At 43.9% G+C, this 118,851-nt stretch overlaps 1 protein-coding gene across 2 annotated transcripts; it reads left to right on the top strand.

Moving 5' to 3' along the window:
- Positions 1-30,312: 30,312 nt before the first annotated feature.
- On the top strand, positions 30,313-116,541 carry LOC140731845 (serine/threonine-protein phosphatase 2A 65 kDa regulatory subunit A beta isoform-like). 2 transcript variants are annotated; one of them, XM_073053762.1, is made up of 15 exons: positions 30,313-30,418; positions 31,413-31,503; positions 33,049-33,149; positions 34,990-35,222; positions 37,075-37,222; positions 56,820-56,975; positions 64,391-64,505; positions 67,624-67,694; positions 69,092-69,226; positions 73,688-73,861; positions 85,217-85,277; positions 85,953-86,107; positions 102,147-102,289; positions 103,325-103,416; positions 116,081-116,541. In XM_073053762.1, exons 1-15 carry the CDS (start codon positions 30,335-30,337, stop codon positions 116,095-116,097), a joined length of 1,776 nt encoding a protein of 591 aa, XP_072909863.1. In that variant the 5' UTR covers positions 30,313-30,334; the 3' UTR covers positions 116,098-116,541. The 2 variants fall into 2 exon arrangements, with proteins under 2 accessions (XP_072909863.1, XP_072909854.1); XM_073053753.1 differs by lacking the exon at positions 103,325-103,416.
- Positions 116,542-118,851: the final 2,310 nt, after the last annotated feature.

Below are 118,851 nucleotides of genomic sequence, written 5' to 3'. Positions count from 1 at the left end.
AACATGGAAGGTTAACATGGAAACATGGAATGTTAACATGGAAACTTGGAATGTTAACATGGAAACTTGGAGGTTAACATGGAAACATGGAGTGTTAACATGGAAACATGGAATGTTAACATGGAAACTTGGAAGGTTAACATGGAAACATGGAAACATGGAATGTTAACATGGAAGCATGGAAGGTTAACATGGAAACATGGAAGGTTAACATGGAAACATGAAAGGTTAACATGGAAACATGGAAACATGGAAGGTTAACATGCCTTTCTAACCACGGTCTCAACCTGCAAGTTAACCTTCATGGTGTCCTGCACAAGGATTCCCAACTCTCTGCATCTCAGATTCCTGGATTTTCTCCCCGTTTAGAAAATATTCTGCAAATGTGCATGATCATGCATTTTCCAACATTGTATTTCATTTGCCACTTTCTTGCCCATTCTCCTACTCTGTCTAAGTCCTTCTGCATCCTACCTGTTTCCTCGACACTTCCTGCCTCTCCATCAATCTTTGTATCATCTGCAAACTTGGCAACAAAGCCATCTATTCCATCATCTAAATCATTTATATACAGCATAAAAAGAAGAGGTCCCAACTATAGTCACTGGTAGCCAACCAGAAAAGGATCTTTTTATTCCCACTCACTGCCTCCTACCAATCAGCCAATACTCTAAACATGTTCGTAACTTTCCTATAACACCATGGGCTCTTAACCTGGTAAGCAGCCTCATGTGTGGCATCTTGTCAAAGGCCTTCTGAAAGTCCAAATATACAACATCCACCACTGTCACTGGCAGCTCACTACACGCGCTCACCACTCTCTGCATAAAAACTGACATCTCCTCTGTACCTACTTCCACACACCTTAAAACTGTGCCCTCTCGTGTTAGCCATTTCAGCCCTGGGAAAAAGCCTCTGACTATGCACACGATCAATGCCCCTCATCATCTTATACACCTCTATCAGGTCACCTCTCATCCTCCGCTGCTCCAAGGAGAAAAGGCCAAGTTCACTCAACCTGTTCTCATAAGACATGCTCTCGAATCCAGGCAGGATCCTTGTAAATCTCCCCTGCCTTCTGTCAATTAGCCGTTGCTTGATCCATGCTAGAATCTTTCCTGTAATACCATGGGCTTGTAGCTTCTTAAGCAACCTCATGAGTGGCACTTTGTCAAAGGCCTATTGAAAATTGAAGTACACAACATCAACTGATCCTCGTTTGTCTATTCTGCTTGTTATTTTTTCAAATTCCAACAAATTTGTTAGGCAAGATTTTCCCTTAAGGAAACCATGCTAATGTTGGCCTATTTTATCATGTGCCTCCAAGTAACCTGAGACCTCATCCTTAATAATCAACTCCAACATCTTCCCAACCACTAAGATCAGACTAACTGGCCTATAATTTCCTTTCTTCTCACTCCCTCCCTTCTTGAAGAGTGGAGTGACATTTGCAATTTTCCAGTCCTCCAGAACCATGCCGGGCTCTATTGATTCTTGAAAGATCTTTATTAATGCCTCCACAATCTCTCCAGGTACCTCTTTCAGACCCTTGGCTGTAGTCTATCCAGCAGTCCAGAAGACTTATTTACCTTCAGACCTTTCAACTTCCCAAACACCTTCTCTCTGGTAACAGCAACGACACTCACTTCTGCCCCCTGACACTTTCAAACTTCTGGCCTACTGTTAGTGTCTTCCATAGTGAAGGCTAATGCAAAATACTTATTCAGTTCATTCGTCATTTCATTTCCCCCCATTTCTACCTCTACAAACTTATTTTCCAGCAGTTTGATATTTATTCTCACTTACTCTTTGTATATTTGAAAAATCTTTTGGTATCCTCTGTGATATTATTTGCTAGTTTACCTTCATGTTCCGTCTTCTCCCTCCATATGTCTTTTTTTGTTGCCTTCTGTTTGTTTTAAGTTTTCATGCCTCTGTAATTCCCTTTACTCCACTGTAATACTGATACATTATCAAATTGCAGAGTGAATTCTATCATATTATCATCATTACATCCTGAGCCTTCAGCTCACTGATTAAATCCAGTTCATCACTCAGTATGCAATCCAGAATAGCTGATCCCCTAGCGAGCTCAACCACCAGCTGCTCTAAAAAGCCATCTTGTGGGCATTCTAGAAATGTTCTCTCTTGGGATCCAGCATCAACTTAATTTTTCCAACCTGCCTGCATATTGAAATGCCCATGACCATCGTAACCCTCCGAGTTGGACACACCAGGGGTGCATAAAAATGGCTACTTTTTAATCAGGGCGGCGATTGACATTTCAAAGGCAGGATTTCGCAGCAATTTATCTGAGTTGAGGAGTGACCAATCAGCAAGAAGCAGCAAAAGAGCTGCCTTTCAATCAAGTCTGTGTTCAAAACTTTAAAAGCAGAGCTTTGAGACAGTTTTCTCTGAGTTGGACAATCTGCTACTTTTTAAACAGTGTGGCAACTGAGATTTTAAAGGCGAATTTTCATGGCAGTTTCTCTGAGTTAAGGGGCAGCCAATCAGCAAGAGGGATTCACTGCAAAGGACCAATGAGAATAATTCAAGTGCTAGCAGAGCGGCCATTCTTTTGAGCGTGCCGGTCTTTAGCTGATCAGGATTAAGCAAGCTCGGGTTTGGGTGAGGTAGATTGCCTTGTAAGTTACTCACTCTGTGTTTTTATTTGTTCATTCCTCATCTATTAATGCAGAGTATAGTGAGAATGGCTCCAGAGGCAGTGAGCTGCAGCTCCTGAGGGAATGGATTAAGGAACTCGAGCTATGTCCTGGACCAATGACATGGGCAGACAAGGTGAGGGGGTCCTGAAGAGAGATTTTAGAGTACTGGGTAGAAAGCTGAGAAACAGGAAGTAGTCTTTGGATTGCTGGCTGTGCCGCATGCCAGTGAGGGTGAGAATAGGGTAATTTGGCAGGTGAATGCCTGGCTGAGGAACTGGGGCTCAGATTTCTGCATTATTGGGATCTCTCCTGGGGAAGATATGACCTGTACACCTGAACCTGACAGGGTCCAATATCCTTGGGCAGGTTGGCTAGAGTTGTTCAGGTGGGTTTAAAGTAATTTGGCAGGGGGTGGGAACCACAGTGATGGGGCTGAGGATGGAGTACTTGGTTTACCAACAGAGGTATTGTGTAGTGATACCACTGGCAAGGAGAGGCTGATGACAGGACAAAATTGCAGGCAACAGGATGAGTTGCAACATAAAAGGTGGACAAAATCGAAAAGGGTGAACACAGGACTGAAGGTGTTACGTTTGAATGCACACAGTATACAGAATAAGATCGATGAACTTGTAGCACAGTATGATGTACGTTGTGGGCATCACTGAATCATGGTAGAAAGACAAGCTTAATGTCCAAGGTTACACATTGTATTGCAAGGATAAGCAGGAAGACAGAGGGAATGGCATGGATCTGTTGTTTAAAAAATGAAATTAAATCATTAGAGAAAGCTGATATAGGATTGGAAGGTGTTGAAACATTGTGGAAAGAGCTAAGGATCTGCAAAGGTAGAAAGACCCTGATGGGAGTTGTATTCTGACCCCCAAACTGTAGTAAGGATGTGGTCCACAAGTGTCAGGATACTGGAGCAGGGATCCAATCACAGACCCAGTACTCTGCACACACTGATATTAATTGAGTTAGAAATCCCGAGGTACAAACAATGTCAGCAGCAAAGTTCAGGCAGAGATCAAAACATCCAGAGAAATCCAAAAACCAGAATTGTGAAACAGGCAGAGTCAATATTCAGATGGACAGAGTACAGATACGAACGCTGGAAAGGCTCAGGAAAATTCACTGACACAATCCAGCAACAAACAGGTGAAAATGGTAGGGCATTGAGGAATGCAGTGGAACAGAGTGATCCAGGAATAATGGTGCATAGTTCCCTGAAGGTGGAATCTCATGTGGATAGGGTGGTGAAGAAAGCTTTTGGTATGTTGGCCTTTATAAATCAGAGCATTGAGTATAGGAGTTGGGATGTAATGTTAAAATTGTACAAGGCATTGGTAAAGCCGGATTTGGAGTATTGTGTACAGTTCTGGTCACCAAATTATAGGAAAGATATGAACAAAATAGAGAGAGTACAGAGAAGATTTACTAGAATGTTACCTGGGTTTCAGCACCTAAGTTACAGAGAAAGGTTGAACAAGTTAGGTCTTTATTCTTTGGAGCATAGAAGGTTGAGGGGGGACTTGATAGAGGTATTTAAAATTATGAGGGGGATAGATAGAGTTGACGTGGATAGGTTTTTTCCATTGAGAGTAGGGGAGATTCAAACAAGAGGACATGAGTTGAGAGTTGGGGGCAAAAGCTTAAGGGTAACATGAGGGGGAATTTCTTTACTCAGAGAGTGGTGACTGTGTGGAACGAGCTTCCAGTAGAAGTGGTAGAGGCCAGGTTCGATATTGTCATTTAAAGTAAAATTGGATAGGTATATGGACAGGAAAGGAATGGAGGGTTATGGGCTGAGTGCAGGTAGGTGGGACTAGGTGAGAGTAAGCATTCAGCACGGACTAGAAGGGCCGAGATAGCCTGTTTCCATGCTGTAATTGTTATATGGTTAAAACACAGGACTGAAATACACTGAGCAATAAGCAGAGAGGCAGATGATAGGTGGAGCACAATGAGACACAGGTGGCAGCAATACAGGTAATAATGAGAAACAGGTGAGAGGCGGAGTACTCAGTAATACAGGGGACAGAGTAGAGCAGGAGCAGGGACAGGAGCACGTGGCAATACAAAACCACAGACTGACGGCTAGGGGGGAAACACACAAAAACACAGAGTTCAGCTGGAGGTACTGACAACAAGTTACAACCGGAGATGGAAAATGCATGTCAAAAGGGCAACATTGCAATAGTCATGGAGGATTTCAATATGTAGGTAGATTTAGAAAATCAGGTTGGTGCAGGATTCCACTGGGGAATGTCTAGAATGCCTACAAGATGGCTTTTTAGAGGAGCTCATGGCTGAGCCCACTAGGGGATCAGTTATTCTAGACTGGGTGTTGTGTAATGAACCAGAATTGATCACACAGCTTAAGGGAAAAGAACCCTTACGGGAAAGTGATCATAATATGATGGCATTCACCCTGAAGTTTGACAAGGAGAAGCTATAGTCAGGTTATCAGTATTACAGCGGAGGAAAGAGAATTCCAGAGGCAAGAGAGAGGAGCTGGGCAGAATTGATTGGAGAAGAACACAGGCAGGGATGACAGCAGAGCAGCGATGAGTCAAAGAAAGGGCATATAATGGAGCAAAAATTAATGGGAAGTTTGAGGACTAGGGAACTTTTAAATACCAACAGAAGGCAAAACAAAGTAATCAAGAAAGTAAAGATGGATTACGAAAGTAAGGTAGCCAATAATATTAAAGTGGATAGCAAAAATCTCGTCAGATACGTAAAGTGTAAAAGAGAGTGAAGAGTGCATATCTGGCCGCTGGAAAATGATTGGTAGCAATAGGCCTCAAGGAAATAACGGATAAACTGATTAAGTATTTTGCATCTGTCTTCACTGCAGTATGGTGGAAGTTCCACGTGTCGGGGGTAATGAAGTGTGTGAGGTTACCATTACTAGAGAGATGATTCTTGGGAAACTGAAAGATCTGAAGGTAGATAAGTTACCTGAACCAGATGGTGTACACCCAGGGGTATGAAAGAGGTGGCTAAAGACATTGTGGAGGCATTAGTAAAGATCTTCCAAGAATCAGTAGATTCTGGAATGGTTCTGGGAGACTGGAAAATTGCAAATGTCACTCCACTCTTCAAGAAGGGAGAGAAGAAACTACAGGCCAGTTAGTCTGACCTCAGTGTTTGGGAAGATGCTGGAGTTGATTATTAAGGATGAGCTCTCAGGTTACTTGGAGGCACATGATAAAATAGTCCATGGTCCACAAGGTTTCCTCAAGGAAAATCTTGCCGGACAAGTCAGTTAGAATTCCTTGAAGAAATAACAAAGGAAAATCAGGTGATGTTGTGCACTTGGATTTTCCGAAGAACTTTGACAAGCTGCCACACATGAGCCCATGGTGCTATATGAAAGGGTAAGGCAGTGGCTGATTGGCAGGAGGCGAAGAGTGGGAATGAAGGGAGCCTTTTCTGCCTGGCTGCTGGTGACTAGTGGTGTCCCACAGGGTCTGTGTTGAGACCGATCCTTTTTATGTTATATGTCAATTATTTGAATGATGGAATTGATAGCTCTGTTGCAAAGTTTGAAGCCAATACAAAGTTAGCTGGAGGGGTAGGTGGTTTTGAGGAAGTAGAAAGTCAATAGAAGGGCTTGGACAGATTAGGAGAATGAACAATGAAGTGGCAGATGGAATACAGTGTCGGGAAGTGTATGGTCATGCACTTTGGTAGAAAAAATTAAAGGGTCAGCTATTTTCTAAATGGAGAGAAAATACAAAAATCTGAGGCACAAAGGGATTTAAGATTCCTGGCGCAGGATTCCCTAAAGGTTAATTTGTAGGTTGAGTCTGTGGTGAGAAAGGCAAATGCCATGTTAGCATTAATTTCAAGAGGACTAGAATATAAAAGCAATATAATGTAATGTTGCGACTTTATAAACCAGTGGTGAGACCTCACTTGGAGTAATGTGAGCAATTTTGGGTCCCTTATCTTAGAAATGATGTGCTGCTGATCGGCCTAAAGGAGGGTGTGGAAACGGGCGGTCTGATTAAGTGTGTGCAAAGAATCACGTCCAAAGGATTTGGCATCGAACTGAACGCAGAGTTTGAGATTGAGAGGGCACACCGGGCCTGGCACCTAGGCTGAGTGAGGATTGCCCCCCCAGGCTGGTCCTAATATGATTCTTGTGCTCTTAGGCCAGAGAGAAAGTGCTGCAAGCGGCCAAAGCAATGAGAGGAGTTGAGTGGGAGGGATGCAAAGTTTCCTTCTTTCCAGATGTGTCCAGAGAATTGGCTGAAAGACAAAGGGCATTTACTATGGCTCGGAAAATGCTGCAAAGAGTCAATGTGAGATTTACACTCGCTTATCCAGCAGTGTTACGCTTCACGTGGAAAGGAAAATACAAATTCTTTACTACTGCTGCAGAAGCAGAGAAAATCATTCAGGAAATCTGCGGGGCGGGCTCTGACTGAGAAACAGGATATGATCACAGTAATAGGTTGAGGTAACTTTTTAGGTATAATAGGGAGGGTGGGGAGCTGGATAAAGCGGTCTGATCAGGACTAGGCTTACCAACTGGCTCAGCATTTTGCAGACCATATCATGTGTCTTTCTTCTTTTCTGTTTCTTTGTGGAGTTTATCCTGCCTGCTTGTTTTTTCTTTGTTGGTTAATCTGGCAGGAATATATTATCTCTATGTTTGTGGGTTATGTTGTTTGTTTACTTGTTATTTGAGAGCACAGTATTTCCAGTGTTTGTTGGTAATAATTGAGCATGGGGATAGAGTACAGCAGGTTTCTTTTTGGAGTTTTCATTTTATTGCATTACAGACTCAGCCATCCGGAAAAAATGTATATTTTTGCACGTGTGTGCATTAAGTTTAGGACATGAAAATGGTTAATTTCATATCATGGAACATTAATGGGTGTGGAAACCCAATCAAGAGGAAAAAGATTTTATCATACCTTAGTGGTAAACAAATTGATATTGCATTTGTCCAGGAAACGGACTAGAAGGGCTGAGATGGCCTGTTTCCGTGCTGTAATTGTTATATGGAAACACATTTTAAAGATGTTGAGGCACTGAAATTTAGAAGAGATTGGGTGGGCCAGGCATTCAATTCGTCATTTAATAGCAAATAAAATGGGACAATGATTAGTTTTCAGTAAACAAAAAACTTGGTTTTGTATTGCTTGAGGAATTTAAAGACAAGGAAGGCAGGATAATTTGTATAGATGCACTTATTAATGGGGTGAAGGTAGTACTTTGTAACATATATGCCCTTAATAAGGAAGACCCAGACTTTCTTAACAAGGTGAACAAAATTTTAGGTACCAAGGAATGAAAAATAATTTTAGCAGGAGACTTTAACCAAGTAATGGATCCTGTTATTGATAAAAGCAAATTTCAGACATCACCCTTACCTAGGGACAGGGCTGCCTTACATCAACTTACTGAGGATATCGGTCTGGTGGATATGTGGCGATTGGTGAATCCATCCGGAAAGGAATATACGTTTTTCTCTCATCGACATAAATCCTACCCCAGAATAGATTTTTTTTCTAGTATCCAACTCCATTGTTGAACAGGTGATAGACTGTAAAATTGGCCCAATAGCATTATCAGACCATGCACCAGTTGAAATTCAAATTGATTTAAATACTGAAAGGGGAAGGAGGGGTAGGTGGCGAATAAATACTATGCTGTAAGAAGATGAGGATTTCAGTGATAAGTTGGCTGAGGGTCTGACTTCGTTTATTGAATTGAACGTAGGGAGCGCAGTAAAGCTGTCCTGGTGGCATAAGAGGAAAATTAATAGCACCAACACCTAAAAGGAAGAAAGAAACTATGGAGCAAAAAAAAAATCTGGAAGCAGAAATAAACACATTGAAAAAGGTCTTATCAAGACAATATACCGATGACTTATACAAAGATCTGTGCAATTTGAAATTCCACATAAATGACAAAGAAGCAGAATATGCGTTATTTAGATTAAAAACAAGTTTCTACGAAGGTGGTGACAAGGCTAGTAAGCTGCTGGCATGGTATTTAAAGCAGCAGAATACAAATGGTGTTATACCTGTAATTAAGAAAGGGGATACGTTATCTAATTATTATTATCATTATAATGATAATGATAATTAATGATAATGATAATTATCACTATCTCATTACATCATCTAAAGAAATAAACAAAGTCTTCCAACAGTTCTATGAACATCCACATGCATCACCATTTAACTATGACCAGGAGGAGCTGAATCAGTTTTTCGGTAATATATAATTGCCTACATTATCCCCACAACAAGCTGAGTCCTTGGATGCCCCAATTACTGAGAATGAGGTCAGGCGGGCTATTGCGGCTATGAAAGTGGGGAAATCTCCACGTATGGATGGCTTCCCAGTTGAATATTATAAGAGATTTCTGGACATATTGGCTCCTATTCTAACAAAAATCTATTCAGAAGCATTTATTTTGGAATCTTTACCTAATACATTTAATGAAGCACTAATATCGTTGATCCCAAAAAAAGACAGGGATACAATAGACCCTTCCAATTATAGGACTATAAGCTTAATTAATGTGGACTGTAAGATACTGACTAAAATACTGGCTTCGCGATTAGAGCAAGTATTGCCATCTATAATTAACACTGACCGGGTTGGCTTCATTAAAGGCAGATCCCCAACTGACAATTTAAGGAGATTACCGCACTTAATATGGCTGAACTCCCCCAGTTACTGCCATCTCCCTGGACGCTGAAAAGGCCTTTGACAGGGTTGAGAGGAGATTTTTCACCATGGCCTTGTCATTCTTTCAGTTTGGCTCTAACTTTAAATCATGGATTAGAATTTTGTATAAAAACCCTAAGGCTGCAGTTACTACAAATGGTATAATATCCCCATTTTTCAACATTTCACGGGGCACAGGCCAAGGCTGCCCCCTCTCCCCACTGTTATTTACGATTTTTTTGGAACCATTGGCAATCATGATTAGAGTAGATCCAAATATTAGAGGGGTGAAGGGAGGCGGAAAGGAGCATAAGCTGATGTTATATGCTGAAGGTATTTTATTACTGATTAGTGACCCTCCTAATTCCTTACCCCCAACTAATGAAAACAATTCAATTATATTCTGAGGTATCTGGTTATAAAATCAACTGCAATAAATCTGAGGCTATGCCAATGTCAAAATTGAGTTACTCAAATTCAGTATCTCAGTTTAATTTCAGAGGGGTGCCAGTTGGAATGAATATCTAGGGGTCAAACTCAGTCAGAATTTGGATGAAATAATTACTTTAAATTATGATCCTTTATTGAGTAGGATAATAAATAATCTGGATAAGTGGGGGGCACTGAGACTGTCACTCTGGGGTAAAGTCAATGTAGTTAAATTGGTCATAGCACCTCAGTTTAACTATCTTTCTATGATGCTTCCTTTAAATATTTCAGATTTGATCTACAAGCAATACAACAAAATTATCAGTGATTTTCAATGTGATAAGAAGAAACCCAGAATTAAAATGAGTAAGATGTGTATGTCCAGGGACATGGGTGGGCTCAGTCTACCAGACGTCAGGGCATATAAATTATCCTTTGAAATGACCAAGTTAGCTAAACTTGGGCCAGGACTGATGTTGATTTAGATTGGGTAATTACAGAACAGAGCCTGGCTGCACCACATTCTCCCCTTAACACCCTCGTGGAAAACAAGACTAATCTAAATCCTATACTACTTCACTCAAGGAGTGTGTGGAGTACAATTCATAAAGCTTGTAGAATGTCACATTTAAACCAGTTATACTCCTCGCTCTGGAATAACCCTGCGATACGCATTGGGAAAAGAATGGTGTACTGGAAAGAATGGAAGATTAAAGGTGTGAATACACCAGGTGAACTCTATGTGAATGAGATTTTTATGTCAATGTGTATTTGCAGAGGAAATATAACTTTGTAGATAAAGGGGATTTTTGGAAGAATTTACAAATAAGACATTGCTTAAGTAATATATTCAAGAACAGTGACCCACAAAGTAACCCTTTAATTGAATACATTACCACAGAAAGTTTATAAAGCATCAGTGTTTTATAAAACGTTCAAGCACTCTGTGGGTGAATCGTGCAACAATCTCAAAGCAGTATGGTAGAAGGACCTTGGAAGCGATATTGAAGATAATGAGGGGTCAAGTATTTTATCAAATGTGGGTAGACATATTAGGGAAGCGAGAGGGGAATTTATTCAGTATAAGATAGTACACAGATATTATTGGACACCAACTAGACTCTACAAAATGGGGATTGTTGATGATAATTTATGCTGGAAATGTAAAAATGAGGTGGGCACATATTTTCACATGATTTGGATGTGTTCTGTGGTTCATCCATTTTGGTGTAAAGTACATTTTGGTGTAAAGTTCTTGATTTGTTGCGGAATTGGTCGGGTTCCACACTGCCCTTGTGCCCATGGCTTTGTCTCCTGGGTGATAGGACAATGATACCTAATGGAAACAATGACAAATTTACTATTTTAAAGTGGGTCTCATCACAGCTGCAAGAATTATATTGCAAAACTGGAAAAAAGCCAGAAGTCCCACTGGGAAGGAATGGACTGAGGAAATGATTAAGATTTCATCATATGATTACATGTTGGGAAGAATTGGATGGTGGATCAGCAAATTTGCTGATGATACAAAGATTAGAGGTGTAGTGGACAGTCAGGAATGTTTTCAAAGCTTGCAGAGGGATCTGGACTAGCTGGAAAAATGGGCAGAAAAATGGCAGATGGAGTTTAATACAGACAAGTGTGAGGTATTGCACTTTGGAAGGACAAACCAAGGTAGAACATACAAGGTAAATGGTAGGACACTGAGGAGTGCAGTAGAACAGAGGGATCTGGGAATACAGATACAAAATTCCCTAAAAGTGGCATCACAGGTAGATAGGGTAGTAAAGAGAGCTTTTGGTGCATTGGCCTTTATAAATCAAAGTATTGAGTATAAGAGTTGGAATGTTATAGTGAGGTTGATTAAGGCATTGGTGAAGCCAAATTTGGATATTGTGTGCAGTTTTGGTCACTGATTTACAGGAAGGATATTAATAAGATTGAAAGAGTGCATAGAAGGTTTACAAGGATATTGCCAGGACTTGAGAAACTGAGTTTCAGAGAAAGGTTGAATAGATTAGGACTTTATTCCCTGGAGCGTAAAAGAATGAGGGGAGACTTGATAAAGGTATATAAAATTGTGATGGGTATAGATAGAGTGAATCCGAGCAGGCCTTTTCTACTGAGGCTAGGGGAGGAAAAAAACAGAGGACATGGGTTAAGGGTGATGGGGGGAAAAGTTTAAAGAGAACATTAGTGGGGGGCTTCTTCATGCAGAGAGTGGTGGGAGTGTGGATTGAGCTGTCAGATGAAGTTGTAAATGTGGGCTCACTTTTGACATTTAAGAAAAACTTGGACAGGTATATGGATGAGAGGGGTTTGGAGGGATATGGGCCAGGTGCAGGTCAGTGGGACTAGACAGAAAAATGGTTCGGCACAGCCAAGAAGGGCCAAAAGGCCTGTTTCTGTGCTGTAATGTTCTGTGGATCTATGGTAATTAACAGTGAGGGAAAAATGCAAAACGCATGGGATCAATTTTGGTTGTATGTTAATTTAAACTTAAATTAGAACTTTTTTCTGTTTCTAAGTCTTACTTGTTTTCCTGTCATGGGATGGCTGTGTAAATATGCTGTACTGTATCTGCTCTATGATATGCTGTGCTGTTTTGTAAAATAAGAATAAATCAGAATAAAAATCTGAATTAAAAAAAAGAAATGTGCTGAAACGGGAGACTTGGAAGTTGAAGGCAGAGTTAAGTTGGCACTAAACGGCGACTCCTTTGCTTGCATCTTCGGAAACAGCTCTAACTCCATCTTTCTATCTTTACTTTTCCCTTTCAGGGTTCTTTTGAAGACCCTGACCTGGAGTTACACGCTGACCTTGTGAAAATGGGACCCGTTCTCGGGGGTTTCAGGACCAGCCATTGTTGTTCAGCTTGCCGAGGGTTTGGGTTGGGAGTCCGGCTCGGATTTGGAAGCCTAGGATCTCGGGGCTCCGGAGATGGACGATTCGAGTGTCGGTGTCACGGCAGGAGACTCGTGTGTTGTCGGGGAGGCCGGAAAATCTTCCGCTGTGGGCCTGAAGACCCGAGATCTTTGCGATCTTCAGGCACGGAGCTTGTAAAAAGTGAATAAACAGACTTCTTAACATCGTAAACCAGCGGGTTGTTGTTATGTCTCCCGCTCACTGTAAAAATGAAGGACACCTCCCTCTCCCTTAAAAGAGAGAGAGAGAGAACTTATGGTTGCTCATTGCCGAATGAAATACGACAGTCTTTGGAATAACTGCAAGGTCTGTGTCTGTGCTATCGCCTAGCTCACACCTGTGCTTGGTAGTGTGTGGTCTTTTCTTTTGTTTGGGGGGAGGGAGGAGCTGGGGAAGAGGACTTTGGGGTTCTCATGTTTAGAAACATAGAAAACCTACAGCACAATACAGGCCCTTCAGCCCACAAAGTTGTGCCGAACATGTCCCTACCTCAGAAATTACTAGGCTTACCTATAACCCTCTATTTTATTAAGCTCCATGTACCTATCTAAAAGTCTCTTAAAAGACCCTAGCGTATGCACCTCCGCTACTGTTGCCAGCAGCCCATTCCACACACTCACCACCCTCTGAGTAAAAAACTTACCCCTGACATCTCCTCTGTACTGACTCCCCAGCACCTTAAACCCGTGTCCTCTGTCACAGATTCAGCAACAATAAATATATAAGTGAGGCCGGGTTTTTATAACAAATAAAACATTTATTAAACACTGAAAAACAAACCCCCAAAAGTAAACAAACAACTAACCTAACCGGAAATCAGCTGCTGTGCGGCAGCTTAAACAGTTCTTAAAGCGAAGTTGCAAAAACAGTCCTTCAAAGTAGTATTGCAAAAGTTCAAAATGCTTACAGTCCATTAAAGGAGAGACTTTTTAGACGATTTAAATTCTCTTTCACGTCATGTTGTTGCGGTTCCCAGTCGAACTATACTTTTCCCGGAGAATTTACAAAGATGAAAATGAAACGGCTTAAAGGCACTGACTTTTCCTCTACAAAACTGTACCCAAACCTTTCTGCTATATTTCGTAGGGATTAACACGAGCACAGTCAACGAATTCCTTTCGAATGAGGATCAAACAAGGTCAAACCTGTTTCACCGTCGAAATCAACTTTCCTCGATCTTTTAGCTCCCGAACTCCGATCTTCACTCTCCACTGACTTTTAACTGGCAGTATTATAAAGAAACTGCCGGCAATGACCTTTTAAACTTTAGGCATTAAATAAAACTCCACCTTTCAACCAAACTGCATCATAATATTGGACCACACAGTGGCATGGAGTCAAACTGGCAAATCCAGCCACGAACTGCTCCTCCTCACAGGGAGGGGTCCTCCTTTTATACCCTGTTAACAAAACCTGTCACATGACCTCTACTGGCGGGAAAATGATGTCACTCCACCATCACAAGACCACTACCTTAAGTCCAGTATAGCTTCAACACCACTATCACGTGACAAGTACAAGATACCCACGGGTACGTAACACCTCCCTCCAAAAAAAATTTTGATCTGTCAAGAACAAAATTTTAACAATTATTTACAAGAAAAAAACAAATGTATAAAGTTTATAACATACACAGTATACATAGTATCATCATATAACATCTTATGACTTACAATACACTAGGAGTGTTACAATTGTAAAAAACCACTCCATAAAAAAAATTACATTGTACATTCAACATCGAGATAGACAATCAGCAACCACATTATCTTTACCTTTAATATGAGTTATCACAATATTGTACTCTTGTAACATCAAACTCCAATTTAATAACCTTCTGTTTTTGTTTTTCATCTTACTCAGAAACACTAACGGATTATGATCAGTGTAAACAATAAGTGGTTTTTGAGTTGTAACAACATATACGTCAAAATGTTCTAAAGCTAAAACAAGAGATAACAATTCCTTCTCTATTGTCGAATAGTTTCTTTGATGCTTATTAAATTTCTTAGAAAAGTAAGCTACTGGATGATCAACGGGCTTAGGTGGAAGCGGGCGAGGCAAGGTAAGCTTAGGTTTCAGTTTTTCCTATTATTTGAGGAAAGGGGAAGTATGAGTGTGAGGGCAGCTTGTTGTTCTCGGTGTCGGATGTGGGAGGTCCTGGAGTCTCCTAGCCTCCCGGACGTCCACATCTGCACCAGGTGCACCGAGCTACAGCTCCTAAGGAACCGTGTTAGGGAGCTGGAACTGCAGCTCGATGACCTTCGGCTGGTCAGGGAGAGTGAGGAGTTGATAGAGAGGTGTTACAGGCAGGTGGTCACACCGGGACCACAGGAGGCAGACAGGTGGGTCACAGTTAGGAGGGGGAAGGGGAAGAAGTCAGGTACTAGAGAGTACCCCTGTGGCTATACCCCTTGACAATAAGTACTCCTGTTTGAGTACTGTTGGGGGGGACAGCCTACCTGGGGGAAGCAACAGTGGCCGTGCCTCCAGCACAGAGTCCGGTCCTGTTGTTCAGAAGGGTGGGGAAAGGAAGAGGAAGGCAGTAGTAATAGGGAACTCGATAGTTAGGGGGTCAGACAGGCGATTCTGTGGACGGGATCAGGAGACCCGGATGGTAGTTTGCCTCCCTGGTGCCAGGGTTCCGGATGTTTCTGACCGCGTCCAAGATATCCTGAAGTGGGAGGGTGAGGAGCCAGAGGTCGTGGTATATATAGGTACCAATGACATAGGCAGGAAAAGGGAAAAGGTCCTGAAAGGAGAATACAGGGAGTTAGGAAGGCAGTTGAGAAGAAGGACCTTAATCTTGGGATTACTGCCTGTGTCATGTGACACTGAGAATAGGAATAGAATGAGGTGGAGGATAAATGTGTGGCTGAGGGATTGGAGCAGAAGGCAGGGATTCAAGTTCCTGGATCATTGGGACCTCTTTTGGGGCAGGTGTGACCCGTACAAAAAGGATGGGTTACACTTGAATCCTAGGGGGACCAATATCCTGGTGGGGAGATTTGCTAAGGCTACTGGGCAGACTTTAAACTAGAATGGTTGGGTGGGAATCAATTTGAAGAGACTAGGGGAGAGGAGGTTAGTTCACAAATAGAGAAAGCTAGTAGACAGTGTGTGAGGGAGGATAGGCAGGTGATAGAGAAGGGGAGCACTCAGACCGAAGATATAGGAGAGAAGGAAGAAAAAGGATAATAAAGTTGATTGCATCGTTAGGGATAAACAGAGAGGAAGAAGTGGAAAGATTCTTAAATGCATCTATTTTAATGCCAGGAGCATTGTAAGAAAGGTGGATGAGCTTAGAGCATGGATTAATACCTGGAAATATGATGTTGTAGCTATTAGTGAAACATGGTTGCAGGAGGGGTGTGATTGGCAACTAAATATTCCTGGATTTCGTTGCTTCAGGTGTGATAGAATTGGAGGGGCAAGAGGAGGAGGTGTTGCATTGCTTGTCCGAGAAAATATTACAGCGGTGCTCTGGCAGGGTAGATTAGAGGACTCGTCTAGGGAGACTATTTAGGTGGAATTGAGGAATGGGAATGGGAAAGGTGTAGTAACACTTATAGGGGTGTATTATAGACCACCTAATGGGGAGCGAGAATTGGAGGAGCAAATTTGTAAGGAGATAGCAGATATTTGTAATAAGCACAAGGTTGTGATTGTGGGAGATTTTAATTTTCCACACATAGACTGGGAAGCCCATACTGTAAAAGGGATGGATGGTTTGGAATTTGTAAAATGAGTGCAGGATAGTTTATTGCAGCAATACATAGAGGTACCAACTAGAGAAGGGGCAGTGTTGGATCTTCTGTTAGGGAATGAGATAGGTCAGGTGACGGAGGTATGTGTTGGGGAGCACTTTGGGTCCAGTGATCACAATACCATTAGTTTCAATATAATTATGAAGAAGGATAGGACTGGATCCAGGGTTGAGATTTTTGATTGGAGAAAGGCTAACTGAGGAGATGCGAAAGGACTTAGAAGGAGTGGATTGGGACAATTTGTTTTATGGGAAGGATGTAATAGAGAAATGGAGGTCATTTAAAGGTGAAATTTTGAGGGTACAGAATCTTTTTGTTCCTGTTAGGTTGAAAGGAAAGGTTAAAAGTTTGAGAGAGCCATGGTTTTCAAGGGATATTGGAAACTTGTTTAGGAAAAAGAGAGAGATCTATAAGAAATATAGGCAGCATGGAATAAATGAGGTGCTCGAGGAACATAAAGAATGTAAAAAAATCTTAAGAAAGAAATTTGAAAAGCTAAAAGATGATATGAGGTTGCTTCGGCAAGTAAGGTGCAAATAAATCCAAAGGGTTTCTACAGTTATATTAATAGCAAAAGGATAGTGAGAGATAAAATTGGTCCCTTAGAGAATCAGAGTGAACAGCTACGTGTGGAGCCAAAAGAGATGGGGGAGATTTTGAACAATTTCTTTTCTTCGGTATTCACTAAGGAGAAGGATATTGAATTGTGTAAGGTAAGGGAAACAAGTAGGGAAGTTATGGAAACTATGACAATTAAAGAGGAGGAAGTACTGGCACTTTTAAGGAATATAAAAGTGGATAAATCTCCAGATCCTGACAGAATATTCCCTAGGACCTTGAGGGAATTTGGTGTAGAAATAGCAGGGGCTCTGACAGAAATATTTCAAATGTCATTAGAAACGGGGATGGTGCCAGAGGATTGGCGTATTGCTCATGTGGTTCCATTGTTTAATAAGGGTTCTAAGAGTAAACCTAGCAATTATAGGCCTGTCAGTTTGACGTCAGTGGTGGGTAAATTAATGGAAAGTATTCTTAGAGATGGTATATATAATTATCTGGATAGACAGGGTCTGATTAGGAATAGTCAGCATGGATTTGTGCATGGAAGGTCATGTTTGACAAACCTTATTGAATTTTTTGAAGAGGTTACGAGGAAAGTTGACGAGGGTAAAGCAGTGGATGTTGTCTATATGAACTTCAGTAAGGCCTTTGACAAGGTTCCACATGGAAGGTTAGTTAGGAAGGTTCAATCGTTAGGTATTAATATTGAAGTAGTAAAATGGATTCAACAGTGGCTGGATGGGAGATACCAGAGAGTAGTGGTGGATAACTGTTTGTCAGGTTGGAGGCCGGTGACTAGTGGTGTGCCTTAGGGATCTGTACTGGGTCCAATGTTGTTTGTCATATACATTAATGATCTGGATGATTGGATTAGTAAGTATGCAGATGATGCTGAGGTAGGTGGTGTTGTGGATAATGAAGTAGGTTTTCAAAGCTTGCAGAGAGATTTAGGCCAGTTAGAAGAGTGGGCTGAATGATGGCAGATGGAGTTTAATGCTGATAAGTGTGAGGTGCTACATTTTGGTAGGAATAATCCAAATAGGACATACATGGTAAATGGTAGGGCATTGAAGAATACAGTAGAACAGAGTGATCTAGGAATAATGGTGCACAGTTCCCTGAAGGTGGAATCTCATGTGGATAGGGTGGTGAAGAAAGCTTTTGGTATGCTGACCTTTATAAATCAGAGCATTGAGTATAGGAGTTGGGATGTAATGTTAAAATTGTACAAGGCATTGGTAAGGCCGAATTTGGAGTATTGTGTACAGTTCTGGTCACTGAATTATAGGAAAGATGTCAACAAAATAGAGAGAGTACAGAGAAGATTTACTAGAATGTTACCTGGGTTTCAGCACCTAAGTTACAGAGAAAGGCTGAACAAGTTAGGTCTTTATTCTTTGGAGCGTAGAAGGTTGAGGGGGGACTTGATAGAGGTATTTAAAATTATGAGGGGGATAGATAGAGTTGACGTGGATAGGCTTTTTCCATTGAGAGTAGGGGAGATTCAAACAAGAGGACATGATTTGAGAGTTAGGGGGCAAAAGTTTAAGGGTAACACGAGGGGGAATTTCTTTACTCAGAGAGTGGTAGCTGTGTGGAATGAGCTTCCAGTAGAAGTGGTAGAGGCAGGTTCGGTATTGTCATTTAAAGTAAAATTGGATAGGTATATGGACAGAAAAGGAATGGAGGGTTATGGGCTGAGTGCGGGTCAGTGGGACTAGGTGAGAGTAAGCGTTCGGCACGAACTAGAAGGGCCGAGATGGCCTGTTTCTGTGCTGTAATTGTTATATGGTTAATAAATCTTCTATGATTAAATGATGGAGCTGATCAGATAGACCAAATGGCGTAATTGTGCTCCAGTGCCTTGTGGTTTTATGGTAATACTGATTCATCTGATTTTATCTTCTCCCTCTCAAACTGCAGGGTGAATTCTATCATACTACGCTCACTGACACATAAGTGTCACCTCTTTCTAATGATTTGATTTCATTTTTCACCAACTGACCACACCACAGCCTCTGTCTGTCTGCCTGCCCTTTCATACCATACCAGCTGGGTTTCTCTATCACATCTACAGAATCTTGGGCCTACTCTTCTAACTATGGAATTCCCCGTCACTGCTGTAGTCCTCTTCTCCCCCCTTCCCTGCTGACCAATGGCATCAGAGACCTGATTGCTGTGGCTTACCCCTATTGGGTCATCTCCCTCAACAGTATCCAAAATGGTATATTTATTAGTGAGGGGAAAGCCACAAGTGTATTCTGTACTGACTGCCCTTTCCTTTCCCTCTCCTGACAATCATCCAGGTACTTGCCTCCTTCAACTTGGGGGTGACTGCATCGCGGTAGCTCCTGTCTGTCACCTCAGTTTCCAGGATGAGCCAAGAGGAGGTGATGGACCACGTCAAAATGGGAATGAGAATCAGAATTAAAATGTTTGGCCACTGGTAAGTTCCGTTTTTGACAGATATGGCGTAGGTGCTCAGTGAAGTGGTCCCCTAATTTATGACCGGTCTGACTAATGTAGAGAAGGCCACATAGGGCACAGCGGACGCAAAGGTGAAGTGTTGCCTCACCTGGATGACTGTTTGGGGCCCTGAATGGAGGTGAGGGAGGAGGTGAATGGGCAGGTGCAGTACTTGGGCTGTTTGCAGGGATCAGTGCCTGGAGGGGGATTAGTAGGTTGGGATGAATGGACGAGGAAATCTTGGAGGGAGCTGTACCTGTGGAAAGCATGGGGGAGGTGAAGATATGTTTGGTTGTAAGATCATTTGGAGATGACGGAAGCTGCGAAAAATGATGTGATTGATGTGGAGACTCATGGGGAGGTAGATAAGGACAAGAGGAACTCTATCACTGTAAAGATGGCGGGAAGGTGGGGTGAGCATGAATGTTCAGGGAGTGGAGAGATGTGGGTGATGGCAACAGCAGGGGTGGAGAAAGAAGGAACTGACAAAAGGAAATGGCATTGATACAGAAAAAAGGAGACAGGGTGGGAAGAGCTGTAGTCGAGATAACTGTGGGAATCAGTAGGTTTATAGAAGATGTCATTGACAGTTTGTCTCCAGAGATGGAGACAGAGAGATCAAGAAAGGTGAGGGAGGTGTCAGAACAAGACTGTGAATTTAAGGGAAGGGTGGTAGTTGGAGACAAAGTTGGTGAAATTAACAAGCTCAGCATGGGTGCATGAAACAGCACCAATGCAGTCGTTAATGTCATGGATGAAGAGTTGTGGAGCATTATTGTGAAAGTCTTGGTTCATGGACTGTTCTGTGTAGCCAATGATTGCAGGCGTCGCTGGGGCCTATGGCTACCCCTCGAGGCTGGACAAAGTGGGAGGAGTCAAAGGAAAAACTGAGGATGAGGACCAGTCCTGCCAAATGGAGGAGTGTGGTACTACAGCGAAACTGGTTGGTTCTTTTATTGAGAAAGAAGCAATGAGCTTTAAGGGCTTCTTGATGGAGGATAGAAGTGAACATGGACTGGACATCCATGGTGAAAATGAGGCAGTTCGGGCTAGGGAATTGATCTCCTCACTAACTGTGAGGAATGGGAACAGGAAGTATGTCTGTGAGGCCTGTGTTCTGAACTGGGTGTCAGATGTGGGATGTCCGGGAGACTCACAGCCTCCCGGAAGGCCACATCTACACACGATGCGTCGAGCTGCAGCTCCTTAGGGACCGCGTTAGGGAACTGGACAGATAAATGGGTCACAGTCAGGAGAAGGAAGAGCATGAGTCAGATACTAGAGATACCACCCCTGTGGCTGACCTCTTAACAGTAAGTACTGTTTGAGTACTGTTGGGAGCGGACGACCCGGGGGCAGCAACAGTGGCCGTGCCTCTGGCACAGAGTCTGGCCCTGTGGCTCAGAAGGGTAGGGAAGGGAAGAAGGCAACAGTGATAGGGGACTCTGTAGTCAGGGGGTCAGACAGGCGATTCTGTGGACGCAGGAAAGAAACATGGATGGTAGTTTACCTCCCAGGTGCCAGGGTCCAGGATGTTTCTGATTGCATCCATGCTATCCTGAAATGGGAAGGAGAACAGCCAGAGGTCATGGTACATATTGGTACCAACGACATAGGTAGGAAAAGGGAGGAGGTCCTGTAAAGCAGACTACAGGGAGTTAGGAAGGAAATTGAGAAGCAGGACCTCAAAGGTAGTAATCTCGGGATTACTGCCTGTGCCACACGACAGTGAGTATAGGAATAGAATGAGGTGGAGGATAAATGCATGGCTGAGGGATTGGAGCAGGGGGCAGGAATTCAGATTTCTGGATCATTGGGGCAGGAGTGATCTGTAAAAAAGGACGGGTTGCATTTGAATCTGAGGGGGACCAAAATCCTGGCGGGGAGGTTTACTATGGCTATTGGGGAGAGTTTAAACTATAATTGCTTGGGGGGAGGGGGAACTGAACTGAAGAGACAGAGGAAAGGGCGGTTTGCTCACAAATAGAGGAAGCTTGGAGACAGTGTGAGAGGGAGGATAAGCAGGTGACAGAGAAGGGACGCGCTCAGACCGATGGTTTGTGATGCGTCTATTTTAATGCAAGAAACATCATGAACAAAGCGGATGAACTTGGAGCCTGGATCAGTACTTGGAGCTATGATGTGGTGGACATTACAGAGACTTGGATGGCTCAGGGGCAGGAATGGTTACTTCGAGTGCCGGGTTTTAGATGTTTCAGAAAGGACAGGGAGGGAGGCAAAAGAGGTGGGGCGTGGCACTGCTGATCAGAGATAGTGTCACGGCTGCAGAAAAGCAGGAAGACATGAAGGGATTGTCTACTGAGTCTCTGCGGGTGGAGGTTAGAAACAGGAAGGTGTCAATAACTCTACAGGGTGTTTTTTATAGACCACCCATTAGTAACAGAAACATCGAGGAGCAGATAGGGAGACAGATTCTGGAAAGGTTTAACAATAACAGGGTTATCATGGTAAGAGAGTTTAATTTCCCAAATATTGATTGGCATCTCCCAAGAGCAAAGGGTTTAAATGGGGTGGAGTTTGATAGGTGTGTTCAGGAAGGATTTAGGGATGTTGTGGATAGTGTGGAGGGCTGTCAGAGGTTACAGCAGGACATCAATAGAATGCAAAATTGGGCTGAGAATTGGCAGATGGGGTTCAACCCAATAGGTTCATTTGTTTTGGTCGGTCAAAGATGACGGCAGAATATAGTACCTTGGTGGTGGAGGAGGTGGGCCACCAAGCAGAGGCGACCAGATGTGCCAAAGCAATATCCCAAGCCAAGCGAGGCTGCTGGATGAGGTGGGAGGGTGTTGAGAGGAAAATCACACCGAGTGAGCTGTGGAGTCAAACAGATTGAGCTTCATCATCGAGGCAGATACACCTGGTGACACAACCAATTGCTGAGGTGTAGAGATCATTAACAGCACCAAATTTCTTGGTGTTCACCTGGTCCCTCAACACCAGCTCCATAGCAAAGAGAGCCCAGCAGCGTCTCTACTTTCTGCGAAGACTGAGGAGAGTCCATCTCCCACCCCCCATCCTCATCACATTCTACAGGGGTTGTATTAAGAGCATCCTGAGCAGCTGCATCACTGCCTGGTTCGGAAACTGCACCATCTCGCATCACAAGACCCTGCAGCGGATAGTGAGCTCAGCTGAGAAGATCATCGGGGTCTCTCTTCCCGCCATCATGGACATTTACACTACACGCTGCATCCGCAAAGCAAACAGCATTATGAAGGACCCCATGCACCCCTCATACAAACTCTTCTCCCTCCTGCCGTCTGGGAAAAGGCTCCAAAGCATTTGGGTCTCACGACCAGACTATGTAACAGTTTCTTCCCCCAAGCCATCAGACTCCTCAATACTCAGAGCCTGGACTGACACCAACTTACTGCTCTCTACTGTGCCTGTTGTCTTGTTTATTATTTATTGTAATGCCTGCGCTGTTTTGTGCACTTTATGCAGTCCTGGGTAGGTCTGTGGTCTAGTGTACCGGTAGATTTTTTCTGTATTGTTTTCATGTAGTTCAGTGTAGTTTTTGTACTGTTTGATGTAGCACCATGGTCCTGAAAAACATTGTCTCGTTTTTACTGTGTCCTGTACCAGCAGTTATGGTCAAAATGACAATAAAAAGTGACTTGACTTGACTTGACTCGGTTTGGCAGCTGAACTTGAGGGTAAGCAAGTAACCACCAACGCCAGGCCTCTCAATACCCAGACAACAGTCCCACAACTGCCAACCTTCATCCGGGAAGGAGAGAAACTGGGGGCTAACCCCTTGCCTCATGACTCATGCCCACTGAGTGCAGCCAGGATCTGGGAAATTCATGTCGATTTAGGCCAGAAACTTACCTTTCCATCTGAAATCGCAACAACCAACCTGAGGCCTGACCTGGTCCTTTGGTCCAACTCCTGTCTTTATCACTGAGCTGACGGTCTCCTGGGAGGATGCTGTGGATGGGGTTTGCGAACAGAAAAGGCTGCGATATGCCAACCTTGCAGTTGAAGCAGAGGAACAAGGCTGGAAGGTAAAAGTGCGCCCAGTTGAGGTGGGGTGCAGGGGCTTTGTAGCCAGTTCCACCATTAGGCTGCTGAGGGAAGTGGGAGTCAGAGGGCAGGCCCACCGTAAGGCTGCTGAGGGAAGTGGGAGTCAGAGGGCAGGCCCACCATTAGGCTGCTGAGGGAAGTGGGAGTCAGAGGGCAGGCCCACCGTAAGGCTGCTGAGGGAAGTGGGAGTCAGAGGGCAGGCCCACCATTAGGCTGCTGAGGGAAGGAGGAGTCAGAGGGCAGGCCCACCGTAAGGCTGCTGAGGGAAGTGGGAGTCAGAGGGCAGGCCCACCATTAGGCTGCTGAGGGAAGTGGGAGTCAGAGGGCAGGCCCACCGTAAGGCTGCTGAGGGAAGTGGGAGTCAGAGGGCAGGCCCACCGTAAGGCTGCTGAGGGAAGTGGGAGTCAGAGGGCAGGCCCACCGTAAGGCTGCTGAGGGAAGTGGGAGTCAGAGGGCAGGCCCACCATTAGGCTGCTGAGGGAAGTGGGAGTCAGAGGGCAGGCCCACCGTAAGGCTGCTGAGGGAAGTGGGAGTCAGAGGGCAGGCCCACCGTAAGGCTGCTGAGGGAAGTGGGAGTCAGAGGGCAGGCCCACCGTAAGGCTGCTGAGGGAAGTGGGAGTCAGAGGGCAGGCCCACCGTAAGGCTGCTGAGGGAAGTGGGAGTCAGAGGGCAGGCCCACCGTAAGGCTGCTGAGGGAAGTGGGAGTCAGAGGGCAGGCCCACCGTAAGGCTGCTGAGGGAAGTGGGAGTCAGAGGGCAGGCCCACCATTAGGCTGCTGAGGGAAGTGGGAGTCAGAGGGCAGGCCCACCATTAGGCTGCTGAGGGAAGTGGGAGTCAGAGGGCAGGCCCACCGTAAGGCTGCTGAGGGAAGTGGGAGTCAGAGGGCAGGCCCACCGTAAGGCTGCTGAGGGAAGTGGGAGTCAGAGGGCAGGCCCACCATTAGGCTGCTGAGGGAAGTGGGAGTCAGAGGGCAGGCCCACCGTAAGGCTGCTGAGGGAAGTGGGAGTCAGAGGGCAGGCCCACCGTAAGGCTGCTGAGGGAAGTGGGAGTCAGAGGGCAGGCCCACCATAAGGCTGCTGAGGGAAGTGGGAGTCAGAGGGCAGGCCCACCGTAAGGCTGCTGAGGGAAGTGGGAGTCAGAGGGCAGGCCCACCGTAAGGCTGCTGAGGGAAGGAGGAGTCAGAGGACAGGCCCATAGGGTGCAATCAAAGCACTTGCTAATGCCGCCAAAATGAGCTGTGGCTGAAAAGAAGGGATGCTCTCTGGGCATCTAGAGACTAATCATGTGACACACCCCAGGCCTGATCAGCCTGTGGTGGGGCTGCCTTGGCTGAGGGTGTCTTGTGATGAAAGGCCGAAACACCCAGTGATGTCCAGGTTCACGACTGAAGACGTGTCGGAATGGTAGTACCACCATCTTGTGGTCATCTTTAGGAACTACTCCCACTCAAACTGTGACATCCAGTCCTATTAATCAAAAAATTAATGGTAGGACTCTCGGCAGTGTGGAGGAGCAGAAGGATTTGGGGTCCGAGTCCACAGGACACTCAAAGCTGCTGCGCAGGTTGACTCCGTGGTTAAGAAGGCATCGGGTGCATTAGTCTTCATCAACCGTGGGATTGAGTTTAGGAGTTGAGAGGTAATGTTGCAGCTATATAGGACCTGGTCAGACCCCACTTAGAGAACTGTGCTCAGTTCTGGTCACCTTACTACGGGAAGGATGTGGAAACCATAGAAAGGCTGAAGAGGAGATTTACAAGGATGTTGCCCGGATTGGGGAGTATGCTTTATGAGAATAGGTTGAGTGAGCTCTGCTTTTTCTCTTTAGAGCAACGGAGGATGAGAGGTGACCTGATAGAGGTGTATAAGATGATGAGAGGCATTGTTCGTGTGGATAGTCAGAGGCTTTTTCCCAGGGCTGAAATGGCTAGCATGAGAGGCCACAATTTTAAGGTGCTTGGAAGTAGGTACAGAGGAGATGTCGGGGGTAAGTTTTTTTTAATGCAGAGAGTGGTGAGTACGTGGAATGGGCTGCCAGTAACGGTGGTGGAGGTGGATACAATAGGGTCATTTAAGAGACTCCTGGACAGGTACATGGAGCTTAGAAAAATAGAGGGCTATGGGTAACCCTAGGTAACTTCTAAAATAAGTACATGTTCGGCACAGCTTTGTGGGCTGAAGGGCCTGTATTGTGCTGTAGGGTTTCTATGTTTCCATGACTACCACATTTTTGCCTTGGATGTTTAGTGCCTATACATTTCTATTCCCCCGTAAAGAAGGCCTTAAAGCTCTTCACCTCTTTCTAAATAAAGGGACCAACCTGCTTCCCTCCACTGCCAACCTTCTGCATTCGACAGAACAATTTCTCCTTTGGCTTCTCCCATTTTTTCCATAATCAAGGTTCAAAGTAAATTGATTATCAAAGTACATATCTTAGCATATACAACCCTGACATTCAATTTCTTGCAGGCAGACTGAATAAATCCATAATAGAATAATAACCATAATAGAATCAATGAAAGACCGCATTCGTTTGGCCATTGGGCAAGTGTGCAAAGACAACAAACTGTGAAAATACCAGATGACGAGGTCTTGAAAGTGAGTCCGTAGATTATGGGAACAGCTCAGTGATGGGGCAAGTGAAGTTATCCCTTCTGGTTCAAGAAGCTGATGGTTGAGGAGTAATAGCTGCTCCTAAACCTGGTGGTGTGAGTCCTGAGGCCTTCATCCTGATAGTGGCAGCGAGAAGGGATCATGTGCTTGGGGTGTGGGAGGTCTCTGATGTTGGATGCTGCTTTCTTGTGGCAGCTTTTCATGTAGATGTGCTCAGGGGTGGGAAGGGCTAAACCTGGTATGGACTGATTTCACCACTTTTTGTAGGATTTTCTGTTCAAGAGTATTAGTGTTCCCATACCAGGCTGTGATGCTATGCACCACAAATCTATAGAAGATAGTCAAAGCTTTGGACACCATGCCAAATCTTCACAAACTCCTTAGGGTGTAGAGGTACTGCTATGCTTTCTTTGTAACCACACTTACCTGCTGGGCACAGGACAGGTCCTCAGAGATAATGACACCCAGGAATTTGCTGACCATCTCCATCTCTGATCCTACGTTGAGGACTGGCTAATGGACCCCTGGTTTCCTCTTCCTGAAGTCAGTAATCAGCTCCTTGGTCTCGCTGACATTGAGTGAGAGGTTGTTGTCGTGGCACCGCTCAGCCAGATTTCAATCTCCCTCCTATGTGCTGATTCATCACCACCTTTGATTCAGCCCATGACAGTGATATCATCAGCAAACTTGAATATCACATTGAGGTTCTGCTTAGCCACACGGTCATACGTGTAAAGTGAGTAGAGCAGGGAGCTAAGCGCACAGTCTTGTGCTCCACCTGTGCTGATGGAAAAAGTGGAGGAGATGTTGCCAATCTGAACTGACTGTGGTCTGCAAGTGAGGAAATCGAGGATCCAATTGCACAAGGATGTAATGAGGCCAAGGTCCTGAAGCTTATTGATTACTTTTGAGGGGATGATAGCATTGAATGCCGAACGGTAGTCAATAAAGTGCATCTTGATGTATGCATCTCTGGCTGTCCAGATGTCCAGAATCAGGATCAGCTTTATCATCACCGGCATGTGACGTGAAATTTGTTAACTTAGCAGCAGCAGTTCAATGCAATGCGTAATATAGAAGAGAAAAAAAATAAATGAAATAAAAATAATAATAATAAACAAGTAAATCAATTACAGTATACATATATTGAATAAATTAAACAACGTGCAAAAATCAGAAATACTGTATATTCAATGTCCATTTCGGAATCGGATGGCAGAGGGAAAGAAGCTGTTCCTGAATCACTGAGTGTGTGCCTTCAGGCTTCTGTACCTCCTACCTGATGGCCCCCTAGGCCTGAGTCGACGTAGTAGTAGTATTAGTACCTGATGGTAAAAGTGAGAAAAGGACATGCCCTGGGAGCTGGAGGTTCTTAATAATAGACGCTGCCTTTCTGAGACACTGCTCCTTGAAGGTGTCCTGTGTACTCTGTAGGCTAGTACCCAAGATGGAGCTGACTACACTTACAACCCTCTGCAGCTTCTTTTGGTCCTGTGTAGTAACCCCTCCCCCATACCCAATGGTGATGCAGCCTGTCAGAATGCTCTCCATGGTACATCTATAGAAGTTTTTGAATGTATTTGTTGACATGCCAAATCTTATCAAACTCCTAATGAAGTACAGCCGCTGTCTTGCATTCTTTATAACTACATTCATAATGTTGGGACCAGGTTAGATCCTCAGAGATCTTGACACCCAGGATCTGGGTTCCGGGGTTGAATGAAGAGCCAATGAGATGACATCCACTTTGGACCTGTTTCTCCGGTAGGCAAATGGAGCAGATCCAAGTTGCTTCTTGGGAGTTGATATGTCTCATCAGGAACCTCTCAAAACACTTTGTCACGCTAGATATAACTGCTATTGGACGATAATCATTGAGGCAGGTCACCATGGCCTTCTTAGGCTCCAGTATGCTTGAAGCAGCTGGGTATCTCAGGCTTCTGAAGTGCATCTCAGTGAACACCCAGCCAGTTATCAGCACAGGTCTTTAGTACTTGGCCAGGTACCCCATCTGGGCTTTTTGTGGGCTTACCCTCCTGAAGGCTGCTTGCACATTGGCCTCAGAGGCTGAAATCATAGAATCATTGGGGGTATGACTCCTCCATGTTTTAAGAGTCAAACTGAGCATTGGGCTCATTTGGAAGCTAAGCCCCGTTGGCACCAACCTTGCCACAACCGCCAAGCATTCTTCATTGATTCACCTGTGAGATGGCTTTTCAGAGATTGTACCTGGGCCTCTTGTAACTTTCTGATCACTAGACATGAATGCCTCTGATCTGGTCCTCAGCGGATTGTGGATCTCATGGTTCATCCAGGGCTTCTGGTTGGGGAAGACTGAATGATTTTGTGGGGACACACTTGTCTGTAACTGTTTTAATAAAGACCATGATGACATTGGTGCATTCATTCAGATAGAAGGATGAGTCCTTGAACACACACCAGTTCACCAACTCAAAAGCAATCCCATAACCGTACCTCTTTGCTGTCCTAATCCGTGGAGCTTTGCTCTTAGCTTCTGCCTGTATGCAGGTAGGAGGTCAGCCAAGTGATCCAACTTACCATAATACGGAATGGTAGGCATTCCTTATCTTAATATAACAGTGGTCAAGTGTGTTGGGACATCTAGTGATACAGGCTGATAGTATTTGGGCAGGGTTTTCTCCAAACAAACCTGGTTGAAATCCCTGAATATGATTTGAAATGCATCAGGATGGACTGTTTCTTGTTTGGAGACGGCATCATACAGTATCTCAAGCACTTGATTATAATTGGCCGCGGATGATATGTAAAATATGGTCAGGATTATGGAGGAGAACTCACTAGGAAAATAGAACAGACAGCATTTGATCATTCGGTGTTCAAGGTCGGGGGAACATGAATTCAACAAGACTACCACATCGGAGCACCTGCAAGAGTTTATCCTGAAACGCACACCTCTATCTTCTGCCTTTTTTGAAACAGCAGTTCATCCATTCTGTGAATCGAGAAACCTTTGGGTCTGATCACCGTACCTGGCATGCTGGAAATAAGCAAATATCATTTTAAAATCTCTCAACTCCCTCTAATACAGCAATTACATCCTCAGTTTTGTTCTCCAGTGACTGTACATTTGCTAACAAGATGGTGGGTAGAGGTGGCCTCAGCCCTCTGTGTCTCAGCCCGGCTTTGATTCCCCCTCCCCCCGCCTGCCTCTCTCCCAGCGATGGCAACAAACTTTCAGGTACAAACAAGCTGGAGGAACTCAGCAGGTCGGGCAGCATCTGTCGAAATGAACAGTCAACGTTTCGGGCCGAGACCCTTCGCCAGGACCTGCTGAGTTCATCCAGCTTGTTTGTACGTGTTGATCTGACCACAGCATCTGCAGGGTACTTTGTGAATGAACTTTCATCTGCTTAAAGATGCGTACCTTCTTGCTTAAGAGTCCTTCATAAGATCATGAAACCTGTAGACCATTAAGTTGGTTTGGAAGTACAGTACATTACTTAAAAGGAAATTACATGCTGCAGGTTACAGTGCGAGTAATTGAAAGGAGGTATTGTCTGTGCACTGCAGGAAGTCGCCATGGTTCCCCAGCACCATCTCGGATCATACTAAACCGTACACCTTTGGGATCGGGAGAGAACTGGAACACCTGGAGGAAACCACATTTTTACTGGAAGAGCATACAGACCCAATTTCCCTCGGGATCAATAAAGTATGGCTGTCTGTCTGACTTCTTGCAGACAGTGGTGGGAATTATGCGACCTTGCTGCCTCCGATTTTCAATGGTATCTTGTACTATGCCAAGCATTGATTGTAATTCCATAGTTATGACCATTTAGAAAATATTCTGATCTGTCTTTCCTGAAATGCCCAACGTCTCATCGCCACGTACTAAACTGCGTCTGCCCTTTTTCATTTCACTCTTTCTCCCAGAAATAAAGGATGACTTTGCACTCTCCAGTCAATGCTGCAGAAGGCAGGAAGGATATAGACATCTTTAATACCCTGGAGTTAAGGCAGAGTTGTTCACTCATCGACAAGACAACGCGCATGCGGCTCCCGCCGGACCCCGCTGGCCGGCAGTGACGGCTTCCGGCGAGGTGCGCGTGCGCGGGTCCTGCGGGCGGCCGGCCGGTACCCAGCGCGAGGGCGAGGGCGCGTGCGCGGTGGGGAGATGGCGGCGACGTCTGGGGACGGGGACGATTCTCTGTACCCGATCGCGGTGCTGATCGACGAGCTGAGGAATGAGGACGTGCAGGTGGGGGAGGGAGGGAGCGAGGAAAGTCTGAGGGAGGAGAGGGAGAGAGCGAGGAAAGTCTGAGGGGAGGGAGGGAGGAGAGGGAGAGGGAGAGGGAGAGGAGGTCTGAGGGGAGGGAGAGGGAGAGGAGAGTCTGAGGGAAGGTCTGAGGGAGGAGAGGGAGAGGAGGTCTGAGGGAAGGGAGAGGGAGAGGAGGTCTGAGGGAAGGGAGAGGGAGAGGAGGTCTGAGGGGAGGGAGAGGAAATGGAGGGACAGAGGGAAGGGAGGAGAGGGAGAGAAGGTCTGAGGGGAGGGAGAGGCAGAGGAAATGGAGTGACAGAGGGAAGGGAGGAGAGGGAGAGGAAATGGAGGGACAGAGGGAAGGGAGGAGAGGGAGAGGAAATGGAGGGACAGAGGGAAGGGAGGAGAGGGAGAGGGAAAGAAGGTCTGAGGGAAGGGAGAGAAAGTGATGGAAGATCTGAGGGGAGAGAGAAGGTGGAAAGTGAGGTGGAGGGTCTAAGGGTTGAGGGAGGAGGAGTGTCTGATGTGGTGTGGAGACGCCCGAGGTGAGGGTAGGAGGTGTGGAGGGAGAAGGGGGTGGGGAGCCTGGTGTGAGGGTCCAAGGGGGGAGGAGGAAGGAGGTCTAAGAGGGATCCTGAGGTGAGGGTCGAGATTGCCCATCCTGATTGGGTTAGCTGCAGGGACCAACTCACTAGGAACAGTCTGGTCTGACCTGCCGGACATGGACCTGGTGCTGGACTGTGGCATCAGGCTGATTTCCAGCTTGCCCAGACACGGTGAACCAAATAACCCTTAAAACCATGTTCAGTTGAAGTCCTTCATTCTCTAGGACCAGCTGCGTGGGCCAAGAGAAAATTCCTGTTATCTTCACTGTGTCGCCTTCCCTTGATACCAAATCCAGTTTAATGTAACACTGGATTTGTTCACATTTGGAATCAGGCAGATCCATTGCAGCAAACGTTCAGTTCCATCATGCTACTCTCCTCTCTTCCAGCTCCGTCTCAATAGCATCAAAAAGCTGTCCACCATTGCGCTGGCTCTAGGTGTGGAGAGAACGCGAAATGAACTGCTGCCATTTTTAACAGGTGAGAGTGAAGGCAGGCAGGGAGTGTGGCCTGAGGTGTCCTTTCGCCCAGCAGTTTCCCACCATTGGTAACATTTACATTAGGCCACAGGAAAACAGAGGCAGAATATAATGAGCAGCAGCTCATATTCAGGTCAGTTTATAAATCACATGAACATGGAAACATACAGTGAAATGTGTCATTTGCATCAACTGGCAAACTTAAGGATGTTCTGGAGGACAGCCTGCAGGTGTCACCACACATTCTGGCACCAAAATAGCATGCCACAATGTTCAGCAAAACAGCACAAGCAACAATGGGGGGGGGGTAACCAGCCCTCGTCCATGGGGCCCGTTGACCAGGCATTTGTCCACGGGAATTACTGGCAAAACACTTTGACCTAGATTCCAGCTCCAGTCCCTGATTTGGTTCAACTCCACTTATCACTCTTCTTAAACTCTACCCAGTTCTCTAACATCCTTCACTGCTCCCAAAACCATCTCTACAAAACCATAGAACATTACATTACAGCACAGAAACAGGCCTTTTGGCCCTTCTTGGCTGTGCTGAACCATTTTTCTGTCTAGTCCCACTGACCTGCACCTGGGCCATATCCCTCCAAACCCCTCTCATCCATATACCTGTCCAAGTTTTTCTTAAATGTCAAAAGTGAGCCCGCATTCACCACTTCATCTGGCAGCTCATTCCACACTCCCACCACTCTCTGCATGAAGAAGCCCCCCCACCCGTGTTCCCTTTAAACTTTTCCCCTTTACCCTTAACCCATGATCTCTGTTTTTTTTCCTCCCCTAGCCTCAGTGGAAAAAGCCTGCTTGCATTCACTCTATCTATACCCATCATAATTTTATATACCTCAATCAAATCACCCCTCGTTCTCCTGCGCTCCAGGGAATAAAGTCCTAATCTATTCAACCTTTCTCTGTAACTCAGTTTCTCAAGTCCCGGCAACATCCTTGTAAACCTTCTCTGCACTCTTTCAACCTTATTAATATCCTTCCTGTAATTAGGTGACCAAAACTGCGCACAATACTCCAAATTCGGTCTCACCAATGTCTTTTACAACCTCACCATTACATTCCAACTCTTATACTCTATACTTTGATTTATAAAGGCCCAAGACTGGAACTGTGCACGGTGCTCCCGGTGTGGGTCTGACCCAGGGGTAGGGAGACTGGAACTGTGCACGGTGCTCCCGGTGTGGGTCTGACCCAGGGATACGGAGACTGGAACTGTGCATGGTGCTCCCAGTGTGGGTCTGACCCACTGTTATGGACACTGGAACTGTGCATGGTGCTTCCTGTGTGCTTTTTAAACTGTGATTTTGTACATGTTTGCTCTTATTCCCTTGATTTCCTCTGGAAACAAATGCATTCTATTTATTGTTTATTTATTTTATCTTGTTTTATAGCATTGAGAATGAGAGTTGCAAACTCATTTTCGCTGTATTGGTGCATGACAAATTGTACTATGCAATGACAATAAAGATATTTCAAGTTCAATTTCATTACAAATAACATACAAAAACTAACTTCTTTTGTGTTTCAGATACGATTTATGATGAGGATGAAGTACTGCTTGCTTTAGCTGAGCAGCTGGGATCATTCACTGCCCTGGTGGGAGGCCCAGCACATGTCCATTGCCTGCTGGTATGTGCTATTGAGCTGCACTTCCATGGGATACACTCTCATGGGTCTGTACGCACTCAGCCGAGCTTCTGTAACCTCAGGCATCATTATTCAAAGTTCGTATATAACCCTGGGATTCATTTTCTTGTGGACATACTCAATAAATCTACAGAATAATAATCATTTAACTGAATCAGTGAAAGACTGCCCAACTATGGCATTCAGACAGTGCAAAAGACAACAAACTGCAAATAGAAAAAGCAATAATTATTAAATAAGTAATAAATATCAAGAACATGAGATGAGGAGTCCTTCAGAGTGAGTCCGTTGGTTGTGGGAATATTTCAATAATGTGGCGAATGAAGTTATCCCCTTTGATTCAAGAGCCTGATGGTTGAGGGGCAATAGCTATTCCTGAACTTAGTGACGTGAGTTCTGATGCTCCTGTACCTTCTCCCTGATGGCAGCAGTGATGAAAGCATGTCTTGGTTGTGTGTGACCTAGGTGATGGATGCTGCTTTTCTGTGACAGCATTTCATGTAGATATGCTCAATGGTTGGGAGGGTTTTACCCGTGATGGACTGGGTGGATTCCTCTACTTTTTGTAGGATTTTCTGTTTGAGGGCGTTGGTGTTGAGCAGGCTGTGATACAGACAGACAATACACTCAGCACTAGACATCTAAGAACTCTGCCCTCTGCTCCTAATTCTTCCACTATAGGAAACATCCTCTCCATATCCACTCCGGATAGAAGGATGTCTCTTTAGAACAGAGATGAGGAATTTCTTTAGCCAGAGTGTGGAATTCATTGCCATAAATTGCTGTAGAGGCCAAGCTGGTGGATATATTTAAAGCAGAGGTTGATAAGTTCTTGATTAGTCAGGGTGTCAAAAGTTATGGGGAGAAGGAAGTATGGGGTGGGATAATAAATCAGTCATGATGGAATGGAGGAATACATTTGATGCACCAAATGGCCTAAGTCTTGTGGCTTCTGGTCTTACGACAGACGTAATTAAGAGGCTCTTAGATAAACACACAAAAATGGCAGGATATCAATCATGTACAGATTGGATGTTAGATTAGCTATGCTTAGCTCAGTTCAGTACAAACATGAAGGTCTGAAACACCTGTTCTGGTGCTGTGCTGTTTTCAGTTCTGTGACTGACATGAGAGAGTTCCCAGTTCAGACGGGTGTGAATCTTTGGAATGCTTATGCCCTGAACGGCTAAGGTGAGAAACTTGAGACGAGGATCATCAGATTTATAGATCCTGAGGGATCAGAGGAGAAAAGAAGTGGACAAAGATCAGCTTCGTCATAATCACAGAAGATTCTGCAGATGCTGGAAATCTTGAACAGCGCACACAATGCTGGAGAAACTCAAAGTCAGGCAGCATTAATGGAGGGGGATAAACGGTCGATGTTATGTGCCGAGACCCTTCATCAGGACTGCCAACTGTCATCAGAGATGAGGAATTTGTTTAACCAGAGGATGATGAATCTGTGGACAGACATCTCTCTCCCTCTCTTCACCCTCCTCCCCATCAGCCCCTGCTGGAGAGCCTGGCCACAGTGGAGGATATGGTAGTGCGGAAAGAGGCTGTGGAATCACTATGCACCATCTCCAATGAATATCACGTCATTAGGTATATTTAAAACAGAGATTGATAGATTATTGATTAGTCAGGCTTCAAAGCTCCTCTGTTTTATGGGGTGATCATAGCAACAACCTAAGTAATCTCCATACCATATTAGCTCATTAACTAGTGCACCATGTTTTAACATATTTGCAGATGTTACAAAGTTTTAAGAAGCTTCCAATTTATGACATCTTTTTCCCTCTCTCCTTCCCCTCCCTGTCAGCCCCCGCTAGAGAGCCTGGCCACAGTGGAGGAGACGGTGGTGCGGGAAAAGGCCGTGGAATCGCTGCGCACCATCTCCAAGGAGCACTCTCCCTCGGACCTGGAGCGCCACTTTGTACCCCTTGTCAAGCGTCTCTCTGGCGGCGACTGGTTCACGTCCCGCACGTCTGCCTGTGGCCTCTTCAGTGTTTGCTACCCTCGTGTCTCCAGCACTGTCAAGTCGGAACTCCGGCAGTAAGTATCGTCAGAACCCCCGGGGAGCAGAGGGTACGTTGAAGCATATTTGTGACTCTGGAGTCACCAAGGCATGAGGATCCATGAGGTCAGAGTCCCACAGCATGCAGAGCAGTCACATGACTTAATGCAAGCTCTTACCACGCTTCCATTTCCATAGGACATGGGAGCAGAATTACGTCATTTGGCCCATCAACTCGGCCATTATGGCTGATTTATTTTTCCTCTCCAGCCCATTCTGCCTTCTTCATGTAACTTTGACACTCATACTTATTAAGTACCTATCAACCTATGCTTTAAATATGGTAGGTTGTTCATTGTATCCATTAATGACAGGAGACCTGTGCAGGAGAGCTTGTAAACTGGAGAAGCTGTTCACTGGGGCAGTTACACTCTCTGGACCTCGGAGGTCTAGGTCCAGTAGCCTTAGTTGCAGCAGATGACTCTGACTTCTTTAGTGCCTTGTCGTGCCTTCACACTCCGCAAAGTGTTGCAGAGCCACCTTCTTGGCCATTGGATCTCATTGGCCCAGTCTGTCGGAGCTGACTTCACATACTAGGACAGGCAAATCCCTATCTCACCGGGCTATGAGGCCACTGGCTACCGTCACCCGGTTTTGCCCTCCAGTTGAAGTGTTGTATTAGAGTGTGGCAGCTGTCACATGCAAACAGTTCATTGGAGTGACAGGTGAGAGCTGAGTATTCGGTGGGGACCAAAGGTGAGTGAGCTCCCCAGAATGGATGAGACAAGCCCCTTCACAGAGATGCTATTGGAAACCCCATACATCCCGCTTGAAATATACAGTACCCAATGCTTTAAAAGCAATGGACCAAGTGTAAACGATTCACTGGTTACAAGGTGCTGATACTATCAAGGAGTTTAATCAGACTCTCCTCTTTTTCCAGGAACGAAAAGGTTGAGTGAGTGAATAGTTAGAAATCTCTGAGATGAGGAAATAGTTTGATGGAGAAAATAATTCCATTTGTGGGTGGTATAAGAGCTTGGGTCTAATGATAGAAGAGAGTCTTTGGTAAATCCAATCAGGGTTTCATAAGAAACTTTTTTATACCCAGTAAGCAGAAAGACTGTGGAATTAGCTCTCACAGCAAGTAATCAAGGAGGAGAGGTGTTAGGGAACCTGTAGCAGAGAGTGTAATCAGAAGTGTTGTTGGGAGGCTGGTGTGGGGTAGGAACTTTGGCATGGATTGGAGGAACTCAGTGACTTTTCACTTGCAACAAATGACTCTCATTAGGTATATTTGAAGCAGAGGTTGAAAGGTGCTTGATTAGTAGGGTGTCAGTGGTTATGGGGAGAAGGCAGGAGAATGGGGTTGATAGGGATAATAAATCAGCCATGACCTGAAAAGATATGATACATCACATACTGTTCTGTGTTCCCTCTCAATCTTGCAGTAATGTTATTTTTTTAAATTTGGAGATGCATCTTGGTTACAGGCTCTTCCAGCTCAGCGTGCCTGTTCTCCCCGATTACACCCACGTGACCAATTAACCTACTGATCCATACATGTTTGGAATGTGGGTGGACCCACGGCACCCAGAGGAGGGCCATGCAGTCACAAGGAAAATGTACAAACTCTTTACAGACAGCAACAGAATCAGCAGACTTGATGGGCCAAATGGCTTAATTCTGGTCCTAATCCTATGGTCTTACAGCTTGTTACTGTGCTATTAACAATTTAATTCAGGTTAACTGTTTGTTAGTTCTGCATTTACAAAGTTTTATTTCCTCGTTTACCCCCCCTCCCCCGGTTTTACATTTCTGTTCTGAAACATCTGTTGGTGGCCTACCCCTGTCCTGCTTCCCTTCCCCTTCACTTTTCCACCCCCACAGGTACTTCAAGCAGCTCTGCACAGATGATACCCCCATGGTGAGGCGAGCAGCCGCTTCCAAACTGGGTGAGTTTGCAAAAGTTCTTGAGCCGGAGAACATCAAGTCTGAGATCCTGCCCATGTTCACCAACCTGGCCACAGACGAACAGGTACAGTAGCATATCATTGCTTAATCTTCCAGCATGTCTGTGTCCGAGACTTGCAATGTTAGCACTACAGCCACCTGTAGAACCAGGCTAGGTGAAGGACAGCAAGAGGCTACAGGAAATCGTAGGATTCAGTGTAATGCTGAAGCAGTTTCACGGGTTTGGTAAATGAGACAGAAAACACTAACTGTGAATAAGTATATAATCATTTACTTACAAACAGTAAAATTTTGACCAAACATTAAGTTTTCCCAAGTTTCGCAAACTACAACTAAATATTCAGCAATCAGATACTTAGTTAAAAGTGTGTGCAGAACATACCTTCTGAATGGTTTTATGTGGCATGCCTTAGGCAAACGGGAGAGTGAGCTAGCCTCCTGCATGTGCTATTTTATACCCCTCAAGGCACCCAGAAACAGAAATAGGCATTGTGGCGCAAAAACCAACCAATGGGAAAAGAGCATCACAACTTTAAATGAACCAATCACTATCAACACGATGGAAGCAGCTTTTGACCGAAATAAAACACGCCCCCCACAGGACACTCCACCCTTGAAAGTCTTTCTTTTCAAATCTTATTATTATTCAAAAATAGCACAAGTACATCGAGGTAACAACACTTACAATGCCTCAAAAAAGAGAAATTATCTTAAGGATTGAAAATTTTTGTGAATAAAAGAAACCCTACTAAGCAAGAAGACAGACAAACATACTTTATTGATCCCGAGGGAAACTGGGTTTTGTTACAGCTGCACCAACCAAGAATAATGTAGAAGTATAGCAATATAGAACCATAAATAATTAAATAATAATAAGTTCATCATGCCAAGTGAAAATAGGTCCAGGACCAGCCTATTGGCTCAGTGTGTCTGACACTCCGAGGGAGGAGTTGTAAAGTTTGATGGCCACAGGCAGGAATGACTTCCTGTGACGCTCAGTGTTACATCTCGGTGGAATGAGTCTCTGGCTGAACGTACTCCTGTGCCTAACCAGTACATTATGGAGTGGATGGGAGTCATTGTCCAAGATGGCATGCAACTTGGACAGCATCCTCTTTTCAGACACCACCGTCAGAGAGTCCAGCTCCACCCCCACAACATCACTGGTCTTACGAATGAGTTTGTTAATTCTGTTGGTGTCATTTTTCATTTTTCAATTTTTTTAATTGATTTCCAAATAAAGAATATACAAATTGGAAGAGGAGTTTAACAAGTAGATAATATAAAAGACATATAAACAGCAATAGTAAAAACAATAAGTATATAATATCAAAATCAAATAAGTAAAATATTATGCTGTTATTATACAATGGTCAAAAAAAAACTCCTCATAACAGTCATAAAAAAAAGATAGGAAATTTTATTGATAAGGAAAAAAAACCACTAATTAAACTGAAACAAAAAACAAAAAAAAAAGAAAGAGAAAAAAAGGAAAGAAAAAGAAAGTTTGGGCAGTCCAATTGAGGATAAAATTAGAAAAGAAAGAAAGAGAGAGAAAAAACACATCCTTCCAGTCATCTCCGAACCTTCATGGATAAGGATTTTCCCCAAAGAGAATAAATAAAAATAAATTAAATCATATGAAAATACTGAATAAAAGGTCGCCAGACTTGTTCAAAATTAAAGGATGTGTCAAATGTCTCCAAGCTTAGACATGACATGATGGAGGAGAGCCAATAGAAAACAGTAGGTGAGTTAGAGTCTTTACAATGTAGCAAAATAGCTCTCCTAGCCAGTAACGCTGAAAAAGCTATCACGTGTTGGGCGGAAGCAGACACTTTGCTTCCGCTGGAGTAATCCCAAAAATTGCTGTGTGGATTAGGTTTAACATCCATATCTATAACTTTAGATAATATTCCAAACACATCCCTCCAAAAATTATTTAGACTTACACATGAGCAAAACATATGAGTTAGAGTAGCCATTTCGTGTGTTACATCTGTCAAAAATAGGGCTTATATTCGGAAAAATATGCGCCAATTTATCTTTGGACATATGGGCCCTATGTACTATCTTAAACTGAATTAAGATATGGCGTGCGCAGATAGATGAATTATTGACTAAATAATAAATTTTACTCCACTGATTATCTGAAAGTGTATGTTGAAGTTCTACTTCGCAGGTACATTGAACCATATCGTTAGGCGACATGCGAGCATTCATTAACTGTTTATAAATGATAGCTATTAATCGTTTTTGAAGAGCAGGCCAAGGGGTAATTCGGTAAAAAATCACGTAAGAAATTCCTAACCTGTAAATACCTGAAAAAAATGTGTATTAGTGATATCATATTTATCCATTAACTGTGAAAAAGACATTAGTCTTGTAAAAACAAGTCTAAAAAAGTTTTTATTCCCTTAATTTTCCATGTTAAAAAAGCCTTATCCAAAGTTGATGGTTTAAAAAAGAAATTAGAATAAATATTACTAGAAAGTAAAAAATCATTTAATTCAAAACATCTACGAAATTGAAACCAAATTTTTAAAGTGTGTTTAACAATAGGGTTAAGAGCTTGTCTACCTATTCTAGAGAGCGAAAACGGAAGGGGAGCTCCTAATAAAGAAGCTAACGAAAACCCCATTACTGAATTTTCCTCCAGTTGTAACCATGAAGGGCGATCTTGGTCGTCTACATCATAAATCCAAAAAATAATATAACGAATATTAATTGCCCAATAATAAAATCTAAAGTTTGGTAAAGCCAGTCCTCCATCTTTTTTGGATTTTTGCAATAAAAGTTTATTCACTCTAGAACTTTTATTATTCCAAACATAAGATAAAATCAAAGAAGCTATTTTATCAAAAAATGTTTTTGGAACAAAAGAGGGAACTGTTTGACATACATATAAAAATTTCGGTAGAATAACCATTTTTATAGCATTTATTCGACCTATCAATGACATCGACATAGGTGACCATTTAGGAAGCGCCTGTTGAGTATATTCAACTAAAGGGAAGAAATTATACCTATATAGGTCTTTAAAATTTTTTGTAATTTTGATACCAGGGTAAATTAAATGGTTTTGGCAATATTAAAAGGTATTTGATCATAATAATCAGAATAATTATTAATAGGAAATAATTCACTTTTATGTATATTAAGTTTATATCCAGGAAAAAGTACCAAATTCCATAAATATAGATAACATAGAAGGAATAGATTTCCTAGGATTTGAAATGTAAACTAATAAATCATCCGCGTATAACGAAACCTTATGTAATTTATCCCCTCTCCTAATACCCTGCACAGAATTAGAATCCCTAAGAGCAATAGCAAGTGGTTCTAAAGCCAAATTAAATAATAAAGGGCTAAGGGGACAACCCTGACGGGTACCTCTATATAATCTAAAGTAAGGAGACTTTTGATTATTAGTTAAAACTGCAATTAAATCAATTTAATCCAGGAAATAAATCCTGGACCAAAATTGAGCCACTTCAAAACCTGAAATAGATAAGGCCACTCCACCCTATCAAAGGCTTTCTCTGCATCTAAAGATACAATACATTCCGATTCTTTGGCTGAGGGGGAATAAATGATATTTAATAATCTTCAAATATTAAAATGTGAGTACCTATTTTTAATAAATCCTGTTTGATCGTTTGAAATAACATTAGGCAAGATATTCTCAAGCCTATTTGCTAGAATCTTTGAGAGAATTTTAAAATCTACATTCAGTAAGGAAATAGGTCTATAGGATACACATTCCAATGGGTCTTTTCTTTTTTTTGGAATCAATGAAATTAGTGCTTCATAAAAAGTTTTAGCAAGGTTCCCAGAGGATGTAGAATCGGTAAACGTTTGATGAAGATGTGGTATAAACATTTCACGAAAGGTCTTGTAAAATTCTACCGTATAACCATCAGGTCCCGGAGCTTTACCTGATTGCATAGAAGATATAGCCTTGGCTATCTCCTCTTGTTTAATAGGTGCATCTAACATATCGGCATCTTGAATCGAAATTTGGGGTATGTTTAACCTTTGAAAAAATTTATTGATAGTCATAGTACTATCAGAGAATTCAGATTTATAAAGATTAGAATAAAAGTCCATAAATATCTTATTAATTTCATAAGGATCTAAAGTTTCTGTTCTATCTGGTCGGCGAATTTTTAAAATCTGTCTTCTGACCATCCCAGCCTTTAACTGACCCGCTAAAAGTTTGGCAGATTTTTCCCCATGTATATAAAATAAACTTTTAGATTTAAAAATTTGCTGTTCAATGGGAAAGGTCAGAAGTAAATCATACTGTGATTGAAGTTTGACCCTTTCTTTATATAGGTCATAGGTCTTCGGTAAGTTTAACTGAATATGCTTTATCTATCTGTTTAATTTTATTAGTAAGCACTTACAATTTAGTTTTCTTTCTCAAGGTTGCAGAATATGAGATTATCTGTCCCCTAAGAAAAGATTTCAAGGTGTCCCATATAACCAGATTTGACATTCCTTCAGTTGTATTAAATTCAAAAAATATAGAAATTTGCTCCTTAATAAAATTAACAAAAGCTGGATCCTGTAACAATACGGGGTTCAATCTCCACTGTGAGATTTTCAAAACTCTATTCGAAAGCTTAAGGGTTAACTTTAAAGGCACGTGATCTGAAAGCGCAATGATGTCATATGTACATTCAACAACGGAGTTTAACAGACGTGTATCTTTTTAAAAAGTAATCAATTGTAGAATATTTATGATGGACGTGTGAGAAAAAAGAGAAATTTTTATCATTGGGGTGTTTATATCTCCAAATATCGACAAGGCCATATTCTAATAAAAAAGAGTTAATACAAGCTGCCGCTTTATTTGGAAGTGACGGATTGGTTGATGACCTGCTGGATTTAAACAACAATTAAAGTCCCCACCCATGATCAGCTTATATTTATTGAGATTTGGTAACTCTGAAAAAAGTTTCTTAAAAAAATCAGAATTATCTACATTAGGTGCGTATACACACACCAGAGCTACCTTTTGCTCGCATAATAAACCAGTAACAATTAAATATCTTCCGATCAAATCAGTAGAAGTATTAAGGTGTACAAAAGGGATTTTGGGACTAAGAAATATAGAAACGCCTCTAGTTTTACTATCCGACAGCAAGTGAAATAAAGGCCCTTTCCAAAAGCGGAAAAACCTGTCCTCACCCTGTTTTCATATATGATTTTCTTGTGCAAAAATAATATCAGCATTAAGTGTTTTTAATTTCTTAAAAATCTTTTTACGCTTAATGGGATGATTGACACCGTTCCAATTCCAAGATATTATATTGATTTTATTAACATCCATGTTTAAAATTGAGTTTAATATTATATAAAAGCAATGTTACGCAAGTACAGATTAAACCAAAAGGCGCGGGTACAACCAGAAGGAGTGACGCATTTACGAAAGAGAAATCCATCAAAAGAACTGCCCAATCAAGAAAAAAAAACCCTCCCCCCTCCCCCCACCCAATAGATAGAAAGGAAGGAACCGATAGGCTGGTCCCATGCTAATTAATAACCTTTGACCCTGTTCTCCATCTTGCAGCTCCGTATAATAAAAAAAGCAAAAATCCCACGGAAAATAGCCATAATAAAAGGCACAAACAGAATTCAACTACTATAATGTTATGTCTATCATTAATAAAAACATAATCAACAATGGCCATCTTAGAATCAGCTAAAGTAGCTTAAACATATATTCAAAAGAAGGAATAAATCCGGGCAAATAATGTTATAAACAATATTCTTTCTCTCGAAAAAGAAAAGTAAATGATTATATATATATATAAAACAGACCTAAAACTATAAGTATTGAAGCAAATAAAAGAAATAAGAAGATTAATACACAACAGGTCCTACACGGACCACTAAAGTACAAAGTACTAAAGGTTCCCTACAAGACAGTTATATATGTACTAATTATTAATAAGATTAAAAAAATTAAATCGACCACGTCCCATACCAGAGAATGAAAAGGTATAACATGTACTTAACTCAAAAGCTTCATAAACAACTCATACAGCAGATACTTCAAAATTGCCTATTGAGTAATCGGAGTAACTTTAATATTTTATTCAGTAGGTTTAACTTTAAGGTTTTTAATATACTCCCATTCCTCCTGAGGAGAGTAGATTCTCAATGATTGAGATTTTTCAGGAAAAATTATCAGCTTTGCTGGAAAGCAAAGGGAGGGATTTAAATTTAATTTATACATTTCACTCATAACTTCTCGATATTTCTTCCTTTCGGCAAAGATTTCTGGTGGATAATATTCGTCTATACAAATTTGTGTTGAATTGAAGAATAATTTCCGTTTCTTTCTGGCTTCTCGAATAATAGCTTCTTTAGTCGTATAATAATGCAAAGAAAGTACAACTGCTCGAGGACGTAATTCGGCTGAACGCCGAAAAAATGGAATTCTGTGAGCTCTGTCAATTAAGGGGCTAGTTTCGAGGGTCTCATTGAAAAGTGAGTACTGCATATCTGAAAAGAATTTTAACAGATTGCCAGCTTCAGTATTTTCAGGCAGTCCCAGAAAACGCAGATTCCTCCGAAGCCTTCTACTATTTAAATCAACCATTCTTTTCTTCGTTTTAGATAATTCTGAGGTAATTTCACTGATTTTCTTTTCCATTGAAGATATCTTCATTCCTTGATCTTTAATAGTTTGCTTGAATAGATCATGCTCAGTCTTGATTCGGGTTGTTGTCTGCTGAAGCGTTTGAAGTTGAGAGTCCAAGTTTTCCAGAGAGTCTTGAATCGTAGAAATAGCTTTTTCGAGCTTCACGTTTGAACCGGCCAGCTTATCAATTTTAATATTAAGCGATCCGAGTTCCGACTTCATGTCTTGTATTGAAGAAAATATTCCCACTAGTGTAACAGGTTCCTCTGTTTTCTTGGTTTGTTCCGTTTGCTCCATTTCAGGGAGAGTCTTGCCACTATGCAATTCAATACCAGAACGACTTTTTCCGGCCATTGTAATTAAGTCGTAAATCCTTCAGTAAAAATAATAATTCCTTCAGTAGAAGTAGTAAATCATCAAAACTAAAGGGGATCTGTTAGTGGGATATAAAATATATTATAAGAGAGAGAGCCAGTAGGAATGCGACCTATTCCATGTGCTACAAGGTGGAGAATCCCTCTGTTGGAGTTTGCGACCCTCAGCCTGCTGCCCCAGCACACAACAGCAAACATGATAGCACTGGCCACCACAGACTAATACAACATCCTCAGCATCATCCAGCAGATGTTAAAGGACCTCAGTCTCCTCAGGGAATAGAGACGGCTCTGACCCTTCTTGTAGACAGTCTCAGTGTTCTTTGACCAGTCCAGTTTATTGTCAATTTGTATCCCCAGGTATTTGTAATCCTCCGCCATGTCCAAACTGACCCCTTGGATGGAAACAGGGGTCACCGGTGCCTTAGCCCTCCTCAGGTCCACCACCAGCTCCTTAGTCTTTTACACATTAAGCTGCAGATGATTCTGCTCGCATCATGTGACAAAGTTTCCCACCGTTGCCCTGTACTCAGCCTCATCTCCCTTGCTGATGCATCCAACTATGGCAGAATCATCAGAAAACTTCTGAAGATGGCAAGACTCTGTGTTGTAGTTGAAGTCCGAGGTGTAGATGGTAAAGAGAAAGGGAGACAGGACAGTCCCTTGTGGAGCCCCAGTGCTGCTGACCACTCTGTCTGACACACAGTGTTGCAAGCGCACATACTGTGGTCTGCCAGTCAGGTAATCAATAATCCATGACACCAGGGAAGCATCCACCTGCATCACTGCCAGTTTCTCACCCAGCAGAGCAGGGCGGATGGTGTTGAATGCACTGGAGAAGTCAAAAAACATGACCCTCACAGTGCTCACCGGCTTGTCCGGGTGGGCGTGGACACGGTTCAGCAGGTAGACGATGGTATCCTCAACTCCTAGTTGGGGCTGGTAGGTGAACTGGAGGGGGTCTAAGTGTGGCCTAACCATAGGCCGAAGCTGATCTAGAACAAGTCTCTCCAGGGTCTTCATGATGTGGGAGGTCAATGCCACCGGTCTGTAGTCATTAGAGCCACTGGGGCACGGCGTCTTTGGTACAGGGACGAGGCAGGACGTCTTCCACAGCACAGGAACCCTCTGGAGACTTAGGCTCAGGTTGAAGACATGGTGAAGTACTCCACATAGCTGGGGGGCACAGGCTTTGAGCACCCTGGGGCTGACACCATCCAGGCCTGCAGCCTTGCTTGGGTGGAGATGTTTCAGCTTTCTTCTCACCTGTTCAGCTGTGAGAGGTGTGGGAGGAGTGTAGTCACGAGAGCAGGGTGGGGGGCTATGAGGAGGGGAGAGTGGAGTATGTGTTGGTTGGGGGCCGACAACAGATGAATTGTGGGGGATGGGCAGGGGCCACAGTGTCAAATCTGTTGAAGAACAGGTTAAGTTTGTTGGCCCTGTCCACACTGCCTTCAGCTCCTCTGTTGCCAGTTTGCCAGAACCCAGAATCCTCATCCCACTCCAGACCTCTCTCATGTTGTTCTGCTGGAGTTTCCACTCAAACTTCCTCCTAGCCTCCCTGATCTTGGCTTTCAGGTCCCTCTGTATTGTCCTCAGGTCATCCCTATTTCCATCTCTAAACGCCCTCTTTATAGCGTTCAGGATGTCCTTTGTTACCCATGGCTTGTTTTTTGAATAACAAAGGATAGTTCTTGCCGGAACATTGCAGTCCACACTGAAGTTGATGTGACCAGTGATGCACTCTGTGAGCCCATCAATGTCCTCTCCATGTGGCTCACAGAGTCCCTGCCAGTCTGTGGCCTCAAGACAATCCTAGAGTGCCTCATAAGCCTCCCCCGACCATTTCCTCACTGACCTCGAGGTTGCAGGTTTACTCTTCACCAGAGCAGGGTTTGAAATGCACCAGGTTGTGATCTGACCTTCCCAGTGGGGGGAGGGGGGAGGAGCTGTAAGCATCTTTAATGTTAGCATACAGGATCCTCTCCCCTCTCATACTGCGTGAAGTTGGGCAGTGTTCTAGCCATGGTAACATGGTTGAAGTCACCTGAGATGGTAATGAGGGCACTCAGGTGCTGGGTTTGTAGTCTGGCTATGACAGTGTGAATGAAGTTACACGCCGATGTCGGGTTGACAGAGGGAGGGATGTACACAGCAACCACAATTGCATGTGAGATTTCCCTTGGCAAATAATATGGCAATTTTTTTCAGCTATCACAGGGGACAAGACAAGGTTGTCCATTAAGTCCTTTGTTATTTAACTTAATATTAGAACCCCTTGCTATTGCTCTTCGTGAAGCCAAAAATATTCATGGGATTTTTGTGAATGAGACCATGCACAAGATCTCTCTTTACACTGATGATTTATTGGTTTATATATCTAAACCTGAAGAATCTATTCCTGCTTTGCTAAAATTATTTGACAAATTTGGAGACTTTTCAGGATACAAAATAAATTTTAGTAAAAGTGAATTACTTCCTTTAAATGAATCTTTCTCTATATATGATAATATTCCTTTTAAAGTTAGATTCTTTTAGATATTTAGGTGTTATAATTACTAAAAAATATAAAGCCAATTTTCCTCCTTTAGTGGACTCTATGAAGTATTCATTTAGTAGATGGAGCCCACTTACATTTTCACTTGTTGGTCGTATTCATGTAGTTAAAATGATGATTTTACCAAAATTTTTATATTTATTTCAGAATATTCCTGTTTTTTTGACTAAGAAGTTTTTTGATCGGATTGATTCTATTATTCTATCTTTTATTTGGGATAATAAAAGACCAAGAATTGGTAAATGTCATTTGCAAAAGTTGAAAAAGGACTGAGATCTCGCTTTGCCTAATCCACTTACAGTTATTAGTGACAACAGTAGCAATAGGAGCTTTATATATCATTGTAATCCAATTATTAAAATTAATACCAAAACCAAATTTTTCTAAAACATTAAATATAATATTTCCTTTCGACTCGATCAAATGCTTTTTCAGCATCCAAAGATATAACGTATTGTGGAGTTTAAGAAGGTGAATATATAATGTTAAATAATCTCCGAACATTTGAAAAAGAATAACGACCCTTTATAAAGCCTGTTTGATCTTTAAAAATGATTTCACCCAAAATACTCTCCAACCAATTGGCCATTATCTTTGAGAGAATCTTAGCATCAACATTCAATAATGAAATAGGTCTGTATGAGGCACAACCAGTAGGATCTTTATCCTTTTTAAGAATTAAAGAAATAGAAGCTTCATAAAAAGTAGAGGGTAAATCACTTTTCACAAAAGAATCTTTAAACATCTCCAACATATATGGAGAAAGCAATTTTCCAAATTTTTTATAAAATTCTACAGGATAACCATCAAGTCCCGGGGCCTTACCAGACCGCATTGAAAAAATAACTTTATGAATTTCGTTTCTTTCTTTTTCAATCTTTTTATTAATATCAACATGGTAAGATTGATACATAGTTATTGGGATTTCAAAATTGCAAAATTAAAATGAGCATAAAAGGGTACATAAGCAAATAAGAACAATATAGTTAAGTCTTCCCAAATCATACTTGATACAAATATAATATAGACAAGACAAAAAAAACTAGGTGTATCCATATGAAAAAAGAACAAAAAAAGAAGAAAAAGAGAAAAAGAAACCCCAAAAAACAAGAACTAATCTAACAATCAGCTTTATGAACTTTGGATTCAGTAATTTGGGCATCAAGAGTTTTTTGATCCTCAGCAGAAATTATAGGAAAAGCAATCTTTCATAAAAAAGCATTCATTTCAGAAGAGTCTACTGGACATTGAGATTTATAATATTCAGTATAAAAATCTTGAAAAATCTTATTAATTTCTTCATATTCCCGAGCCAGGGTACCATCTTTTCTACAAAGTTTCAAAATTTGCCTCTTGGCTCTGGCCGATTTTAATTGAGATGCAAGTAGTTTATTATTTTTATCTCCAAACATATAAAATTGTCTCTTTAACTTAAGTAGATAACCTTCAATTTGATGAGTTAATAATAGGTTATATTGTGATTGAAGTTCCACCCTTTTTTAAAATAAGTCAATATTAGGGAAAGTCGCATAGATATTATCTAAATCTTTAATTTGTTTTGAAATTTTATCTAATTCTGTTTTAGTCTGTTTTTTAAGTTTAGCTGAATAAGAAATAATCTGACCACGTAAAAATGCTTTGAATGTATCCCATATAATTAATTTAGACATACCTTCTATATCATTAAAAAGAAAAGAATTCGATAAAAATGAAGTCTGAGACATGCGCCATGGTGGACGGCCAAAAACGACATCATCAAATTCAAAGGACAAACTCAAAGGCGCACGATCAGATATAGCAATAGCGTCATATTCACCTTGATAATGTCAAAAAACATTAGGCAAAAGGCAGGGATCAACTATAATATAATCAATCCTTGAATATTTTTTATAAACATGTGAAAAAAAAGGAATATTCTCTATTATTAAGGTGTAAATTCCTCCATAATTCGATCAGCCCAAAATCAGTCAAAAAGGAGTTAATAACAGACGCAGAACGATTTGGAAGTCGCTGATTAGTTGAGCTCTTGTCATTCATAGGATTTAAACAACAGTTAAAATCCCCACCCATTATCAACATATACTCATTTAAATCTGGCAGTAAAGCAAATTTTTTTTTAAAAAAGGATCGTCTAAATTAGGACCATACAAATTAACCAAAACAACCTTTCTATTACAAATCACTGCTTTAACAATTAAAAATCTACCATTAGAATCTGATTCAATATCCTCTTGAGTTAATATATTAGATTTAATAAAGATAGACACGCCTTTAGTTTTGCTCTGAGAAGTAGCATGGAACCCATTCCCATTCCACCAGCGAAAAAATCTATTTTGATCTCCCGCCCTGATATGCATCTCCTGAGCAAAAATTATATCAGGTTGGAATCGATTAATAATTTTAAAAGTCTTTTTTCGTTTAATAGGATGATTCCAACCATGTACATTCCAACTTATTACATTAATCCGTTTAGCTGCCAATTTTATTCCAATTTACTTTATACATGCGCAGAAGACATACCAATACGGGATTATCAAAGATGGTGGTGATGAAGAATACAGCCATATAGAAAACACGCATGCTCTGGAACCACCCAATGGGAAAAAAATCCTAACTCTAAACCCACCCACCCTCCCAAAAGCCTAAAAAAATGGCAAGCAAACTAAGGCAGATGCGAAGCTATGGGCCACTCTGTCGGTCTTGTCTCTCCCTCCCCCCCAGCCAGTACACAAAAAAATAAAATGACCTTGCAAGAAAGACAGTAGCGTCTCAACAAAGGAGAGTGTTTACATTCCATCATGTATTAAGCAGAAAAAGAACCAAAATAATGTAATCTCTTAGAGAGAAAAACCAGCGCCATCTTGTTTAGCTTTATATCCCGAAGAAAACTTTAAATTCTGTTATAGGGCGCCATGATAAAACAAATAAAAAATGTTAATCGTATATTTAACCAAAGTAAATTTACAAAAATATTAATTAGTAATCTCATAGTAACTAAACCTCCCATATATATAAAAAGAAACCCTATTGGTAGGAAAAAAGCTACCAGTTAGTAAGTTAAGAAACAACAACAAAAAAAGTCAAACCAAATATTAGATAAAAGGAACAAATCCTTTTATCCTCTTTTCTCAGTCAAATATGTAATTAACCATTTAAACAGTCAAACTTGAACCGTAAATCTTCTTTCCAAAAAAAATCCAACAGGATGTAATGATGAGCAGGTTTTCTTATCTTCTTTTATTAATTTGTCAATGAAATATCCAAATAGCCTTCATATATCTTCTTTTCATAGTGTGAGTAATATAGAGATAATCAAACAGCTTTTCAGATAGTTCATTTGGTAGTAATGTCAGTGGCGGTGACAGGTATAGCCTGAACAAAATCCAGTGTGACTTTTGGGTCAAAGAAAGTATGTGGGGAAGAATTAGGAGGAAAACCACCCTTGAAAGTCATGACACCTTGACAATATGACCTTTGTGAATTTCCTGAGCTACATATAGAACAGAAATACAATGCGCTGTACTGTAAACCCAAAAGTCACCCCCACCAATTGTACTACAGTACCCTGACTCATAGGAATGTAGATGCAGCATTCTTGACCAACAACAGTACAAATGACACCTTTCTTAGTTTAAGCCATTGATATCAATTGCCCGGATAGTCTAGCTGTACTGTGCTGGGAAAGGTTATCATTCCAAGTATTAGCCCTTCCACTACACTGACCAGCACGGGCCAGCACTGGGGTGGAATATGTATGGCACCATATATCAGCAGCATCACCCTGTGGGGAGCTACAGGAAGGCATAAGAATCGCATATCCACTAAGTACCATTCAGTGTCCAGTGAGTGCCCACCTTCACAACACCATTTGGCATAGACACAGCCATCCCAGGATTGTGTTCCTGCTCAAACTTGCCATATCTACCTTATACCTGTGCTTATCATACTGCCTTTACCAACATTCCCTGTCAGGTGTGGAAATCACTTTTAGAGTTGGGACCTTCCAGTTGAACAAAGGATACATAGGGAAACATCAGCCCTTAAAGCACTCACTTCACCAGGAGCTATAAGACTGTAAACAACCAGAAAGCATCAAAATGGCTATCCTTTCTCCTGAGAAAACCCAATAATTTAAGTACGGACATAATGTGGTGTCCAATTTCAACCCCAGCAAAATCCAACTTATCTGACCAATCTACCAGTATTCCGTAACTGATTAATAAGTTAGCAAGACTCCCAGTGCCTTCACTGTTATCGTTCTACTTTGGGACTCAGTAGTTCTCTTTTAAATAACCTTTTAAAAATTGAATTTTCTGCCCCAAAACAGCCAAACCCTGCTCACAGCACCAAAATGTAACATTAAAGCAGTTTCACAGATTTGGTGAGTGAGACACAAAAAAACCTGACTACGAATAAGTATATTAATCATTTATTTACAAGCAGTAAAAATTCCTCTTTCAATATTTTTTATTAGTTTCTGCATAGAAGAGTACAGAGTACAAGAAGATATATATAAGTCAAAAGAAAAAAAATAGTAGTACCAAATACATTGTATTAAAAATACAGTTACAATCACAAAACCCTGTATTCATAAAAATTAAATTAAATCATAATATTGAAATATAATAATTTTGTTATACAGAAAAAAAATCTAAACCCACTACCAAAGTCAGAGCTGTTAGGAAAAGCAAGAAAAAAGGTGGGGGGAACCCTTATCATATAATAAAATATATTACTAGGCACCATCTGTACTTTTACAAACAAATTAAAGGTTTTGAAAATAACTCAAAAATGGTCCCCACAATGTATAAAAGTGTTGGCTAGATTCAGAAACAGAACAATGGCTCTTCTCTAAATTTAAGCATGACATAACTTGCCGTAACCATTGAGTATGAGTAGGCGGAACAGCATCCTTCCATTTAAGCAAGAGTGCCCTCCTAGCTATAAGAGAAATAAAAGCCAAATATATGTAAATCAGGATCAGGTGTCTCCAAAATAAAGACTTTTCCTCCAACAATACCAAATAATGCGGTCAAACGGTTAGGCTTAAAATTTACCTTGAAAAGTACTGAGAAAGTTTGGAATGCTTCCTTCCAGTATCTTTCAAGGCTTGGACATGTCCAAAACACGTGAATTAATGAAGCTTCTCCATTATTACATCTATCACAGAAAGGAGATATATCCAAATAAAAATGAGATAGCTTATCTATAGACATGAGAGCCCTATGAGCCACTTTAAATTGTAGGAGGGAATGACGGGCGCATAACGATGAAGTGTTAACCAATTTAAAAATTTCATTCCAAGTTTCCTCAGAGACTGAAGTCTGTAAATCTTGTTCCCAAAGATTTTTAATTTTGTTTATAGTAGTGCTTATCGTTCCTAGCAACATACCATAAATATTGGATATTGAACCATTATAGAAAGGTTTCAAGTTAAAAATTACATCTAATAAGTCTTATCAGAACTTATAGGAAATGTATATAGTTGAGATCGCAGAAAGTCTCTAATTTGTAAATAACGAAAAAAGTGAGTTTTGGGTAAACTATATTTAGCTGAATTTTGCTCAAACGAAAGAAGACTTCCTCCAACAAACAAATCCTGGAAGCATTTAATACCCAATCTATCCCATTTTTTAAAAACTGAATCGGTCATCGAAGGTTTAAAAAAATAGAACAAAGAAAATCTCAGTAGACCAAAGAATTTCCTAAATTGTACAAGCAGTAAAAATTAGACTAAACATTTAAGTTCCCCCAAGTACACAAACTACAGAACTAAATATTCAGCACGCAGATGCTTAGTTAAAATTGCGCACAGAGCATAGCTTCCTAATGGTTTTGTCCAGCGCGCCCTAGACAAAGGGGGGAGGGAGCAAGAGAGAGAGAGAGAGCAAGCCTCCTGCACGTGCTATTCTATACCCTCAAGGCACCTGGAAATGGAAATAGGCGTCGAGAAGCGAAAGCTAACCACTAGGAAAAGAGCATCACAGACTTTAAATGAACCATTCACAATCAACACAACAGAAACGACTTTCAACTAAAATAAGCCACTTCCCCCAAGATACTCTGCCAACTCCATCAAGGGTACGGCTGTCCCCACCATTGAGGACATCTTGAGGTGAAGTCCCAGGAAGGCAACATCCATCATCAGGGACCCCCACCAACTGGGTTCTACCCTGTTCTCGATGCTTCCATCAGGCAGGAGGTACGGGAGCCTGAAAACCCACACCTCAAGGTACAACAACAGCGTCTTCCCCGCTGCCATCAAATTCTTGACCCAACCTGACCAACCAAAATACTGTCTTAAACTGTTTTGTTTTCTTATTTAATCTTCCACTACTGTCAATATTTATTTACTTTTTAATTAGAGATACAGGTAGTCCCCAAGTTACGAACATTGGACTTATGGACAACTCGTAGTTATGAACCTTATGGACAACTCGTAGTTATGAACCGAGGAAGGAGAACGCTGTCCGCCATTTTAAATCGGATCCCGACGCCGTCCACCATTTTAAGTCATTGCCGTTGACACTGTGTTGAGTGTTTAACTTTGTATTTGGCTTAAAATTTTCTTAGTAAGATTCACCCTGACCCTACCCCCCCTCCCCCCGTTCCGGTTGGCTGGTGGCGCAGCGAGATCAGCACTGGGCTGGAGAACGGAGGTTTCCGTGCCGGGTTGATGTCGATCCAGTGACTCCTGTACCATCCATGCCGGGTTGATAGCAAGCTCGCAACTCGACCTCATAAAAAAAACACTGCCACTTCCAGTTTAAATTCCCACGTGGAATATTGTGGATGATCAAATACGCAAACCCAGCACAGCCCCCACTTGTCCCATTCAGCCTGTCTCAGTGCGGTGGTCGTTAGGACCCAGCGGACCTCGGAAGCCGGTGGAGCTTGGGACCCGCTGCCCGCAGTGATTCTGTTCCGTTGATGGTGTGCGGTGGTCCTTAAGACCCAGCGGACCTCGAGAGCCGGTGGAAGTCGGGACCCGATGCCCGCAGTGTTGCTGTTCCATTGGCGGGAAGCGATCGCGATTGATAATAAAGCGTTTGGAAAAAGGTGAAATACCATCGGTCATTAGAAAAGCGTTAGGCTACAGTCGGTCAATGATCAGAACAATTTTAAAGAATAACGGATAAAGTGAGAATAATGGAGCATTTAAGAGGCCCTGCCCTACAATTATTACTAAGCAACGCAGTGGTTTAATTATTGGAATACATACATTTCTTAAGTGTTTTATATGCATAGAAAGGTAAAATATATACTAAGACAAACATTTGACGCTAAATAATACCAGATGTACTTGTTCCGACGTACGTACAAATCCAATTTAAATACGGACTCAGGAACGGAACTCATACGTAACCCGGGGACTGCTTGTACTGCACTGTGACAGGTGTTTTTGGCCCAATAAGCCTGCTCCGCAGAATTACAGGAGCAGGCTGTAATTAACCTGTAATTACAGGAGCAGACTAATTAACCTACCAATCCACACATCTTTGGAATGTGGAGGAATCCAGATATAGAATATAGAACACTATAGCTTAGGAGCAGGTCCTTCAGCCCACAATTTTGTGCCAAACTAAATCAATTACTAATCATAGGGCCAGCTAAACTTGTCCCTTGTGCCTACACAATATCCATATCCCTCTATTTTTCTCCCATTTATGTCCCTATCTAAACCTCTTAGAAGTCCTGAATGTATCTGACTCTACCACCACCCCAGGTAGCACATTCCAGCACCTACCACTCTCTTTTTTAAAAAAAGCAACTTGCCTCTCACATCTCCTTTAAAATTATCTCTTCTCACCTTAAATGCATATCCTCTGGTACTAAACGTTTCAATCCCTGGAAAAAAATACTGTCTGTCTACTCTTTCGATCAGATCTCCTGTCAGACTTCACTGCTCCAAAGGAAACAATCCAAGTGTGTTGTTTATTTTGCACATGGGTATTTTATACTGTGTAAATACATAACAAGTTTATGTGAACTTGTGTTTGTCCTGTTCTTTTACTGCTGCTGCAAAAGCTATATTTCCTGGCCTTTTACCCTTGGTGTGGTGCCTACGATGACAGTAAGCTTGAACCTCCCCTAGAGGTATTGTGAAAACCACCTTTCTACCAACTGGCGTGTCTTTGGACAGCTGAGGGAAATACATGTGTGCGCACACACAGGAAGGAATGCAATGCATGCTTAGAAAGCGCTGGAATTGAACTCCAAACTCGAACATCCTGAGGTATAATAGTGTCATGCTAATCACTACTCTACCGTAGCCTGTCAGGGAGACTATTATGAGCCAGTCCGGTGTCCAGTCTCCATGAGGCATCTTCAGTTTTGAGGATAAGCCCTCTGTCCCACAAGCCTCACTTGCAATTCTCTACCCTGCAGTTTGGTGCAGGTTGGATCTTTGGGGAAAAGATTTAAAGAGGTAGGGGTTGAGGGCGACAGGGAACTAATGCAGAAAAGAACTGTGATAGATCAACAGCAATCATGTTGAATGCAGGGAGGTTTGAAGGGCTGAATGTTTACTCCTACGCCCTGACATTCTTGTATCCATCTCAGTGACTGTAGCAGCCATGTTTAGACTGAGAAAGTGCATGCATGGCCAGACTGACCAGAGCTTGATACACCACAACATGAGGAAGAAAGCTCTCTGTGCAGTATAGTGCTGTGGTCAGGTAACCTAATGAGTAACTAGATTGCTTTTCTCCACGTGGGGTTCCTCCCACATTCCAAAGACATTAAGGTTAGCAAATTGTGGAAATGCTATATTGGCAGCAGAAGCATAGCGACAATGTGGGCATCCCCCAACATATCTTTGGACTGCGCTGGTGTTTGATGCAAGCAACGCATTTCACTGTATGCTTCAATATACTTGTGACAAATAAAACTAATTATTATCTTTAACTTTTCTCTCTCCTTCATCAGTTCTCTCAAGAGATAGTCTGCTTGAAATGTTAACTCTGTTTCTGTCCACAAAAAGCCAGCTCTTTGACTGGCTAACAGTTTCCAGTTGTTTATTTTTTGTTTATATTTCAAAGGTATGGGCGATCCAGAGAATGAGTTCAAATTCACCCCACTGGGAGCTGAGGAATTTAATTTAATCTGAATTGCCTCCATTTGGGCAGGAGGATGCACTTAGGGATGACTACTGTCCTTTGAACACAGCGATAACATAGAGGAATAGCATGTCGAGCCTCTTCCTCCTACGTTCAATCCTGACCTCTGGCATTATCTGTGTGGGGTTTGCGCATTCTCCCTGCAATCACATTCATTTCCTCCCACGTTCCAACCACATGCAGGATCAGTGAGTTCATCAGCTGTGCTGTAAATTTTCTTCCTGATGTGTGTGGGTGAGAGATAAAATCAGGGTATGTTGGAGCATTTGTGTAAATTAGCTAGTTGGGTTGAAGAATCAACTAGGAATTGGCCAGTTAGTGTGACATTATTACAGCTTGGGCCGTCGGAGCTTGGAGTTCAATCCCAATGTCACCTGTGAAGTGTCTGTATGTCTTCCCCCTGGATTGCGTGGGTTCTCTCCAGGTGCTCCAGTTTCTTCCCACAGTCCAAACTGGGAATATACATTCCCAAGTTAATTGTATATTGTCCCATGATTAGGTTAGGGTTAAATTGGGTTTGCTGGATGGCATGGTTTAAAGGGCCAGAAGGGCCTATCTGCACTGTATTATTTATATAAATAGGTAGATTTCTACTTCTACTTGTGACAAGGTGCTAATAAATCCAGGGGTGCATGTAGGAGGAATTTATTTAGAGAATAACAGGCTCTTCTGACCCAACGAGCCTGCACTGCCCAGTTGCACCCAAGTGAACAATAACCTCCTAACCTGTATGTCTTTGAAGTGTGGGAGGAATCCAGAGCACATGGAGGAAACCCACGCGGTCATGGGGAGAACGTAGAAACTCCTTACAGATAGGGAATTGAATCTGCATTGCTAACAATGTAATAGCTGCTACATGACCAATCAAAAAACAGGTGAGTGTAAGATGGACTGAATGATGTCGGTAAGCCAGAATTTGTCTGCTCCTTGCTGACTATTCTACAATGTCCTTGTAGGATTCTGTACGGCTGCTGGCAGTTGAGGCCTGCGTCTGCATTGCACAGCTGCTGAAGCACGAGGAGCTGGAGAAGATGGTGATGCCCACACTTCGCCAGGCCATGGAGGACAAATCGTGGCGTGTACGCTACATGGTGGCAGACAAGTTCACTGTGGTATGCTGGTGGAGGGAGCCATGCTTCAATGGGAGGGAAGGGAAAAAGTGACCTGTGGTTAATGAGAGTAAATCTTACTCAACAGGCTGCATCTACAGCTGTTAAGTCTGTGACATCCCTTAAGGACAGAGGTTGAGAGATGCTGGAGATCCAGAGTAACACGCTCAAAATGCTTGAGGACCTCAGCAGGTCAGGCAGCATCTATGGAGGAGTATAAAGTTGACATTACAGGCCAAGACCTTTCATCAGGCTGCTTATTCCCCTCCATAGGTGCTGCCATACTTGCTGACTTCTTCCACTGGCAGATCTCATTCATCTCTCCTCTCCCCAGTCCACCTCTCTTTCTCTCCCTAGCATTCAGAATCAGGTTTATTATCAAAGACATATATTATGAAATTTGTTATTTTGTGGCAACTGCAGTGTAATACAAAAATTACATTAAGTTACAATATAGAAATCCAATAAATAAAAGTTATTTCTCACCATTCTACAAAAGATCAATAGAGAGGAATAACATTCAGACAACACATCCTCCCTTAGGTGTTACAGAGTTCACAAATCACAACCCTGGAATGTGGGATATGGAATAGAATACACTTTCAATGAACTTATCCAGAAATCTATGTGCCTTCATTGTTCAATCATCCTTCCCCATTGATCACCCGCCTGGCTTTTATCCCCGCAAACAGGACAAGTGCTACACCTGCCCATTCACATCCTCCCTCACCACCATTCAGGGCCATTTCTAGGTGTGGATCAATTGCCCTGTGATTATATCCAGTGCTCTGAATGTTCTTCCTCGATATCGGTGAGACCAAAGGCAGATTGGGGGACTGCTTTGTTGAACACCTTCTCTCCATCCACTACAAAAGGCCTGAGTTTCGTTTCAGTTCTGTTTCCCATTTCCTTTCTGACTTGTCTGTCCATGGCTGTCTCTACTGCCATGATGATGCCAAACTCAGGCTGGAGGAACAACACTTCACTCTATCTGGGTAGCCTCCAACCTGACGGTATGAACGTTGATTCTCCAACTTCCAGTAGTTTCTGTACCCTCCCCCCATGCCCTACCTTCTCATTCTGGCTTCTGCCCTCTTCCTTTTCAGTCTTCATAAATAGAACCATAGAAAACCTACAGCACAATACAGGCCCTTCAGTCCACAAAGCTGTGCCGAACATGTCCTTACCTTAGAAATTGCCTAAGGTTACCTATAGCCCTCTATTTTTCTAAGCTCCATGTACCTGTCCAAGTGACTCTTAAAAGACCCTATTGTATCTGCCTCCATCACCGTTATCAGCAGCCCATTCCATGCTCTCACCACTCTGTGTTAAAAACTTGCCCCTGACATCTCCCTTAAAACTATGCCATCTTGTGCTAGCCATTTCAGCCCTGGCCAAAAGCTTCTGACGATCCACATGATCAATGCCTCTCATCATCTTGTACACCTCTATCAGGTCACCTCTCATCCTCTGTCGCTCTAAGGAGAAAAGGCCGAGTTCACTCAGCCTTTTCTCATAAGGCCTGCTCCCCAAACCAGGCAACACAGAACAATACAGCACAGTACAGGCCCCTCGGCCCAGTGTTGTGCCGACCCTTAAACCCTGCCTCCCATATAACCCTCCACCTTAAATTCTTCCATATACCTTGTAAATTACATCCTTGTAAATCTCCTCTGCAGCCTTTCCATGGTTTCCACATCCTTCCTGTAGTGAGGTGACCAGAACTGAGCACAGTTCTCCAAGTGGAGTCTGACCATGGTCCTGTGTAGCTGCAACATTACCTCTCGGCTCTTAAACTCAATCCCACGATTGATGAAGGCCAATGCACCGTATGCCTTCTTAACCACAGAGTCAACCTGTGCAGCAGCTTTGAGTGTCCTATGGACTCGGACCCCAAGATCCCTCTGATCTTCCACACTGTCAAGTGTCTTACCATTAATACTATATTCTGCCATCATATTTAACCAACCAAAATGAACCACCTCACACTTCTTTGGATTGAACTTCATCTGCCACTTCTCAGCCCAGTTTTGCATCCTATCAATGTCCTGCTGTAACCTCTGACATCCCTCCATACTATCCACAACACCCCCAACCTTTATGTCATCAGCAAACTTACTAACCCTTCCCTCCACTTCCTCATCCAGGTCATTTATAAAAATCACAAAGAGAAGGGGTCCCAGAGCACATCCCTGAGGCACACCACTTCATGCAGAATATGACCCATCTACAACGACTCTCTGCCTTCTGTGGACAAGCCAGTTGTGGACCCACAAAACAATGTCCCCTTGGATCCCATGCCTCCTTACTTTCTCAATAAACCTCGCAAAGGGTAACTTCTCAAATGCCTTGCTGAAATCCATATATATTACATCTACTGCTCTACCTTCATCAGTGTGTTTAGTCACATACTCATAAAGTTCAAACAAGCTCGTAAGGCACGACCTGCATTTGACAAAGCCATGCTGACTATTCCTAAAGATGTGCCTCTCCAAATGCTCATAAATTCTGCCTCTCAGGATCTTCTCCATCAGCTTACTAACCATTGAAGTAAGACTCACTTGTGTATAATTTCCTGGGCTATCTCTACACCTTTTCTTGAATAAGGGAACAACATCCACAACCCTCCAATCATCCAGAACTTCTCCCATCCCTATTGATATGCAGAGATCATCGCCAGAGGCTCAGCAATCTCCTCCCTCACCTCCCACAGAAGCCTGGGGTACATCTTTTCCGGTCCCAGTGACTTATCCAACTTGATGTGTTCCAAAAGCTCTTCTTCTTGACTAGAATTACAGCAGCCTTTGTAACACATGGTTCCTGTACCCTACCATCCTTTCGGTCTCATCGGAGCATACCTATGCAGAACCCCACACAAATATCCCCTGATCATTTGCCACATTTCTTCAGTACCCTTCCCTGAGAACATCTGTTTCCAATTTATGCTTCCAAGTTCCTGCCTGATAGCCTCATATTTCCCCTTACTCTAATTAAACACTTTCCTAACTTGTCTGTTCCGATCCCTCTCCAATGCTATTGTAAAGGAAATAGAATTGTGATCACTATCTCCGAAATTCTCTCCCACTGAGAGATCTGACACCTGACCAGATTCGTTTCCCAATACAAGATCAACTATAGCCTCTCGTAGGCTTATCTACATATTGTGTCAAGCAACTTTCTTGAACACACCTATCTAAACTCCTCCTTCTCGGGAGATGCCAATTGATATTTGGGAAATTAAAATCTCCCACCACAACAACCCTGTTATTATTGCACCTTTCTGGAACCTGTCTTCCTATTTGCTCCTCAATGTCCCTGTTACTATTGGGTGGTCTATAAAAAATACCCAGTAGAGTTATTGACCCCTTCCTGTTCCTAACTTCCACCCACAGAGATTCCGTAGACACCCCTCCACAACTTGCTCCTTTTCTGCAGCCATGACACTACCTCTGATCAACAGTGCCACGCCCCCACCTCTTTTGCCTTCCTCCCTGTCCTTTCTGAAACATCTAAAGCCTGGCACTTGAAGTAACCATTCCTGTCCCTGAGCCATTCAAGTCTCTGTAATGGTCACAACATCATAGCTCCAAGTACTGATCCACGCTCTAAGCTCATCCGCTTTGTTCATGATACTCCTTGCATTAAAATACACATCTCAAACCATTGGTCTGAGCGTGTCCCTTCTGTATCAGCTGCTTATCCTCCCTCTCACACTGTCTCCAAGCTTTCTCTATTTGTGAGCCAGCCACCTCTTCCTCCATCCCTTCAATTTTGTTCCCACACCCCAGCAATTCTAGCTTAAACTGTACCCAGCAGCCTTAGCAAATCTCCCCGCCAGGATATTGGTGCCCCTGGGATTCAAGTGCAACCCATCCTTTTTGTACAGGTCACACCTGCCCCAAAAGAGGTCCTAATGATCCAGAAATCTGAATCTGCTGTCTGCTCCAATCCCTCAGCCACACATTTATTCTCCACCTCATTCTATTCCTATTCTCACTATCACGTGGCACAGGCAGTAGTCCCAAGATTACTGCTTCTCAACTTCTTTCCTAACTCCCTGTAGTTTGCTTTCAGGACCTTCTCCCTTTTCCTACTTATGTCATTGGTACCAATATGTACCACGACCTTTGGCTGTTCTCCTTCCTATTTCAGGATATCATGGATGCGATCAGAAACATCCTGGACCCTGGCACCTGGGAGGCAAACTACCATCTGTGTTTCTTTTCTGCATCCACAGAATCGCCTGTGTGACCCCTAACTATAGAGTCCCCTATCATCTTCATCTTCCTTTCCCTACCCTTCTGAGCCACAGGGCCAGACTCTGTGCCAGAGGCACAGACACTGTTTCTTCCCCCTGGTAGGCCATCTCCCTCAACAGTACTCAAACAGGAGTACTTATTGTTAAAGGGGACAAACACTGGAGTACTCTCCAGTACCTGACGCCTGCCCTTCCCTGTCCTGACTGTTACCCACTTACTGTCTCCCGAGGCCCCGATGTAACTACCTGCCTGAATCTCCTATCTATCACCTCCTCACTATCCCTGACCAGACGAAGGTCATCGAGCTGCATCTCCAGTTCCTTAACACGGTCCCTAAGAAGCTGCAGCTCGACCAGAAACTTTGTTTATTCCCCTCCATGAATGCTGCAGAATCTGCTCAGTTCCTCCAGCATTTTGTGTATGTTGTTCTAAGTTTCCAACATCTGCAGAATCTCTTGTTTTTATGAGCATGATTTACTATATAAATCATGTTGAGGCATCACAGAAGACAGAAAATCTTGATACATCTGCTTTCATAAACTGCAAACCCCTGCAATGTGAGGGTCACCTGTGTCACAAAGAAGAGACGATTTATAGATGCTGGAATCCAAGCAACACACCCAAAATGCTGGAGGAACTCAAAGGACAGGCAGCATCTATGAAAGGAGCCAACTGTTGTAGTTTCAGGCCGAGACCTTTCATCAGAACTAGAGAAAAAAGATGAGAAGTCAGAGTAAGAGAGTGGGGGAGGGGAGGAAGCAATGCAAGATAGTAGGTGATAGGTGAAGGCTGAGGGGGGATGGGGTGAAGTAAAGAGCTGGGAAGTCGATTAGTGAAAGTGATAAAGGGCTGGAGAAGGGGGAATCTGATAGAGGACAGAAGGCCATGGTTGAAAGAGAAGGGGGAGGAGCACCTAAGAGAGGTGACGGACAGGTAAGGAGATAAGGTGAGAGGTAAATGGGAGTGGGAATGATCAGTAACTTCTGCCATCTCCAATGGGATCCCACCAAGCTCGTCTTTCCCTCCCCTCCCCCCTACGTTCTGCTTTCCACAGGGATCGCTCCCTGCACGACTCCCTTGTCCATTCGTCCCTCCCCACTCATCTCCCTCCTGGCACTTATCCTTGCAAGCAGAACAAGTGCTACACCTGCTCCCTCACTAACATTCAGGACCCCAAACAGTCCTTCCAGGTGATGCGACACTTCACCTATGAGTCTATCGGGTCATCTACTGTATCCGGTGCTCAAGGTGTGGCCTCCTGGTTATCAGTGAGACCCGACGTAGATTGGGAGACAACTTAGCCGAGCACCTACATTCTGTACGCCAGAAAAAGCGGGATCTTCCAGTGGCCATCCATTTTATTTCCACTTCCCATTCCCATTCTGACATGTCTATTCATAGCCTCCTCTACTGCCGCGATAAGGCCACCCTCAAGTAGGAGGAACAGCACCTTACATTCCTTATAGATAGCCTCCAACCTAATGGCATGAACGTGGATTTCTTGAACTTCCGGCACTGCCCCCCCCCCCTCACCATTCCCCATTCCCATTTCCCTCTCACTTTATCTTCTTACCTGGCCATCACTGCTCTCTGCTGCTCCTCCTCCATTTTTCCATGGCCTTCTGTCCTCTCCTCTTCTCTAGCCCTTTAGCTCTTTCACCACTCAATTTCCCAGCTCTCTACTTCACCCCTCCTCCATCCCAGTTTCACCTATCACCTGCTACCTTGTATTTCTCCCTCCCACTCACGAGCAGATCCCCCATCACCTCTGGGTGCCCTGTCCAGTTCTCAGCAGTGCACTCATCCAAACACACCTCGCTGTACTTCTCCTGCTACGACTTGCTCTCCTTTTACGTATTGCGCAGATGTTACCTCAAGGCCAGCCCTTCCTTCCCAACCACTGCAGCCTCCTTCAGACTTACTCAGTCTCTGCATGCCTCCAGTCTAACCCACCCTCACCTCCTCCCACCACTCAAGCCTTTTCGAGCCACGCTGCCAGCAGCCTACAATTTAACATCAGCTTAATCACGGGACAATTTACAGTGACCAATTAACCTACTAACCAGTACATCTTTGGAATGTGGGAGGAAATCAGAGCACCCAGGGAAAGCCTACATGTTCATGAACGCCTTGCAGTGAACTCCAATGCCCCAAGCTGTAATAGCATCGCTCTAAGCACTGCACTACTCTGTCTGTGTCGGCTGGTTTCCTCACATCAGAGACACCTGCCAAGCCACAGCTTTGCAGCCTTTGATCATGGGGCTTGCTATCTCTTTGTGGTATCTGATCTTGGTTTGATAGAAGCCAAAGCTGCTTGTCATGTTAGAGATGCTATATGATGGATGTTGTTTATTGTCATTGCTTGTGGGTAAACTCATTAATTTTATTCTTTCAACAGTCAACTCATTTGAGCAGCTCGCTTGGCCCTTGTGAGCACACATTCAACTGTTGCTGGGTAATACAAACAGCACAGACTTCCATGTGAGGCTAACAGTCCTCGATTTAGCTCAAAGATTGCAGCTCTGTGTGCCACACTCTCTGCTCCCCACCACACACTTCCAAATTCTCATTCATTCTCTCTCGTTCTCTCTCTCTGTCGCTCTCTTTCTCTTGCTCTCCTCCTTTTGCCTCTCCCTCACACTTGGTTTGCCACTCCAACCCCCAGGCTTTCCATTTTTTTGGGCACCCAAACTGTAAGCCCTTTGCTGCCTGGTGACCACTCCTCCCTCTCGTCAGTGCTGTTCTGTTGCCCTCAGTCGCAGTGTTTGTGCTTACTATGGATGGGGTCTGGTGAGGGACCGTGGGTCTTATTAATGGCATAATTTGATGCTCAGAGCTCTGCTAATGATGATAAGTGTTGCTTCACTGTTTAAGTGCTCTATTTCTCTTGTCTCCCCACATTATCTGATCCAAACCCTTCTTCCCCCCCACCTCCTTATCCTTCTTCTACTCTCTCTTCCCCCTCCTCCCTCTACCGACCTCCACTTCCCTCCCACATATCCCTTCCTTTTCTGATGTGAATTCCCTCTCATCCCCTCCTATCCCACCCACCCATTCTGCTCATTGCTTCTCCCCCATGGCCTCTTCTCCTTGGTTGGCTTCACCTCCCTCCCTCCCTGTTTCCCAACCTCCATCTCTCCCTGGTGTTGTGCTGGACAGCTGCAGAAAGCCGTAGGCCCTGAGATCACCAAGAAAGACCTGTTGCCAGTCTTCCAGAACCTCCTGAAGGACTGTGAAGCTGAAGTCCGTACTGCTGCTGCCCAGAAGCTCAAAGGTCAGGGTCTACATTGTCACTCCCCCTACCACACATACACACGTGGCCAGTGGTGCTGCTAGAGGGTAATTGTTGGAAAGCACAGCATGATGCCACATGCGGTACCCTGGTGTGAGTTCTCAGAGAACTGTGCTGAACTCCCTGCGTGTAGGTGTGAGGGCTTGAGGCCTTGGCTTAATACCCAGCCTGAGAGGGGACATTCAGACAGAGAGTCTTGCCTTAGTGCTGCCCTCCAATGGTCCAATCAGTCATCTTTACTCTGCATGAATGTGCAGCACTCCCTCAGAACACCACCTAAATGCAGCTTCCCTCTGTAAAGCTTGTTCATAAATGCTGCACTTCTCTCATTACTACCCCTTCAGCAGTTCAGCTGCCCTACACTCCTGGGCCCTTGGTACTGCCCCTTCAACAAGCTACTGCACCAACTCTGTCCTGACGAAAGGTCACAGCCTGTAACATCAACTCTATTCTTTTCCATACAAGTTGCCTGACCTGCTGAGTTCCTCCAGCATTTTGTGTATTACTGTGGATTTTCAGCATCTGCAGAATCTCTTGTGTTTCAGATTTGCTGCCAAACTCTCCTGTGTCTCTGCAATACTCCCTCAGTACACCTCTTCCTCTTGTACACTCAGTCAATGCTGTATTAGGTAGTTCCTGTATCTAATAAAGTAGCCACTGAGTGTATGTTCGTCGTCTTCTGCTGCTACATCCACTTAAAAGTTCGATGTTTTATGTGTTCAGAGAGTTCTTCTGCACACCACTGTTGTAATGTGTGGTTATTTGAGTTACCAGCACTCTCCTGTCAGCTTGAATCAGTCTGGCCATTCTCCTCTGACCTCTCTCATTAACAAGGTGTTTTTGCCTACAGAACAACCAGCTGACTCACTGGGTGTTTTTTTTAATTTCTCGTGCCATCCTCTGTAAACTCTAGAGACTGCTGTGCGTAAAAAATCTCAGGAAATCAGTGGTTTCTGAGATACTGAAACCATCCTGTCTGGCACCAGCAATCATTTCACGGTCAAAGTCACTTGGATCACATTTTTTCCCCATTCTAATGTTTGGTCTGAACAATCATGAGCATATCTGAATGCTTTTACACATTGAGTTACTGCCACATGATTGTCTAAAGAAACATTTGCATTACAAGCAGGTGCATCTAATAACATGCCCATTGAGTGTACAATGCCTCCTCAATGCTGCTCCTCACAGTGAAACTGCTCGCTGTATGTCGGACTGCCATTGGCCCTCTCCCGAGCTGTCAATTTGCACCGCTGCTTTCTGCTCTTTGCAGTCCAGAGTCTCATCATGAGGAACCAGGTACATCAGGCACAGCACCTGAAACCCTGACCTTGTTCTATCTCTTCACCTCAGTTACTGTGGGTGGCAGGGACTGTGTCTCAGTGTCCAACGCCAGCTGCCTCTAAGCATAATGCAAGTGTCCTGCAATGATAATCATTTATCTGGTGAGGCCCACTGCACAGAATTTAGATAAGCCCACCTTCCCCTTACAAATACCCTCTTTCCTCCCGGAGTCCCCCCCCCCCCCCATTTGGATAGCCATTAACAGGTGTCTCAACCTCCCACGCCTTCCCTCTCCCATGTTGTATAGCCTCAGCTAGTTTTCATTGCAATTGGAGGAAGTCATTTGCCACCTCCCCCCCATTCTCACTTATCTTGGTTAATTTTTAAGCTTGCCGCACTTGGGAAGATGCACCTCCAGCATTCAGCACTTTAATGATAATTTATTTACAAAAATCATTATAAATTCCAACAACTACAGTGCTCTTGTACAATCACATCACAAACATAAACTAGACAAATCATGACTAACGTAGACTAAACTAACACATTCCCATTCTCATCAAGGACGACATTCCCCCACCGTGCCTGAAGGTCCAGAAACACCTCTGTTACTCGTGAATGGCACGTGTTCTTTTTCCACAGCTATCCTGTCACAATGCTTTCCTCCTCCGTGACGGTGCAGAGATATCTCATTGCTGTGTTGCGAACCCCGTAACTGGGTCACTTACCAGCAAAGATAGAGAGGTCCGTTGAAGTCTGATGGTACTATTTTTAAAAGTCTTTATTTATAAAGGGGCACAAAAATAAGATTAATACAAACATTCAGATAATATACGTCGTCAATACTCAATCTAAAAGTGCGGGTATAGTAATAATCATCAATAAGAAATAGCTCTATCATTTGTCTAGGGGATAATGTATTGTCCGATGGAAATATAAAAGTCACTCAGTTCCTGCAGGCTTCAGCCTGTGGGGACCGCTGGGTTTTCACTTGTTGGAGAGAGAGAGATTTTTGAGTAAAGAAACTTGCCCGGGTCTTTTATGAGGCCAATCCGTTGAGTCGGGGGAGTTGGTTCCCCATTGTTAGTTCAAAGTCGTTTTCTGTGGTACCAGCCACCAGCTCCCAGGCAAGGGAACCGAACGCACGTGACTTCCTTCAAATGGCTTCCCGCTATTACGGGATCGCTAGCGTTTCTTCTGGTGCGTCTGAGGGGCCGTCTCTACAGCCCCTCTTTTATCGTGACTCGCAGGGTAGTAGATGTCAATCAGGTTGGGGGTGATGCAATCTCTCTCTCAACCAGCCCACTTTGCCCGAGGGCTTGCACGTAGCATAGTCCCCAATCCACAAATGTGTCTCCAAGAGATAATGGCCAATGTCGCGTTATTTTGCATCGCTGGGGAACGAGGCATTCGGCACGTCTCTCTCCCATTTCCTGGGTCCACTGACCCAACCCACTAGTGCTCTTGCGATTCTCACAAAGGAGGGGGCTGCGGGCATAACAGCTGCAAGTAGTGAAGCACTTATCCTTCAGTACCACAATCAAGAGTGCCTTGCTTCTTGTATGCTCTCATAAATGTGCTATTCTCTCAGTTTTGATTCAGCATCGTCCCTCCGGCACCCCGGTGTCCACTTCTCACTGTCCCTGCACTCCACCACCTCTGTTCTGTAGTTTTACTTATTGGGCTTTGGTTCATTTCACTAGTCATGTAAAGCAATTTCACGCAATCTCCTTAAGTTCTTGTTCTTGTCTGTGATTGGATTAAAGTGTCCACAGGATAATCGGTGAACCTGTATATCCATTTGCTGTCTCCACAGAGTTCTGTGAGAACCTGCCCAAGGATGTTCGGCAACAGATCATCCTGAACCAGGTCCTGCCCTGTGTCAAAGTAAGCTTTCTTCTGTTGCAGCTTATTTATTTAGAGATACAGAGTGGAATAGGCCTTTCCAGCCTTTCAACCTGTGCTGCCCAGCAACCCTTAATAACACTGATTGAACCCTAATTTAATCATGGGACAATTAACAATGACCAATTAACCTATCCATCTTTGGACTGTGGGAGGAGACCAGAGGACCCAGAGAAAACCCACACATTTTACAGGGAGACTTCTCACAGAGGACACCACAATTGAACCCCAAACTATAACAGCATCACGCTAACTTTAGCGACCATGGTGGCCTAGTTGTGTATAACCCGTACTGCCATGCTCTTCGAAGTTTGACATTATAGTGTAAATGGAGCTTCACTCTGTCTGACCCTGATGGTGTGTGATGGGACGGTGTGGAGGGAGCTTCACTCTGTGTCTGACCCTGGGAGTGTGTGGAGGGAGCTTCATTCTGTGTCTGACCCCCGGGAGTGTGTGATGGGATGGTGTGGAGGGAGCTTCACTCTGTGTCTGACCCTGGGAGTGTGTGATGGGACAGTGGAGGGAACTTCACTCTGTCTCTGATCCTGGGAGTGTGTGATGGTATAGTGTGGAGGGAGATTCACGCTGTGTCTGACCCTGGGAGTGTGTGATGGGACGGTGTGGAGGGATGTGTCTCTGATCCTGAGAGAGTGTGATGGGACGGTGTGGAGGGAGCCTCACTGTGTGTCTGACCCCGGGAGTTGTGATGGGACGGTGTGGAGGGATGTGTCTCTGATCCTGAGAGAGTGTGATGGGATGGTGTGGAGGGAGATTCACTCTGTGTCTGACCCTGGGAGTGTGTGATGGGACGGTGTGGAGGGAGATTCACTCTGTGTCTGACCCTGGGAGTGTGTGATGGGACGGTGTGGAGGGAGATTCACTCTCTGTCTGACCCTGGGAGTGTGTGATGGGACGGTGTGGAGGGAGATTCACTCAGTGTCTGACCCCGGGAGTGTGTGATGGGACGTTGTGGAGGGAGATTCACTATGTGTCTGACCCTGGGAGTGTGTGATGGGACGGTGTGGAGGGAGATTCACTCTGTGTCTGACCCCGGGAGTGTGTGATGGGACGTTGTGGAGGGAGATTCACTATGTGTCTGACCCTGGGAGTGTGTGATGGGACGGTGTGGAGGGAGATTCACTCAGTGTCTGACCCCGGGAGTGTGTGGAGGGAGATTCACTCTGTGTCTGACCCCGGGAGTGTGTGATGGGACGGTGTGGAGGGAGATTCACTATGTGTCTGACCCCGGGAGTGTGCGATGGGACGGTGGGACAAGGGCTTTACTCTTTTGCTAGCCAAGTGCAATCACCAATGTGAAGTTGAAGTTTTGTACTGTGTAGGAAGTTTTGTTCCTGACTTTTCCCTTGGTCCTTGTCCAGGAGCTGGTCTCAGATGGTAACGAGCACGTGAAATCAGCAATAGCTTCGGTCATCATGGGCCTCTCCCCCATCTTGGGGATGGACAGCACCGTGGAACATCTCTTGCCTCTCTTTTTGGTGCAGCTGAAAGATGAGGTGAGTGGGTCCCAGGAACCCCCTCCCCTTGCAAACCCTCTGAGCCTCTGATGGAGGAACTCTGCTGGAGAAACTCAGAGGGTCAAACAGCACCTTTTGCTTGGATATGGGAAAAGGAAATTATTTTATTCATTTTCAGATACAGCACATTAACAAACCCTACTGACCCAACAAGCCTGTGCCGCCAAATTACACCCTTGTGACCAATTAACCTACTAGCCTGTACGTCTTTGGAATGTGAGAGGAAACCAGCACACCCAGAGGAGGTGCACAGGCTCATGGGGAGAATGAACACAGGTCACTAATGCTGTAATAGCGTTAAGCTAACCGCAGTGCTTCTGCAGCACCCATTGAAATGTTGATGTTTTGAGTTGAAACCCTGCATCAGATAGAACCCTGAAGGTTCAAGGGCCACTGCGGAGGCAAGGGACAGATGTGTCAGTGTCAGAAGCCAATCCTAGAGTTGACACAAGGATGATTGCTGAAAAGAAAATGTGCAAATGTCAAGGAAGGAAGAATAGGCTGGACTTCAGGGGGAAGAATGAGGATGAACTCAGATAATGTTATAAAGGATTGATACAACAGACGCCATTGGATGTTTCGACTTGAGTCTGTGAATATTAGATTGTCTCTAAGGGATATAGGTAGGCTGAATGCTTGGAGGGCTTTTCCCCTCGGGGTGGCTGAGACTAGAACTAGAAGTCACAGGTTAAGGGTGAAAGGTTAAATATTAAAAAGGAATCTAGGGGAAGAGTGGTGCAAGTGTTGAATAAACTGGCAGTGGAAATGGTAGATGCGGGTTCAATTGCAACATTTAAGAACTTGGATGGGAGGTCCATGGTCTGAATGCAGGTAGATGGGACTAGGCAGAAAACCAGCCCAGCACAGACTAAATGGTTCAAGGGGCCTGTTTCAGTGATGTTGTCCTTCGTGACTCAATCCTGGATCAAACTGTGAGGAAGAGCAGCAGGCAGGTGTCACTATGGTGGGACTGTGTGGAACACAAGTTTCTTATTTCCCCACAATCTGCTGATGACTGAGTTGGTTGAAACCCAAGGACGTCAGGCTGACCTCATCCTTACAGCCTTGGGACATGAGGAAGCAGATGAGATCTTGGTTTCACATCTCATCTGTAAAGCTAAATGGTATGGGTGGTATGCTAGCAAAATCTAACAAGGTTATCTCTCTCATGTTCCTTCAGCTGCTGTTTTTTTTCCCACTGTTACATAAGTATCAAACAGACCTCATGTTTGATAAAGAGCTCTGATCTCTTGTCTACCTTGTGGTGGCAGTTTCACCTTATTCATCTTGCTGCACTGCACTTTCTCTGTAACTGTAATAGTATATTCTGCACTCTGTGTTCCTTATTGCTGCCTCAATGTACTCAAGTATGGATTGATCAGTCTGGACAGTACACAAAAATTTTCACAGTATCTGGGTACATGTGGCAATTATAAACTGACTGGGACTTCAGTGATTAGCATGTTACCAAGTGATATGCTGAACCCATGTCAGCACTTGAGAAAGGCTCAGAATTAGAATCAGGTTTATTAACACTGACAAATGTCATGAAATTTCTTGTTTTATGGCAAAAGTATAGTGCACAACATAAAATGTACTATAAATTACTACACTCGCTCACTCACTCTGGTTTATTGGGACACACGGGGACGAGTACATTTTGGCCTAATTAGCCGAAGTTTCTTGGGAATAGTCAAAAAGGAATAAAAAAGGTCAATGAATAACAAATTAAGTGTTAAATACAGAATAAATTAGAACACTACCGATAGTACTACAGCACTGTAAAACTATGTATTAGTTCCTAATTGTTATCAAAGGATGCACATCAACTTTGGCAGGGTTTTTCAATCCATTACTTCTACTACTACTACTACTACTTATACTTTACTACTTCAAAGCAGAACCCAACATCATGGATGGCAGTGACGCTTCACTCTCAGACAAGCTTAATGACTTTTGTGCTCACTGAGAAAGAGAGAATAAAACTCTAGCTATGAGGATCTCACAAGATGGCAGGCCCCAAAGAAGTAACTGATAAGGCTCTAAGAACTTGTGCCAACCAACTGGCAGGGGTGTTCAAAAACATTTTCAATCTCTCACTGCTACAGTCAGAAGTTCCCATCGGCTTCAAAAGGGCATCAATTATACCAGTGCCCAAGAAGAGCAGTGGAGCTGCCTTAACAACTATCGTATAGTAGCACTCATATCTACAATGATGAATTGCTTTGAAAGGATGGTTATGACTAGAGTCAACTCTTGCCCAAACAAGGACCTGGACCCACTGCAATTTGCCTATCGCCACTATAGGTCTACGGCAGACACGATTTCATTGGCTGTCCTCGTGGCCTTGGATCACCTGGACATTTCAAAGACCTATGTCAGGATGGTGTTTATTGACTATAATTCAGTGTTTAACACATCATTCCTACAGTCATGATTGAAAAGCTACAGAACCTGGGCCTCTGTATCTCCATCTGTAACCGGATCCTCAACTTTGTAACAGGAAAACCACGATCTGTGCGGATTGGTGATAACATCTTCAACTTGCTGACAATTAATATTGGCACACCTTGGGGACGTGGACTTTGCCCACTGCTCTACTCTCTCTACACTCCCTATGACTGTGGCTAGGCATAGCTCAAATGCCATCTATAAATTTGCTGATGATACAGCCATTGTTGGCAGAATCTCAGATGGTAACAAGAGGGCATACAGGAGTAAGATACACCAACTAGTTGAATGATGTCACACACACAACAATTTTACCTATGTGCTGTGGAAGAGCATTCTGACTGGCTGTATCACTGTCTGATATGGTGGTGGTGGGGTGGGGGGGGGTTATGGGGACTACTGCACAGGATTGAAGCAAGCTGCAGAGTTGTAAAATTAGTTAGCTCCATCATGGGTACTAGCCTCTGTAGTATCCAAAACATCTTCAGGGAGCAATACCTCAAAAAGGCATCACCTAGTTATGCCTTGTTCTCATTGCTACCATCAGGAAAGAGGTACGGAAGCCTGAAGGCATGTGATTCAGGAACAGCTTCTTCCCCTCTGCTGTCCAATTTCTGAATGGACATTGAACCCATGAACACTACCTCACTGCTGTTTTTGTACTACTTAATTAATTTAACTATTTAAAATACATATACTCACTGTAATTTAGTTTTTTCTTTATTGTCATGTACTGCTGCTGCAAAGAACAAATTTTACGACATTTGCTGATGATGTTAAACCTGATTCTGGTTGAGAGACAGACAGAAAGACACACAGACTCTCACACTCACACTCACACTATATATATATATATATATATATATATAGGTTCTCTTTTTGCACTACTTTATATATGTAGTCCCCTCACCAAGCTCGTATGCAGACTGGCTCATTAGCTGGCTCTGCCAACAGCCAGGTGACTCAGTGGTGAGAAGGCCAGCTTTCATAAACAAAATGCATCCAGGTAGGGTCGGTATGATCTGGGCTTCAACCAAACATGAGACCTCATGATGTTCGGATTAGAGAAACCTTGATTTGTGCGAACGCTGTGCAAATACAGCCCGTACACAATTGTCGGTCGGCAAGAAATTACAGATTGTACACAGCATAAAATTAAAGAAAATATACTTATAAATTTCAGCTTAGTAGGACAAAGAAAAAGGAAAGTAAAGGGCTCATTACAGTTAAACCAGTCCAAATGTGCACATACAGTTGGAGCTCATGTTGGAGTTGTTGTTTTACCCACAGTCTGTGTGAAAGCATGTACCACATTCTGAACTTCACTGGAAATCCATCTCAAACAAATGGGTTCTCTCTCGCTCAGGAGTATTGGCCCTTTCTCCTTGGAGCCATTTATCTGCACAAAGCATTTCTTACAACAGGACTCTCCTTCCCTCTGCATTCTCAGCCATTTTCCTTCCTGTCCTCTCTGCAACTCCTGTCAAAAAACAATCCTCTGAACCAGACTACTGTCTGTCACAAATCTCTCAAAAAGAGAGTGAACATAGTAGAATAGTGTTCATGGGTTCATTGTCTGTTCAGGATAATGGGAAGAGCTGCTCATAAAACACTGAGTACGTGTGTACCCAGTCAATTCTTCCCCCCACCCCCATTCCTGCTCATGTTTATTCTTCAAGTTACTTGTCAGATTTTTCTTACTGAATCCTGTTTCGCTGCAAGGAGTGTCATGTTCATGCTGGGTTGTGATAGGTGGTTTCAGTGTCCCATTTGTGCACGCAAGGTAATCTCTATGTCTCACCTCCCCCCACCTCGACCCTGTCCCTTCCTCTCCTCAACCTATCCTACCCAACCCACCCATTAAATCCCCTCATCATACCTTTGTTCCTCTCTCTTCATTTCTTTTGCACCTTTTTTCATTCCTCTCCCTCCATCCCCTTCTCCTTCACCTCTTGCCCACATCCCATTCCCACTACCCCACTCCTGCAGTGCCCAGAGGTCCGTCTGAACATCATTTCCAACCTGGAGTGTGTGAACGAGGTGATTGGTATCAAACAGTTGTCGCAATCACTGCTGCCTGCAATCGTGGAATTGGCAGAAGATGCCAAGTGGAGGGTGCGCCTCGCCATCATCGAGTATATGCCCCTGTTGGCAGGGCAACTGGTGAGAATTCAAATTGCCTCCACTGAAATGTATTAAATATTGACAGGTCTGAATAGAGTGGACATACAACCATATAACAATTACAGCACGAAAACAGGCCATCTTGGCCCTTCTAGTCCATGCCGAATGCTTACTCTCACCTAGTCCCACTGACCCACACTCAGCCCATAACCCTCCATTCCTTTCCTGTCCATATACCTATCCAATTTTGCACTAAATGACAATACCAAACCTGCCTGTACCACTTCTATTGGAAGCTCATTCCACACAGTTACCACTCTCTGAGTAAAGAAATTCACCCTCATGTTACCCTTAAACTTTTGCCCTCTAAGTTCCAACTCATGTCCTCTTGTTTGAATCTCCCCTACTCTCAATGGAAAAAGCCTATCCACATCAACTCTATCTATCCCCCTCATAATTTTAAATACCTCTATCAAGTTGCCCCTCAACCTTCTACGCTCCAAAGAATAAAGACCTAACTTGTTCAATCTTTCCCTGTAACTTAGGTGCTGAAACCCAGGTAACATTCTAGTAAATCTTCTCTGTACTCTCTCTATTTTGTTGACATCTTTCCTATAATTCGGTGACCAGAACTGTACACAATACTCCAAATTTGGCCTTACCAATGCCTTGTACAATTTTAACATTACATCCCAACTCCTATACTCAATGCTCTGATTTATAAAGGCCAACATACCAAAAGCTTTCTTCACCACCCTATCCACATGAGATTCTACCTTCCGGGAACTATACACCGTTATTCCTAGATCACTCTGTTCTACTGCATTCCTCAATGCCCTACCATTTACCATGTATGTCCTATTTGGATTATTCCTACCAATAAATGTAGCACATCACACTTATCAGCATTAAACTCCATCTGCCATCTTTCAGCCCACTCTTCTAACTGGCCTAAATCTCTCTGCAAGCTTTGTAAACCTACTTCATTATCCACAATGCCACCTACCTTAGTATCATCTGCATACTTACTAATCCAATTTACCACCCCATCATCCAGATCATTAATGTATATGACAAACAACATTGGACCCAGTACAGATCCCTGAGGTACGCCACAAGTCACTGGCCTCCAACCTGACAAGTAGTTATCCACCACTACTTTCTGGCATCTCCCATCCAGCCACTGTTGAATCCATTTCACTACATCGATATTAATACCTAACAATTGAACCTTCCTAACTAACCTTCTGTGTGGAACCTTATCAAAGTCCTTACTGAAGGACAACATCCACTGCTTTACCCTCATCAACTTCCCTCGTAGCCTCTTCAAAAAATTCAATAAGATTTGTCAAACATGACTTTCCACACACAAATCCATGTTGACTGTTCCTAATCCAGATAATTATATATACCATTTCTAAGAATACTTTCTATTAATTTACCCACCACTGACGTCAAACTGACAGGCCTATAATCCCTGCTGTGTTCTACCAGCATTTTGTGTGTGTTGTTGTTTGAATTTCCAGCATCTGCAGATTTCCTCGTGTAGGCCTATAATTGCTAGATTTACTCTTAGAACCCTTTTTAAACAATGGTACCACATGAGCAATACGCCAATCCTCCGACACCATCCCCGTTTCTAATGACATTTGAAATATTTCTGTCAGAGCCCCTGCTATTTCTACACTAACTTCCCTCGAGGTCCTAGGGAATATCCTGTCAGGACTTGGAGATTTATCCACTTTTATATTCCTTAAAAGTGACAGTACTTTCTCCTCATTAATCGTCATAGTTTCCATAACTTCCCTACTTGTTTCCCTTACCTTACACAATTCAATATCCTTCTCCTTAGTGAATACTGAAGAAAAGAAATTGTTCAAAATCTCCCCCATCTCTTTTGGCTCCACACATAGCTGTCCACTCAGATTCTCTAAGGGACCAATTTTATCCCTCACTACCCTTTTGCTATTAATATAACTGTAGAAACCCTTTGGATTTATTTTCACCTTACTTGCCAAAGCAACCTCATATCTTCTTTTAGCTTTTCTAATTTCTTTCTTAAGATTCTTCTTACATTCTTTATATTCCTCGAGCTCCTCATTTACTCCATGCTGCCTATATTTATTGTAGATCTCCCTCTTTTTCCTAACCAAGTTTCTAATATTCCTTGAAAACCATGGCTCTCTCAAACTTTTAACCTTTCTTTTCAACCTAACAGGAACATAAAGATTCTGTACCCTCAAAATTTCACCTTTAAATGATCTCCATTTCTCTATTGCATCCTTCCCATAAAACAAATTGTCCCAATCCACTCCTTCTAAATCCTTTTGCATCTTCTCAAAGTTAGCCTTTCTCCAATCAAAAATCTCAACCCTGGGTCCAGTCCTATCCTTCTCCATAATTATATTGAAACTAATGGCATTGTGATTACTGGACCCGAAGTGCTCCCCAACACATACCTCCGTCACCTGACCTATCTCATTCCCTGACAGAAGGTCCAACACTGCCCCCTTCTCTAGTTGGTACCTCTATGTATTGCTGCAAAAAACTATCCTGCACACATTTTACAAACTCCAAACCATCCATCCCTTTTACAGTATGGGCTTCCCAGTCTATGTGTGGAAAATTAAAATCTCCCACAATCACAACCCTGTGCTTACTACAAATATCTGCTATCTCATTGCAAATTTGCTCCTCCAATTCTCGCTCACCATTAGGTGGTCTATAAATACACCCCTATAAGTGTTACTACACTTCCCATTCCTCAATTCCACCCAAATAGCCTCCCTAAACAAGCCCTCTAATCTATCCTGCCAGAGTACTGCTGTAATATTTTCTCTGACAAGCAACGCAACACCTCCCCCCTTGGCTCTCCGATTCTATCACACCTGAAGCAACGAAATCCAGGAATATTTAGTTGCCAATCACACCCCTCCTGCAACCATGTTTCACTAATAGCTACAACATCATATTTCCAGGTATGGATCCATGCTCTAAGCTCATCCACATTTCTTTCCACCTCTTCCTCTCTATTTATCTCTAACAGTACAAAGAACTTTACTGTCTTTTTCTTCCTTCTCCCATACATCTGTTCCTACACTCTGGTTCCCCTCCCCCCTCATATCTAGTTTAAATCCACTGGAGCCTCTCTAGCTGACCTACTTGCAAGTATATTTGTCCCCCTCCAGTTCAGATGTAAACTGTCCCACTGGAACAGGTGCCACCTTCCCTGGAAAACTGCTCATTTATCTATAAATCTGAAGCCCTCCCTCCTGCACCATGTCTTCAGCCACATGTTGATCTGCACTATCTTACTATTTCTAAACCCACCTGCACGTGGCACTGGTAGCAATCCTGAGATTGCTATCCTGTTGGTCCTGTCCTTTAACTTGGCACCTAGCTCCCTGAACTCTCATGACCTCCTCCTTCTTCCTACCCACATCATTGGTCCCTACATGGACCACGACATCCGGCTGCTCATCCTCCCTCTTGAGAATACTGAGAACTCGATCCGAGATATCGTAGACCCTGGCACCAGGGAGGCAACAGACCATCCGGTATTCTTGATCTCTTCCACAGAACCTCCTATCTGTCCCCCTAACTATCGAATCCCCTCTCACTACTGCTCTCCACTTTTCCCTCCTTCCCGTCTGAGCTGAGGGTCCAGTCTCGGTGCCAGAGACGCAACCACTACAACTTGTCCCTGGTAGGTCGTCCCCACCAACAGTATCCAAAATGGTATACTTATTGTTGATGGGAACGGCCACAGGGGTGCTCTGCTCTTCCTGTCTATTCCCCTTCCCTCTCCTGACAGTCACCCAACTACCTGTCTCCTGACTCCTAGGGGTGACTGTCTCCCTGAAATTCCTGTCTATTTCTGCCTCAGCCTCCCGAATGATCCGAAGTTCATTCAGCTCTAGCTCCAGTTCCCTAACACGGTTTGTCAGGAGCTGCAGCTGGATGCACCTTTTGCAGGTGTAGTCATCAGGGGCAGCTGTGCTCACCTTGACTTCCGACATAAGAGAGAATGTTTCCAGTTGTGGGAATGTTTCCAGTAGTGGGAGAGTCCAGGACCAGAGGCCACAGATCCAGAATAGAAGGTTAATGGGGGTGGCATGGAAGTGTAGCAGCTAACGTAACGCTTTATAGTGCCAGCAATCAGGGTTTAATTCCCACCACTGTCTACAGAGTTTGTACATTCTCCCTGTAACCATGAGGGTTTCCTCCGTGTCTCTGGTTTCCTGCTATGTAGCAAAGATGTACAGTATAGTAAGTTGTGGGCATGCTGTGTTGACATGAGAAACATTGCAACATTTGTGGCCTGCCTCCAGCACATCTTCAGACTGTGCTCATTGACACAGATGATACATTTCAGTCTGCTTCAATGCACGTGACAAATAAAGCTAATCTTTAAAAAAAATTTCAGAACAAAGATGCAGCGGAATTTCTTAAGCCAGAGGGTGGTAAATCTGGAATTCATTGGCATAGGCAGCTGTGGAGGCCAAGTATTTTTTATTTACCCTGTGCTAGATCCCTGCTCGACATCATTCTCACCATAAGATTTGCCTACAGATTTTAGAACTGGTTCATTTATAACATTTTTATTAATGAAATTATTCAGTGCGCACACGTTGTCACTGGACAAAAAAATTGCACAGCACAGGATTTTTGTGCACACAAATTAGAGGGAACATTTCTTCCTGAGATAGATGCGTAAAGGACATCAGACCCTGGGGTCATCTCCCTACTGGACATTTCCCTGGGCAGGATCCTACTGGACACTGGACACTGGGGTATCTCCCTGGGGCAGATCCCTATTGGATGTCAGACTTCATAAGACCATAAGATGTAGGCGCATCGAGGCTGCTCTGCCATTTCATCAAGGCTAATCCAATTCTCCTCTCGGCCCGATTCTCCTACCTTCTCCTTGTAAGTCTTCATGCTCCAACCGATCAAGAATCTATTGACCTCTGCCTTAAATATGCATAAGATTTGGTTCCACAGTTGCCTGTGGCAAAAAATTCCACCAATCTCTGGCTAATAATTTGTCCTCATCTCCACTCTAAAAGGATGCCCCTCTATTCTGAGGCCGTGTCCTCTGGTCTTAGATTCTCCCACCATAAGAAGCATCCTCTCCACATCCATTCTATCAAGGCCTTTTACTATTCAATAGGCTTCAGTGATGTCACCCCTCATTGTTCTGAACTCCAGTGAGTATAGGCCCAGAGCCACCAAACGTTCATATGACAAGCCATTCAATCATTTTTGTGAACTTCCTTTGAACCCTCTCTAGTTTCAGCACATCCTTTCTAAGATAAGGAGCCCAAAACTGCTCAGTGCTCCAAGTGAGGCCTCGCCAGTGCTTCATAGTCTCAACATTACATCAGTGCATTGCATTTGTGCTCCTCACCACAGACTCAGCTTGCAAAGTAACCTGTAGGGAATCCTGCACAAGGATCCCCAAGAAACTTTGTACCTCAGATTTTTGAATTTTCTCTCCATTTAGAAAATAGTCCACCCTTTCATTTCCTCTACCAAAGTGCATGACCATACACTTCCCAACACTGTATTCCATCTGCCATTTCTTTGCCCATTCTCCTAATCTGTCTAAATCCTTCTGTAGTCTTTCTACTGCCTCAAAACTACCTACCCCTCCACCTATCTTTTTATCATCTGCAAAAAAATGCAGTTGCAACAAAGCCATCAATTCCATCCAAAACATTTGCATATAGTGTAAAAAGAATCAGTCCCAACACAGACCCCTGTGGAGCAACACAGCCAGAAAAGGCTCCCTTTATTTCCACCTTTTGACTCCTGCTGATCAGCCATTGCTTTATCCATGCTAGAATCTTTCCTGTAAAACCATAGACTCATAGCTTAATAAGCAACCTCATGTGGCACCTTATCGAAGGTCTTCCGAAAATCCAAGTACCCACATCAACCGATTCTCCTTTGTCTATCCTCCTTGTTATTTCTTCAAATTCCAACAGATTTGTCAGGCAAGATTTTCCCTTGCAGAAATCATGATGACTTGGGCCTATTTTATGATGTGCCTCCAAGTACCCTGAGACTTCATCCTTAATCATTGACTCCAACATCTTCCCAACCACTGAGGCCAGGCTAACTGGCCTGTAGTTTTCTTTCTTCTGCCTCTATCACACCCTCCTTGAATGGTGTGAGTTTCTGGGAAGACGCGGGACAGATGTATTCCAGAAATGAAGAAATACTCAACTGGCACAACAGTACGACTGTGACTGACAAGGCCAGTCACAGCTCATGTAAAGGCAAAAGAGAGGGCATACAACACAGCAAAAATCAGTGGGGAGACAGAGGATTGGGAAGCTTTTAAAAACCTCCAGAGAGCAACTAGGATGGAAAAGATGAAATATGAAAGCAAACTAGCTAACAATAGCAAAGTGGATAGTAAAAAGCCTTTTCATGTATGTGGAAAAAAAAGGGAGAAGTGAGTGGATATAGGATCATTGGAAATGTGGCCAGAGAAATAATAACGGGGAACAAGGAGATAGCCAATGACCTGAATGAGTATTTTGCATTAGTCTTCACTGTAGAAGACACTAGCAGTGTGCCAGAGTTAAAGGGTGTGAGGGAAGGGAAGTGAGTGCAGTTACTATTACAAGGGAGAAGGTGCTTAAAAAGCTGAAAGACCTGAGGGTCCATAATCACCTGGACCAGATGAACTGCACCCTAGGGTTCTGAAAGAGGTGGTGGTAGAGATTGTAGAGGCATTAGAAATTATATTTCAAAAATCATTGGACTCTGGCATGGTGTCAGAGGATTGGAAAATTGCAAATGTTACTCCACTCTCTAAGAAAGGAGGAAGGCACAGAAAGAAAATTATAGACCAGTTAGCTTGACCTCAGTGGTTCAGAAAATATTGGAGTCAGTTGTTAAGGATGAGGTTATGAAGTACTTAGTGACACAAGACAAGATAGTACAAAGTCAGCATGGTTTCCTTAAGGGAAAATCTTGCCTAATGAACCTGTTGGATTCTCTGAGGAGATTACACATAGGTTAGATAAAAGAGATGCAGTAGATGTTGTATATTTGGACTTTCAGAAGGCCTTTGACAAAGTGCCACACGTGAGGCTGCTTACCAAGTTAAGAGCCCATAGTATGATAGGAAAGTTACTGGTATAGTTAGAGCATTGGCTGATTGGTAGGAGGCAGCAAGTGAGAATAAAAGGATCCTTTTCTGGTTGGCTGTCAGTGACTGGTGGTGTTCCGCAGGGGTCGAAGTTGGGCCTACTTTTTATATTCTATATCAATGATTTAGATAATGGAATAGATGGCTTTGTTGCCACTTTTGCAGATGAAGTGAAGATTGGCAGAAGGGCAGGTAAAAAAGCTATAAGAAGATATGTTACTTTGGCAAGTAAGGTGAAAATAAATCCAAAGGGTTTCTACAGTGATATTAATATCAAAAGGATAGTGAGGGATAAAATTGGTCCCTTAGAGAATCAGAGTGGACAGCTATGTGTGGAGCCAAAAGAGATGTGGGAGATTTTGAACAATTTATTTTCTTCTGTATTCACTAAGGAGAAGGATACTGAATTGTGTAAAGTAAGGGAAACAAGTAGGGTAGTTATGAAAACCATGATGATTAAAGAAGAGGAAGTACTGGCGGTTTTAAAGAATATAAAAGTGGATAAATCTCCGAGACCTGACAGGATATTCCCTAGGACCTTGAGGGAGGTTAGTGTAGAAATAGCAGGGGCTCTGACAGAAATATTTCAAATGTCATTAGAAACGGGGATGGTGCCGGAGGATTGACGTATTACTCATGTGGTTCCATTGTTTAAAAAGGGTTCTAAGAGTAAACCTAGCAATTATAGGCCTGTCAGTTTGACGTCAGTGGTGGGTAAATTAATGGAAAGTAGTCTTAGAAATGGTATATATAATTTTCTGGATTAGGAACAGTCAACATGGATTTGTGCGTGGAAGGTCATGTTTGATAAACCTTATTGAATTTTTTGAAGAGGTTACAAGGAAGGTTGACGAGGGTAAAGCAGTGGATGTTGTCTATATGGACTTCAGTAAGGCCTTTGACAAGGTTCCACACAGAAGGTTCAATCGTTAGGTATTAATATTGAAGTTGTGAAATGGATTCAACAGTGGCTGGATGGGAGATGCCAGAGAGTAGTGGTGGATAACTACTTGTCAGGTTGGAGGCCGGTGACTAGTGGTGTGCCTCAGGGATCTGTACTGGGTCCAATGCTGTTTGTCATATACATTAATGATCTGGATGATGGGGTGGTAAATTGGATTAGTAAGTATGCAGATGATACTAAGATAGGTGGCGTTGTGGAAAATGAAATAGGTTTTCAGAGCTTGCAGAGAGATTTAGGCCGGTTAGAAGAGTGGGCTGAATGATGGCAGATGGAATTTAATGCTGATAAGTGTGAGGTGCTACATTTTGGTAGGAATAATCCAAATAGGACATACATGGTAAATGGTAGGGCATTGAGGAATGCAGTAGAACAGAGTGATCTAGGAATAATGGTGCATAGTTCCCGGAAGGTGGAATCTCATGTGGATAGGGTGATGAAGAAAGCTTTTGGTATGCTGGCCTTTATAAATCAGAGCATTGAGTATAGGAGTTGGGTTGTAATGTTAAAATTGTACAAGGCATTGGTAAGGCTAAATTTGGAGAATTGTGTACAGTTCTGGTCACCGATTTATAGGAAAGATGTCAACAAAATAGAGAGAGTACAGAGAAGATTTACTAGAATGTTACCTGGGTTTCAGCACCTAAGTTACAGAGAAAGGTTGAACAAGTTAGGTCTTTATTCTTTGGAGCGAAGAAGGTTGAGGGGGGACTTGATAGAGGTATTTAAAATTATGAGGGGGATAGATAGAGTTGACGTGGATAGGCTTTTTCCATTGAGAGTAGGGGAGAATCAAACAAGAGGACATGAGTTGGAACTTAGAGGGCAAAAGTTTAGGGGTAACACGAGGGAGAACTTCTTTACTCAGAGAGTGGTAGCTGTGTGGAACGAGCTTCCAGTAGAAGTGGTAGAGGCAGGTTCGGTATTGTCATTTAAAAAAAATTGGATAGCTATACGGAATACCGGAAGCCTGGACTGACACCTTGCCCTACTGTCCTTTTTATTATTTATTGTAATGCCGGTACTGTTTTTGTGCACTTTATGCAGTCCAGTGTAAGGTCTGTAGTCTAGTGTAGCTTTCTCTGTGTTGTTTTTTTTAATTGCGTAGTTCAGTGTCGTTTTTTGTACTGTGTCATGTAACACCATGGTCCTGAAAAATGTTGTCTTATTTTTACTATGCACTGTACCAGCAGTTATGGTCGAAATGACAATAAAAGTTGACTTGACTTGACAGGAAAGGAAAGGAATGGAGGGTTGTGGGCTCAGTGCAGGTCGGTAGGACTAGGTGAGAGTAAGGGTTTGGCATGGACTAGAAGGGAAGAGATGGTCTATTTCCGTCCTGTAATTGTTACATGGTTATATGTTATAGATAGAGTTGGCTGTGCTCGGGTGCTTCCAGAGGCTGCATCGGGAAGTTTTGCCACGTTGGAGGTTTCTTCCTTCTGCCATCTGCGTGAGATGATGGGCTATCTGGGACTTTGAGACTTTTTTTTTTACCGTGCCCATGGTCTGCTCTTATCAAATTATGGTATTGCTTTGCACTGTTGTAACTGTATGTTATAATTATGTGTTTTTTTTGGTCAGTTAGTCTTGGTCTGTCTTGTGTTTATGTGATATCATACTGGAGGAACATTGAATTTCCCCTTGGGGATGAATAAAGTATCTATCTATCTATCTATCTATCTATCTATATGGTTATAATGTTGAGGAAACAGGTAGGCTGCAGAAGGACTTAGACAGATTAAGAGAACGGGCAAGGAAGTGGCAAATGAAATACAATGTTGGAAAATACATGTTCATTGCATTTTGGTAGTAGAAATAAATGTGCAGACTTTTTTCTAAATGGGGAGAAAATCCGGAAATCTGAGATGCAAAGGGACTTGGGTGTCCTTGTGCAGAACACCTTAAAGGTTAACTTGTAGGTAGCGTTGGTTGTAAGGAAAGCAAATGCAATGTTAGCATTCATTTCAAGAGGTCTAGAATACAAGAGCAGGGATGTAATGCTGAGGCTTTATAATGCAGTGATGAGGCCTCACCTTGTGTATTGTGAACAGTTTTGGGCTGAGAACAGTTCTGAGAAAAGAAGTGCTGGCATTGGAGAGGGTACAGAGGATATTCACAGAACATCTGTTAGCTCTGGATATGTACTCGCTGGAATGTAGAAGGATGAGGGTGATCTCATTGAAAACTTTTGAATGTTGAAAGGCCTGGGAGTATATATGGAAAGGATGTTTCCCATGTTGGGGGAATCTAGGACAAGAGGGCACAGCCTCAAGATAGAGGGGTGTCCATTTAGAATAGAGATGTAGAGAAATTTCTTTAGCCAGAGGGTGGTGAATTTGAGGAATGTATTACCACAGCCAGATGTGGAGGCCAGGTCATCGGTGTATTTAAGGCAGAGCTTGATAGGCTCTTGATTGGACATCAGTGGTTACGGGGAGAAGGTTGCTAGTGAGGCTGAGGAAGGGTAGAAAAGGATCAGCCATGATTGAATGGCGGAGCAAAACTGGTGGGCCAAATGGCCTAATTCTGACCCTATGTCTCATGGTCTTGAAGATTGGAGTGACATTTGCAATTTTCCAATCTTCTGGAACCTTTGCAGAATCTAGTGATTCTTGAAAGATCATTACTAATTACTAATTTCCAATTAACACTGGCTAACTCCTCTGTCATGTCTCTGTAATTCCCTTTATCCCACTCTGGAGACATCTTCCCAGGATAGGTCTTCACTGGACATCAGACACTGGGAACATCTCCCTGCGGTAGATCCCAAATGAACAGCAGACTCCTGGGCAGGTTCCTACTGGACAACAAACCTGGGGAATATCTCCCTGGGGTAGATCTTTACTGGACATCAGACTCCAGAGATATTTCCCTAGGATAGATCCTTACTGGACATCAGACCCTGGAGACGTCTCTCTGGGCAGGTACCTACTGGACATCAGACCCCGGAACATCTCTCTGGGATAGATCCTTACTGGTCATCAGATCCCTGGGTAGAACCCTACTGGACATCATTTTCTGGAGATATCATCTTGGGATATCCCTACTTGGACTTCAGACCCTGGGAACATTTCCCAGGCCTTGACACCATGCCAGACTTGAGGTACAATTGCACTGGAATCTGACACAGGCAGAGGACTGTGGCTTTGGGGACGTGGTACTAGTGACCCTCCATCGCTATTCTGACTGTGGTATGTCTGTCGAAAGGTTTATGTGGTAGGCAGCCAGTGTCCACCTTAAACATGCTCTCCATTTATCTCTGCAGGGTATGGAGTTCTTCAACGAGAAGCTGAACTCTCTCTGTATGGCCTGGCTGGTGGATCACGGTGAGGATCACAGCTCATATCTCTACTTGTCATTGTGCACAGACACCGTACGTTGGGAAGCACAATGGCTCAGAGGGTAAACTCACAGTCTCCCAGTCCCTGAGTCAGGTTCAGTCCTAGAATCTGGCACTCACTGTGTAGAGTTTGCCATGTTCTCCCTGTGACTGTTTGGGTTTCCCATGGATACTGTATTTCCCTCCCACCTCGTAATGAGCTGTGGGTTTGTGGGTTAATTAGTCACTGTTAACAAACCCTGGTGTGTGAGTGAGTGTTAGAATCAGGGGGCAGCTGATGTGTTGAGCATAAAAATAGTGTAAATTGAGGGCAATGGTCAGCATGGAGTTGAAGAGCTGAAAGGCCTGTTGGCACTCCGTCTCTCTGTCTCACTCTCTCACACACACACACGTGGAGTGGGTGAGTCAGGAGGGTGTTCATTCCTGTCCCCACCATCTCAGGAGGAGGAAGGCGAGACTCTGCCACTTGAACATGGGATGGGTGAAGGAGGTAGGAGGCCACACGCAGGGGTGCTGTCCCTGTTGACGATCAGTGTAATAGATGCACCCACCTCTGGTGCACAGGGCTCCATTGGCAAGTAGATTTCAGAGCAGGAGAATATGAATAATGTGAGGAATGGTTGCCTGGATCTGAGACTGAGACACATGGCTTCTCTTTCAGTTTATGCCATCCGAGAAGCAGCCACCAACAACCTGAAGAAGCTGACCCAGAAATTCGGAAAGGCCTGGGCCCAGAACATCATTATCCCTAAAGTGTTGGCCATGTCTAACGACCCCAACTACCTTCACAGGATGACCACCCTGTTCTGTGTCAATGTAAGTGCCTTGGTGGCTTCAACTTCCCTGCATTGCACTGTCGTGTCTTCAAAGCCTAGCTCCAGCCACCCAGTCTGGGATTTCTGAACAGACTGGCAACTTGTATCTAACGACTCAGCAGGAAGTGTGGTCAGTGCTGTAATGCAGAAAGCCAGGCAAGTGTTTCAGTATATGGTTCCCAGAAACCACAATGCTGAAAACACAAAATGGTTTAACATTGAACAGGGCTCTTTATGCCTATCTACAGAAGATTAAATAAAATTCTGAATATCGAAAGGCCTAGATAGAGTGAATGTGGAGAGCAACATTCACAAAATGCTGGAGGAACTCTGCAGGTCAGGCGGCATGTATGAAGAGGAATAAACAGTCATTTTGGGCCAAGACCCTTCATCAGGACTGGATGTGGAGAGGATGTTTTCTTTAGTGGGAGAGTTGAGGACCATAGGGCATGTCCTTGGGATACAGGAAAGTCAATTGGAAGTCAATTTAGCAGTGAATCTGTGGAATTCATTGCCACAGATGGCTGTAGAAGCAAAGTTATTGAGTATATTTAAAGCGAATGTTGATAGGTTCTTGATCAGAATCAGGTCTATTATCACCGGCATGTGACATGAAATTTGTTAACTTTGCAGCAGTTCAAGGCAATACATAATGTAGATGAGGAAAAAAAAAATAATAATAAATAAACAAGTGAATCAATTACAGTATATGTGTATTGAATAGATTTCTTAAAAGTGCAAAAAACAGAAATACTGTATATTAAAAAAGTGAGGTAGTGTCCAAGGATTCATTTAGGAATTGGATGATAGAGGGGAAGCAGCTGTTCCTGAATCACTGAGTGTGTGCCTTCAGGCTTCTGTACCTCCTACCTAATGGTAACAGTGAGAAAAGGGTATGTACTAGGTGATGGAGGTCCTTAATAATAGATGCTGCCTTTCTGAGACACTGCTCCCTGAAGGTGTCCTGTGTACTCTGTAGGCTAGTACCCAAGATGGAGCTGACTAGATTTACAACCCTCTGCAGCTTCTTTTGGTCCTGTGCAGTAGCCCCCCTCCCCCATACCATGCAGTGATGCAGCCTGTCAGAATGCTCTCCACGGTACAACTAAAGAAGTTTTTGAATGTATTTGTTGACATGCCAGATCTCTTCAAACTCCTAATGAAGTATAGCCACTATCTTGCCTTCTTTATAACTACCGTAGATTTCGCACTACAGAGCGCACCTGATTAAAAGCCGCTGGCTCTAATTTTAGAAAGAAAATCAATTTTGTACTTGTACAAGCCGCACCGGATTTTAGGCCGCAGGTGTCCCACGTTGTAATATGAGATATTTACACAGAAAGATATTACACGTGAGGATTTTTTAACTTTTAATTAAATCCATATGGTAACATAAACAAATACATATTGCAAATGCTTTTTTTCGAACCGTGCCTGTAACACGGCTACTTTTAAATATACATACGTATCGGTAACACACAAATTACGTTGCGTATACATTCCAATATCTCCTAACGACTGGTAAAAAAATATATACTGCAGCCTACCAGGAAAAGTTATTGATCGCCTTTAACTTAAAAGCAGCGTTTCGCGCTGGCCTAATGCCCCCACCTTCCCGTTTATCGCAAACCGGTATTTCCCACAAGACGCGGCGAAACCGGATGTGACGTCATAGTATCCCGGGATGTAGTACTTCTAACTTTAACTAGAAAATACTAACAAATGAATTACTAAGCGAAAATATTATAAACTAAATAACTGCCATAAAGGCAGCACAATGCTTTTCTTCGAGTGTTTTCCATGTTGATGAGGGTGAGTACAAATGACTGATTTACAATAATTTAATTGTGAAAGTGCGCTTGATTTATCGTACAATTTCATTGGACCTCTGTGAACTACTCATCAATTTTATTGGTCTACTGTTACTAGGCAAAATGTTTTTGGCGGCATGAAAAAAAATCATGCATTAGCCGCACCGTAGTAAAGGCCGCAGTGTTCAAAGCTGTTCAAAATGTGGGAAAAAAGTAGCGGCTTATAATCCGACATCTACGGTATATCAATATGTTGGAACCAGGTTAGATCCTCAGAGATCTTGACACCCAGGAACTTGAAACTGCTCACTCTCTCCACTTCTGATCCCTCTATGAGGATTGGTATGTGTTCCCTCATCTTATCCTTCCTGAAGTCCTCTTACTGATGTTGGGTGCATGGTTATTGCTGCGGCACCATTCTAGTAGTTAGCATATCTCACTCCTGTACGCCCTGTCATCACCACCTGAGATTCTGTCAACGGTTGTATAGATAGCAAATTTATAGATGGTATTTGAGCTATGCCTAGCCACACAGTCATGTATATAGAGTAGAGCAGTGGGCTAAGCACACACCCCTGAGGTGCGCCAGTATTGATAGTCAGCGAGGAGGAGATGTTATAAATAACAAATAAATAGAGGGTTACCTCAAAGCGGAGTGGCCTGTGGAAAGCGGCCAGTGAGTGAGTGGGCCAGTGAAGGAGTGGAGATTTGAGGCTTTGACAAGAAAAGGCGGAGGACGAGCTTGTTCCCAGTTAATCTTTACAATGCCTCCTGAGACAGTGATGTGCCTCTCCTGTGAGATGTGGCAGTCTTGGGGGAACTCCCCTCTCCCACAGAGTCACATCTGCCAGAAGTGCTTGTGGCTGGGCGATCTGGAAGACCGTGTGAGGAATCTGGAGCAGCAGCTGGATGACCTTCGACTCATAAGGGAGAATGAGGCAGTCATAGATGAGAGCTACAGGGAGGTAGTCACACCTAGGCTGCCGGAAGCAGGTCATTGGGTGACAGTCCGAGGGGGAAAGCGAAGGAGAGTAGACAGGTAGTGCAGAGCACCCCTGTAGCCATTCCCCTGGATAATAAGTTTACCGTCCTGGATGCTGTTGGTGAGGACGACCGACCAGGTGTGAGCCACGGTGGCAGGGCCTCTGGTGCTGAGTCTGACCCTGTGGTGCAGAAGGATGGGACGGAGAAGAGGAGAGCTGTCGTCATTGGAGACTCTATAGTCAGGGGAGCAGACAGGAGATTTTGTGGACGTGAGAAGGAAACCCGCATAGTTTGTTGCCTCCTGGGTGCCAGGGTCCGGAATTTCTCTGTCCGGGTGCACGACATCCTGGTACGAGAGTGAAAGCAACCAGAAGTTGTGATACATGTTGGGAGCAATAACATAGGCAGGAAGAGGGATGAGGTCCTGAAGTGTGAGTTTCGGGAACTAGGCAGAAGGCTGAAGAACAGGACCTCAAGGGTGGCGTTCTCAGGATTGCTGCCAGTACTACGTGATAGTGATGGTAAGAATTGGAGGAGATGGCAGTTGAATGCGTGGCTGAGGAGTTGGTGCAGGGGGCAGGGTTTTAGATTTTTGGACCATTGGGATCTCTTCTGGGGAAGGTGGGACCTGTACAGATTGGATGGGTTGCACCTGAACTCGAGGGGGAGCAATATCCTTGCTGGTAGGTTTGCTAGCATGGTTCGGGAGGGTTTAAACTAATTTGCAAAGGGGATGGGACCCGGAGCGATAGAGCAGTGAAAGAAGTGCATGGAGTAAAGCCAGATCTAACATATAGAGAGACATTGAGGGAAGAGAAGCAGAATAAAGGGTGTAAAGGTAGTAAGGTAGAAGGGCTAAAGTGTGTGTACTTCAATGCAAGAAGCATCAGGAACAAAGGTGATGAACTGAGAGCTTGGATACATACATGGAATTATGATGTAGTGGCCATTACGGAGACTTGGCTGGCACCAGGGCAGGAATGGATTCTCAATATTCCTGGATTTCAGTGCTTTAAAAGGGATGGGGGGGGGGGGAAGGGGAGGAGGGGTGGCATTACTGGTCAGGGATACTATTACAGCTGCAGAAAGGGTGGGTAATGTAGCAGGATCCTCTTTTGGGTCAGTATGGGTGGAAGTCAGGAACAGGAAGGGAGCAGTTACTCTACTGGGGGTATTCTATAGGCCCCCTAGTAGCAGCAGATTGGGAGGCAAATTTTGGAAAGGTGAAAAAATAACAGGGTTGTTACCATGGGTGACTTTAACTTCCCTAATATTGATTGGCACTTGATTAGTTCCAAGGGTTTAGATGGGGCAGAGTTTGTTAAGTGTGTCCAGGATGGATTCCTGTCACAGTACATTGACTGGTCGACTAGGGGGAATGCCATACTAGATCTAGTATTAGGTAACGAACCGGGTCAGGTCACAGATCTGTCAGTGGGTGAGCATCTGGGGGACAGTGATCACCACTCCCTGACCTTTAGCATTATCATGGAAAAGGATAGAATCAGAGAGGACAGGAAATTTTTTAATTGGGGAAGGGCAAATTCTGAGGCTATAAGGCTAGAACTTGCGGGTGTGAATTGGGATGATGTTTTTGCAGGGAAATGTACTATGGACATGTGGTCGATGTTTAAGGATCTCTTGCAGGATGTTAGGGATAAGTTTGTCCCGGTGAGGAAGATAAAGAATGGTAGGGTGAAGGAAACATGGGTGACAAGTGAAGTAGAAAATCTAGTCAGGTGGAAGAAGGCAGCATACATGAGGTTTAGAAAGCAAGGATCAGATGGGTCTATTGAGGAATATAGGGTAGCAAGAAAAGAGCTTAAGAAGGGGCTGAGAAGAGCAAGAAGGGGGCATGAGAAGGTGAGTAGGGTAAAGGAAAACCCCAAGGCATTCTTCAATTATGTGAAGAACAAAAGGATGACAGGAGTGAAGGTAGGATCGATTAGAGATAAGGGTGGGAAGATGTGCCTGGAGGCTGTGGTAGTGAGCGAGGTCCTCAATGAATACTTCTCTTCGGTATTCACCACTGAGAGGGAACTTGATGATGGTGAGGACAATATGAGTGAGGTTGATGTTCTGGAGCATGTTGATATTAAGGGAGAGGAGGTGTTGGAGTTGTTAAAGTACATTAGGACAGATATGTCCCCGGGGCCTGACGGAATATTCCCCAGGCTGCTCCACGAGGCAAGGGAAGAGATTGCTGAACCTCTGGCTAGGATCTTTATGTCCTCGTTGTCCACAGGAATGGTACCGGAGGATTGGAGGGAGGCGAATGTTGTCCCCTTGTTCAAAAAAGGTAGGAGGGATAGTCCAGGTAATTATAGACCAGTGAATCCTACGTCTTCGGTGGGAAAGCTGTTGGAAAAGATTCTTAGAGATAGGATCTATGGGCATTTATAGAATGAATCATGGTCTGATCAGGGACAGTGAGCATGGCTTTGTGAAGGGCAGATCGTGCCTAATAAGCGTGATTTATTAACGGCCTGGATGTGGGGATAGAAGGGTGGGTTGGCAAGTTTGCAGACGACACAAAGGTTGGTGGTGTTGTAGATAGTGTAGAGGATTGTCGAAGATTGCAGAGAGACATTGATAGGATGCAGAAGTGGGCTGAGAAGTGGCAGATGGAGTTCAACCCGGAGAAGTGTGAGGTGGTACACTTTGAAAGGACAAACTCCAAGGCAGAGTACAAAGTAAATGGCAGGATACTTGGTAGTGTGGAGGAGCAGAGGGATCTGGGGGTACACGTCCACAGATCCCTGAAAATTGCCTCACAGGTAGATAGGGTAGTTAAGAAAGCTTATGGGGTGTTAGCTTTCATAAGTCGAGGGATAGAGTTTAAGAGACGCGATGTAATGATGCAACTCTATAAAACTCTAGTTAGGCCACACTTAGAGTACTGTGTCCAGTTCTGGTCGCCTCAGTATAGGAAGGATGTGGAAGCATTGGAAAGGGTACAGAGGAGATTTACCAGGATGCTGCCTGGTTTAGAGAGTATGGATTATGATCAGAGATTAAGGGAGCTAGGGCTTTACTCTTTGGAGAGAAGGAGGATGAGAGGAAACATGATAGAGGTGTACAAGATATTAAGAGGAATAGATAGAGTGGACAGTCAGCGCCTCTTCCCCTGGGCACCACTGCTCAGTACAAGAGCACATGGCTTTAAGGTAAGGGGAGGGAAGTTCAAGGGGGATATTAGAGGGAGAATTTTTACTCAGGGAGTGGTTGGTGCGTGGAATGCACTGCCTGAGTCAGTGGTGGAGGCAGATACACTAGTGAAGTTTGAGAGACTACTAGACAGGTATATGGAGGAATTTAAGGTGGGGGTTTATATGGGAGGCAGGGTTTGAGGATCGGCACAACATTTTGGGCTGAAGGGCCTGTAATGTGCTATACTATTCTATGTTCTATGTTATCAATCCACACAGATTGTGCTCTTCCAGTTAGGAAGTTGAGGCAAAGTAGGTATAGATTTCAGTTTTTCCTGTTATAGACAATAGACAGTAGGTGCAAGAGTAGGCTATTCGGCCCATCTGGCCAGCACCGCCATTCACTGTGATCATGGCTGATCATACACAATCAGTACCCTGTTCCTGCCCTCTCCCCATATCCCTTGACCCCGCTATCTATAAGAGCTCTATCTAATTCTCTCTTGAAAACATCCAGAGACTTGGCCTCCACTGTCTTCTGGGGCAGAGCATTCCACATATCCACCACTCTCTGGGTGAAAAAGTTTTTCCGCATCTCTGTTCTAAATGGTCTACCCCTTGTTCTTAAACTGTGGCCTCTAGTTCTGGACTCACCCATCTGTTATTTGAGGAAAGGGGAAGTATGATTGTGAGGGCAGCTTGCTGTTCTTGGTGTCGGATGTGGGAGGTCCTGGGATCTCCTAGACTCCCGGACATCCACATCTGCACCAGGTGCGCTGAGCTGCAGCTCCTAAGGGACCATGTCAGGGAGAGTGAGGAGTTGATAGAGAGGAGTTACAGGCAGGTGGTCACACCGGGGCCACGGGAGGCAGACAGGTGGGTCATGGGTAGGAGGGGGAAGAGGAGGAGTCAGGTACCAGAGAGTACCCCAGTGGCTGTACCCCTTGATAATAAGTACTCCTGTTTGCGTACTGTTGGGGGGAGGGGGGGGGAACAGCCTACCCGGGGGAAGCAACAGTGGCCGTGCCTCTGACACAGAGTCTGGCCATGTAGCTCAGAAGGGTAGGGAAAAGAAGAGGAAGGCAGTAGTAATAGGGGACTCGATAGTTAGGGGGTCAGACAGGCGATTCTGTGGACGTAATCAGGAGACCCGGATGGTAGTTTGCCTTCCTGGTGCCAGGGTCTGGGATGTTTCAGATTGCATCCAAGACATCCTGAAGTGGGAGGGTGAGGAGCCAGATGTCGTGGTACATATAAGTACCAATGACATAGGTAGGAAAAGAGAAGAGGTCCTGAAAGGAGAATAAAGGGAGTTAGGAAGGAAGTTGAGAAGAAGGACCGCAAAGGTAGTAATCTCGGGATTACTGTCTGTGCCACGCGACAGTGAGAGTAGGAATGGAATGGGGTGGAGGATAAATACGTGGCTGAGGGATTGAAGCAGGGGGCAGGGATTCAGATTTCTGGATCATTAGGACCTCTTTTGGGGCAGGTATGACCTGTACAAAAAGGACGGGTTACACTTGAATCCTAGGGGGACCAATATCCTGGTGGGGAGATTTGCTAAGGCTACTGGGGAGACTTTAAACTAGAATTGTTGGGTGGGAATCAATTTGAAGAGGCCAGGGGAGAGGAGGTTAGTTCACAAATAGAGAAAGCTAGTAGACAGTGAGGTAGGGGAGTCTAGTACGAGAGGACATGACTTGAGGATTGCAGGGCACCCATTCAGAACAGAGATGCGAAAAAAAAAAATTTAGCCAGAGGGTGGTGAATCTATGGAATTTGTTGCCACAAGCAGCAGCAGAGACCAAGTCATTGGGTGCAGAGATTGCTAGGTATCTGAGTAGTCAGGGCATCAAAGGTTATGGTGAGAAGGCGGGGGAGTGGGACTAAAGGGGAAATTGGATCAGCTCCTGATGAAATGGTGGATCAGACTTGATGGGCCGAATGGCTGACTTCTGCTTCTTTGGCTTATGGTCTTGTAGATAGGCAGGTGATAGAGAAGGGGAGCGCTCAGACCAAAGATGTAGGGGAGAAGGTAGAAAAAGATAATAAAGTTGCTTGCACCGTTAGGAATAAACAGAGAGGAAGAGGTGGAGAGTTTCTTAAGTGCATCTGTTTTAATGCTAGGAGCATTGTAAGAAAGGTGGATGAGCTTAGAGCATGGATCCATACCTGGAAATATGATGTTGTAGCTATTAGTGAAACATGGTTGCAGGAGGGTTGTGATTGGCAACTAAATATTCCTGGATTTCGTTGCTTCAGGTGTGATAGAATCAGAGGGGCAAGAGGGGGAGGTGTTGCATTGCTTGTCAGAGAAAATATTACAGCGGTGCTCTGGCACGATAGATTAGAGGGCTCATCTGGGAGACTATTTGGGTGGAATTGAGGAATGGGAAAGGTGTAGTAACACTTATAAGGGTGTATTATAGACCATCTAATGGGGCGCGAGAATTGGAGGAGCAAATTTGTCAGGAGATAGCAGATATTTGTAGTAAGCACAAGGTTGTGATTGTGGGAGATTTTAATTTTCCACACATAGACTGGGAAGCCCATACTGTAAAAGGGATGGATGGTTTGGAGTTTGTAAAATGTGTGCAGGATAGTTTTTTGCAACTATACATAGAGGTACCAACTAGAGAAGGGGCAGTGTTGGATCTTCTGTTAGGGAATGAGATAGGTCAGGTGACGGAGGTATGTGTTGGGGAGCACTTCGGGTCCAGTGATCACAATGCCATTAGTTTCAATATAATTATGGAGAAGGATAGGACTGGACCCAGGGTTTGAGAAAGGCTAACTTTGAGGAGATGCGAAAGGATTTAGAAGAAGTGGATTGGGACAATTTGTTTTATGGGAAGGATGTAATAGAGAAATGGAGATCATTTAAAGGTGAAATTTTGAGGGTACAGAATCTTTATGTTCCTATTAGGTTGAAAAGAAAGGTTAAAAGTTTGAGAGAGCCATGGTTTTCAAGGAATATTGGAAACTTGGTTAGGAAAAGGAGGGAGATCTACAATAAATATAGGCAGCATGGAGTAAATGAGGTGCTTGAGGAATATAAAGAATGTAAAAAGAATCTTAAGAAAGAAATTAGAAAAGCTAAAAGAAGATATGAGGTTGCTTTGGCAGTAAGGTGAAAATAAATCCAAAGGGTTTCTACAGTTATATTAATAGCAAAAGGGTAGTGAGGGATAAAATTGGTCCCTTAGAGAATCTGAGTGGACAGCTATGTGTGGAGCCAAAAGAGATGGGGGAGGTTTTGAACAATTTCTTTTCTTCAGTATTCACTAAGGAGAAGGATATTGAATTGTGTAAAGTAAGGGAAACAAGTAGGGTAGTTATGGAAACTATAATGATTAAAGAAGAGGAAGTACTGGCGCTTTTAAGGAATATAAAAGTGGATAAGTCTCCAGGTCCTGACAGGATATTCCCTAGGACCTTGAGGGAGGTTAGTGTAGAAATAGCAGGGGCTCTGACAGAAATATTTCAAATGTCATTAGAAATGGGGATGGTGCCGGAGGATTGGCGTATTGCTCATGTGGTTCCATTGTTTAAAAAGGGTTCTAAGAGTAAACCTAGCAATTACCAGCCAGTAAGTTTGATGTCAGTGGTGGGTAAATTAATGGAAAGTATTCTTAGAGATGGTATATATAATTATCTGGATAGACAGGGTCTGATTAGGAACAGTCAACATGGATTTGTGCGTGGAAGGTCATGTTTGACAAATCTTATTGAATTTTTTTAAGAGGTTACTAGGAAAGTTGATGAAGGTAAAGCAGTGGATGTTGTCTATTTGGACTTCAGTTAGGCCTTTAACAAGGTTTCACATGGAAGGTTAGTTAGGAAGGTTCAATCGTTAGGTATTAATATTGAAGTAGTAAAATGGATTCAACTGGCTGGATGGGAGATGCCAGAGAGTAGTGGTGGATAACTGTTTGTCAGGTTGGAGGCCGGTGACTAGTGGTGTGCCTCAGGGTCTGTACTGGGTCCAATGTTGTTTGTCATATACATTAATGATCTGGATGATTGGATTAGTAAGTATGCAGATGATGCTGAGGTAGGTGGCGTTGTGGATAATGAAGTAGGTTTTCAAAGCTTGCAGAGAGATTTAGGCCAGTTAGAAGAGTGGGCTGAACGATGGCAGATAGAGTTTAATGCTGATAAGTGTGAGGTGCTACATTTTGGTAGGAATAATCAAAATAGGACATACATGGTAAATGATAGGGCATTGAGGAATGCAGTAGAACAGAGTGATCTAGGAATAATGGTGCATAGTTCCCTGAAGGTGGAATCTCATGTGGATAGGGTGGTGAAGAAAGCTTTTGGTATGCTGACCTTTATAAATCAGAGCATTGAATGTAGGGGTTGCGATGTAATATTAAAATTGTACAAAGCATTGGTAAGGCCAAATTTCGAGTATTGTGTACAGTTCTGGTCACCGAATTATAGGAAAGATGTCAACAAAATAGAGAGAGTACAGAGAAGATTTACTAGAATGTCACCTGGGTTTCAGCACCTAAGTTACAGGGAAAGGTTGAACAAGTTAGGTCTTTATTCTTTGGAGCGTAGAAGGTTGAGGGGGACTTGATAGAGGTATTTAAAATAATGAGGGGGATAGATAGAGTTGATGTAGATAGACTTTTTCCATTGAGAGTAGGGGAGATTCAAACAAGAGGACATGAGTTGAGAGTTAGGGGGCAAAAGTTTAGTAACATAAGGGGGAACTTCTTTACTCAGAGAGTGATAGCTGTGTGGAACGAGCTTCCAGTAGAAGTGGTAGAGCCAGGTTCGATTTTGTCTTTTTAAATAAAAACTGGATAGGTATATGGACAGGAATGGAATGGAGGGTTGTGGGCTGAGTGCAGGTTGGTGGGACTAGGTGAGAGTAAGCGTTCGGCACGGACTAGAAGGGCTGAGATGGCCTGTTTCCGTGCTGTAATGGTTGTATGGTTATATGGTTAAATCAGCCATGATGGAATGGCAGAGCATACTTGATGGGCTGAATGACTTGATTCTGATCTTATGTTTTCTGATGTTATGGTCTATAGATTAATTTATTAATCACATATACATTAAAACTTATAGTGAAATGCATTGTTTGCATTGACCAGCAACACAACCTAGGGATATACTGAGTGCAGCTGGCAAGTGTCACCACACATTCCTATACAACATTCACGTGTCGAATTATGGAGCAGATTCGATGGGCCAAATTGTCTAATTCTGCATTATAATCTTAAACCCACCATTCTCTGTGGAAATACCTACACCTCAGATTTCCTCCCACGGACTTAAATCTGTGTTTTCTCATCTCAACTCTCCTGTCCCAGAGGGGAAAAAGTATCTATGCTCCTGCAGCACACACAAAATGCTGGAGGAACTCAACAAGCCAGGCAGCATCTGTGGAAGAAAGTATAGTCGGCATTTCAAGCCGAGACGCTTCATCAGGACTGGAGAAAATGTTCTCTTCGTCTTATGCCCTTCTAAACTTTATAAACTTCTGTCAAGTCATCCCTCAGCCTAACATTCCAGTAACAATAACCACAGCCTCTCCTTATAACAACAGGCAATATGCTGGTGAATGTTTCCTGCCCTCTCTACTCCCAGTTACTCCTTCCTGCAGTGTGGTGGCCAGAATTATACAACAATGCTCTAAGTATGGTTTAACCAGTGTTTTGTACTGTTGGATCCTGGTGTTTTTGCAATCCAGAGATTCAGAAGACAAACATGATACTTGTTACTTGTGTCTGTTACAAGAACAAAGAGTGAACAAAAAGAAGAGCAGGGAACTAAAGTAATTGTGGTTGCCTCATATAGTAAACCTAGTTCAGACTGAAAAGATAACAGCATTCCAGTAATAACAATTAAACTATCAAACAGATTCAAGTGGCATGACACCTGCTGCAGAAAAACTAAGAAAAATGCAGAAGCAGTGGTGCTAAAGTTACTGGAAAATTGACTGAACAATTGCACCTAGATAAGTAATTATTAAAAAAAGTACAAGGAAACTTAGGCAAGTTAAACTACAAGAAAAATAACACTGCTCGAAACCAGAAGGACTGAACCACTTCTGCTTAGTTTTAAAGTGATGTTAGTTGACTAAACAAACACCTTAGTTTAAAAAATCCCGTTCCAGACTAACGAAGGTGAGTGGCTAGAGGAGCTCAAAGTAAAGGTAAAATGGACAGCCAGCGTTTCGGGTTGAGGCACCTCATCTAGACCAAAGTCTGAATTCCTCCATCAGATTGTTTATTGCTCTAGATTTCAGCATCAATAGTCCCTTGTGTGCCCTGTCCCAAACTTCTCTTGATAGTTGTTGCAGAAATACAGGCCTGTTCTTCCCTTTTTCTCAACTGTCTCCTCTAATGAGGTCAATGGTCGCCCTTTTTGAGGAATTGTTCCAGTTGGAAACCCTTCATCCCATTGAGCCACAGCTGTCCTATGGCCAGCACAGTGTCTACTCTCCATTCCCTGCAGACCTCCATTCCATGTCATTTTCCAAGATGGGCTTGGGTTTCTCTGCTGTTTTACGTTGCATAGGGTGCTGAGGAGATTTACCAGAATGTTGGTGGGTCCAGAGAGTATGTCTTATGAGGATTGGCTTTTCTCTTTGGACCAAAGAAGGATTAGTGGTGACTTGATAGAGGTGTACAAGATCATAAGAGGCAGAGATCAAATGGACAGCCAGAAACTTTTTCCCAGGTGGAAATACCAGGGGACATAACTTGAAGTCAATTGGAGGAAAGTATAGGGGGATGTCAAAGGTAAACATTTTACATAGTGAGTGGTGAGTGCATGGAACACGCTGCCAGGAGGTGGTGGTAGAGACAGATCTGTTAGGGACATTTAAGAGACCTTTATGTAAGAACATGGATGAAAGAAAAATGGAGAGCTATGTGGGAGTGAAGGGTTGGTTGGATCTTGGAGTAGATTAAAGGGTTGGCACAATATTGTGGGCCAAAGGGTCTGTACATGCTACACTGTTCCATGATTCCTCTGAATAAGGATGTGTTTCCTCACCTCTTTTCTGCATTTACAACCATTCACCTTGGATACGGCTCTCCGTCCTTCTGCCTTTGGGAACCTCTATCTGGACCCTATGTAGTTCAAACACATTTTTCTCAACATACACAAGCTTTGTCTGTTTCCCTCTTGCCAACTTCCTGTTCAATCTGCTCCTATCACCCAGTGTGTTCTAGATCATAGTAACTGAGTATATTAGGACTTGTCCTCCTCCTGCCTCCCTCTCCCCCACCACAAAAAAAACTGCTAGGTCTTCTGCCATTTGCATTCAATCACTGTTCTTCCTGCAACCAGCTCTCCATGTCTAAAGTCAGTGTGCCACAATGCATAACTCAGTCTACGTCCCTTTAACCTGCACAGTGCACAACTCAGTCTACGTCCCTTTAACCTGCACAGTGCACAACTCAGTCTACGTCCCTTTAACCTGCACAGTGCACAACTCAGTCTACGTCCCTTTAACCTGCACAGTGCACAACTCAGTCTACGTCCCTTTAACCTGCACAGTGCACAACTCAGTCTACGTCCCTTTAACCTGCACAGTGCACAACTCAGTCTACGTCCCTTTAACCTGCACAGTGCACAACTCAGTCTACGTCCCTTTAACCTGCACAGTGCACAACTCAGTCTACGTCCCTTTAACCTGCACAGTGCACAACTCAGTCTACGTCCCTTTAACCTGCACAGTGCACAACTCAGTCTACGTCCCTTTAACCTGCACAGTGCACAACTCAGTCTACGTCCCTTTAACCTGCACAGTGCACAACTCAGTCTACGTCCCTTTAACCTGCACAGTGCACAACTCAGTCTACGTCCCTTTAACCTGCACAGTGCACAACTCAGTCTACGTCCCTTTAACCTGCACAGTGCACAACTCAGTCTACATCCTTTTAACCTGCACAGTGCACAACTCAGTCTATGTCCCTTTTACCTGGCCAGCCCTTTGACCCATCCACAGCAATTCTAGGATCTCTACAATGCTGGAGTTCTTTATCCCTGGTAACGTCTGGAAAAAAAGATAATCCATGGAAGGCATCATTAACGTTTCCGGTCAGAACACTGCATTATTTATCTCTGGTATCTTTGGAAATCTCCTGTATCCCCTCAAGCCCTTGATGTCTCTGATGATGACTGTACCTCTGATCATTCCCCAAGGTAGGGTAGCCCAAATCTAGAGGGTTAAGATAAACTTCAACGGAGCAATTTTTTCTGCACACAGTAGTATACAAAAATCATAAAGGGCACAGATAAGGTGGATGGTCACAGTCTTTTCCCTTGGTAAAGAGGTAGTAGGAGTGAGATCTAAAGGGAATCTGAGGATCAATTTTATCATCCAGAGGATGGTGGGTGTGTGGCACAATCTGCCAGAGGAAGTAGTGGTGATGGGGACAATTGCAACATTGAAAAGCTATGAACAGGTACATAGGAAAGGTTTAGAGGGATATATGACAACTGCAGGTAAATAGGAGGCAGCTTGGTTATCGTGAATGAGTGTGCCGAAGGTCATGATACTGTGCCTTAGAAATCTGTTCCTATTTCCTCTGTTAAGTTCCCTCTGCTCGAACAAAGAGCAACCCCAGGTTCTGTAATGTACCCACATCATTAAAGTCCCTCATCACTGCAGTCATTGCAGTCAGTCTCTTCTCAATGCCTACTCAGCTCGCCAGAAGTGTGGTGCCCAGTTCGGGCCATATGCTGCAGTTGTGGATAAAGCACAATTTAGAAGAAAAATCTTCATTTTTTTCTTGTTCTCTCCGCCTGTACAAAGCTCAGGATCCTGAAGCTGTCTCAACCATTTTAAGTGAACCACGCACAGAGGTGCCAGAATCTATCCTATTAGAATGATGTTCTCCACTTTCCTGCCCTTCACCTTTTCACCAGGATTCACCTATCACCTGCCAGATCCTTCTCCTCCCTTACCCTTCTGTTTTGGCTTCTGCCCCCATCTTTTCTGGTGCTGATGGAGCACAGCATGATAATGTAATGGTCAAACTTTCAAATTAATTCAACCAAGAAAACACTGTAACTAGCATATCAAACAGGCCATAGTTTCATTATTTAATTTTATTTCAACACAAGAAATAAATGAATAAAAATTGATTGCTGCGCTCAGTGTGATGACTGGGGCTGAATACTTTCTGCTAGTTTCCTGAAATTTGGCTCATAACTACAGACAGCCAGTCTGAGACATTCTGTGAGGTTTCTGTCAGTAAGACAGCTCCTGTACTTAGATTTAATAATTTTCATCTGTAAAAATGTGTTTTTACACAGATAAGTTGACCGAAGTAGGCACTGACTTTTAGTGCACCTGTGGTGAGATGAGGAAACTTCTCGCTGCTGACCAGCCCCCAAAAGTTACCGTCCCTTCATCTTGCTTTAAGCTCGATGTCATTTTGCAAATCAGTTATTTCCATTTCAGTATCACTTGGCACACCAAATACTTGCTGGAATTTAGCTGCTATCTGTTCTATATCGATGGGCAGAAATGGGTTTGAAATAAATGCAGCAATATCTTTCATGACGATTAACTCCCCAAAATGCCGATCAAACTCTATTGCCAGTTTGTCTAGGTAAGCACAGTACTACTCAGGGCGAAAAGTATTTTTTTCCTTGATAGCCTGTAACATTTTCTCCAAGTTGGGAAAGTGTGTCAGCCTCCCGTTCTTTAAATTTGAAATCCAAACACCGAGCTTGGCCTTAAGCTCATTTACTGCCCTTATCATGTGGGGCAGGTGTCGGTCTTTTCCCATGAGCTTGTTGTTAAGTGCATTTAATTTAGCCATTCGGTCTGTCAGAAACCCTAAATCCACTAGCCACGCACCATCTGAGAGCTCCTCATGCTCCTCATTTCTTGTCGACAGAAAATTCTTTATCTCAGGCAGCAAGCTTCCTTTCACACTTCGTACCAAAGCATAATACATCACAATCATAAGTACTGAACTAGCTTTGTGCCCTTCCTGACCCCTCGGTACTATCTCCTCTGTCTGCACACACAATGATCACATTCAGATCCCCAAGGAAAGTGGCTAGGATCCCTCACCTGGAAAGGTTTAGTAAATCTCTTCTGCCTCCTGTCCAGGTTCTGTACGACGTGTGTGGGAAGGACATCACCACCAAGCTGATGCTGCCTACCGTCCTGCGAATGTCCGGCGATGCTGTAGCCAATGTCCGCTTCAACGTGGCCAAGACGCTCCAGATGATTGGGCCTACCCTTGACAAAAAGCAAGTAGAGCCCTGCTCCTCCCCTCCACCTCGTCCCTCGTGCACGGCGAGCTGAGGCCCAGCCAGAAGCTTAGAAAAGTGCTCCTTCCCCCGGCTCTGGCTCTCTCCGCAGATCATCAGCCCAGTCCCCCTACTGGATCCCGGCCATCCGTTAGACACCGGCCCTGCGAGAGATCCCACACACCAGGGGCTGCCACCTGCTCTCTCCTAGCCACCTCTTGCGGTAAACCTTTGTATTCAGGCTGTACTTAGTATAGCCTCCAGAGTGTGATTGAATTTTTCAAGGATGTGACAAGACATATTCATGAAGGTAGAACAGTGGAAGTGTTGTATATGGATTTTAGTAAGGAGTTACCTTACAGCAGGTAGTAGATGGAGTATACAGTATTTGGTGACCAGTGGTATTTCGCAGGGATGTTCTAGGACCTTGCTCTTTTTGATTTTTGTAAATGACTTTGATAAGGAAGTGGAAGGGTGGATGACTCGAAGGCTGTTGGAGTTGAGTATAGTATAGAGGGTCATCGCAGGTTACAGTGGGACACACACACTCCGTTCTATGCATTGCATATATCGATTTGCGATCACATTGATGTGCATGCTGTACACACATAGCATATTGTGTGCACTCATAATAAAGTAGTTGTATTTTCAGGAGTGTTTGTGATAGTGTCTCACCAATGTTGCAACAGCTGCGATACTTCGTCATATTTGTTGCGAGTATATAAGAAGGGTGACAGTTAAAAGAGATCGAGAGGCAACATCTTTATACATCGTACCTCAACTGAACTGCCAGCAAAAGTGCTAAAGGAGTGTACAGTTGCAACATTTAAGAGGTATTTGGATAGGTACATTTAGGGGAGGAGTTTGAAGTGTTATGGGCTGAATGCAGGCAGCTGGGGCTAGCAGGGAATGCTGTGGTCCACATGAACCAGTTAGGCTAAAAGGCATGTTTCTGTGCTGTATGACTCTAAATGATATGAGAACTTGTTACAAGAAGCTGCTTTAAGCCCTGATTATTTTTCTTTGATGACACAGCACACTACAAAATGATGTTAAGATGGTGCTGGACAAGTTATGGCGAGACCAGGATATAGACGTGAAATACTTTGCTCAGGAAGCACTGATTGGTGAGTGTATGGTGGCTGGGAGTGGGCAGGGTGCTGGTGGGGATAAGCCCAGAAAGCAGAAGGGGGAATATGTGACCCAAGGGTGAGGGCGAGTGGAGGTGACCACATGTATGCTTGCTGGTTAGGGGAGATATAGGATGTTGGAGTTGGAATGGGAAGTGGCAGGTGATCAGGTGGTTCATGTCTGGGCAGAAGATGAGTGATTGGATGGGGGTGGGTGATCAGTGGGGTAAAATGTGGTTCAGGGAGGGAAGGTGTTTGTGGGAGGGAGGCAGGGATGGGAAAATGATCGAATGTGGGGAAGGTAGGAAATGGAGTGAGATGGTAATGTGAGGAGCATAGTACAATACAGGCCTTTCATCACGTGATGTTGTGCCAACACTCAAAGCTACTCCAAGATCAATCTAACTCTTCTTCCCCCCCCCCCCCCCATGAAGAACACTTCTTTTATTCATCTGCCTTTCTTGGAGTCTCTGGAATATCTCTGTCATTGAAGTCTGTCAGTGCATTCCCTACACCTACCAGTCTGGAAATTAAAAACCACAACCTCTGACATCCCCCACTATATTTGCAGACAAAAATATTTTGCTCTCTCCTATTAGCCAGTTCAGCCTTGGGGGGGGGGGGGGGGGGAGTCACAGACTGGTCACTATCGATGAATCGGATCATTGTGTGCATCTACATCTTTTCTCATCCTCCTTTGCTCCAAACACAAAAGCCTGAGCTTGCCCAACACCCTGACATAGGGCATCAGGGCAGCATCCTGCAGTGGGTGGAAGGTCACGTGGGGTTAGTCAGCCGAGGCAGAGGGGGATGACAAAGTCGAATGTGTGCAATAAGGACATGATCAGGTGTGGGGAACAGTACTGTTGGGAGGGAGAGGGGTGATTGGATGTGGGGGGGAACAGTACTGTGGCGAGGGGAGGTGGTAATTGGATGTGGGTGGGTAATGGTACTGAGGGGAGGGAGAAGGGGTGATTAGTTGTGGGTGGGGAACGGGGAACTGGGGAGGGGAGGTGATAATTGGGTGTGGGTGACTTTTGGCTTTTGATGACCAGTGACTTGCCCTGTGGGGAAGGGAGGGAGTGATTGGATGTGGTAGGGTGATGGTACTGGGGGAGGAGTGATTGGATGCGGGTGGGTAATGGAGACAACGGTGGGGAGGGAGAGGGGTGATTGGATATGGGTGGGGAATAAAGTGGATGAGCTTGAGGCTCAGTTGGAAATTGGCAAGTATGATGTTGTATGAATAACGGAGACATGGCTGCAAGAGGACCAGGGCTGGGAAATGAATATTCAAGGGTACACGTCCTATCGAAAGGACAGACAGGTGGGCAGAGGGGGAGGGGTGGCTCTGCTGGTGAGAAATGAAATTCAGTCCTTTGCGAGGGGTGAAGTAGAATCAGGAGATGTAGAGTCAGTATGGATAGAACTGAGAAATTGTAAGGGCAAAAAGACCCTAATGGGAGTTATCTACAGACCCCCAAATAGTAGCCTGGATATAAGGTGCGTTGAATCAAGAGCTAAAATTAGCATGTCGCAAAAGTAATGTTACGGTTGTAATAGGGGATTTCAACATGCAGGTAGACTGGGAAAATCAGGTTGGTACTGGACCCCAAGAAAGGGAGTTTGTGGAGTGCCTCCGAGATGGATTCTTAGAGCAGCTTGTACTGGAGCCTACCATGGAGAAGGCAATTCTGGATCTAGTGTTGTATAATGAACCAGATTTGATAAGGGAACTCGAGATAAAGGAGCCATTAGGAGGTAGTGACCATAATATGATAAGTTTTAATCTACAATTTGAGAGGGAGAAGGGAAATCAGAAGTGTCAGTATTACAGTTGAACAAAGGGGACTATGGAGCCATGAGGGAGGAACTAGCCAAAGTTGACTGGAAAGATACCCTAGCAGGGATCACAGTGGAACAACAATGGCAGGTATTTCTGGGAATAATACAGAAGGTGCAGGATCAGTTCAGTCCAAAGAGGAAGAAAGATTGTAAGGGGAGTAGGGGGCTACCGTGGCTGACAAGGGAAGTCAAGGACAATATAAAAATAAATAGAAGTATAACATAGTGAAGATGAGTGGGAAGCCAGAGGATTGGGAAACTTTTAAAGAGCAGCAGAAGATAAAAAGGCAATACGGGGGTGTACTTTGAGCGCACTGACTGGCACATGTTCAGGGAGGCTGCAACCAATGGCGACTCTACCAACTTAGAGGAGTACACAGCATCAGTGAACAGCTACATCAGCAAGTGCATTGATGATGTTACTCTGTCCAAGACCATCACTACACATGCCAACCAGAAGCCATGGATGACCGCAGAGGTGCGTGCACTGCTGAGGTCCCGCGACTCCGCCTTCAGAGCAGGCGACAAGGCAGCTTTAACAACAGCAAGGGCCAAACTGTCCCGAGCCATCAGAGGGGCAAAGGGTGCACATGCCCAGCTAATCCACAGTCACTTCCAGGACAGCGGCGACACGCGGCGCATGTGGAAGGGCATCCAGGACATCACCAATTACAAGACAACATCACCTGACTGTGCAGGTGATGCCTCCCTCCCAAATGCGCTGAATAACTTCTACGCCCGGTTTGAGGCAGAAAATGACGTGGCAGCGAGGAAGTCCACCCCTCCTGCAAATGACCAGGTGCTGTGTCTCTCCGTGGCCGACGTGAGAAGAACCCTGTGCAGGGTCAACCCACGGAAGGCTACTGGACCAGACAACATCCCTGGTAGAGTGCTCAGAGGATGTGCAGACCAGCTAGCAGATGTTCTCAACGACATCTTCAACATCTCCCTGGGGAGCGCCACCATTCCAACGTGCTTCAAGGCCGCCACCATCGCCCCCGTGCCGAAGGAGTCTTCAGTGTCCTGCCTAAATGACTACCATCCCATTGCACTCACATCCATCATCATGAAGTGTTTCGAGAGGTTCGTCATGAGGCATATCAAGACCCTGCTGCCCCCTCACTGGACCCCCTGCAGTTTGCGTACCGTCCCAAACATTCAACAGATGACGCCATTGCCACCACCCTCCACCTGGCCCTAACCCACCTGGACAAAAAAGTCACATACGTTCAGATGCTGTTCATAAACTTCAGCATTCAACACAATCATCCCTCAGAAACTGATTGGAAAGCTGAGCCTACTGGGCCTGAACACCTCCCTCTCCAACTGGATCCTAGACTTCCTGACTGGGAGACCTCAGTCAGTCCGGATCGGGAGCAGCATCTCCAACACCATCACATTGAGCACGGGGGCTTCCCAGGGCTGTGTGCTCAGTCCACTGCTGTTCACTCTGCTGACCCACGACTGTGCTGCAACACACAGCTCGAACCACATCATCAAGTTCACCGATGACACGACTGTGATGGGTCTCATCAGCAAGAACGACGAATCAGCTTACAGAGAGGAGGTGCAGTGGCTAACGGACTGGTGCAGAGCCAACAACCTGTCTCTTAATGCGAACAAAACAAAAGAGATGGTTGTTGACTTCAGGAGGGCAAGGAGCGACCACTCCCCGCTGAACATCGACGGCTCCTCAGTAGAGATCGTAAACAGCACCAAATTTCTTGGTGTTCACCTGACGGAGAATCTCACCTGGTCCCTCAACACCAGCTCCATAGCAAAGAAAGCTCAGCAGCGTCTCTACTTTCTGCGAAGGCTGAGGAAAGTCCATCTCCCACCCCCATCCTCATCACATTCTACAGGGGTTATATTGAGAGCATCCTGAGCAACTGCATCACTGCCTGGTTCGGAAATTGCACCATCTCGGATCGCAAGACCCTGCAGCGGATAGTGAGCTCAGCTGAGAAGATCATCGGGGTCTCTCTTCCCGCCATCACGGACATTTACACTACACGCTGCATCCGCAGAGGAAATAGCATTATGAAGGACCCCACGCACCCCTCATACAATCTCTTCTCCCTCCTGCCATCTGGGAAAAGGCTCCAAAGCATTCAGGCTCTCACTACCAGACTATATAACAGTTTCTTCCCCCAAGCTATCAGACTCCTCAATACCGAAGCCTGGACTGACACCTTGCCTTACTGTCCTGTTTATTATTTATTGTAATGCCTGCACTGTTTTTGTGCACTTTATGCAGTCCAGTGTAGGTCTGTAGTCTAGTGTAGCTTTCTCTGCGTTTTTTTTTAATTATGTAGTTCAGTCTAGTTTTTTGTACTGTGTCATGTAACACCATGGTCCTGAAAAACATTGTCTCATTTTTACTATGCGCTGTACTAGCAGTTATGGTCGAAATGACGATAAAAGTTGACTTGACTTGAAAAGATGAGGTACAAAGGTAAGCTAGCCAAGAATATAAAGGAGGATATTAAAAGCTTCTTTAGGTATGTGAAGAGGAAAAAATTAGTTAAGACCAAAGTTGGGCCCTTGAAGGCACAAACGGGTGAATTTATTAAGGGGAACAAGGAAATGGCAGACGAGTTGACCAGGTACTTTGGATCTGTCTTCACTAGGGAAGACACAGACAATCTCCCAGATGTAATAGTGGCCAGAGGACCTAGTGTAATGGAGGAACTGAAGGAAATTCACATTAGGCAGAAAATGGTGTTGGGTAGACTAAAGGGACTGAAGGCTGATAAATCTCCAGGGCCTGATGGTCTGCATCCCAGGGTACTTAAGGAGGTGACTCTGGAAATTGTGGACGCATTAATAATCATTTTCCAATGTTCTATAGATTCAGGATCAGTTCCTGAGGATTGGAGGTTAATGTTATCCCACTTTTTAAGAAAGGAGGGAGAGAGAACAGGGAATTACAGACCAGTTAGCCTGACATCAGTGGTGGGGAAGATGCTGGAATCAATTATAAAAGATGAAATAGCGGCACATTTGGATAGCAGTAACAGGATCAGTCCGAATCAGCATGGATTTACGAAGGGGAAATCATACTTGACTAATCTTCTAGAATTTTTTGAGGATGTAACTATGAAAATGGACAAGGGAGAGCCAGTGGATGTAGCGTACCTAGACTTTCAGAAAGCCTTTGATAAGGTCCCACATAGGAGATTAGTGGGCAAAATTAGAGCACATGGTATTAGGGGTAGGGTACAGTCGGCCCTCGTTATCCGTGGGGGATTGGTTCCGGGACCCCCCCCCCCCCCGTGGATACCAAAAAATGCAGATGCTCAAGTCCCTTATTTAACCTGTCTCAATCCAGTAGACCTTAGGACCCAGCGGAACCCCAGACCTTATTTAACCCGTCTCAGTGCGGTGGTCTTTAGGACCCGGCGCAGCTCTGAATCCGCAGTGTTTCTGTTCATGAAAATAATCACGATCAGATTGAAAATAAAGTGGAAATAATAAAGCGATTGGTAAGAGGTGAAACGCCATCAGTCATTGGAAAAGCGTTAGGCTACAGTTGGTCTACAATCGGAACAATTTTAAAGGATAAAGGGAGAAAGGATCTGCCCTGATGAAAGCTACAATTATTACTAAGCAACGCAGTGGTTTAATTATTGAAATATATATGTTTCTTAAGTGTTTTATATGCATAGAAAGGTAAAATATATACTAAGACAAATGTTTGACTAACTGACGCTAAATAAACTGGATGTACCTGTTCCGACTTCAAATCCGTTATAAAAACGGACTCAGGAACAGAACTCCTTCATAACCCGGACACTGCCTGTACTTTAAAATCATCTCTAGATTACTTATAATACCTAATACAATGTAAATACATGTAAATAGTTGGTATACTGTATGTTTAGGGAATAATTACAAGAAAAAATAGTCTGTACTTGCTCAAACAACGAGTGCTAGAGAGAGAACTTCCGTGTTTTCCCAATCCGCGGTTGGTTGAATCCAATCCGCATGCAGAACCCGCGGATAAGGAGGGCCGACTGTACTAACGTGGATAGAAAATTGGTTAGCAGACAGGAAACGAAGAGTAGGGATTAACAGGTCCTTTTCAGAGTGGCAGGCAGTGACTAGTGGGGTACCGCAAGGCTCGGTGCTGGGACTGCAGCTATTTACAATATACATTAATGATTTAGAGGAAGGGATTAAAAGTAACATCAGCAAATTTGCAGATGGCACAAAGCTGGGTGGCAGAGTGAAAAATGAGGAGGCTGTTAGGAGAATGCAGGGTGACTTGGACAGGTTGGGTGAGTGGGCAGATGCAGTTTAATGTGGATAAATGTGAGGTTATCCACTTTGGTAGCAAGAACAGGAAGGCAGATTACTATCAATGGTGTCAAGTTAGGAAAAGGGGAAGTACAACGAGATCTAGGTGTCCTTGTTCATCAGTCACTGAAAGTAAGCATGCAGGTACTGCAGTCAGTGAAGAAAGCTAATGGCACGTTGGCCTTCATAACAAGGGGAGTTGAGTATAGGAGTAAGGAGGTCCTTCTGCAGTTGTACAGGGCCCTGGTGAGACCACACTTGGAGTACTGTGTTCAGTTTTGGTCTCCAAATTTGAGGAAGGACATTTTTGCTATTGAGGGAGTGCAGCGTAGGTTCACAAGGTTAATTCCCAGGATGGCGGAACTGTCATATGTTGAAAGATTGGAGTGACCTGGCTTGTATACACTGGAATTTAGAAGGATGAGAGGGATTCTGATTGAAACATATAAGATTATTAAGGGTTTGGACACGCTAGGGGCAGGAAGCATGTTCCCGATGTTGGGGGTAGGCCATTTAGAACAGAGTTCAGGAAAAACTTTTTCACCCAGAGAGTTGTGGATCTATGGAATGCTCTGCCTCAGAAGGCGGTGGAGGCCAATTCTCTGGATGTTTTCAAGAAAGAGTTAGATAGAGCTCTTAAAGATGGCGGAGTCAAGGGATACGGGGAGAAGGCAGGAATGGGGTACTGATTGTGGATGATCAGTCATGATCATATTGAATAGTGGTGCTGGCTCAAAGGGCCACATGGCCTAATGCACCTATTGTCTATTGAATGGGGGAGGAGTGGGGAGGGAGAAGGTTGATCAGATGTGGGTAACGGGAACTGTGGAGAGAGGGAGGGGTGATCAGATATGGGTGGTAACGGTTGGGATTGGAGGGGTTTGATCTGATGCGGCTGGGGAATGGATGGAACTGTTGGGATGGGTTGATTGGATGTGAGATGCAGTACATTGTCCTATGTGTTGCAGGTACGTCCTTGGGGCTGGGAATGGGGCGAATGGGAGGCAAAGCACAATATTGGATTGTGTAGCACTGCTGCCGTCCTGAGTCAGACACCCAAGTTCAATCCCAACATCCGGATCTTTTTATGGAGCATTTGCATTCTCCCTGTCACCCCATAGGTTTTCCTGGAATTCTATTTTCATCTTACTTACGTCCTGAGTCAGTGAGTTAATGAGTCAGTGTTACACCCCCCCCCCCCCCCCACTGTAGGTTGGTTGCTGGAGATCATGTTTCATTTGTTGTTGGGCATACAGTAAGTGAAAAAGTGGGATTAATTTGGTTGGTGTGTGATGGTTGACGCAGGCAGTATACCAAAGACTCTGTATCTGCTACAGAAAAAGAACAGGACCTTCATCTCATGATATCTGTGTCAAGCACAATGCCTAACCAAGTGGAATCCCTTCACATGATCCATATTATTTCCATTCATATGCCTGTATAACAGCCCCTTAATTGCTTTCACTATCACCTTTGGCAGTACATTCCAGCCTCCTACCACTCTGTATAACTAAGATCTTGCCTTGCACATCTCCTTTAAACTTTCCCTGACTCACCTTAAAATTCTACCTTTTAGTATTTCTGGTTTCCCCCCCCCATGTAATAAAAACTCTGATATCTGCCCTGTCTGTGTCTCTCATAGATTTGTACATTTCTCTTCCCCTCTCACCTTAAATGCTTGTCCTCCAGTATTAGATTATTCAACCCTTGGAGAAAAGGATATCGGCTGTCTGTGCCTCTTTCAGATCTCCCGTCAGCCTCAACTGCTTCAGAGAAAACAATCCAAGTTTGTCCAGCCTCTCCTTGTGGCTCATGCCTTCTAATCCAGACACAACACACTCAAAATGCTGGTGGAACGCAGCGGGCCAGACTCCATCTTAGTACAACAACACACTCAAAATGCTGGTGGAACGCAGCAGGCCAGACTCCATCTTAGTACAACAACACTCAACATGCTGGTGGAACGCAGCAGGCCAGACTCCATCTTAGTACAACAACACACACAAATTGCTGGTGGAACGCAGCAGGCCAGACTCCATCTTAGTACAACAACACACTCAAAATGCTGGTGGAACGCAGCAGGCCAGACTCCATCTTAGTACAACAACACACTCAAAATGCTGGTGGAACGCAGCAGGCCAGACTCCATCTTAGTACAACAACACACTCAAAATGCTGGTGGAACGCAGCAGGCCAGACTCCATCTTAGTACAACAACACACTCAAAATGCTGGTGGAACGCAGCAGGCCAGACTCCATCTTAGTACAACAACACACTCAAAATGCTGGTGGAACGCAGCAGGCCAGACTCCATCTTGGTACAACAACACACACAAAATGCTGGTGGAACGCAGCAGGCCAGACTCCATCGTAGTACAACAACACACTCAAAATGCTGGTGGAACGCAGCAGGCCAGACTCCATCTTAGTACAACAACACACTCAAAATGCTGGTGGAACGCAGCAGGCCAGACTCCATCTTAGTACAACAACACACTCAAAATGCTGGTGGAACGCAGCAGGCCAGACTCCATCTTAGTACAACAACACACTCAAAATGCTGGTGGAACGCAGCAGGCCAGACTCCATCTTAGTACAACAACACACTCAAAATGCTGGTGGAACGCAGCAGGCCAGACTCCATCTTAGTACAACAACACACTCAAAATGCTGGTGGAACGCAGCAGGCCAGACTCCATCTTAGTACAACAACACACTCAAAATGCTGGTGGAACGCAGCAGGCCAGACTCCATCTTGGTACAACAACACACACAAAATGCTGGTGGAACGCAGCAGGCCAGACTCCATCGTAGTACAACAACACACTCAAAATGCTGGTGGAACGCAGCAGGCCAGACTCCATCTTAGTACAACAACACACTCAAAATGCTGGTGGAACGCAGCAGGCCAGACTCCATCTTAGTACAACAACACACTCAAAATGCTGGTGGAACGCAGCAGGCCAGACTCCATCTTAGTACAACAACACACTCAAAATGCTGGTGGAACGCAGCAGGCCAGACTCCATCTTAGTACAACAACACACTCAAAATGCTGGTGGAACGCAGCAGGCCAGACTCCATCTTAATACAACAACACACTCAAAATGCTGGTGGAACGCAGCAGGCCAGACTCCATCTTAGTACAACAACACACTCAAAATGCTGGTGGAACGCAGCAGGCCAGACTCCATCTTAGTACAACAACACACACAAAATGCTGGTGGAACGCAGCAGGCCAGGCAGCATCTTCGTCAGGACTAACCAAAAGGAAGATAGTATCTTTCCTTTCGGTTAGTCCTGACGAAGGGTTTCGGCCCGAAACGTCGACAGCGCTTCTCCCTATAGATGCTGCCTGGCCTGCTGTGTTCCACCGGCATTTTGTGTGTGTTGTTGTTTGAATTTCCAGCATCTGCAGATTTCCTCGTGTTTACCATCTTAGTACACTTCTTCTGCACCCTCTCCAAAGCCTGCACATCCTTCCTGTAATGGGGTGACCAGAATTACACGCAGAAGTCCAAATGCAATATCAGCAAAGCTTTATACAGGTACAACATTGATTTCTTACCCTTGTATTCACTGCCCTGACCAATGAAGGCAAGCCTTCTATGTGCTTTATATAATACTGTAATCAGCTCCTATGTCCTGGCCCAGACTCTCTTCACCTGCAGAAGTGGAAAATGGTGAAAATATTTGAACCAAGAGGGAGGTGGATTAGGAGAGTGAGGTTCTTGACAAGCATTGGGTGGCACAGTAGTGTAGAGGTCAGTGTAACACTTTACAACGCCAGTGTTCAGAGTTCAGTTCACCATTGTTTGTACCTTCTACCTGTAACTACATCAGTTTCCTCTATATTCCAAAGGCGTACAGTACAGGTTAAGATTAGTAAGTTGTGGCCATGTTATGTTGGCACTGGAAGTATAGCAACTCTTCCAGGTTGCCCAGAGCACATCCAAGGACTGTATTGGTCATTGATGCAAAAGACACATTTTATTATATGTTTCAATGTACATGTGACATAATGTCATTTTGATTCATTCAACCTGATTGTCAGCAAAGAGGGAGCAGAGTTTGGTGAGGGTGCTGGCTGAATTTGAGAACTCCAGTCACAGTAATTTGGCTGAGGGTATTTCTTTGGAGCAGACGTATGTGGTAAGGGAGTATAAAGTTTTAATACATAGATCCAGACAAGAGGGACCTAGTAACACACACAAAATGCTGGAGGAATCCTGCCAAAGGATCTCGGCCCAAAACATCGACTGTACTCTTTTCCTAGATGCTGCCTGGCCTGCTGAGTTCCTTCAGTATTTTGTGTGTATTGCTCGGATTTCCAGCATCTGCAGATTTTCTCTTGTTTGTAAGAGGGACCTGGTTTCCACTAAGGATCTCTCCCCAAAGGATTACAGAGAAGCTGAGAGCTCATCCTCTGGAACTCTCTTGCTCTACATGACCCTCACCAAATGGGATTTGTAGGGCTCTCAATGAGCCATGATCTGCAGTGGGGTTAACTGTAGTTACTCCTCCTTCTGTCTGGTATTGTCACAATCTGTACTGTTGTGATTCACTTTAAAGGGTTTAGCAGGACAGGTGTGGAGATGGTGTGTTGAAAAACACAAGAGAAAAACCTTCAGGTGACATACAGTGCCTATAAAAAGTATTCACTCCCTTGGAAGTTGTCATGTTTTATTGTTTTACAACATTGAATCACGGTGGATTTAATTCGGCTTTTTTTTTGACATGATCAACCAAAAAGGCTCTTTTGTGTCAAAGTGAAAAAAGATCACTACAAGGTGATCTGTGTAAAGCTGAAAGAGACTTATTCACACAGGCTCAAGACTAAAGGTGCATCTCCTAAATACTGACTTGAAGTGGGTGAATACTTTTGCAATCAATTATTTTGTGTTTTATATTTGTAATTAATTAAATTACTTTGCAGAGAACTGTTTTCACTTTGACATGAAAGTCTTTCTGTTCATTAGTGTCCAAAAAAAAGCAAATTAACTCTTCTGTGATTCAGTGTTGTAAAACAATAAAACATGATAACTTCCAAAGGGGGGTGAATACTTTTTATAGACACTGTATTTGTGACAGAAGGGGACAAAGTTAGTGATTCAGCTCGGGGTCTTGTCATCCTAATCTAAGGTTATAACTGGATGCGTAAATTTTATCACTGTAAAGGGGTAACAGAGACAGGGATGGATACAGAGGTTCATGGAGAAGGAGGGGAATGCGTAGACCACAGAGCTATTGGAATCAAGGACAATGTTTTTAAACGGAATTGTTGCCACCACAGGCTAGACAGTGGTGAATCAACCAAAAAGTATTCAAAAGGAGCAGGGATAAAAAACAAATTGCTGGAGGAATTCAGCAGGTCAGACAACATCTGTAAAGGGAAATGAACAGTTGAAAGGTCTTGATGTGAAAAGTCGAGTATCTTCACTCTCTCTCCTCCTTCCAGGCATCAAAGGTTATGGAGAGAAGGCTGGGAACTGGAGTTGAGGAGGAGATTCCATGATTGAATGGTAGAGCAGACTCGATGGACCAGATGGCCTAATTCTGCTCTTACGTCTTATGGTCTTCCCCCCTCCCTCCCCCATGGATGTCACTCGACCTGCTGAGTTCCTCTAACAATTTGTTCTAGCCTCTGCAGGAAGGGACTGTTCTTTGCCGCCTGTGACTATTGTTCATCAGCCCATCCCTGAGCCAGGTGCTTGGCTGCCAACACATATTGATCTTCTTCATTACGAGGCAGTCACTAGTAAGTCCACAGGGAGATCAGGTTTCTCCTGGAAGGTGGGATCAATTTACATGGAAGCTGGATAAACACATGTAGGGGGAGGAATGGAGGGCTACTGAGATGGGGTAGAGGGGTGGCAGAAGGCTGCATGCATGGAGCAGAGGGACAAATAGCTTTGCCTCTGTTCTGAGCTGATTGAACCTCCAAGCCTTGAGGTAATATTGTACCTCTGGTTAGATCACAGTTGGAGTATTGTGTTCAGTTCTGCTTGCATCATTGTAAGAAGAACGTGGAAGCTTTAGAGAGGGTGCAGAAGGAATTTACCAGGATGCTGCCTGGACTAGAGAGCACATTTTATGAAGATAGGTTGAGTGAGCTAGGCTTTTCTCTTTGGAGTGAAGGATGATGAGAGGTGACTTATTAGAGGCATACAAGATGATAAGAAACAGATATCAAGTGGACAGTCAGACTTTTTCCCAGGGCAGAAATGGCCAGTACAAAGAGGCATAGATTGGAAGAAAGTATAGGAGAGTCAGAGCTAATGGTTAAGTGGGCGGAATGTGCTGCCAGGGCTGTTGGTAGAGGCAGATACATTAGAGACTTTTAGATGAGCACATGGATGATGGAAAAATAGAGGGCTATGTAGAGGGAAGGGTTAGATTGATCTTAAGAACCTTCCATGTTCTTTGTGTTCTTAACACAAACAATGCATTCCTCTGTATGTTTCAATATACATGATGAATCAATGACTCTGAATCTGAATTTCTTTCCCTCCTCCAGTGCTGTGCCTGAACTGACACCAGCCAGGGTACTGGAGCTAAGCCAGGTACCACAGTTCAAGTTTTGTGTTTCTAAGTTACGTCGACGGTCAGTGGGTGCTCTGGGACATTCCTGAAGACAGGTGACCGATCCTCCTCAGTGCCAGTGCACACACTGGGAAGGAAGAGTGAGAGGTGGAGGTGGTTGTGTCCATCGATGGGAAGCTGCTAGTCACACATGGTGCATTCCTTAGCCACGTAGTAGGTGGTTTACAATTTGTGCCTGGTGATGACCTTGCCATCTGGCTCTCTGCTCTCTTCCCTCTTTCTCATGCCTTGTTTCCCCTCCCCTCGCTATCTCTTGTTCTTTGCCTCAAGTTGTAACCTTGCATTTGACAAGTGATCTGTTTCCTTGAAAGTTTACTGTTCCAAAGAGAAAATGAACTGAGGTTCTGTTGTTTAATAAAGATAGATGCGAATGTTTTCTTCAGATTGTTGTGCCTCTTTCCCTCTCTTGTGCGAAGCAGACATTGACTGAGTAATGCACGGGTTTCTCTGAGGAAGGTTTTGAGGGGATGACCAGAGAGGTGAAATGGGGCAATCTGGCTAAAGCTAAAGACACTGCCGTCAGTAATGGAATTAGAGCTATACCACACAAAATGGGCTCTTCAGTCCACTTGGTACATGCTGACCAAGGTACCTTCCTTTCATAGCCAAAGTGTGGTGAATCTGTGGAATTCATGGCCTCGAATAGCTGTGGAGGCCAAGTCATTGAGTATATTTAAAGCAGAAGTTGAGACATTTTTTGATTAATCAGGATATCAAAGGTTACTGGCAAAGGCAAGAGAATGGGTTTGAGAGGGATAATAGATGAGCCATGATGGGCTGAATAGCCTAATTCTTTCCCATGTCTTATGGGCTTACCTACACACAGCTAAGCAACTGGAGGAGAACAGTATGAAAAAGGATGTTTGCTGACCATAGAGTTGTGGAGTCAGACAGCACAGAAATGGGCCTTCAGCCCATGCTGAAAGTTTCCTATCTGAGCTAGTCCCATTTGGCCCATATACTCTAACCTTTTCTTCTCATGTACCTTTAAACTTTTTAATTATACCTGTCTCATACACCTTGGTGTGCAAAACCTGCCCCTCAGGTCCCTTGTGATTCCTTTCCCTTTCACCTAGACTCCACTACCCAGGGGAAAAGGCTGTGATCACCCACCTTATCCATGCTCCTTCTGGTTTTGTAAGCCTCTGTAAGGTCAGTAGGCACCTTCCCATATCAATCTCATCTCTGTAGACATGGATATGTGGGTGATCAATAGCTTATCCAGATACTTCTCCAATACTGTCAGTGACTCTGTTCCACTGGCTTCTCTGGCCATGTGCTACAGGTATTCACCATTCCCTGGGTGAAGAAGCTCCCCCATAGGGTTTGATCTACCTCTGATATGGGGGAGGGGGGAAGTTTCCATGAGTTTCCTATTTATACCCATCAGATTTTATCTACCTCAATCATGTTCTTTCTTATTCTCTGCTCCGGAGGGAACATAAGAAATAGGAGCAGGAGTTGGCCATCCGACATATTGAGCCTGCCCCGCCATTCAATAAGATCATTGCTGATCTGTCCGTAAACTCAGCTCCACCTCCCTGCCTTTTCCCCAAAACCCTTAATTCCCCTGCTATGTAAAAATCTATCTAAATGCATCTTAAATATATTTAGTGAAGAAGCCTCAACTCCTTCCCTGGGCAGAGAATTCCACAGATTCACCACTCTCTGGGAAAAACAGTTTCTCCTCATCTCCGTCCTAAATCTTCTTCCCTGAATCTTGAGGCAATGTCCCCAGTTCTAGTCTCACCTACCAATGGAAACAACTTTCCTACTTCTGTTGTATCTATCCCTTTCAGAATTTTGTATGTTTCTATAAGATTCCCTCTCATTCTTCTGAATTCCAGAGAGTATAGTCCCAGGCGACTCAGTCTCTCCTCATAGGTTAACCCCTTCATCTCTGGAATCAACCTGGTGAACCTCTTCTGCACTGCCTCCAAAGCCAGTATAACCTTCCTCAAGTATGGAGACCAGAACTGCACACTGTACTCCAGGTGCGGCCTCACCAGTACCCTGTATAGTTGCAGCATAACCTCCCTGCTCTTGAATTCAATCCCTCTAAGAATGAAGGCCAATATTCCGTTTGCCTTCTTAATAACCTGTTGTACCTGCAAGCCAACTTTTTGCGATTCATGAACAAGCACTCCCAAGTCTCTCTGCACAACAGCATGCTGCAATCTTTCACCATTTAAATAATAATTTGCTCTTCTATTATTCCTTCCAAAGTGGATGATCTCACATTTACCAATATTGTATTCCATCTGCCAGACCTTGGTCCACTCACTTAACCTATCTATATCCCTCTGCAGACTCTCCACATCCTCTGTACAATTTGATTTTATCCACTCAGTTTAGTGTCATCAGCAAATTTTGCTACGCTACACTCAGTCCCCTCTTCCAAGTCATCAATGTAAATGGTAGACCTGCAGGCCCAGCACCAAATCTTGTGGCACCCCACTCACCACTGACTGCCAACTGGAGAAACACCCATTTATACCAACTCTCTACCTTCTATTAGTTAACCAATCCACTATCTATGCCAAAACACTTCCTCCGACTCCATGCATCCGTATCTTATTTATAAGTGTCTTGTGTGGCTTAGTGAACGCCTTCTGGAAACCTGTCTATGACATCCACCTGTTCCCCTCTATGAACTGCACTCATTATGTCCTCAAAGAACTCCAG

The sequence above is a fragment of the Hemitrygon akajei genome, chromosome 1 (assembly GCF_048418815.1).
Source record: "Hemitrygon akajei chromosome 1, sHemAka1.3, whole genome shotgun sequence".
In the NCBI taxonomy this organism is placed as follows: Eukaryota; Metazoa; Chordata; class Chondrichthyes; order Myliobatiformes; family Dasyatidae; genus Hemitrygon; species Hemitrygon akajei.
Note: the sequence above shows the minus strand (reverse complement) of the source record. Positions and strands in the feature narration are given on the sequence as shown.

Coding starts and splice junctions, on each gene's coding strand:
- LOC140731845 (XM_073053753.1), top strand. CDS start 30,335: ATGGCGGCGACGTCTGGGGACGGGGACGATTCTCTGTACCCGATCGCG. Junction 35,223..37,074: donor GTCAAGTCGGAACTCCGGCA/GTAAGTATCGTC, acceptor CCACCCCCACAG/GTACTTCAAGCAGCTCTGCA. Junction 56,976..64,390: donor TGGCAGACAAGTTCACTGTG/GTATGCTGGTGG, acceptor TGTGCTGGACAG/CTGCAGAAAGCCGTAGGCCC.